This window comes from Pipistrellus hanaki, assembly GCF_964339955.1.
Source record: "Pipistrellus hanaki genome assembly, chromosome: 6".
Classification (NCBI taxonomy): Eukaryota; Metazoa; Chordata; class Mammalia; order Chiroptera; family Vespertilionidae; genus Pipistrellus; species Pipistrellus hanaki.
This window is the reverse complement of record NC_140508.1, coordinates 42,396,759-42,519,835: the sequence shown is the minus strand read 5'-3', so window position 1 is coordinate 42,519,835 and position 123,077 is coordinate 42,396,759. Positions and strand designations below refer to the sequence as shown.

General features: G+C 42.6%; 1 protein-coding gene across 10 annotated transcripts; it reads right to left on the bottom strand.

Annotated features, from left to right (window-relative positions):
* Positions 1–4,077: 4,077 nt before the first annotated feature.
* ZNF532 (zinc finger protein 532) lies at positions 4,078–107,290 on the bottom strand. Of its 10 annotated transcripts, none has more exons than XM_084888282.1 (11): positions 106,379–106,477; positions 104,629–104,710; positions 104,427–104,534; positions 54,233–56,580; positions 43,606–43,787; positions 39,171–39,347; positions 34,055–34,217; positions 30,376–30,657; positions 9,705–9,817; positions 8,125–8,272; positions 4,078–6,550 (listed from the first exon to the last, which is right to left on the bottom strand). In XM_084888282.1, exons 4-11 carry the CDS (start codon positions 56,561–56,563, stop codon positions 6,053–6,055), a joined length of 3,894 nt encoding a protein of 1,297 aa, XP_084744408.1. In that variant the 5' UTR covers positions 56,564–56,580; positions 104,427–104,534; positions 104,629–104,710; positions 106,379–106,477; the 3' UTR covers positions 4,078–6,052. The 10 variants fall into 10 exon arrangements, with proteins under 10 accessions (XP_084744408.1, XP_084744407.1, XP_084744409.1 ...); XM_084888281.1 differs by having other exon boundaries at positions 106,317–106,426; XM_084888283.1 differs by lacking the exon at positions 106,379–106,477 and adding an exon at positions 105,538–105,729.
* Between the last annotated feature and the right edge of the window lie 15,787 nt (positions 107,291–123,077).

Below are 123,077 nucleotides of genomic sequence, written 5' to 3'. Positions count from 1 at the left end.
TGGGTATCGAACCCACAACCTTTCAGTGTATGGGGACAATCCTCCAACTAACTGAGCCACCCTGCCAGAGTAAGGTCCGTTTCTTGCCAAGAGTCATACAATGGCAGAATCTGCGACGCTGGAAGGGAATCAGTACTGAACTGACAAAAATCAAGAAAAGGTCCATTACCCCTGCTACTTAGAGACCCTTCCCAAGAGAGGGCAGTTCCCTTTGGCACATGCAGCTCTGCTTCTCCTTACTCTTGTCAACATCACACCATCCTCTCCAACCGGCTGACCTCTGCCTTCCTTGTTCTTTTTTCATCAAACAAATGACATGTATTCTCCAGAAATAACCAACCCAATTAAACTTGACTGGATCTGAAGGTCAGAAAATTACCCTTGGGCTAAACTCACTCCTTCTGGAACCACGTTGGGGGTGTGACACAGTGGATTCTGACCATGGAGCTTCCCTAGATAAAAATAAAGTCCTGCAAAGCATCGTGCTTGAAGCAGACTTGCCACCGTGGTATAACTCACCACTGTCACTAGCAGGAAAGCTCCAGGACAGCAGCATGCAATAAGACAGCCCAGCAAATGGAATAACCAGGTCCTTTAATGCTAAGAAACACTATAAATAGTGCTGCTTGGAGTCAGAGCTAACCTCATAGATTAAATTTAGAAACTAGCAAAGAATGTGCTCTTCTGTTTCCTTAAGTAAAATATAGCCACTAGGGAAAGGGTATAATTCCAGGGTAAACCTGGTGTGGTAACTAGAAAGAAAAGATTAAAATGGAACGCAAAGCGCCCTGTTCCAGCTCACAGCCTGCCTACAGGGGGTAAAATACATGTTGACAAGAAGACAGACATAGAGCAGGCACTTCTGAAAGCATGTGCTAGGCATCTGTGGTCACTGTGATGATTCCCTCCCGTACCCCAGATCCATATTGCATCCCTCTGTGCCCTGCTTGCTGACATTACAGATTGGCCAGTGGGAGGTGCAGGCAGGAAATCCTTGCGTGTGACAGGACAGCTTCCTGTAATTTCCCTCCCACACCCTCCCTGCTTATGGGGCTCTGGCTTATGAAGAGGCTCTGGTCCACGACACCAACTCTGACCCTGAGGGTGGCACTGGCTCCCCACCATGGCTAGTCCCGGGGGGTCTCAGGATCTTTGGTCCTGACCATGGCTCTGTATATAGCCCCCTCCTGAATTTCTTTAAAATTTTGCTAGTGTGTTGTTTGTGTCTTGCTAAGACCCTAATTCATACAGGATCTAATGGTGGGCACCCCCAGATCTACCTTTCCAACAAGGGCAGCAAATGTGAGTGAGCAAACTCCAGGAAAACCATAGGCTAAGATGATGAAAGCTCCATCGTCCAATAAATTGAGCCGTTACTAAGATGTTCACCAAAATCTATTGGGATAGTAGGGAGGGGAAGTGGATGTGGGAAGGGGATGTTGACTCAAATTCAGCCTCACACCCAAACATTTGGACTGAGGCCTGGCTCTTCAGAAGTTTGGGGTAATGGTGCTAGAGTAACATGTGGCTAGTGCAGAACTGTGGTAGATGGAAGAGAGGCTCTTTGCAGAAACACAAGTTTGCATTGTCATATCGCAAAGGTTTATGATGACCTCTGTTGGGTGTGAGATTTATAATTTCAAAAAGATACCCAAAGTAAACAAAAAGGTGCAAGTGTCCATTTAAGCAAAGAATGAATCATGCATAAGCCGGAGCCCAGTTCTTAGTCACTAAATCTAATTGAGGTGTAGGCTTACAATTAGGAGCTACAGTCTAGTACACTTACAGCATCTGAAGGGCGTGTGTATAAATAAGAGGTGCATATACCATTCCACATTTGACACACCCCTCTATTTTTAAACCATTTTGGGGATAGATGAATGGTTCTTAAGCCATACTTTATTTTCACACACTTTTTCCTCTTCTCTCCTTTTAAAAGAGATCACAGCATGATGAATATATTAATAGGAAATAATATTATCTTAGTCTTGGCCAAAGTTTTCAACAGGAAATTTCTCTGTTGGTCAATGATCTTAGGCTGCAACTCACTAGCCCACTGGCCCTGGAGAGAAGCACCAGCCAGAGCTTGGGGGGGGAGTGGGGAGGGTCTTACTCTGTAGACTGGAGTAGGAGTGAGGAATTTGCAGAAAACGTTTCTGGAGGAGGCGGTCCATGCCATGTAGTCTAGGTCTAGCTTCCTGTTTCTCATCAGAAGTCTTTGTCACTTTGCTGGCCTTTTTTACTGCAGCACCATTACTTGATGATTGATAAAATCATACAACCACACATTCAAACAAAAACCACATCTTGTATGTTTATCTAAAGTGCAAGCTTCACCATACCTAGCTCTAATTTTGACTTTCACATATCCAAGTAGTAATGTAAACCTTTTAAAAACTCTATTTAAGAAATCACTTAGGACCCTGGCCAGAGTGGCTCAGTTGGTTGAGCATCCTCTTGTGCACAGAAAGGTTGCCAGCTTGATTCCCTGGTCAAGGCACATACCTGGGGCTGCTGGTTCAATCCCTGGATAGGGCATGTACTGAAGACAACAGATGTTTCTCTCTCTCCCTCCTTTTCTTTTAAGTGTATACTTGAGTGAGGATTTTTTTAAAAAATTACCTAGCTTTGGACTTGCAGGCATATCCTCTTTGTTTCTGTCTCCCACAGCATGAAACTCTCTTGATGCTACTTCTGAAATGCTACCTACAAATGCAGCCCCGTGCCAAGGCTACTCCTAGGTTAAGCCTTCATGCCATGTGTTAGCACCCCTGCTACACTGATTTCAACTTTATTCCTGTCATGGTCATTGATGTTGTCTAAATATTTCCAGCTCTGTCTTCTGGACACTTGGTAGGGTTGAACATCTTGTCTTTCTTATGATTTTGTGACTGGAGTTGTGAAAATTGACATGTGCCACTTTTGGGGTCAAAGCATTTAATTGCCCTTTCCCTCTGTGACAGTGGGATAAGAGAACAAGCAGATTTGAAACAATGTTCCAATCAACCCACAATGGACATGAAATACATTGAATATAGGAAATATATCCTAAGAATTAGGGTTGTGCCTTGGCCAGTTTTGCTCAGTGGATAGAGCATCAGCCCAAGGACAAAAGGGTCCTGGGTTTGATTCTGGTCAAGAACCTGTACCTTGGTAGCATCAATGTTTCTCTATTTCTCTTCCACTCCCTAGAAATCAATGGGAAAATATCCTCAAGTGAAGATTAACAACGAAAATGATTTAGGATTGCAACCGTAGTATAACCTAACTTATCCTGATACATGCTCTCCCACCATCCTTCCTAAACAGTGTTACCAGTTAATCTGGTTATGTCGCTCTCCTGTCCAAAGAACTCATTTGTATTGAAGTAAACTCCTTAGTTCGTCATTGAAGGCTTTTTGCAACCTGTCCTGAGCCTACTCTGTCAGCCTCAACAACCACAGCCCCGCCAGAGGAAATGGCTTCCTAAGGATTCATGAAGCAAGCCCAGGTTTCTGCCTTTGGTATGACTATATCCTGTTTCTCAAATGCTCATACCTACAACCACACCCAGCATCTACAATTGGTGAAGAACAGGTAGAATTCACAAGTTCCAATGTGGATGTCTGCTCAGTGTCCACCACCTTAAATGAAGAATTCATGTCTTTCGTTGGAGCTAAGAATTTTCCACGATGTTCCTTCCCAATTGTTTCCCCTCTCTCTGGAATACTTATTAAACTTGTCAGATCTTCTCCTTAGGTCATTCTTGACTTCTAATCTTTTTCATATATTTCATCTCATCTCTGTGCTGTATTCTCGGTAATGTCTTCATGACCTATCTTCCAGTTCACCAATTCCCTCTTCAGCTGAACCATCCAAATCTCCTAGGGAGACAGCATCCTGTATTCTTTTTCTACTCTGGGTTTCATGTCTGCATTTTGGACCTCAGCACATTTTTAAAAACTTTCTTGGAGGGTCAACTAGGCGTTTAATAGATAAGAATTTCATATTACCAAGCATTCCTAAGTATTTAAGAGTAAATCAACTTCCAGGTTATCTTATAAAAGCCACAGTGCCACAAACAAAAATTCTAGTAGCATGTTTTGCACATACTTTTTATTTTTTGAATAAATGAATATTTGCCAATATGTACATAAACATATAGAGCGAGACTAGATTTAGAGCAAGAATATGGGTTCTAATACGCAAAGCCACTTACCAGCTATGAGGGCTTAGGTAAAGAATTTAATCGGAACTCAGCTTCCTCAACCGTCAAAATTAGGCTAGTCAGACCTGTGCAGCCCACCACACAGGTTTATTGCAAGGTTCCAATGCAAAAACATATGAAAGTGCTATGAATACAACTCAGAGCAATACAAGTATAAATATAACAAGTAACAGCAATTGAATGTCAAGTTGAGGAATACTTAATCATGCCCTTGGGTTACATCGGTGTCCTGATGGCATCAACAAGAAAGTGACAAACAGCTGATTGCTAATGAGAATGAATATGCCATTCTTCTGCAATATCCTGTAGCCTTTCCCTGAAATGAATCACTTCCTGAGCTTCAGGAAGACGTCACAGTCCCACCATCAATAACTCCCTCACAGAAGCACAAGGGCCAAATGTCCCACGTTTATTTACAGATGAAATGTGTTGAATACAGTTCTTCTGGATGTAGTGCATAACACTGGACAGCAGCAAGACCTTTTTTGAGGAACCGAACATTGACTACAGTATATCATGCAAGTATCTATATGTACACAAAAGAATTCCTTTTCCTAAAAAAAAAAAAAAAAAAAAAAAAAAGTACAAAACATGTTTAGGGATAAATACAAGATATAAAAATGCCAAAGAAAACATAAAACAAAACAAAAAAAAACAAAAAAATAGAACTCTCCCAGAGAACTGTGAATGGAAGGGACAGAAGAGGACTCCGCTGTGCTCCCAGTGAGCAGAGATCCCCCTCTTCCCCCCAATAAGTGTAGTTATTGAAGTGAGGGACTAAACCCGGGGCTCAGTGCTGCTGCACTGGTAAGTCGGTGGTTGGAGTTGTGCATCCCAACTCTAAGTACCAGAATGTTTGGCAGTAGCACCCAGAACAAAAAAAACGCCAACTCTTCAGACAGCCAAGGGTTAGTCAACTAGGAATTTTGACTTCCTGTCAAGAGCCAGAGAAATACTTGATAGCTTTAGTTGTGTCTTTAGAATAGTTAATAAATTACATGACAAAAACTTGACTATAGAAATCTATTGGTCTAACGACGTTATGTGTAACTTTTACAGTAGTCCAGCCCTTTCGTAACTTTATCTCCTTGTGCTCTTGAAGCCAGCCTTGTGAATCTGACCAGAGTATAGATACCCTTTCCCCCCTGTACGATGGAGATAGGGAAATCCCCCTGCGTTTGGGTTTCTGGCCTAAGTTTTTATTCACCGGCAAGGCTGCTGCTTTAAAGAGGTTGGATTGGCCCGGAAGATGCCACGCGCCCGCGGAGTGCGCTCTGTCTGAGGTGTGCACTCACAGACCGGAGCAGGCACGTTGAGGATGGTGCTAAGACACTTAAGAGTCCCTAGGTGTTTGAGACCAACGATCCCCTACAATGTATGCAGTGAATTCTAAAAATTAAAAACACTAAAAAAGGCCTTACCTTGGCCTGTAATTAGTTAACCCTTTTAAATCCATTACATATAAAATGGTTTATTTGAATTCAGGAACTGCCCCTGTTACTAAGAACTCTGTTTTAAAGGAACAATACAAAAAGAAAAAATCCTAATGCCTCCCCCGCCAAAAAAAATCCAAACTCAAAACATTTCCTACTAAATACTGATACAAACATGTAACAAAGAGTATAAAAAGTTTTCCATTTAAATATATACAAACTCTTTTAAACTCAAATACTGCTGTAATACTTATCGAGGATATACACGACGAGGTGGAGAGGGGATGTTGAAGGAGAGTATATTTCAACAGCCTAAACAGTACTGTTAACTATTATACTGCAAACTTCTTGTAACAAAAAAGTCTTCTGTATTCCAATGTGGATAGGGATCCCCCTTCTGGAAGGTCCGTGGCTATTTCTCGGCCGAATTCACTCTTTTGGATTTAATGAAGGCCATGCCGTGTGTCCGCATGTGAGCGTTTAAGGCAGCTTCCGTTTCAAACGTTTTTGCACACACTTTGCACTTCCTGTCGGACGTGGTGCCGTCGGCGCCCTCGTGCTCGGGGCTGGGCTGGCTCTGCTGGTTCTCCTCCCCGGCCCCGTTCTGCTGGGCCACGGGCTGCAGCTCCTTCAGCTTGTGCACGATGAACAGGTGCCTGGACAGCGACACGTGCGACGTGTAGCAGAGGCCGCACTCCCGGCACTGGTAGGAGGAGCCGTCGGACTTGTGCTGCGGGATGTGTTCGTGGAACTGGAGCAGGTTCTCGGTGGTGAAGCCGCACACGGCACACTTGTGGACCTTAAACACATTGATCTTGAGCTTCTTCAGTGGCTGAGTGATCGCTCCCCTGGGAGGCCTGAATTCTAAAACTGGTTCATCCTCCTCCAACTTCCGCTTGGGGCTGGGAACCTTTGGGAGGAAAAAAGACACAACTGAAAGCCGTTCTGCTGGACGGATGACAAGGGACCAGCTCCCTCGGACTTGGAGCTGCCGGGAAACGTGTGCTGTAAGCACCAGGATCGGGGTTTTGTCACGGCTCCGGCCTTTCACCCGCTCCACAAATCTGAGTTCCTGTGTCACCAGGCAGCACTCCAGCCCAGGGCCCAGCAGGGGACAAACAAGTCCCTGCCTTCATGGAAGGTGGGCTCCAACGGAGTGTGACAAGCAGCAACCAAGGAGCCAACCTACAGTGTCACACCCAGGAAAACAGCGTGTGTGGAGGGTTGGGGGAAGGAAGGGGAGGAGGAGAGGGCAGGGTTAAGTTACACATGGTATGACAGTGACATCGGACAAAGGCCTGTTGCAGGAGGACATGAGCCATGGACCACATGGGGTAAAGGGTCAGACACGGGGAGCTGTGCAAAGCAAAGGCCAGAGGCAGGGCCTGTGCCTGGGCAACAGCAATAAGACCCGCGGGGTCGGAGCGGGTGACCAGTGAGAGCAGAGATGAGGCCAGGGAGTTGGGGGTTGGGGGACTGAAGAACTGAAGCAGGGAACAAGCCAGGTGTTCCTTTTCTGTGACTGAGATGAAGAGTCACTGGAAGCCCCAGTGGTCTAGTAATCGCTCTTTCTCGACCCTTCCCCAACAGGTCATACCTTTCTCCTCCCTTTCTAGATCTGACCCGCATCAAATCCCTCATTTTGAGATTTCCAAAAATCCAAACCAAAGGGACTCTCCCTCCTCCCAGCTGCATGGCCCGACTTTCCTGTCTTGTTCACAGGGCACCTCTGATACACCTTGACCTGCCCCTCCACCTCCGTTCTCTAAAAAGGCAAAAGATTTACACACTGAAGAGAAACACTCTTTAATTCCCCCTCCCTCTCCCCTCCGGACATTTCTTGAGGAAAAGAATTACAATTGATGCGACATTTGTCTGGTATCGACCAAATGAGTAACTCCTTGAAAACACACACAGGCTTTATCCAGTATGTTCCAGACGCGGCACTGTGCCAAGCAGGACCCCTTAACCATCAGCTGGACTCCTGGTTACCCTAAGAGCTCTTGGCACCCACATGCCATGTACACAGGTTATTATAGATAGTGCTGTCTAATCCAAGTTCACTGTCCACTGATGTAAGCATAAGGCAAGCAGTCGCCATTTTGTCTTCTTTCATTACAAAGAAAAGAGAAACCACAACCTTTATTAGGGCCCTATCACAACCACTGTGTTTCCAGCTTATACCTCCCTTCTGGCTAAAAGGCAATTTCTGAATCAACATCAAATTTTAAAATTTATTTATGTACGTGGATCCCTAAAGCTATTGCTGGCAGGACACAGAAGAAACTTAACAAAGGTTACCTTTTAGGAGCAAAAGGAAAGGTCAGCGTGGGTGTAGAGGAAGACTGCCTAACATTTCATACCTTTATGCATAGTCAGAACTTTTTACATCGTGTAACTGGAGAAAGTTTTAAATGAAAAGAATGAATGAAAAAAGCAAGTCAACACAATTCTGTCGGAAAGAGCACATCTGCCATGTCTGACCTTGGTATCTTCTTTTATTTCTATTTCCTCCCCGTTGGTGGTTTCTGTCATTTCTTTCAAGTCGGGATCCTTAATCCCGTGCATGAGCTGGATGTGCTTCTCCAGCATCAGCCGCTTGGTGAAGGTCCGCCTGGAGTCTGGGCAGTGCCTGTGGAGCCAAAGACAAGGGGGTAATGGCTTGCTGAAAAGGAACTCACAGCGAGGGTCGCCATTGGTGGTGACGAAAGACCGTCACCACCAACAGCACACAAAGAGGGGTCACGGTGACCTGAGTGATCACCAATGCTCCAAAGTGAAGTAGCAACTTTGGTAAAATTGAAGTTTTCAATTTATGCAAAAAAAAAAAATTGAGCAGCTTTTGTAAAAAGTTTTCTGACTATTTTTGTGACCATATAGGATCAGTCTGATTTGGTGCAGATGGAGTACGTCTTTTTTAGACTTGGATTATGCCCTGACAGACTTCCTTTCCCAGGCCTTCTTCCCAGTCCAGGCCTTCCTTCTAAATTCTGATTCTTTCAATATAATCTCAACAGCTCTTTTTCACAGAGGTTCTCATCTCTCCAAAATCACTCCCAGCTTCAATGTCGCTGAAGGAGAGTCTACGTCCCCGCTTTCCTACCCAAGAAACATTCCCTAATAACCAAGCCCCACCGGCCCCACAGCCACCCTTCACAGTGCCCGGAGCCTCGTGGTGTACACGAGCTTCAGACAGGCTGTATAGCTTCCAGTTTGAGTGTGGGGTAAAGCTTTTTCACTAATAACAACAATTTCAGATCATCACACACTTAGTATAGCTCATGACCATCTCCAGTGGTGTGACTATCCAGTGTGTTGGCCACTCAGTCCCATGCTTTTGGTGTCTTGGCCAACAGCATACTGAGACAGAGCTGTCCTGATGGGCAAGCGGTTAGCTAGGACTGACTCCAGGACCATGACCAAGCCCATCAGGGCCTCTCTGAACTACTGAGTCAATCAAACTGACTCCACCCTGCAACTGCGACTCAATCACTTCTCCGAAATCCTCACTGATAAAATGGACACCTGTGGGTTAACGGCCAAGAACACAGAAACCCACACAGGCTGGGCAAGCAACAGCTCCTTTCTAGTTCAACATTTTAAGTGTTACAGCCCAATCAAGAAACTGCATGTCGCCCTAGCCGGTTTGGCTCTGTGGATAGGGTGTCCAAGGGTCCTGGGTTTGATTCTGGTCAAGGGCACGTACTTTGGTTGCAGGCTCCTCTCTGCCCTGGCATCCAAGGCCCGTGCAGGAGGCAACCAATCGATGTGCTTCTCTCACATTGATGAAACTCTGTCTTTCCCTTTCTTTTCTACTTTCCCTAAAAAAAAAAATAATAATAATAATAATAATAATTAAAAAGAAATCACTGGTAAAATATCCTGGAGTGAGGATTAAAGAAGAAGCAGCTGCATGTCAAAACAGCAGAATTCAATTAAGAAATGAAATCCGTACACCGTGGAACAGATAGGATGGGGATGGAAAAGGAATGGTCACAGATGGAAGAGCTCGGTGAGATCCGCTCAGCCCCTGCCTGTGCTCCCCCATCAGAGCCAGAACTTACGAGCAGGTGTAAACCTTCCGGATGCCTTTGTGCTTGATGCGGTTGTGCCGGCACAGGCTGTGTGAGGAGCTGAAGGACTTGTCACACTGGCGGCAAGGGTGCTTCTTCATTTGCTGTGTTAGGGAGAAGGGAGAGACAGCCATCAGAGGACAGAAACAGAAAAAACGTTCTCGTTAGGAACAGCTCCTTCCTGAGAGTGTCAGTTACATACTCAGACTTGTTAGCAACATGGGCTGGAGTAGCCCTGAAGAGGCTAATTTCTACAGAATGCAGCGATCTTTATTGTGAGAGTAAAAAAATTACAAATATACTTCCTCAAAACACTTTTTCTTGATTGAACACTCACTCATTTAAGAGAAAACATTACATACATGTTCTTTGCAAAAGAGATTAATGAATGTTATTTTTTAAAGCAACTTAATTCTCCAGTAAATACCAAATCGAGTCATTATGCAATTCATGATCTCCAGAGAGAATATGTCACCTTATCCAATGTGTCATTTTTAATTAAACTTAACTTTCTCCCACTTAACGATTAAGGAATCATCCCTTTATATAAGGAAAGAGTTTTCCAGGAGGCCTTTTGTTTTAAATAATACCATTTGGTTCTATCAAGAACACAAATGTTTGAAACCACTTTATGGAGATTTGCCTGTTGGTATATACAAGAGAGAGGTGGGAGAGAGAAGGGGAGAGAATTGAGGGGAAGACTGGACAGCGCAAGAGAAAGCTACCAAGAGTTATATAAATTTTTCAAAGTTAAAAGTTTCCCACTTTGGCTAAGACATAATTATGTTACCTCGACATATTTCCACGTTAAACCTATTAAGTAAAACGAGTGGCTTAACTTTACAACACATTCTTTGGGTGTGATAAGTATTGCAGTCTGCAATGAAACCATGTATCACAAGTCAATCAGATCTAGAAAGAACTGTCAGCCTAGGAAATGAAACACAATTTGGCTCAACCCTTATTAAAAATAAGGCTGAAGTTATTCCTAACCTCTCATGGGAGTATGTTCTCTCAAATAACATTACTATTTTTGGCAATAAAAAGAGATAAGCGAGCAAGTAACTGATAAGTGATAAAGGAATGATAAATATATCTTTAATAGTGCTTTTACATCACATGACAAGCATGCCCTAGTGAAACCGGTAGGCAAAGCTAAGTGCCTGAGAGTTTTAAGCATCTACTCCCCCTGGAAGTAGCGGCCACACCAGTGATCCCACCTCTGAGGAGGTAACGTAAAGGTTAACACAGAGCTTGGGACCCAGAAATCCTCCATAAATGCTCCCTTATTAATAAAAGTAAAGTTACACATCCAAGTTCCATCTTAAAGAAGTGGAAAATACTGGTCTTTTAAATAAAGCAAGTCAGTCTGGCAGGTGTTCAAAAGGGTCTTGACCCAGACAAAGGCAAAGGAGGACGTTTCTTGTGCTGGAGCTGAAGGCCGGCCGGCTGCCTGCACCGTTCTCCTAAGCATGTAATCTGTGGGAAAGAGAGCGAACAAAGCCAACAGCAGCTGGTGCCTCCGAGCACGCTGTCCCTCCTCCCAAAGGTATTCCTTCATAAAGCACTGTGGTCACATAAAGCAAACCACCGTAAACCCCGGTCTCTTAGATTTAGGTGGGCTGAGTACGAATACGACGTTACATTGAGAATACAGCCGTAAGGGTAGAACCGTCAGGCATGAGCAGTTCCCTGTGCTTCAATAGTTTTAAATATCTACTAATACCTCTAATTCCCTTTGAACTTTGTACATAAGATAGGCAATATCACCATTACCTGGAAGAATCCAACACAGGACATATTTCGAAAAGCAAAAATGCCTAACGATGAAGGCACTGAAGTGAATGTTTCTAACCATACAAGGGGAAAGAGGCCTAAGAGGAATGAACATTTCATTTTCTTTTTAGATGAAGAGCTTAAATTCCATTTCTTGTTATGGTGTAGTATATTAATAGCAAACCAAAATTTTAATAGAGAAATTTCAATAAAGAAATCCTCAGTGGGTAATAAATTAAATGAAGAGCAGTTTAGCTGAATCGGTAATTACTATTTTCAAAGAGATGACAAAATGTGAGATATTGTTCTTTTACATCATTTTTATTTTTAAAATGCAGAAATGAACTGTGCAAGCCCCAAAACAATGGAGCAAGGTTTCAAAATCACTGGTGACAAGAAAATTACAAGTTTAAGTGCCAGTTTCCAGATCAAATCTGCCATGTTCACAGTACCTAACTAAACAAATGACTTTCTTCTTCTTTTAAAAAAAATATTTTTATGTATTTCAGAGAGGAAGGGAGAAAGAAAGAGAGATAGAAACATCAACGATGAGAGAGAATCATTGATTGGACACCTCCTGCATGCCCCCCCACTGGGGATTGAGCCTGAAACCCAGGCACATGACCTTGACTGGAATCAAACCTGGGACCTTTCAGCCCGAAGGCCGATACTCTATCCACTGAGCCAAACTGGTTAGGGCAACAAATGCTTTTTTTCTTTGCTAAATAAATGCTAATTTATTTAAAGATGCTTTAACTTAACTAATTTTATAACGACATCAACATTATAAAAGTTCACACTGTTACTTTATGACACAGAAAGCAATTTTTATCAAATCAAACAAAAATGGGGGGAAACCAGTATTAAGAAAGAGTAAAGTTTATCATGGTTCTATTTTCAAAACTTTTAAGGTCATTTACTTCCTTTTGGCTCCAATGCAGGGTAAGCTGATATTAAGGGAACCATAGCCTTTTTATAGTTAACTAAAGTCAGAAAATAGGCATGTTTTCCCATTCAATGATTAATTGTTTTGTTTTTGCTTAGAACTCTCTGAAGAAATGCTGAAAAATATAATAAGCTGGCATGGTTTGGGCATTTTTGTAAAACCTTATAGTAAGATATGGAACTCTTGGGTCCACGTCCTCCCTGTTTTCCAGTTGTCGACTCTTTATCTTCACATACTTTGGGAAAGAAAGTATTTGTTCCTCTTAGCAAATTTCTTTGCTCTGAATGCTCCAGCCTGGGCCTCACAGTCTGAACTCCAGGATTTAAAAGGCCCAGAAGCCCATTGTTTTCTATGGCCCTTGGTGGATGTGTCTGGGGTTGGCTCTGTCACAGGCAGTAATTCTCCGGGCTGAGAACTAGTCCCTTCTTGTTTCCTGGCTTGAAGGCCTCTCTGTGTGCAAGAAGTTAGGGGAGAAAAGTCCCATCTTCAAAAATGCAATTGGCTAGCCATCCTCTTCCCCTCTTCCTGAGCTTCCTGCCTCCTGAGGCTCTGCCTTGCCCCAACATGCAAAAATCCTCTTTACTGGCCCTCATGCATCCAGAAACACCCACAAACTCAAGATTAAGGGGAACAATTATTCCCAAACCATGCTGACACTTGTCAGCTCTACCCTCTATGAAAAAGAAAAAATCAACTGCATAATTTAAGCATATCACAGCAGCAATCCCTCAGAATATAATTCCTAACTCTGTGCCTTTCCACCACCTGGAAATCTATTCTGCTGATAGACCCCCACACAGTACAATCAGTTCTGTGATAATGATGCAATGTACATATAACACATGTTATAAATCACTTCACTATGCAACATCAGTCATTGAAAACTACAGGGCTTCCATCAAAAATTAAGCTTAGGGGCATAATACTCAAAACCACCATCAGTGACATCGTTTTATACATGTCAAAGATTGAGAAATCTACACTAATAAAAGAGTAAGATGCAAATTGACCATACAATCGCTGCACCCACCAGCCAGTCAGAAGTATGCAAATTAACCCAACAAAGATGGAGGTTTAATTAGCATGTGCAGGTGCCCAGCGGCCGAGGCACTTGTGTCATTGCCATGGCAACGACGCAGGTGTTCCGCACTGCCCCAGCTTCTCCGGGCCTCTGGTCAGCATGGGAAGGCAAAAAGGCAGCTCTGGGCCAGAGCTAAAAGGCAGCTCAGGCCAGAGTGAAGGCAGTGCCAACAGCCAGGGAGAGGAAGGCCTGTTCTTGCATGAATCCTCATGCATCGGGCCTCTAGTGTGTGTGTGTGTGTGTGTGTGTATATATATATATATATATATATATATATATATATATATATATATAAAATGCAACATCAAAACGACACTTTGCCTTGAAAAAGACTTGCAGTTTGCTTGTGGAAGTGGGGTCCAAGGGCTGTGGCCTTTGAGTTTTGTGAAGTGGTGGAAGAAAGGTAGAGGGAAATTGTTACACCAGGTGTGGACCAGTGTGACTGAGCACAAGGAGATGGGGTCACAGGTGGAAGCCTGAGGTGGGGGGTGTTTTGCGTATTACTACACAACTCCAATCCAGCTTTCCATACTCACCTACCGTTTCTCAGAAATGAAATTACATGTGAGCAAACTCAGACTTCAGGTTATGCTACAACTGTCCCCTGATGTATCAATTGCATTGGAACAAATTGTTTCCAGTACAAGAGTTATATCAGCACTGCCTACATATACACAGTTATTCACTGCAATACTGTGTACAAAGGAGAACAAATTTGGGTCCATCAAAGGAGACTTGGTCAAATACAGTCTATACCCTTACACAACAACATTTGTGCCATGTGGCAACAGAAAAGAATGGAAAATCTCAATGCACAAGTATGAAAAGAACTGTAACATATATGATATTGAGAAAAGATGGAAATTTATGTTAACAAGCTGTGTTCTGTTAGAAATCGTAAAAATGAGAACATCTATATATAAAAAAGCCTAACCAACCGTCCAACCCTTCCACCAGTACCTATAATGTGCACTGACTACCAGAGAGGTAGACGCTCAACGCAAAGGTACTGAAACATGGAACAGACTGATGAATCTCAGAGGGAAGAGGGGAGGAGGAGTGTGGGAAGAGATTAACCAAAGATCTTATATGCATACTAGAAGCCCAGTGCATGGATTCATGCACAATGGGGTCCCTTGGCCTGGCCTGTGGGGATCGGGCCAAAACCAGCAGTATGACATCCCCCAAGGGGTCCCAGATTGCGAGAGAGCACAGGCCAGGCCAATGGACCGTGCACTGGGCCTCTAGTGTAAATATATGATGATACTTACACACAGAGAAACTTCAAAATGCATGAGAAACCTGGTGATTTTAGGTAGCAAGGTTAGGGATGAGGTTTTTCACTCTATTCCCTCATATTGTTTGGATTTATAAAACACATGAATATGACACATATCAAAAAAATTTGGTTGCCTTAAAAATAATGTGAAGTCAGGTTTACTATAGTATAAGCCACAAAATGTAAACTACACTCTTTTTGATGTATAGTCTAGGAGTTTTGATAAATGGATATACTTGAGTAACTGCTGCCACTATCAAGATATAGAACAATTCCATCATTCCCAAATCCCCATGTACCCTTTATAGTCAACCCCTCTTCTTATACCCAGCTCTTGGTAACTACTGATGTTTCTATCCTACATGTTTGCTTTCCCTCTCAAGTGGAACCATACAGCACAACAGATAGGTTTTTGAGTCTGGCTCCTTCCCTGGGCACAGTACATCTGTAATTCATCCATGCTGCTGAGTGTGTCGGCTGCCCACTTCTTCTCACTGTGGAGCAGTTCTCCATTGTATGAACACTCTCCAGTTTGTTTACTCATTTACGAGGTGAAGGACGCCGAGGCAGTTTCCAGTTTGGGGAAATTATGAATTAAAACCACCATGAATATTCATGTATAGGTTCTGGTGTGAACTCATGATTTTATTTCTCTTGGTTAGACAATGAGGAATGGGATTACTGAGTCATGTGGTAAATTAAATAAGAAACTCCCACTCTGTTTTCCAGATTGGCTGTTCTTTGCCATTCCACCAGCAATGGATAAGGATGCCAACTGCTCCACAACCTTTCCAACAGTTGGTGTTGCCATTTTGTTTTCTTGTAGCCATTATAGAGGGTGATCAATGGTATTTCATTGTGCTTTTAATGTGTATTTCTCTAATGACTAATAGTACTAAGGTAAAAAAGAAAAATTCAATTAACAGATGAAACAACTATTAGTATATCTCTTCCTCCAAAGAAAAGCCTTAAACTCTACAAGTTATTTGGGGGGAGGGGGGGTGTATTTCAGGGTGAATTTCACTCCCCTGTAATCGCATTGAACACAGAAGCTGTGAGCCATCATCTCTATATCCCTGGCCTTCAGCACACAGAAAATACTTGTGTGAATGAATGAATGAATGAATACAGAAAAGAATAACTGTATTCATTCATTGTGTGAATGAATGAATACAGAAAAGAATAATCTACTAGAATATTATGAGCAAGTTCTACAAAGTAATCAGAGAGTAACAAATTTAGGATAAAGTGCTAGACACAGAGCAAGCAAGCACTACTTAGATTTTGGAAAATGGGTGAGCCATGAGCATGTTCAAATACTGATAAGAAAAGCCAGCAACATGAATATATGGAGGACAAAGGCAAAAGATGAGTCAATGAGCAGGGAGGAATTCAGACAGAAGGAAGAACCAATCTTCCTGTGGCCGGAGATAAGGCTCTATGCACAGACAGGTGCAATGCTTGTTGTGGTCAGTGGTGGGCGGGTGAGGAAGGGACCAGGAAATTGAAGGAATTCCTGCCAGGCAGCCTCTGTTTTCTAAGTGAAGAATATAAGGTGCATCTAGACAATGCAGCCTGTTTCCTTTCTCTTATCTCTTCCAATTATAAATAACAAATCCTTATTGCAAAATAAGAGTAAAGATTGCTTCTAGCCGAAACCGGTTTGGCTCAGCGGTAGAGCGTCGGTCTGCGGACTGAAAGGTCCCAGGTTCGATTCCGGTCAAGGGCATGTACATTGGTTGCGGGCACATCCCCGGTAGGGGGTGTGCAAGAGGCAGCTGGTCGATGTTTCTCTGTCATCGACGTTTCTAGCTCTCTATCTCTTTCCCTTCCTCCTCTCTGTAAAATATCAATAAAATATATTAAAAAAAAAAAAAAAAAAGATTGCTTCTAATCTGACCAATTGAAATCAATTTTTAGATATATATATCCTCCCCACTTATTTCTTTTCTGAACATGTTTATGTATATTTATAATGAGTCTACATTATACATATTGATTTGTATCCTGATTCTTTTCACTTGGAAAACACACACAGCTACACGTTTTGATGTTTCTATGTTCTTCTCAATGCATGCATAGTACTCTATTGTATAAATGAGCCATAACTTAGATATTTTCTATTAGTGATTTAAGTTGCTTCTGTTTTCCAATAATTACGAATAAAAACTTCAGTAGTCAACCAATTGTTTCCTTTGTACAAATTTCGAAAAGTTGACTTTCTAGTTTAGAAATTGTAAAAATGTAAAGGCTCTTTGAAGCTTCTTGCAAAACTGATCTCAAAAAGGACACCACCAATGTAAGTCGGAGATTGTTCACCAAGCATCTGCAACACCAGATCACCATCCATCGGCTTGCCAAAATAATGGGTAAAATATTACATTGCACTCTGTTTTTTTCCTCAATGCCTAGTGATATGGACATCTGTCTGTACGTCCCTGAACCACTTGTATTTCTCCAGTGAACTGCCCAATCATATCCTCTCTGCAGTATTACGTGAGGGTGGGGAGAATGGCAGGTGAGAAAGCCAGACAGGAGACTGTACGGCCTTTTAAACAAAGGCGAGGGCTTTAGATCATCCACGGTGTGATGGGAGGACACTACAGGTTTGAGCAGAATACTACGACCAATATATTTTCAACGGGTCACTCTGGCTGCCAAATGTGAGAGCAGAAACCCAGTGCAGAGGCTGTCTGCAACAATCTGGGGCAGGTGTGCTGTGTCCTGGGCTTGGAAAGTAAAGGTGATGGTGAGTGGTTGGATTTCATATCAACATCAAATGCAAAGAGCTAATAGCATTTGTGGATGTGGGTGACAAAGGAGAGAAAAGGAGTCAAGTGTCACTCCAAATTCTCTGGCCTGGGCCCCTGGTACTAACTAGGAAAGTAGGGGAGAAGCAGGTTTAAGGAAGGAGTGAGACCAAAGGTTATGTCTGAGAGAGGCCCATTGGAGATCTTCTAAGTAGAGATGCTAAATGGGTGGTTAAATTCTAGTCTGAACTCAGGGGAGAGGTCCAGGCCAGAGAAATAAATCTGTAAATCATTAGGAGATAAGTACTAGGAGATGGATGGCTTTTACAATCATGGGCCTGGGTGAGAACTTTCTGAGCGTAAATGGACACATCAACATTCATAAGGCAAGAAAGATGAGCAAGACTGAGAAGTGTGGTCAATGAGGCAGGATAAGAACTAAGAGAAAAGAACTAAAAGACAACTGCTTCAGACAGGTCAGACACGATGGCTGAGAGAGCCAAGACCCCTGGGCTCGGTGACACGGAGTCACTGGGGAGCCCGATAAGAGTAGGCTGTTTTGTGTGTTTTAATCCTTACCCAAGGATATGTTTATTAATTGTGAGAAAGGGGAAGGGAGCAGGGGAGAGAGACAGACAGAGATTGATGTGAAAGAGCAACCTCAATGTATCAATCGGTTGCCTCCCGAACCCACCAAGACTGGAGATTAGACCCGCAACCTATTTATGTGCCCTGGCTGAGAATCTAACCCACAACCTTTTTGGTGCATGGGATGACATTCCAACCAACTGAGCCACCTGGGACAGGACAAAAGTGATTTTGGTGGAGTGATAAGAAATTCATAAAATGGAGAAGTCATGGGGAGTCCCAGCAGGAAAGCAATTTCAGGGAGGTTTGTGGTAAAGGGAAGCAGAGAAAAGTGGATTAGGAAGGTAACCTTATTTAGTTATAAGAGGTCCCATGGCCCTCAGTGATTCTGAGAAAGTCAGGGAAGAGCTGAAGATGCAGGAGAGAGGGCAGGAGTGTGGCTGCGATGTCCTCCCATGGTCCACAAGAAGGTTGAGTGGAGCCCATAGACCATGGGCTGTCCTCCTGGGGGGACAGTCCCCCTTCACAAGGGAGAGGGCAGGTCACGTGCAAGTGGATGTTCATTGTGCCGAATCTCCTCAGGTGTTAAGCAGAAATACAAACTTCTTGACTTTCAAGATTGTCCACAATCTATTCCTCAACCCATCATTTGACTATGTTTCCTAGGATTTCATACACATCCCACTTGAAGCCCCTCAAATTCACATTTCAAGATGACACCGCCCTCCCCTGCCCTTCCGAGACAGCCTCCCTCACCAGAGGCTCATTCAGACCCTTTCCACCCTCGGGCCAGCTCACCTCTCAGCTTCTTCCCGTCCTCTCCAGCCACCATTCTCTCCTCTTGCTCACATCCCACACTATTACCACAGCCAACCAATGGAAACACACAACCCAACATGTCCTTTCTCTGCCTAAAACCCAGCCATTGTTCTCTGGTAGCTCAAGGAGTGGGGCCTTTGGACTTGCTACTCACCACCCCATCCTCCCTTCACACCCTCCCAAGGGCATCGTCCTCCAGAATTACCCGCTGGCAGTCACCCAGCCTGTCATTTTGGTTAGTGCCACATCCGCACTTCTTGCCACTCTGTGCTTGGGGCAAATTCCCTTGTACATCCTTCAATACTTCCGGGTAGTGTCTCTTCAGTGAAGCCTTCCCTGCACCTCCCAAACCCTGCCATCTCCCAAGAAAAAGGGATGCTCAAATCCCAGAAACCTAGTACCTTCAGCCTACATCCAATTCTTCTCTTCCACATATCACACATAATTTTTATTTTTAACTTTACTCTATCCTCCTCCAACCACTTTCCAGGCTGAACTACATTCTGTTTCTATTTACAGGGCCTCTGCAAAAACTGAGCCGAAATCTGAACTGAAGGCACCTTTCACTTAGTACCGTGTTTCCCCAAAAATAAGACATCCTCCAAAAATAAGACCTAGCACATGGACAGACAAGACATCCCCTGAAAATAAGACCTAGTGCAACTTTGGGAGAAAAAAATTAATATAAGACACTGTCTTATTTTTGGGGAAACAGGGTATTTAATTATATACACCTCATGATGCCTCCAAGACTCTGGCTTTACACCCAAACTCCTACTAGTTTTACTTTTACATTTTTTATGCTTTTTTTCCTTCTATCCGTTTGTAATCACTTTCAAGGCAAGAATTATATATTTTATTTGTACTCCACAGCAAAATGATATTTACAGAATAAAAGAAAGGTACATACAAAAGAACAAACATGGTTAAAAGTTAAATATTTCCAAAGTATGAATAAATGGACTGTTCTAAAGAGTATCATAATTGCACATTATTCCTGTAATATTCAAGCAGCTGACAGATGAAAGAAAGTATAGACTGAAAACATGAACATGTTAAAAAAGCAATAATCTGTCTCAGCTTTCCTATAGGATACAAATGAGCTGAGTGCCTATAAATTATAACTCAACAAAGTTAATTTTTTAAAAAGAAATTCACTGAAGAAACAGGCAACATCATTAGCATAGCTATTCAATAGATAAAAGGTATAATTTTCATTCTGAGAATTCTTTAAACTCTCACCAGGATAAATTTAAAAAGAAATGTTTCACAGGTGTTAACTTTCTGTCTATTTTTATAAAATAAATCTTTATTGTTCAGATTATTACAACTGTTCCTCCCCCTCCCCCAACTCTTCTCCATCTGGTTCCCACCCCACCCTCTACCCTTACCCGCCCCGCCTCCCCCCCCCTCCGTCCTTATCCATAAGTGTACAATTTTGTCTTCTCCCCACTGCTTTGTCAGTCAATTCCCTTTCTATGCCCCTGATTCTATTATATTCACCAGTTTATTCTGTTCATCAGATTTTTTATTTACTTGATTTTTATATTCACTTGTTGATAGATATGTATTTGTTGTTCATAACTTTTATCTTTACCTTTTTCTTCTTCTTTCTCTTCTTAAAGAATACCTTTCAGCATTTCATATAATACTGGTTTGGCTATGATGAACTCCTTTAGCTTTTTCTTATCTGTGAAGCTCTTTATCTGCACTTCAATTCTGAATGATAGTTTTGCTGGGTAGAGTAATCTTGGTTGTAGGTTCTTGCTATTCATCACTTTGAATATTTCTTGCCACTGCCTCTGGCCTGCATAGCTTCTGTTGAGAAATCAGCTGACAGTCATATGGGTGCTCCCTTGTAGGTAAATAACTGTTTTTCTCTTGCTGCTTTCAAGATTCTCTCTTTGTCTTTTGCCCTTGGCATTTTAATTATGATGTGTCTTGGTGTGGTCTTCTTTGGATTCCTCTTATTTGGGGTTTCCTGTGCTTCCTGGACTTGTAAGTCTATTTCTTTCACCAGGTGGGGGAAGTTTTCTGTCATTATTCTTCAAATAGGTTTTCAGTGTCTTGTTCTCTCTCTCTTCTTCTGGCATCCCCATAATTCTGATGTTGGTATGCTTAAAGTTGTCCCAGATGCTCCTTACACTATATTCATATTTTTGGATTCTTTTTTCTTTTCCGGTTGGGTGCTTTTTGCTGCTTTGTATTTCAAATCTTTGACTTGATTCTTATGTTCCTCTAGTTTGCTGTTGGATCTCTATATTATTTTTTATTTCAGTCAGTGTATGCTTAATTTCTAGTTGGTCCTTTTCATATCCTCGAGGGTCTCACTAAATTTATCAGCCTTTTCTAGAAAATTCTTGAAAAGCCTTATAACCATGGTTTTGAACTCTATATCCATTTGCTAGCTTTCCTCCATTTCTTTCATTTGTAACCTGTTTCTTTGTCTCTGCATTTTGGGCTGCTTCCCTGAGTTGATAAAGTGGCTTTGTGTGCTAGGTGTTCTATAGGGCCCAGTGGCTCAGCTTCCCCAGTTACATGAGGTGGACATTCTTGGTGCACCTCTTTGTGGGCTGTGTGCAGTCTTGTTGTAGTTAAGCCTTGATTGTTATTGGTATCACTGGGAGGAATTGACTGCCAGGCCAATTGGCTGTGAGGATCAGCTGTGTCTACATTGGGAGAACTTCTGTGCTGGAGACATCCTTATGAGGCAAGACTTGCTTCCGTGGGGCTTTGGTGCTCACTGAGTCTTCCCTCTGAGTGTGACCCTTATGGATCTGAGGAGTTGTAATATGGATGGTCCTACTCTGACCCCTGGGTACACTGGCTCTTGAATCTCCAAGGAGGTGCTAATTTAGCCTCTGCATGAGGCCATCCAGCAGGAGCTACGGAGAGATCTTCAGGTTTCTCTTCTTTGTTTTGGGTATGGAGGTGCCCAGATGAGGTCCAGGTGTGAAGCAATGCAAGCTGCTGCAGAGCCTTGGGCCTTCTTTTGGATGTTCTGGGTCTCACTGACTCAGCTGCAGTTTGTTAGGTAAGTTTAGAATTCAAAGGACCAGGCCATTCATATGCAAAAGCCTCTGCACTCAGCTTGGATGTGGGGAGAGTCTCAGGGCGGAATAAACAGCAATGACTTCATGGGGCGGGATCTCAGGTAGGAGCAAACAGCAATTGCTTCCTGTCAGCTCCGCCCTAAGAGGCCTCTGGGTCTCAGTGTCCCGCAGTAATCGCTGCAAGCACCTCTGAGAGAAAGCCGCCCTCAAGTTTTGCCCGCTGCCAGACAGTCCAGTTTCTCCCCATATAAGTCTGGGTCCCCAGAGTCTCGCCTGGAACTGGAGTTTAGAGCAGTCAGGAGCTTTTGTTTCCCTCCAGCTTGAAAAAGCCAGCCACATACTCAGTTGTCAGCCCTCTCCATGAACATGCACCTCTGTACCGAACTGATGCCTTCCACATCTCCTTTGAGTCTCAGTGTGCTTCTTTCTTTCCTTCTAGTTGTAGAATTTCTACTCATCCAGCCTTCCTGGATAATGTCCGTTTTGTCTTTTAGTTGTAGTTTTGAAATTGTTGTGCAAGGCAGCAGTTCAGGTATTTACCTATGCCGCCATCTTGGTTTCTCCCCTCCAGTTTCTGTCTATTTTTATGTTAGATTCGGAATAGTCAGTATGTGCCCTCAAAACTGTAAAACTTCCACTCCCTTTATGTAAATATTCCCAATAGTTATAGATAGTAAATCTTAAGAAATAGAGCTGCTCACCTAACCCACCTATGCTCTCTTAGAAAATGGTCTTTTGCACACAGGCAGGCAGCCTTCCCCTGAAGTCTGGAATACTGTGTACATAAATTTGAAAGTTCTTACTGAGAGAACTTAATACCTAGGACACTAGTGAGATTTTTCCAGTTCCTGTCTCACTACATCCAGGAATATATAAATAAATGGGTATTTAGATGAGCACAGAATAGGAAACTCAACTTACACACGTGTGAAAGCACCAAGAAAAATACTAAATGATTTTAGTACTAAATGATCCAAGTTCCTACAAATTAGAACTGAGGGTTTTGGGGGAAATATTTAAACACAGGGAATAAATTTAGTCCAGTGGTTGGCAGACTTTTTTCTGGAAAGGGCCAGATTGTAAATATTTTAGGCTTTGCAGACCATAATAAAGTCCCTGCTGCAACTACTCCCTCCACCTTGTAGTTCAAAAGGAGCCGAAAACAAGGATGTGTAAACGAATGGGCGTGGCCTTGTTTCAACAAATTATTTACAAAAACTTTAATGACTTAGCTAGGCTGTCAACTATAGTTCAGACTATTCTCTCACATTCTTTAGAAATATGTAATACCTTAATCAATAAATAAATTTTAAAAAGAAAAGAAAACAGAGGCAAGTCTCCATCCTTTAAAACCAAATCTAAACAAAGGAGGTAATCAAGCTAAGTAAAAGGACATGCTCAGAACATGTCCTGAGGACCACCTGTCGCTGTCCGTGCCATTTGGTGAAACACAGAACTATAATCAATGCACCATAAGGAAAGGCTAAACCGGGACAGAAAGGTGTCCAGCAACGGGAAAAAGGCAAGTGCAGAAAGAAAGCCTGGCTTCCTAACGAAGCTGACGGGATCCTGGCCATGACTCTCAGAAATGCCTGCCAGGGTGTCAAGGAGGGAAGGAATACACAGAATGTTTTTTCTTCTCATGTGATTTTTAACATGACCCTTGTGCTTTTTTTTAATTAAAAAGCAATCTAAGAAAATGAAGTCATTGGAAAAGATTTTTTCCTACAATCCCTATTTTATAAAATGGAAAATACTGCTACAGAATAAAAAATTAAAATATACTGACTGAAGACCTAAGTAGACTCTTTGTAGTATAGTTCCACAAATCAAGACAAAAGAACTAGTCGGTCCTTTCAAAAGATAATCATGGTTTGATTGGATGATCTATAAGGAAGCTTATAACTTTAAAAAAATAAGCAAGCACAGATATAAAAAAAACTAAGCTTAAAACTGACTGATGGCAGTCCTGCGTGACGTAGTAATGTCCCAGCTGTCTAAATAAACCGTGTTAATTAATGGCCTGAAGGTGCAAAGCACGTGCTACCACGCGAGTTACCAGGGAGCCAGCCCGGCCGGCCTATCCACCGGGGGAGAATCGCTCAGACGACTCTGGCAGAGCCCCTCTTGTCTTAGTATTGATAGAAGTTTTGCAATTGCTTGGCTTCGAGTGGATATGAAGGACAGAGCCTCTTTCTTCCTGACAACCTTCCAACTCCTTATTTGCAGACCATGCAGTACCCAGCGGGCATTCACGTGGTCCTGCTGTGTTAATGACTTGGAATCTTCTACCTTGCTCCAGGCTCAAACCAGGCTCCACTCTTCTCCTGCCAAACAGGAGTTTGTTCCCACTCGTAACTTGGGGTGACTGCTGGAGAACCCATACCCGATCCTAAGACAGAGATGAGGCCTCTGGGTTCTGAGGCAGCCTTTGGCGCAGGATTCAATTCTGGAAAAGGCCTGCAGTCCTTCAGGTTCTGAGGTTTTCCCACCTGTGAGCTGAGCGGGAACTCGAAACCTCAGGTGCTTTTCAGTGTTGTCGATATTACAATTCCTTATTAAGTCAACCTCGGCCAGAATGGCCTTAATCCTTTCACATCCCCACTTGTGGCATGTAAAATTATTGTCTGGTTTTGGGGGGCTTTGGGGTAATACTAACTTACAATCATGTGTTAAATTCTTAAAATCTAAAAACCTGATCTGCCAGTTGGATTTAGAACATATTTTCCTAAAGAAATTATAAATTAATGTTGCATTCCTGGGCAAGTACATAAAAGCCTACCCATGCAATAACAGAACCATGAAATTAGACCGATACTCTGAAACCTGGTGAGATTTCAGCACCCAATGAATGAAGAAACCTAATCCCACACAAACCTGGGTTCTCTGCGTCATAAAAGAAGCTACTTTCCTCCTCCTCCCTCTGCCCCAGCAGACCTACACTCCACCTGCCAGGGAGGCCACACCAGGAGAGAGCCTGGGCACAGCCAGGGAGTGAGACTTGGCAGGTAACAAGCTTAGGGGGCATCGGTCTGGATCTGGGGCAGAAAACAGGGAGAGGCCAAGATTCTGCCAAAAGGCAAGCTTCCAGTTCTCAGCAGCATGAGGAGTCAGCAAAATGCAACCTCCAACAAATGAGAGGTGAAGGGGAAGAGGGGGAAAAGGAGCTAGACCCACGGCAGCCACTGGACAGTGGAAGCAGAGAGGAGGAAAACTGTGACAGTGAAAGCAAGGAAGTCAGTCGCTGGCTGTGGCGATGTTTTTAATAAGAATATTCTTAAGCCAGCAAGTCTGAGTACATTCACCCAAAGCAGACAGAGACGGCAGCCAAGTCTATTTCTCCTGGCTATGGCACCAGACCAGCATCAGGGGAGTCTCTACCTCCTAAGACCGAGGTCCATTTGAGAGATAAACAGAAAGGGCCCATTGGGAAGAGTCTTCCAGCAGCCCCGGGGGGCGACGCACTCATAGCAAAAGCCTGCGTGATGTCTGTAAACACGTTCCTCACTGCCTCCGCTCTAGCCAGCTACTGCTCACTCACCTGGAGAGGCCTGACTGCAGAGCCACAGGAGCAAGACACACCTGGCACCTGTAGCGCCAGCATGTTAACTGATCTCCTAATACCTGTTTAACCAGTCTGTGCTGACCCAGTCCCTTTGGGCGGTCATTCAGGCCAAAGGCTCCTGTCTGCCAGCAGCAAGATAAAAGTGAACTGTGATCTTTGGTTACAAAAAGAGGTGAGCCTAACTGGCCATACTGTCCATCCGAAAAAGCCTGGCTCACCAGCACTGTGGTGCATTCACTCCGCAGTACTGACTGAGAACATCTGGAGTCAGACGGGAGCCTCATTCTCGAGTGTTTTCCCAGACTTCTCTGAAAGTTCTGCAGGAAGAGCCTCTGTGTCCCAGGGAGCTAGCTCCAGTGACAGCCAGCTCCAAACTCATCCTAGGCAGCGGCTAAGCCGCCTGAGCCTCTCCAAAGCATCCGTGACTGCACAGGGAGACTGACAGTAAATTAGCAACAGCAAAGCCCTGTTAACTTCAACTGCAACTCTCCAGCAAGGCGGCAGGTCCCAGTGAAGAATATAAGGCTGTTACACTCAACATCCTCCCAAAACTACAAACACACATTCGTTCATTTGATGACAGCATAAACAATTTTAACCAAGACTGACCATAACCTTAAGCAATCAAAGTGACGATAGATGGAAAGTCATACTAATATTTGCTAACTGTTCCAATTCCATACTGAAAAATTCAATGAGAATAAAATTAAGCAATCTTTGAAATACTAAGCTTTTCTGCTCTGCAAAGAGCAGACTATTCAGTAGGACGTTTGAGGAGTCTGGATTGAATCCACGTCTGCCAGTTACCAGTTGCAGAACCTGGGGTAATAAATTACTGAACCTTTCCTAAACTTCCTTTCCTTGTCTATAAAATGGGATTAGGCACAGCATGTACCTCCTGAGCCTGTGTGATGGATAGATGAGATAATAAACAGTGCATGCATGCCACGTGGCAAGCCCTCAATCAGCGTTCGCCAACCTGTCATCAACATTGTCATCATCACCTTCCGATTTAGCACAAGGCACCAAAACATCCATCGGTATACCTCCCCAGCTCACTGGCTCAGAACATTCACGTACTGTCACAATAGAGATATTTCCCTGGGTGACCCAGTAAAACCAGATCTTTCCAACTTCCAGCCTGGTGAAGCAAACAACTAGGCTCTCCAGAAGCACTGAGCCAAATACACTTCAAATCCCTTACTGTGTGTAGCATGTTTCATACTTCTCGCTCATCTTAAACACAGAAGGACTGGCTGGAAACTGCTTATCACTTCACAGGCAGTTCCCTAGATCCCGTACCTACAGCACAGGACACTGTGTGCTCAATAAAGCATGTATGACTCCCATTTTTAAAAAGAAGAGGAAATTACGCTGCATGTCTTCCAAATCAGCCCCCATGCTGAACACACCAATTCAAGAGATATGGGTAGGCTTACTATGTGCTAGGGAGAAGCTCCCAGAGACTTTATGGTGAGAACTGAAGAGAGGAAGAAAGCCTCGAGTGTCTAATGGGAGAGGCCCCTGCAGAGCTGCAAGCACATATTACTGATAGGCAGCACACGCTGCCATGGAAAATGCAGGAAGAGGCCTGATTCAGTCTGAGGGAAACAAGGCTTTCTTGATGTCAAGGCTGACACCTGAAGGGTTCAGATAAGTTAGCCTCCTGAGAAATGAAGAGATATGACTAGAAAAAAGAGTAGATCAGAGAAGGCAGCCAGGAAGCCACTGGACCACTCTGTGGGCAACAGGGACATAACATTTTACACAATCAGAACTGCACTTTAAAAACCTCTTTCGGGCCGAAACCGGTTTGGCTCAGTGGTAGAGCGTCGGTCTGCGGACTGAAAGGTCCCGGGTTCGATTCCGGTCAAGGGCATGTACCTTGATTGCGGGCACATCCCCGGTAGGGGGTGTGCAAGAGGCAGCTGGTCCATGTTTCTCTCTCATTGAGACGTTTCTAGCTCTCTATCTCTCTCCCTTCCTCTCTGTAAAAAATCAATACAATATATTTTTAAAAACCTCTTTCGGGATACAGTGAGGACAACAATCCAGGCAAGAACAATGATAAATGAGTGAGGTAAAGGGGAGTAAGTGAATGGATGGGGAGAGGGAAGGAAGGAACCACCATGTCAGGTGGGATACCAAGCTCTGACTGCAGAAGCTTGGGGGCCGGGGGTGTGGGTTCCTTGTTGGGCAGGACTCAGGCTTCTGTGAGTGATCCAAGAAGCAGAAGCACTTGATAAGCAGTAAGATTCCAGAGAATGGAATGCAGGTAAGAAAACACAGCTGGAGACAGACTTGGAAGTTATCTGCACATTTACATGAGAAGTGAAGTTATGAGAGTAACTGAAATTACCCAGAGAGACAAATGTTTCCAGGACAGAAACCATGAAAAACCCAGGAGAGTGTAGTGTTCAACACTTAGGGTAGAAAATGCTTTTAGGAAGACCTGCCAGTTGTGTGAAATAATGCAGTGGAGTCAGTAGAGGTCAAGTCCAAAATATGTCCCTTGGACTCAACAATGAGGTCATAGGTGAGGTGAGCTTGTTGACAAAGGTGAAGCTGAAACCCAACGGTGGTCCGATCAGGAGGAAGTGGGAGTGGGAAAGTGCTTGCTTGGCTGTTGGGGAGGAGGAGGAAAGACAAAGTGCAGATTTGAAGTTTAGAGTTTAAATGCAAGAGAGGTGACACACGCATTCTGACAGGAGGGAAGAAGAAAGAATGGGAAGAGATACAAGTATGTCTGCAGGTAGGTGTTTGGAAGCGGATGTTCCAGACTGGCTCAGCGTGGCAGAATTCACAGGCTAGATTCTAACTCATGTTTAACCAACATTCTTTTCAGTTCACCAGCTTATTGAAAAAGACACTGCCTTCCCTCCCCCGCCTCCCTTTAGTTCTTTCAGGAGGCCATGTGAACCAAATGTGAAACTGTAGTCTAATCTGATGTGCCTTATTCCAAAAGGCAGGGTCCCAACTTCTTCAAAGCTAATCCTAAAATCCTACTAAGCCAAACATTTCCTCTGCGATGAATGGCCGCACAGCGTGTGGCGCACACACATCCAGGTCGGGGCGGGTGCCATGCTGCCATCCAAAGCAAAGAGTTTAACTTTGTGTTACATTTCATCTTATAGTCTAGATCCAGTAATTGTCATATGTGTAAGATAAAGACAGTTTGGGAGAAAAAAAAATAAAGAAACAAAAGAATTCTGAAAAGTCTAAGACCGTGACAGAAGTCTCAAATGTACAAGAGACGCAAAGACTGGATGCTGGCTAATAAATCTGTTCTTGTTGTAACATTTGTGAAATCAGTTTGGGTGCAAAGGAAAGACTTCTAGGATCATCAACACATCGGCTGTAAAATATTATAACTACTGGTATTTACATAGATGGCTTATTATGCATTGACCCTCAAAAACTACCTAATGCTTACAACCCAAGTTCTGAGATGCTCTGGCCTATTTAGAGTCTGAAGTTGAGATGACGAAATAAACCATGGGCTACTAATGCCATATATATTCATTCCATAAGCAACACATTTTTATATGAAGAGATATTGAATTAAGTACAGTTAGACCAAATGTAATAAAAACACTTTTATGCTATTTATGATCATTGTGATTGACGTAGTAAAACGGTAGCTTCATGAGTAGTTCTAATAAATGATTTCAACAAATGAGATTACAAAGCAATGCTTAAAGCGCTTAATGTAACAGGGATCTTTACATTCTAATTACAAACCAATTCTTAGGTGCTCTTTAAACAGGTTCCCCAAGGTCAACTATGTGGGTTTATTGGTTTAAGTTAAAGTAGTAAAATGGTTTCTTTCTTTACAGTGTAATGTCTCTGAAGCCACTAATCAATCTTAGAATCACCAGTGGGACAAGCTGGTACTATGTACCTCTGGGTGCAATACATAAAGAATACAGCACCTGTGACGTATTCCTATATAAAAATTCAACCTGAATCTAATTAAATTTCTAGAAACTATGGGATAAAGAGAAACAAATTAAACAGTATCAAAAGGAAGCCATTACCCAAATTCAGAAACTCGGGTGACATATACGCAATTTTCTTAACAACTCAACAGCACATTAAAAAATAAAATAAAATTGCTATAGAATAAGAGACATTTAAGTTATATAACAGTCAATATAAAGCAGACTCTCTCTGAATCCTGACTAGAATAAACCAACTTTGAGAAGGTCATAATAATATTAAAAATAATCTTGTTAGTTCAAGTCTAACAATGAGCATTTTTTTTTTAAAATTTAATACTTGGAAATGTGTACTTATTATTTTAAAAAGAGAAAAAATATATATATTGCAACTCAGATTTATCAGTGATTTTGAGTTCCAGAGCTTCTCCTAGATACTTTACAGATGAGATCCCTCTTCCCACTACCAAACTCAGGAAATAATCACGTAAGACATAAAATGCTACTAGCAGTTTTCAAAACATCCACTTCCTTCCCTCCTGTTTTCTTCCGTATTTGTCATGGGGCTAAAAGGTAAATTCACACCTTTGTTCTCAGTTTCCTCACCAATGTGGTGGATAGCTCACTGAAAGCCTTGGTGGGTAAAAGTAATGGAAATTATTAGCAAAATCCAGAACAAGATTGGAAGGGCTTAAATATGTACCTTTTGTAGATAAAGAAACCGAGACTGAGAGACACAGTGATTTTGAGGTCACCCTACTACTTACTGACAGAGGCAAGCCAAGAAGCCAAGTCCTGGAGGTCTGTGGGTGGGTGCGCTTCCTTACACCAAGGGGGCGGGGGTGGGGGTGGGGCTTTCACGCGTACCTTCCCGTGCTCCTTCCTCACGTGGGAAATGTAAAGATCTCTTTGCGTGAACAGGCGGTCACACTCCCAACACGTCCACCCGAGGATGGCCATTTTCTTGGGGTCCATTGGTTTCTTCACAGGAGATGGGGATTTATTTTCCAATTTCTCTTTCCCGTTCATGGATCTGACGTCCTCCTTGATTTGATTTGCTGAATTTTGAGTTGTGGGCTTAATGCTCAAAGGCAAGTTTATACCCAAGTTTGGAGGCCCTTCAATACTTTTCAACGATCCATGCATAGACTATGTCACAAAAAGAGAAGAAATATCTATCACAAATCACACCACTAAGAGAGCGCATGTGGGTTATCTCAATGCATAGGACGTTTACATGTGATTTACATTCACTCAGAAATAGTCACATATCAAGAAGAAAACCTAAGCAGAATAATGCTCTAAAAAGATAAAGTAGTAGTATTTGTATGTCAACTAAATATGCATTTCTAGTTCAAAACTATTTTTGAAAAGTTATTTGCTTGTGCCATTCTAAAACTCTTTAAAGAAGGACTTCGATACTGAATCCAGACTACTCCTGACACACCCAGTCAGCACAGGGGGTCTTCCCTGTAACAGAGCACCTCTGGGAAAGAACATTTCACTTTCACATACTGGTAGGTGTTCGAGACCCTCCCTTAACCAGCTTTAACAAATACCTAAGACCCATATGCTAACAGCAAACCCTTCTCCTCCCTTTCAGATTCTTGGAACACTTGTAACAGTTGAGGGGTTTGCTGGAGTTCGGGGGGCAATTCTAATCTCTGTGCACCCTGTCTAGATCCATCCTTTCTTCCTGATAGCAGACTTGTGAACTAACTATACACAGTAGATACTCAAAAAGCGTTCTTAAACTGCTTAGCTATTTATCCTCATTATCCTCAACAGCTATCTTCAGTTAAATGCTCAGGATTTCAAGTTCTACTGGGGTAAAACGAGTGCGTTTGATTCTGAAGACTGGCTCCCATTGCTTTTTGTCTTGCTTGTGTTCTAGAAGCATGGAGCAAGAACAAAGGAAGCGCACCAGCCCATGCGTCCCTGAAGTTTCTCTTTGCCTCGAGCCTCTCCTTACAACAGTAGCCAGGCTGTGGCCAGCCTCCAAGTTGTCGGCTACAGAAAGACAGGGCGGGGGTTGTCCTCTGAGGCCCTCCACTGCAGGCAGGGCTCCCAGGTGCAGGGCTCCTGCTTACGTTCTCAGGCCGGGTCTTCCCTAAAGAGAGCCAAGAAGTAGCCGGCCTTCCTCAGTTCTGCTCACCCCAGAGGGAAAGGGGTTCTATAACTTTCTCCTGAGCTGAGGTTACTGGTCCACCCTGTCACAGGGGCCTGAGCGGCATATCCCACACTCCTTGGCAAAGAGAAACCTGGGGTGAGACGGGATGTCTGGGCTCCCTAACACTGTGCTTTGCTTCCTTTCCACCATGCAGGGCAGAGGCTTCCGGTTTCTTACAAAACAGAAGCCCTATTTAAACACTGTTAACCATTTAACACCCCAAAACTATATCCAAGACCTAATAAGCTATCCCTACATTTCTAGGCAAATGCATTTTTACTGAGAAGTTGAAGGAAGTATTAAAGTATTCCTTTATAAAATAATCTTATGGTGCTATAGAAATTACAGAAAAGCAGCAAAAACTTCTGCTGTAACAAGAGAGCAATGGTAAGTGAAAATCATATTATTTACTTAAAACCAAAATTTCAATAACAAAAATATGACTTCTTTCAGAGTTGATTTTTCCTTAGCTCCAGTCACAATAAATAAGATGAATACTGTAACTTCAAAGTTGACTTTGAACATAAATGCCAACGTGGAATCAATCTGCATTTCACTGGAACTAAGAAGTGGCAAGCACTGGGTTAGACTGGGCAGCTAGAGACCTGCCTTGAAAGGCATGTGGGAAAACTCTGCTCCTGTGCTACTCCTCCCAACGTCTTCCTCATGACAGACTGACCATCACGAGCATTAGGCAATGAAAATAAATCCACAAGAGCTAGGTACATATCTTAAAAATAACAAAAACAGGCTGCCCCTAAAGCTTGATTTTCATTCTCACCCATCCCAAGCACACCGAGGCGGGGCAGGATTTCAAGTGCACAGACCATACTTGAAATGAGACCAGTGAGTGAGTGTTCACTCCCACTATTTTCATATCATGTCCTATAACCACTATTTTCATATCATGTCCTATAAAAGTTCGGTTGAATAAAAATAATGCTTTCCTCCTGTGGCCACAGATTCTACCACTCCTCATCAGCCTCTATTTCTTGGGACCTTGTATTCCTCCAAGTTCACTATTCACACAAGGGGAGACCCTAGCCACCAAATCGATGACCCACTTCCAGGTGTAAAGGTGACTTCCAGAAAGCAAATACCTTAAAAGTCTTTTAAGGAGTAACTTTCCTTTGTGTCCCCTCCCCCATATAATATATTAAAATATCTGGGTCTAATCCCAATGTCTCTACATTTATTTTATTTTTTTTAGCAGTTTTTAGTTTTTCCTGATCATTCATTATGCACTGTCAAGACAGTTTTATAAATTTAGCAAAAGATTTAAATATCTTATGAGGAGTGCACTGTACTTCAAGTGAGAGTGATGAAACACACCGCCCAGCCCATGCGCTTTCTTGGCCCTAAGAATGTCACACCACCACTGCCTTCGCCTGGCCTCTAGTGCGCAGACTCATGCAGACATGAAGTCCTGTGCAATAGGCACTATGCTCATGAGCTCACATACATAAAACATGGGAAATTTCAAGGCTTAATTGTCCATTCATTTAACTAAAGTGAGACTAAACTAATTTAGACTTAATTTGTTCTTTAAATAAATGGACCTTTTTGTGTAATGTATTAAAACAGAGAAAAACTAAGAAGAGATTGAATTCATGATAATATTGAATTCAATTTTTAAAAATGTTAAACTCACTTTAATCTCAGAGCTAATGGATATTCTCTCCCACTAACATAGGAATAAACTTATTTTACCTACCAGTGGACAGCTAAGAGGCTAGGACCAAAGGCTGTAAAGAGATTTAAGTGTCCCCTTTAGGGGTTAGAGTTAGTCGTCCAAGTTGGACATTTATTCATTTCACTAACTGAACACCACCAGGTGCTAGGCCCTGTGCTGTATCCTGGACATTTCATAGTCAACTTACACGCAACCTTGATAGAAGGGGAAAAAGAGACTAACGATGCAGGAGCATCAATTATAATGCAAATTTAGTCGCTTAATTTCAAGGGGAAAAAACCTTCATTTTTCAAAATACACTAATATTTATACATATCAGACAATCTGTCAGAGTCCCTTTCTATTTCTAAATCCTCTACCACACCAAGTTTCCTAAAAAAGTGAACTTCACGGTCATCATTTTCATCCATAGAAAAAGAGAACCCTATCACTTTATTATGATTTTAAAATCTGTGCATGCATTTGTTACTTTGTGTTGACCTTTCATGGTCTGTAGATCAGGCCTTGGGGATAAAAGTACCCTTCAATGGAGTGAACATGTACATTGCTCATTACCATCGACCAGCATCCATCCCTTCCCTCGACAGCCCACATGCCTTATCGTAATCTGCTGCTCACCCGTGACTTATGACCAATGGATGGATCTGGGATTCATTTAAAAGACACGAGAGAGACGCACACACCTTGATATGGTCCATCATGAGTTGCTTCTGTGCATATAAAAGAGAACAGTCTGGACACTTGAAAACAGACACCTTCTGGTTTTCGATGTGTTGGTCAAAGTGGCGATACAACAGGGTTTGCAGGGTAAATACGGTGTCGCACATGGAACACTTATATATTATTCTAAAACAGAGAAGTGCATGGACACGTCAGTCAGCCCCCACCGCTCAAACCAAAGGAACTTTCATCTTATCTCAAGACTTCCGGAGGCAGCAGCAATGAGAACACATAAACACGGTAAGAACAAAACAGGTTAGCATTGAAATAAACCTTTGAAGGCAACTGACATCACTCAAGTGCAGATCAATCTTAGTATTTTGGGCAAGGACTTAGGCACAGTTGCTTAGACGTCTAAGTGAATGACCATTTAGGACTTACAGATCTACAATGGACAGGTTTTCATAAAGTCTCCACTTGGCAGTTAGTTAACAGTGAGCAAAATCACCATTGATGTTTTGTTTTGTTTTTTTAAAGATCAGACAAGGAATGCTGCTCAATGGTGGTACCCTAACCTGAAAAGGATTTTGAGGAATGCAGTAAGCAGGCCCACTCCCATAACAGCCCCATAACAGCTCAAGCTGTCACTTGTGCCAAGTTTTCACCTGGACTTAATAGCAGTCTTACACTTGAATGTCAACATTCTGTTCTTAACAAAGAAAGCCCCACAGAAAAGAAAATCCACACTGCAACACCTGAGTGTGTGCTGGGCTTTCACTGGCTTAAAATACTGACTGTCCACTACAACAGATTTCCGTACCTCATGTTACCACCAAGCAGCCTCCTTAGGTTAGTTATGCACCTTTAACCTTCAGGACATAATACATTCTATCTGATGACACCTCCCTCAGAGGCTCAGGCCAGAGCTGTCCAGAGCAGTGAATGTTCCTAGACTCCGGGCCACAACCTTCGCTTCCGGTGAATTTGACGGGTCCCTGTGAATACCCCTGCCCACAGTAGGTCACCCACTGTTCCAGGTCACCCTGGTCCTCGGGGGAGGCCCTGGAAGACCTCTGTCTCCCTTGAAGAATGATGAGAAAAGGCGCAAAATCTTAGGGAGCAGCTTTGGAAAATAGCAGAGAAACTGACTGAAGGTGAAAGAGATGAAAAGAGAACGCTGAGGTTTCGCTTAATGTTTCAGCAGGAAAGCTAAAGAAAGGAATGCCTCTTGTACCCACTTGTCTTTCCTCTCAGGGCCTTTTCAGCACAGCACTTCTCACGTACCCTCCACCCTCACTCTGCAAGTCTTTGTCCAAAAATTACAGATTTAACTTTTTTCTTCCCCCCATTAAATTTATAAATTTAATTGAAGTGAGTGACATGTTTTTACAAGGCCTTGACATGTTAGTTTGGCACAGAGCACAAGAACCCGTGATTGGGACGGGGGCTGTTTTTAAGGTCAGACACAACTTCACCAGACTGCTTCAAGGTGGTATACCAATGTGTCATCATTAACTTCCCCAGACGTGACAAAAATGATCATTCCCTCACTGTCTGAATAGCTTGGATTTTTAAACAGTCTAGTAAATAAGAGCAATTGTGTAAAAATGTTGAGATTATATTGCAGATTATCTTTCCATGCAATGACATGGAAAGATTTTCATGAAAATTAAAATGACCGGTAATAAGACATTATGTATGATGTGGCTGCACTTTTTAAGGGGATGTAGAAAAAGAACAGAAGGCATATATCTACCATCATCTCTGCTGGATGGCAATACCCGTATTCCTTTCATTGTTCTGCTTATCTGTATTTCCTGGTGTTTCTGTAATTAGCATACAGCAATAAGGGAAAAAACAGCCTGAAGAAAAGAAGTAAGATGACTATGTAAGCTAAGAATTTTCTCAGGATTCTATTCTTACTTTTGGAAATAACTACTTCATGACAAATGGCATAGCTCATTTTATACATGCTCCATTCCCTTTGGAGTGCGGGTTTGTTTGGTTTCATTTGTTGCCTTTTACAAACGTTAACAGCAAAGAAAGTAAAAACAGAGAATCATTTACTTGGGCTTTTTTCAGGGGAACAGGTTGTTAACGTATTATCAGAATTCTGCCCCATAAACTGCTCTAAACAGAATTCTGCCCCATAAACTGCTCTAAACAGAAAGGGGAAATGTGCCACCAGCTGCACTAGATGATGCGGTAATGACATCAGCATGACAAGGACAGGCAGGCACTGCGGGTCCCCAGTGTGACGCAGAGAAGATTCCAGCCCAGGGTGCACTTCCTGGGTGCATGAGCAGCTGTTTCAGATGGAAGAACGCTGATGAGACAGGACGATTAAATGCAACATGGAGTCCTGGATAAAAGACACTGTCTCAACCAGTGGAGAGATTTTCATGCGCTCTGTGAATTGGTTGGGAACGTAATGGACTCTGACTCTTGACGGGGAGGCAGAGGTGGGAAACACTCCCATCTTTATGTCATGAAGCCCAAGATTCCTACACGGGAGAAAGACAGACACAGAGAAGGAGCAAAATGAATGAAATGAAGATGTTGACAACTGGGGAATCCCGGGAGTGGGAAGGGGGGGGGTGGGGGGAGGGGCTGCAGGGGTTCTCCGGAGTGTTCTTCCAGCTTTTCCCTGTAGGACAGAAACTACTACGCAATGAAAAACCGATGCCAATGATCCTCACGGGAGCCTCAGACAGAGGGACAGAATATGACGATGGAGCAAACACAGTGGAGTCTGCCCGGCAGTGGAGGGAAGGCAGTCACAATGGGGAGACCTGTGCTCACAGACCATCTAAACGGGTGCAGTACGCTGAGGAGACAGTGAGGAATGCAGGGTGTGGGTCCTCAGGGATGTGGGAATGGCAAACCTGAAAGTGTGCTTAGTCCCTGGATGCCATGAGGCTTAGTGAATGGCAGAGGAACTAGACTATAACCAAGGAGGAGAGAAAGAGTCAGGTGGGGAGGGAGGAAGGAAAGAAGAAATAGAAAGTTAAAACCAAATGCCCACACCCAGGTCCACTGGTAGCAACCAGAACTCTCCAGAAAAGAGTGCTGCTCTTGAAATGGGCGTGAAACAAGTGAATAAAGGTTCTAAGCTCTGAAATCCCTGCCACAAGCCTCGGCCATCACAGACTGAACTCACCTGGGTGCTCTGCACTGTCCTGAGCACCACACGCTGCCCTGGGAATTCACACTGCAGCCGCGTCACAGGACACTGAGGCTCGGCTAGAGCATCTGTCAGTGCCCGGGAACCCCAGGGCCATGGTTCAGACTCCTCTTTGGCCCACTCCGAAGTCCTCTACCTTGCCACTACGTGGTTCTGCATGTGTTTTCTTCATTAGGAACTTGTTCAAAAACTCTCTATTCTTACACAATTCTAAACTCTGGAGTTCTCGTTTATTCACTTACATACATTTGGAGCTGGCAAATAAAAGGACGGCCCAAAGCAGCAAAAAGAAACTGCTGTCTATAAGATGTCAAGGAAGACACAAAAGCAAACAGACACAAACTGGATCACCATAAAATCCAGTAATACACTGAAAATGATCTCAAATTACCCAGAAAAGATGAAACAGTGTTCTAAGTTTCCTTGTATATGGCAACTTATACATGCCTGACTTATATTGAGAGCAAGGGACCGAGCACTGGACAACACCTGGCATATAGTAACACCACATAAACCCTTATTATAAATCTGGTAATGTGCCTGTTCGGGTGGCTTGGTTGGTTAAGCATCGTCCCATACACCAGAAGGTTTCAGGTTCAATTCCCAGTCATGGCACATGCCTAGGTTGTGGGATTGATCCCAATTAGGTCTCAGCTGATCGATGTTTCTCTCACATCTCTTCTCCTCACTCTCAAGTGAAATCTACAGCTATGTAGATTTCATATATATTTCAGCAATGAATTAAGTTTTATTTGAATAAAAAAAACAAATCTAAAATTTTATTCACTGGAGGGAATGACTACATTACTGTCCAGAAATCTTGCTATCCTGAACACTGAAAACTAAAATTCACCAAGTTGTATGTGGATCCCCTGATTTACAATCTGTCTCATTTTGAGAATTTAAAAAGATTAGAATGAAGGTCTTATTAGAATAAAATTCCATATTATCATAGTTTTTAATAAACATAGCCACTTCTGTAGTTTTAGTCAATAACATTTCCCCAAAACTAAAATTATAATAAAAGCCAAATATATGTAATATGGCAAATCAACATACTTTCTCCCCTAAATCTTCCTTGATTATGGAGTTATGGCAAATACATAACAACAGATGTGAGGCTGCCAATCTAGCCTCACATAATCATCAAAGTCCACACTGCCATAATAATACAGGGGGCAGGGAACCGTGGGAAGGAACTAATGCTACAGCCCCCCTTCCTCTCCAGACGTGGGGGCCATGTGCTAGGTAGGCATTTTGAACCTAACCTCTTTTTATCCTCCCTCAAATGCTGGGACATAAGCATTCCCCTCCTTAACAGGAAAAAATGGAGTTTGAGACGAGGGTAAGTGATGGTTCAAATTCACACAGCTGGTGGGTGGGGGTGGGATTCTGACTCTGGTGCCCACACTCCTTCTTCTTTCTGAAGCCACCTCTATCGCGGGCAGGGAGCCCACAATTGTCTGCTGAAGCACCACTTCATTACGAAAGACACACAAAAAGCAAAAATTGGTAACACCAAAAGCGAGATTAAGGCAAACATGAAATTTAGTAATCAAGGACATACACTGGCGATGAAGTTAGATTCCATAACCACTGTCTTTGTCCTATAAATGTTCCTATGAAAAGTGTATACTTTGAGAAACTATGAAAACATCGAAGGATGACAGTTTTTCATAGTTTTCCTAGAACGTGTTAAAATTATCTAAGAAAAAAGGCAGAATTTGTATTCACTTATTTAACTAAAAACTGATGACGAGAGCATAAATATAATAAGGGACATTTTGGACAAAGATGTCACCTGGAAAGAACTGGAAGATTTAGGGAGCTATGAGCATCAGAATCTGCCTGGTGACATCGCTTTCCTTGTCTTAAGTTGTATTCCATGGAATTCCTGCCTCCTCTAAAGCACTAACAAAGTAGTGGAGTACAAGTCAAAAGGCAGTGTGACTTACTTTGGCTCTCCTATCTTGATGCCAGGATGTTGTGTGTAGGCATGGGAATGTGTGCTGGGGGCAGACTTAAACGCCATTGGACAAATAGAACACTTGTAGAAGACTTCACAGTGAGAACCTTGGATGTGAGACTTCAGTGCGGCCACATCAGAGTACACAACATTGCAATGTACACATCTGTTAGAAAAATAAACACAGAGTCATTAGCACGAGACCATTACACGGGTGTAACTTAGCTGGGTAAAAACTGAGTAAAATGAACACATTTTAACACCCCTTTAAGTTCCTAATAGCTTTCTGGAAGTAGGCTTTGTTTTTTCTAATGCTAGAACATCAAATTATTTTTATGTACGGAAGAAGAAAGATCATGAAGAAGAAAGGTAAAGCTCAAAAGGTCTATTTTTTTTTTAACATCTTGAAAGTTTCTAGAATTGGATGTCCAGACTCCAGACTGTGGTGAGACCAGTGGATCATGGGGCCCATGATCAAGGTCAGGAGCACAGCAAGCCTGTCTTGACTTCTGGCTTTGGAGGAGGTTCCTACATGCTGGATTATGACACGAGGGCCCCGAGGTTCCTCCCACCCCCTTTACCCAATGGCATATCCAGTGGAAGAAATCTTCCCTATCTGATCCTATGTGTCATCATGGAGGGGCACAGAGGAACACGTGAGTTCTGGGCCAAGGCCAAGGCCACTCACTGTTCCTGGTCCACAATGCTGTGGTTAATGTTTCCGGAGGTTAAGGGGCCCATTAGGTAGCGAAGGTCAACCACCTAGTTTGTCTCCTAAAAAATAAATTTAAGTCCACTCCAATTTAAGAAAAGATACAAACGATAAACTTCAAAAAAAAACAAAAAACAAAAAACCCAACATCTCTAAATAAATCATCTCTCTAGCTAACCTCTTTACATCTTGAATTTCTAGTAATTCAGTTAGCTTGTTCCTCATTTCGATCTACTCCTACAGAAATAACTGTAAAATGTAGAGATACATTTCTCCCCAACCCCATCTTTAACACTCAAGGTCTCCCAGCAACACTGAGTGTGTGTGACCATTTGATGACCTGGTTGTCCTTCTCTGTTGACATCAGCTATGTGAGTGGGAAAGCCGATCTGAGGAATGAAGACTGCAGACAGGGCCCGCCTTCCAGGAGGCAGAGCTTAGTGGCGGCTCTATTAATCTAAGGTACTTCTATTCTTAGATCCCCCTTTTGAATTCCTGGAGATACTCCCAAAGCCTCAGGGGAATGGCATGCTCTGAATGACTAATGTTCTATAAAGCGTGCCATGTTAAGCTTTGCAAGCATTTTATAAAAACCATTATTAATGCATTAGCATTTTAAATGGCTTAAAGCATATTGTTCAGCAGCAAATACAGTAACAACACTAAATAACAACAGGAGAATCATTAAGGAAAGCTCCCCCCCCCCTTGTCTACTTCTATTTTAGGCAATAAAGCCACCAAAGCCAAGCATACTGAAATTATTCTGGGTTAACCTGAACTCGTGTTGTCTTGAACAGGTTATTATTGATCCTCTCTGGGCTGGTTTCTCATTTGTAAAATGAGATTTTTTTTTTTTTTTTTTTTAGTCCTTCCCAACCACAGAAGCCTGTGAACCCCATGAAAGGGAAAGGTGACATAAAACAAAACCAGATGGGTTTCTAATGAAACAGAAGCATCCTCTACACCATGTGTCATAGACAAAAGGTTTTTCACAAAAGAAGGGTGGTATTCAAAGGGCAAAAAAATAAGGAAGGGCCTAAAAGAACAAAGAGCTCATTCTCTGAAGTTGCCTGGAGTGAAAGAGTAAATCCTCAAGAAAATAAGCAGGATATTAAAGAACCTACAGCTGATAAAGGAGGTGGCTAAAGCTTGGTCCCAAAAGCATCATGGAGGTCAAAGGAAAACCCTCTTCAATTGAAGGAAAGAAAGAAAAGAGAGAGCTGCAAAATACCAGCCTAGAGTGGGAGAAAGGTTCAGGGTAGCAAGAAGAATGTAAGTAAGACAAACAGAAGTCAGAATCTGAAGGGGCCACACAGTATACTAATACTACTAAAAATCAGTCTGTTGATATTTAAATCCTTTGTGTTCTGGGTATTAAGTTTCTCATAATGTGTTTATTTTTAAAATGTATACAGTACAGAATCCAATAAAATTCCCCTTTCTAGATTCAGATTCAATGGATCGAGAAGCAAGAAAGTCCAGAGAAATATTTGACTTTTACCAAATTAACCATAAGCTGGAAGTGACCCCCCTTCATTATGTAGGAGATGCAATATGATCAAGAAGAAAGAAAATGAGGCATACTGAATCTGAAAGAGACAAAGGAAGACCTGGAGCTGTGTCAGAGAGATTCCTCTGCCAAAAGAAAATAAAACAAACAAAAAAACCTAGAAAGCCAAAAAGAAAAAAAAAAAACATACAAGGCCGAGGGGTTGCTGATCCCCAGTTCAATATTAGACTGGACCTTTATTTAAAACAGCAAGATCTTTATTTAAGATCAAGCCCAACCTGTGTGGCTTAGTAGTTGAGCGTTGACCCATGGACCAGGAGGTCACCGTTTGATTCCGGTCAGGGTATATGCCCAGGGTTGCAGGCTCAATCCCCAGTAATGGGTGTGCAGGAGGCAGCCAATCAATGATTTTCTCTCATCATTGATCCCTCTCTCCCTCTCCCTTCCTCTCTCTGAAGTCAATAAAAACATTTTTTAATTAAAAAACAGTAAGATCAAATTCTTTTCTATCACCTAAAGAGGCAAACATGAGCTAAACTTCAGAATACACAAATACATAGTATTTTTATAGCTACTATAAGCCTCATGTCTGGGGGGGAAACTAAACACAAAAAATTGGGGGTAAAATTCAAGACCCCAAATAAAAGCAACTCTGTGAATGTGGCAAAAGAGGGGGGAAAAGAAAAGCAAGGGAGCTTCAGAGTCTCTGTTTTAATTAGGAAAGGTACCAGGAATAATTAAAGTTATAGGTGTCTCACTTTCTTTAGTCGTTCCAAACTAAGTTTACTTTTATTATATTAGAAAAATAAAGCATCTGAAGAAAGTTTGGCATCTGTTAAAAGAAGAGCACTCAGAACATGTTGTCCATCACCATTATACAAAGAATCCAGTACAGGGACCTTCTAACGTGGGGGAAGAACCACGGTATCACTGTGTACAGATTCTGGGGAAGCAAGGCACCTTCCGTGTGTAACTTTCTCCCTAAGCACTTAGCATGCAGTTGGATCTTCCTGTTTTACTCTGTATCATCCCAATGGAGATGGAGGAAGCATCACACCAATTTTATAGACAGGGCACCGAAGAACAGAGATAACACATGGATTAACACATGATTAGCAGAACTGGTACCCACAAACTCTTGGTTTCTTCACTTCCAAACCCAAGGTTTTCTACTAGGGTAACCCTCAACTCATTAAATATTGTGCATCACAGGTCTGGAGGCAGGAGATTAAAATATGAAATAATGATGCCATAATCAAAATTTAACTGAAATAAAACTATCTAATATATCACTGGACTTCATTTTTATAGATTATAACTGTATTACAACTAAAAAAAAAAAGTCACTGTATATTAACAGTCTAACTTAAAAGACACTACGCAACCAAACAGTTAAGTTTGAGACAAACACACAGTACAGTAATACCTCTATTAACAAAGACACTGTGTCTCAACAACTGGTTTTCTTGGTGGGCCTTCATTGGGTCAAAATATAAAAGGCACAGGAATGCATTTCTGAAGGTCACAAAGTGGAGAACAAAGTTCAAGTAACTCATCAATCGATATTAACTAAACATTAGATTTGTCATATGTTGCAAAAGACACATCTGAGCATCTTAGTGGGCAGTGAAAGGGGTTCTAGTCAAGATGTGTGAAGAGAGGAAGAAGCCTGGGCAGAGGTGATGGAGAAGAAGGACTCGAGAAGGTTACCTGGGGTGGCAGGCGCTTCCACCAAGAGCCACCTTAGAAGAGAACATACACCCAATCCTTTATCATGACAAAGTAAAAGTAAGGAACCATCACACCCTTTCTGATTGAGAGAGGAAAGATTAAGATGTACAGACATGCATGGTATTGTTACAGGAGTTAAAACGCAAAGGAAGACAACAAAAGTATGCTGGAAAGGGCACAGAAAGTAAAGCTTGAGCAGTCCATCAAAGGCAAACCCTGATACATGCACACTCACTTTTGCCCGTAAGGTTCCATTCACCCTCAGGTGTGCGTGGGCCAGGGAGCCAAGCCCACATTCAAGGATTCAAACAGATCAATTCTACCACAAACGAGGAGCTCGGTCCCCAGAGGATCTGTTAATCGAGGTATCACTGCATGACCCTGAACACAATATGCACAGACCACTCCAAATGCTGTGCGGTTAGTAAGTGAACAAGCTTTACTTGCGCGTTAAGTTGACGAAATACTGACCGAAAACCAACTCTCCGCGTGTAGTGCAGACAGTTCTTGGTGACGTGGGTCTGGAAGTGCATCGACCTGCAGATGGCCCCGCACTCGGGGCAGGTGTAGGGAGATTTGTGCTGATGGATTCTCTGGTGGGATGCATAGCTGCACTGGTTGGGAAGCAGCATCTGGCAGATAGTGCAAGTCTTCTAAATAAACCAAAGGGGGAGACAGGGTTGGTCCTACAAAGTACTTTCTAGCACGCAAAGAAGCTTGGTTAGACCTCAAAATCTCTACACAGCGGTCATTTCAAATACGACGATAACTGGTTCTAAGCCCAAGGAAAAAGCAAAACTGAAAGTCACATGTTCAATGAAAAATTCCTTACCCTGTAAAGTAAAAATAACATTTACTAAGTAGGCAGGCTCATCCCAAAGTCTGAAGAGAAGGTCAGCTTTAGGCAGAGTTCCAATTTTGTTACCTTTGCATTTTGTTAAGTGTAAAGAAGAGGTAGCAGAGAGGTGTTCTTGCCAATTATGTGAGCAAATCAACATGAATGTGTAAATACAAGTTTATGGGCATCTATCTTGACAATAGTCACAGTTCTCACAACTCAAAAAAAACGTTCTTTAAAATAATAAAAATGAATTAGAGTCTAATCCAGATTAGATATATACATTTTACATCGCCTCAGTGGTTTGCAATCTGTAAGACAAGGATGCAAAAGAATGGCCACAGCGATTAGTTGTGTTTTTGTTTTTTGGGGTTTGTTTTATTGTGGGGTGTGTGTTTTTTTTGGTTTTTGGGGTTTTTTTGCACATTGATCTTTAAATGAATGAAGTGGACATTATATGACTTATAAGTAAAACCAATGAAGTCAAGTTCAGAAATGTAAATTTAGTTATTAAATTGAAACTTTAGATAGAGCTTAAAATCTAATCACATGTAAAATGAAACTGAGACTGAAATCCTCTTTGGAAAGCTCTGCATCATTAAGTAACCAGGGAAAACTGAAACACGATTTTTCATCCCCTAGAGGTAAGTACTACACATGGCATATTTTTAAAACTTAAAGTAAATATAAACTGAGGGCTTACTACTCCCATTCCAAAAATAAACCTAACATAGCACAAGATAAATGTATTTGAATACTATTTGGATCTTCATGCAATGAGTGTCTAGTATCTTCTAAAATGTACAATTTGCATTTAAAGTCTGTTTTCTTAAAAGCCTCAAAATATAGACTCTAGCTAAGATTTAAAATGATCTTTTGACTGACAAAAGAATTACAACATTTTTTAAAGAATTTTTATTCTTTTAGCTTTTGAATCAAGTCCAAAAATTAATGTTTCAACTTCTGAGCAACTCAGACTAAGAAAAAAAATCAGAAACTCTCTTGAAAATTTTTTGTTTTTCTCCTGAAAGAACTAAAATACAAATTTTATCCCACAAAATGTTTATTATAATCACAGAGTAAGCACATTACAGGCAGCTTTGACGAGGTTAGCATCATTAAAAAATACCATTCCTTTTCTAATAACAATATACCAAAGGTTAAAACAAGCCACGCCAAAGAAAACCAATCAACAGATTTGTTAATTATTAGATCCTGTTGACATCTACCTTATCACAGGTACTCATCTCTTTCTCTGGACTAAAATTTTCTATTTTCACCACAATCATTAATCTCAGGCAGTGAATTATAATGTCTGAATTTCCACAACATCTTAAATGTCTTGCTCTTACTTAGGAATAAAATCAACATATTCTATACTAAAGTCAAATCATATTTCATTTATATAGATACTAACTCCATTCTACCGTAAGTCAAATGAACTACACATTTTAAATAAATACATTTAAATACAACATCTCATTTAGTTATCATAATAACGTATGAAGTAGACATTATTATGTCATTTTACAGATGAGGAAATGGGGTTTGAGAAGTTAAGAAACTGCCACGGCCCCACAGTTAGTAAGAACCAGGATGTGACTGGACGCTGACTACTTCCAAGGCCTGTGACGGAGTGCTCGTGGGGGGGTGTCGTGGGGGTTACAAGGAATGAACAAACACAAATACACAGGAGAAACACTTTAGCAAATACCCCTCAATACCAACGGTGACCAGTATGTTAGCATGACAGGTGCTCCCCCTCCCTCCACAGCTTCTCTTTCGTCAAGTGCATTGTGGTTAAACTATTTTTATAATAGAAAAAAACAGCAATAAAAAGAAAAATCTACAAAGGAGACAAAGTATGTGTTCCGTAAAAACTGAAAAATCTTTCATGTTATCCCTCATCAAGATATGTATAGCCTTCACAATACACATAAAATTCACAATGAATTGTGTAAATGCTCTTCCCTATTGGACATTTATATGCTTATAAAACATATATAACTATATAAAAAGTTATGAATGTGTTGCTGGTGAAAAAGCTTTGTTTCTAACAAATTAACAATAAAATATCAAAATTATTCAATTCAAAATAGGTTTTGTAAGTTATTAAGTGCTCTTTACAACAGAAACCTGTGACTACAAACACTGAAAAATGTTTAGAGTTTCGGGGTCACCCAAACACCACCCTATCAACCCCAACTTCTCTCACACCAGCTCTTCCTGTCTGACAGTGTGCAGGGTGGTCCCCCCTTATCTCCCCCACCCCCCCACCCCACCCCACCTTGGGGCTCTGTGAGAGCTGGGTCCAGCTATAACCCCCAGCACTGCCACAGCCACTGACCAGCTACAGGAATGTGCACGATCCACATCCACTGGGTGAGGTTCCGCACGCTCTTTAGATGCAGAAGTACCATGAAAAAGTGGGAGCCGGGGTGGACTACAGCTTCAAACCAAGATGCTTTCATATTCCGCCATGACTGAAAAGGGAGCAGCACCAGCCACTGGGAATTGCGCTGATTGAGGACCTCAGGTTCAGTGTGCACATACAGATGTGTATACATCCGTGCACACGCACTGTATTTTCTCCCACATCCCTGCTGCTGCTCCTCACCTCCATTCCGCTCTGAGAAACAGCATGCTGTTTAGGTTGTAGACATTTCTCCTAGATGGTTGGTGTGACATCCATAGCTTTGAAGTCACTAAGTACAGTTCACCTAACTGAACGTCCTTGGATTTTAGTCACCGTGACTGCTTAGACAGTATTGTTATCCCTGCTCCTGAGAGAATGGTGATCAAAGGCATGTGTCCCATTAGCTTCTCTGGGATCTTTTGCCTTCAATGCCCCTTGACCCCCTTCTCCGGATGTGGGGGACGTATTAGGGCAGAGGAGCAGGCCAGGATTTCTGTGGTCTAAAAGACATGACTTCGTTCTGTTTTTAATATAAACAAAGAAACTACAATATATCTTAAAACTCTAACTCCCTACACGTTGAGACTATTTACAAGAGGGCAAAGCCATTTAATGTGACAATACCTGTCTTTTGAATAAAAAAGAGTAAAAGTACTTAAAAGGTGTCAAGTGTCTTCTGACATTTTATTTACATCATCTAAAAATGGATGAATGTTTTCAGAATTTCAGCTAATTTCTATTCTGGGGCAGACTCATCTGCTTAGAAAACTGCTACTTTTTCAGGAAAGATAGTACTTTTCAAGTGAGGAAGCACGAGAAGCTACAGGAAAACAAAGCTGAAAAGTAATCATGATCTACACTTGACAACTACACGCATTGCGCCTTCTCTGCCCACTCTGGCACCAAAATCGATGGCTGCCTCTCCCATGGGCTGTGAGGCAGGACAACCTACGGCCCTATTAAGGTTCAGGGATGTCCGAGTAACAAGGAAACAATCCTGTGTTTCCATTCATATTTTGTGGAGAAAAATAGGTACAAGGGGAAAGGTGATAAAGGCGAGAGACACGTGAGTTAGCACAGCATGTATTTATGCGTAAATTCAGAGACCAAAGGCGAGAGACAGCGAGAGACAGCCAGAGACATTGCATCTAAAGGTCAAAACAGTCAGCTTCACAGGCAGCCCAGAGGCGAAGTAAGCTGTTTCTGCCTCTTTAACAGCAGCTCTATAGCCTTCTGTCTACAGCATTATTACAAAAAAATAACAACAACAATGAAGCATACTCATTTGTTTTCTGGTTTTCACATTCACACATCTTCACAATGAGAATCCAGAGAGAGCATTTCATTTCCAATCTCACTGCAACGGAAATAAGAATTACAGCAGAAATGACTATATGCCTTTGTTCCCAGAGCTGGTTTGGTTGTGATGTTTTTTCCCCTTATTCTGTTACAAAAAAAAAAAAATCCCTAGTATAATTGACAGTAGAATGGGCACATTTTCAGAAAATATGGTCAATGTACAGAATCCACTCAGATGATAATCAGTGGAGAACAGAGTTAAGTTCAGGTTGATAACACTGAACTATAAACTGAGACAGGCCTCGCCTAACTAAAATTAAAATGAAGCATTTCAGAGCAGGGCCAAAATCTCAAAGTCCTGAGCCTACAGCTAATAATGGTATTTGGGGTGGGCGAGGAAACCCAGGCAGGCACCAGTTTCCGGAAGCTGCCTAAGCAGAATACTTCCAGAAACGAGATCTGGCTGGGCTGCTCAAGATAATGTAATGCACTTGGTATACTGTATTAACGATGCCCAGAAAGTTCCTGAACTACACTGAGTCCCTGAGAGGGAGGACAGGACAGTAAGTCACCTTCACCTGCACTCTTGCAGCTGGTCTGGATGTAACCCACGAGACAATTCTCAAATGATTCCAATGGTGCCACCCTGTAAAATGCTGTGTCTATATCACAGGTTATCAGCATGACCCAGGGAAGGAACAGCGAACCAGCAATACAGAAGTCTTGCCTTGAGTCCCAACTATGCCACACACTGGGCATTTGTGTCTTCAATTGGAAAACACAAGGGCTGACCAAAGGACCTACAGCATCCAATCCTATGGCTGATGCGGACTCTACAAGAAAACTGATTTTGCCAATTTTTTAGAGGTCACTGAGTGCACTGCCAGTCTGTACTTGGCTAAATTTAGCCCTAGTTTCAGAGAGGTGAAGCGATGACATTCTAACACATCTAAATATTAATTATTAAAACTAAAGTTGTCAGCTCTTCAATACTTTATGGAGCGGAGGAAAGCTTCTCTTGCCCCTTCACCCACTCCTGTATTCAATGTGTCCCAAAGCAGGGGTCAGTCATCATATAGGTCAGCATACAAACCCCAACCAGGGCAGATCAACTGATGTTCCAAGTCCGGTCGGTGCCCATGTGCTCCGTGTTGCTTGGCACTGCTTGGTCTGGTGCGGCTGGGAATGTCCTGCCACCCTCGTCCTCTCCTTCAGCTGCCTGCTCCCGTGAGAGACAGATGTAGGCAGGACAGCTAACCCGGCAGTAAGCACACATGAAGCACTGCCCCATATCATGTACCAGAGTGTGACAGAATTCCAAAACTTGAACTCAAACTCCAGCTAAAACATATATTCATATCCTACTCTTAGCATAGACCTGCCCCTGAGGGCTTCTGAGCACAGGGCCAGATAGTAACAGAGTGGCATTGACCCTCTAGAGTCTAGACAATCATTGCTTTCACAGAGCATCTCAGCTGCTGGCAAGTCAGAATTCAGCAAGTGCCATCAAAGCCTTACTCTACCATTACATACTGGCAAAGTCCCACAAGGCTAATCACACAGGTACACAAGATGGCGAAGGATATCTGGCATGTACAGCCACAGCTGGGGCAACCAGAGAGACCTTTGCTAGGTTCAAACACGTACCCTTAGAAAACTCAGAAAAGGATCTGGTCAAACCATAAACAGGAGTCCAAATATACATGAATAGAAAATGAAAGATACAAAGTGAAGGAAGATGGTGACTGCACCAAACCAAGAAGAGGTTGTTCTCTAGAGGAAGGTTGAGGTCTCCGAGGTAGGACCCCACAGATGTCAACAGGGGGAAAAGAGCTTGACCTCAAACCTTTTACAGAAGGGACTAAGGAAAAGGGGATGTGCACTGGGCAGAGGAAATGTCTGAGTCAGAAGAGAGCCTCAGGGAGTCAAATAGAATGCTGTCCTCCATTGTTTAGTTCCCAAAACAACTGAGAATCACTGGCTGAAGCCTCGGGCAGAGTCCACTGATGTAATTCCGAATCTCTCCTTGAAAACAGCAGCTACTTTCAGACATTTAAACAACAGAGTGGAACTTTCACTTCTAGGAAAAGAGATGATAAGTCCCTTTCCTTATTCCTTCCACTAAGCACAACTAAATCTCCCAGGCATTGTGTATAAAGCAAGCACAAGCCTCTGAAAGGCTGGAGATGAGCAAGCTGGCCAGGGAACCAAGGAATGACAGAGTGTAGAAGACTTATAATTAAAAAATAATGAAAGAAATAAAAAAAAGATCTAAGTAAATAAATATTCTATGTTCATGGACTGAAAGACTCAACGTAAGTAAAGATATCAATTCTCCCCAAAACTGATACAGATTTAATTCCTAGCAAATTCCCAACTAGATTTTTTTATACATACTGACAAAAGTATTCTAAACTTTATTTATATAGAAAGGCAAATAAACTGGAATACTTAAAATTTCTGAGAAAAAAGAATAAAGCTGGAAGAGTCAGTCTATTGGATTTCAAGGCATTTTATAGTTATAATTTACATGGTGATATTGGTGAAGAGATGGACACATAAATCAATGGTACAGAATAGATAACCCAGAAATACCTACACTAATATGTCCAACTGAAATCTGACAAAGGTGCACAAGAATTCAATGGAGGACAGACAGCCTTCTGGACAAATGGTATTGGAGGAAGAGGACATGCATAGGCACAAATATATAAATAAACAAGCCTCAACCCAAGTCTTCTACCTTATACAAAAATTAACCCCAAATGGATCACAGGCTTCAATGTAAAGCCTAAAATTTTAGGAAAAAACATGGGAGAAAAACTTTAGGATCAAGAACAAAGAGCTCTTATAGTTGAAAAAAGCACATACTATGAAAGAAAAAATTGATAAATTGGACTTCAACAAAATGAAAAACTTTTACTCTACCAAAGACCTTGTAAAAGATTTTTTTTTAAAGGCAAGCCACAGACTGGGAGAAAAGACATGCAACCACATATCCAACAAAAAAGACTACTATCTAGAAATATCAAAAATTCTTAAAACTCAACGGTGGGGGGAAATACCTAATCAGAAAAGGGCAAAAGACATGAAGAGACATGTCACCAAAAGGATATACAGATGGCAAATAAACGTACGAAAAAATGTTTAAAAGTATCAGCTATTGGGGAACCGCACACTAAAACCAGAATGAGCTATTACTACACACCTATCGGGTGGAGAAAATAGAAAAACACCACCAAATGCTGTCAAAGATGCAGAGAAACCGAACCACTCAGACACTGCTCGTGGAATATAAAATGGTGCAGCCACTCTGGAAAAGAGTTGTGTTGTTGTTTTTTTAATATAACTATGCAATTAACATATGACCCAACCATTGCACACCTGGGCAATTATCAAAGCGAAATGAAAACCTATGTCTACACAAAAGCCTGTACACAAATGTTTATAGCAGCTCTATTCATATTAGCCCCAAACTGGAAAAAATGGAGCCATCATCCATCCTTCAATGACTGAATGGTTCAACAGCCTGTGGTACAACCACATGATGGAATACTACTCAGCAATAACAAGGAATGAACCATCGATACATGCAACAACTGAATGAATCTCCAGGGAATGGTGCCGAGTGAAGTCAATTTCAAAAGGTTATAAATGGCCTGGCTCCATTTACACAGCATTCTTGAAGTGATTAGAAACGGCTTAAAAAGGGGTGGGGTGGCTCTAAAAAAATGAAAGATCCTTGTGGTTATGGAAATACTCTATATTGACTGCATCAATGCCAACATCCTGGTTATGATATTACCAGAGGCCTGGTGCACAAAATTCATGCACTGGGGTGGAGGAGTTCCCCTCAGCCTGGCCTGCGTCCTCTCGCAGTCCAGGACCTCTCACTCCGTATCAGCCACCTGTTCGCTGCTTCTTACCATTCATCTAGCTTTGCACTGAGAGGCTCCCGCCAACACCACTGTGCTCGCCAGCCCATGAACCTGACTTCTGGCTGACCAGCGCTCCTCCTGTGGGAGCGAACTGACCACCAGGGGCCAGCTCCTGCACTGAATGTCTGCCCCCTGGTTGTCAGTGTGCATCATAGCGACTGGTCGTTCCAGTTTTTCTGCTGTAATGGTCACTTAGCCTTTTGTTATATAGATTCTGTATTTTGTTACCACTGGAGGAAAGTGGATTAAAACAGTATACAGGGTGTCTCTATTATTTCTCGCATGATTCTAAAATATTCAAAATAAAATATTTCATTTTAAAAATGGAATGATCTGAGAAGACCTGGGACATAAGCACAGAACATTTCAGCACAATCAGATAAGATTTTGAAATCATCAGGGTAATTCTAAGTAGATGTTGGGCAGGAGGGAGGGAGAGGGGGATATCCCTGCTGACAGTCAAGTAACACACCTTTCTCTAGACCCAGTTAAGTCGAAAGGCAATGAGCGAGGGCTGATGGACCTGTTGGTCTCACAGAGGCCCAAGATCACACACTTGAACCTTCAGAATCAACAGAGGCAGCAGGGCCGGTTCAGGAATCCGTGTGGATGATTCTCAAACCAAATCCCCTGTGCAAACACCTAAGGAACCCTGCCCGGGAGAAACCTTGGGGAACTGCAGGCAGAGTATCTAAACTGCCCGGGGGTCCCGTTCAAGAAAGGACGGGAGGGTGTGAGACATGGAAGGCTGTTACAAATGTGAGGTCCTCTACTCTTTCTCAATTCACCTGTGAGCTACCGAAAAGGTGAAGGTTAAAGGAGAAACGGATGTAAGTTTAAATCCACGAATGTAAGGACAACAGAAGAAAGAAGGTGCTCAGGAAGACTGGTACCTGAGGTGTCATTAGTTCAACCTCTAAGTTTTGTAAGAATTCACAGCAACGGTCCGCTGCTGGATGGGGTTAGCCCTTTTAAATGCTATTCTCAGAGAAGAGACATATAAGTGGATTGTCTCCCCCATTTGAATTTAAGTTTAAGAATTATGAACTGGCAAAAGGTCATGTGAATGGCAAGCTGGAGAAGATGAGATGAAGATTTTCTCTCTTTTTTCTTCTGTTCTTCCTGTCTTCAGCCCCACCTCCCACTGCCACACCAGGGGACATGGATGGGAGAGGACCACTGTAGCTTTGCTAACTTTGAGGCTAGTCCAGCAAGAGCCACAATTATAAAGTCTCTCCTGGACTGTGGGAGACTTTAGGTGGGGAAAAGGAAACAGAACAAACAGAACTAAAGACATGAGTTTGTTTGTTTGTTTCCTGCTTCCTTTTAAGATGGAAAGAAATATTACCCCGCTGATAAAGTGGGGACAAGATAAGAGGGTGCTCATACAGAGCCCACGCATTCTCACTAGGACAAACGAAAGAGCAACATCAATCACTGTCCTCTTGAACTTGGTGGGCATGTTACTCTTTTGAGTGTTTTACTATCAGAGCCAATGAGACATTTAACATCCAATACTGTAAGAATGTTCTCAAAACTCTTTATCACTTCCATTTCCACTAAACTGAAAACCCAAGAGATTAAAATTATTGAGGTATGTTTGATCTTCTATTCTCCAAATTCAAAATACTGCAAAGAACTCAATGTAATCATAGCCCTTGGGAAACTATCATGAAGATATTGGAGGTAAATAAAAGAAAAATCGGTTTGCCATTGCAACTTCATAAACAGAAGTTTGAGTGAGAGTATATTAGCACAAATAGCACCCATTTCCAATTCTAGTAAGGACAATAAATCACATAATCTCTCTATGCTAATATGTTTCATTCAATATGTCCAGCTACTTCCAAATGATAGGTATCATGTATTTGTAAAACACATTTATCTAAGAGCCAAAAACTGTCCGTGGAGAGAAGCAACGATAGGGATCAGTTGGCTGATGTCCACTGTGAAATGTATTTCACCAACATCGACCTGTAATTCGCTAAAACAACAAAAAAGCTGCAAACAAATGCAACGGTTTCCTATTCAATGGTGATGGGTTTCCCACTCGTAGCTTAAATTGGCCATAATAAAAAATATTACTGAATATTCTTCAGGACCAAGCAGGCAAACCATAAAATGGATACCAATTAGGTATGTTTAACTACAAAAAGACAGTAAATTTAAGTAACAACAGGAATTTTTAAAATACCAATATTGTCACTAATAATTAAGGAACATTGGTGATGCAGCCTGAGTTGGGATGATACTCTAATTAGCTAGATCTCAGACTCCCTACATATATTCCAATGATCCAACAATTAAGAACTCCGTTACTGACCCTAAATTGTAGGTGCCATAACTCAACTAGTACAGAGAGTTTCTATCTGTTTAGGAGAAATCAACTTCCCCGAAAACATTTTAAAGTAACATTCACGTTTCAACGTTGTTCTGTTCTATGAAAACAATGCTTCCTCTCTCGTCTATGTGCATACATACATCCACACGCATCCACACACCCCCTTCCACTTAACTGAGCTCCTCCCCCAAAACCAAGGGCATCGTATAGAACACTCATGTCTACAGATTCATCACTGAAACACCAAAATGTAAATGATACTCTACTTGTCCACTCGTTTCTGCAGCCTGCTGGAAATGCGTAGCCAGCGATGTCTCGTCCTGGAACACTTCGTTGCACTCCAAACATTTCAGACTATGCCTGCAGAGCTTGGACGGGTCTTCGTCTAGAGGCATAGCTGGAATGGTGGGTGTGCTTGAAGGAGCCGATATGACCGTCCCAGTTATACCAGATTGGATTTTTGTTACAGTGTGTGTGCCAGCCGCCACAGAGCTTGGCAGAGTGGAAGATGAAGCAGAAGTATTGCTTGGTGGAGAAACAATCATTTGATCTGCTGGGACGGGCTTTAGGATCAAGTGGGAGCACTGCATGACCACCCCCTTCTCCTTATGCCCACGGGCATGGGAGAGGAGGCTGCACTTGTTGTAGAAAACGAGGTTCTTTGTACAGTGGTTACATGTCACCTCGATGCGCACACTGCGTCTGTCGTAGTGCTGAGTCAGACTCTTTTCCAGAGCGAAGGAGTCGCCACACTCCAAGCACTTGTACCCGCGGGTGGGCAGCGTGATGCCTGCGTTCGCAGGGGGACTGAGGTTGGGGATGTAAATTGGAACAGGGTTGACACTGCTCAGCACCTTGTTGAAAGCTTCCACCACAGAGCTCTGCAAGGAGGACACCACCTGGACTCGAGAAACCTTTTTGGGTGGTTGTGAGACAGCTGCATTGATTATTGCCTGCTTTATTTGCTGCTGAGGTTTGGTTAGCACTTGGCGGAGCTCAGAGGTGGCCTGTGCGCCCTGAGGCAGAAGGTTAAGGTTGGCGAGGTGCACTGTCTTTGGCACGAGTTTGGCATTGGCCAGGCTGGATGCCGGCACCACAACGGTTTGCTGCTGGATGGCATTAGCAGCTTTAATGATGGCGCTGCTGGCGCTCTGAACAGAGGCAGCAGATATGACTGTGGCTTTGACCGTTGTGTTGTTAGCGAGCTTCAAATTAATGACTTGAGATCCTGCTGTCTTCACAGCAGACACTGGGAGGAAGGCAGTTGCCACGGGCTTAATAGTGACCTGCTTGGGAGTCAGCTCTGCAGGGCTAATCGCGTTGGCGACAAGGGCAGACTGCAGAGGCGCTCTGGGGGGAGAGGCAAGGACGGCAGCTGCAGCTGGGGATGACAGAAGCGACGTCACAGAAGCCAACACAGGCCCTGGATGCTCGGGCTTTTTTCCAGAGTCGAGATCAACTTCTGGCAATACCCTTGTCACTGTTCTCTTTATTTCCCCAGAGGACGTCTTAATGGTTTTGATGCGGACTTTGGGAATTGCTGGTGTTGATCCTGCAGGGGACGACGGAGATCCCTTGCTACTGTTTTCACTTGAAATGCTCCTGGGGCTATCCGGCTGCTTCAGGGACACCTTTTTCGTCCCATCGATGAGACTCTGGGACTCGGGAGACTTTTCAATGGCTCTAGGACTATCATTGACTTCTTTTGGTAATGGAGAGGGTTCCCGCGAATTGGTCACTGGCTCTTTACTGGCGCCGGAAGCAGCCTTTTTAGCACTAAGAGCGGCGATGGCAGCTATGCAGGAAGAAAGCTTAGAGGATGGCTTTGACCTTGACGGAACCACGCCGACAAGGGTAGTGTCGTTCTTCTCAGAGCTCAGCTTCCCGTCATGGACCCTATTTTCAAGCACCTTTTCAGAGTTTTCCTTCAATTTATCCTCCACTTTTCTGACTTTAAAAGGTTCATAAACACTCAGATTGATAGAATTTGTTTCTGTTTCTCTCTTGATAACTTTGTTTTTGTCTGCATGGCCTGAAGTAGAGATTCCAGTTTTGCTTAAGCTTCCCCCTCCAAGCGCCTTCAGTTTCTCGTAGTCCTGTTGGGAAACAGACCCCGTCAACACATTCGATCTAAAACTCGAATGCAAGTCCTCTTTATCAGGGGGGTCATCCACCTCTATCTTCTCATCATCGTCAAACTCTTCAGCACTAGAGATAGGGCTAAACTGGCTGAAAGCGGAGTCTTTTAGAGTCACCTCTGAGGTAGGCACATCTCCTTTCAAGGACTTTGACCCCTCTTTACTGTAGCCGTCCAGAGAGGACGCTGTGAGGAACCCATTGTGCAGGCCATTGCCCGTGGGGTGGCCGTCTTTCTCGGAGCCCTCGGAGGAGGAATCAATGTTCCGAACGTTCTTAACAATAACACTGACGCCCACGTCGGAAGAGGATGGCGTGTGGGAGTCGTCCTCTCGCTTGATGTGGCTCTCCTGGTCATCGTGTCCAGATTCAATAGCTGCTTTAGGATCGACCATATCTGGGATGTCGAACGCTGCCAGGAGGTCATCAAAGTCGGGGGTCTTCATATCCCCCATGGTCATGAATTGGATCAGATGTTCTGTTAAACAAACAGAATAATTCCATCAGCAACTGGCATTTCAAAACGAGAAGAAAAACACCCTCCAGGATTTACACTAGCACAGTGATGATAACCCAAGAAGAGCAAGTCGGTAACTGCACAATTATTATAATTACAGAAAAATTCTGAGTCAAAGGGAACACATTTTCAGAGGACATATATAAAGCCTTGAGAATTGTAGATTCAAAGGAATTCCTCCAAAATGCCGCACACCGCATGATCAGTATGGCACCACTCTGAATACAACTGATCAAAGCTGTTACCTCAAGAAAAGTAGGTTTTGGTGTAACAACCAGAAAATTTATCATTTACCACTGGATTCATCGCATCCTCACAAAAAACTACTTCAAACATATTTTGATCTTGACAGCATTTACTCCCACTGGCAAAATAATCACTGTTATAGTCACCATCAGATTTGAGATATCAAATTAAAAGAAATGTATTACAATAAAATAAAAAAACAATGACAGCCATTTATCTGCAGAAGAAACAAGCATCTCGCTACTGCTAGTCAAGTTCCACCTGGGATTTTTTAAAAACCCTTAGGTGCTGATCCCACCTGTTTTTGTTTAATCCTAGTTTTCTCTATTCTGTTAGGAAAAAACACCACCTTGGCAGAAAAGCCCAGCATCCCTTCCTTGTCCCTCCCTAGCCCAGGGGTTTTAATGGTTGAGGTGACACATGACTACTTTCTAATTACCACCTATCGGACACAGTTGTGCAAGCAGCTGTGGCAGCTGAGAAAGATCCCACCATGAAATGATGCTTGGTGCAGACCTGAGGACTGCAGAGCTGGGAGAGCAGGCCCTCTCCTTTATCCGGAGCGGGGTATGGGTGCATAACATTCTGCACCCATTTGTGTCCACAAAGCCTTGGTGATAGACAATTTTAGAAAAATGGACAGTCACAGCTGTTACTAAAGATGAAGAATATATAAATACATGAGATGCAGAGGGTATCTAAAGGGTGCCCTTTACCCCACTGCAGAGAATGCATGATCGTGGGGTTCAGATAAAACTTCTGCTATAAGAGAGATCGTTGTCCTCCCAAGCCCTGCACATTACGCTCCTTTCTGGTATGTACTACAGCGTGTGCACTTGTATCTTCTTACCCAGATGGGACTGTCAGCACCTGCCAGACTGCAAATGCAGATAACTAACCAACCACAAGTCAGAGGGAGGCAAGCATCTAGGAAGAGAAGGAAAAAAGGAAAGGGAAGAGAGGGGATGAAAAATAGGAAAGGGGGCCAAAACCGGTTTGGCTCAGTGGATAGAGCATCGTCGGTCTGCGGATTGAAAGGTCCCAGGTTTGATTCCGGTCAAGGGCATGTACATTGGTTGCAGGCACATCCCCGGTGGGGTGTGCAGGAGGCAGCTGATCGATGATACTCTCTCATAAATGTTTCTGGCTATCTAACCCTTTCCCTTCCTCTCTGTGAAAAATCAATAAAATATATTTTAAAAAAATAGGAAAGGGAAGAACAGAAGGCAACAATCAAGGTCAGAAGACAAGAGGGTCACAGCTGATTTTTGGCAACTTTCAATGGAAAAATTAGCCTAACTGATTCTTCAATTTTTCTATTATTCCTCCTTTAATCAGCTTAACAATAACCCACAACCTTCGGACCAACTTATTATTCCTCCTTTAAATCACTAAGAAGTGGTCTTCCACATTTTTATGGAAGAACTTAGGTAATAATTTACTTTCTTGTACAACAAGTAAAAGATCATTCATCCCTAAGAAAAGTGATGACACAAAGGTCAAGGCTGAATTTTCACTCAGGTGACTACATACATACCAATGAGAACTCCATAAATTCATCATCAGCTGCTAAGACACCCTCAGCATACTCACTCCCTCTGGGACATGACCAAACACTTCTAAGAATCTCGTTGGGAGAAATTACTGATGAAGATGAAATGAACACTCACGTAAGGAGCTGGGAAAAAACTTCACCTTCCACTCACAACGTCTCAGTTAAGGAAGACTTAACGAAGCCCCACGCACTTTTCTCTAGACTGCTTGATCCGTTTAAAGAAAACACTCTTTTCTCAGGCGACTGGCTACGGGACCACCCAGGGAATAACGAATCCCCAGTATCAAACACTTCAGCCAAGAAAAAGGTCTGGAGGAAACAAGACAACATTTCTAAGCTCTACCCTTGTCGGCGTGGTTCCGTCAAGGTCAAAGCCATCACATACTGATGTGAAAATATCTGTAAGAAATCATACCCAGTGTGAAAGTTTGTGATGATTTTCTTTTAAAATGAAGTTTAAATTTAAACTGCAAAATATAGGGAATGAAGAAACTATCAGTCAGATAATAGGTCTACTTAAGAGTCCACCCATTTAAGAATAATCCATGAATGTCACCATTTTTATTTGTAAGCATCACGTTGCAATTTCTAAATGGAATACTCACAATAAAACCACTGTCAGCAAAGCATCCCTGTGTTCTCTCTTTCCCAACCACGGTGATCCAAGCTGTAGATCAGTTTTCAGAGAACTCTGCTTTCATAGAATCATGACCCATGCCCAACCCAAGCACCACTTATCCACAGCTTGGACCAAGCTCTGGAAGTCACAGTTGTGGTTTGGGTCCTCTAAGTGCCTCCATCCTTTCTTTACAGCTACCCTGGATGTATGCCATTTGCCCTCTCATCGTTCATCCCAGAGGGCCATCAGTTCAGGAGCAAAAAGAACATAAGAGACAATTCAAATACTTACAGGTAGTAGGCCTAAGACACAACCATAAGAAATGATAAAAGGTCACCACATGAAACTTTGGATCATTGGCAGTTCAGATCAACAGTCCAATAGTTGGAAGATCAATGCATGGTTCTTAGTATCTCCTTCTCCTGTTTACATGGTGGGGACCTGCCTGACCTGTCTGTGCTCAGGTGCCCCAGAGCAGGTAGAAAACCTTTCATCAGTGGTAGGATGTTGCTCACCACACTGCCTGTATCTTTTCCCATCTGCCCAAGTAAAGCAGAGTTAAGGTTTGGGAAGCCCCAGCCTGCAAAACCCCCCAAGGGGCTGAGAAGACATTCCTGATTCAGGAACAACTCTTTTCTCTGTAGTAATCCAGCTACCCTGCTGTCTTAATCTCTGGTACTACCTTATCCTTTCTCTTGAGGGAAAAGGGTGAATCCAAGGGTAGAGCAATGAGACATCCTTAGAGGTAAGAGGGAGTTAGCTGTGGTTTAAAAAACTAAGCCTCTCCCAGGCCTGGAGCAGCGGCTGCCAGGCTAGGAGCGGCCAGGCCCGGAGCAGCAGCTGCCAGGCTGGGAGCAGCCAGGTCCGGAGCAGCCGGGTCTGGTGCGGCCAGGCCCGGAGCAGCGGCTGCCAGGCTGGGAGCGGCCAGGCCCGGAGCAGCCGGGTCTGGTGCGGCCAGGCCCGGAGCAGCGGCTGCCAGGCTGGGAGTGGCCAGGCCCAGAGCAACAGCTGCCAGGCTGGGAGCGGCCAGGCCCGGAGCAGCCGGGTCTGGTGCAGCCAGGCCCGGAGCAGCGGCTGCCAGGCTGGGAGCGGCCAGGCCCGGAGCAGCCGGGCCTGGTGCGGCCAGGCCCGGAGCAGTGGCTGCCAGGCTGGGAGCGGCCAGGCCCGGAGCAGCAGCTGCCAGGCTGGGAGCGGCCAGGCCCGGAGCAGCCGGGTCTGGTGTGGCCAGGCCCGGAGCAGCAGCTGCCAGGCTGGGAGCGGCCAGGCCCGGAGCAGCTGGGTCTGGTGCAGCCAGGCCAGGAGCAGCAGCTGCCAGGCTGGGAGCGGCCAGGCCCGGAGCAGCAGCTGCCAGGCTGGGAGCGGCCAGGCCCGGAGCAGCCGGGTCTGGTGCGGCCAGGCCAGGAGCAGTGGCTGCCAGGCTGGGAGCAGCCAGGCCCAGAGCAGCGGCTGACAGGCTGGGAGCGGCCAGGCCCGGAGCGGCCGGGACCGGAGCAACCGGGCCCAGAGCAGCCGGGTCGGGTGCGGCCAGGCCTGTAGCAGCAACAGCCAAGTCCAGAGCAACTAGGTCGGGAGCGGCAGTGACCAGACCCGGAGCAGCTGGTTGTGGAACGAACCAGAGCAACAGAGGCCAGGCCCGGAGCAGCCAGGCCCGAAACAGCTTGCTCCTCGCCTGTACCTGCCCACGGCTGCCTCTCAGACATGGCTGGAATCTTTTGCGGGAACTTGAGGGTCTGCTGAATCAAATGATGAAGGCTTAGATCTGGATGTGTTGAGTTAGTATAGCGCTGGGGTGTTGATCTGTGAGTGCCTTGGGTGGGGCCTGGATGAGGCTGGTTGACCTATTTGAAAATGTCTTTTGTGTGAAGTGTATCATTGGGCATGTGGAGGTATTATTGATATGAGAAAATACTAAGTAACAGATTTACTATCTGAAAAGGGATTTACTATCGGGGAAAGGGAGGGAGGAAGAGACTGAACATAAACTGTGCACCTATGGATGAGGACAATGGGGGATGGGGAGGGGGCAGAGGGTGGGGTGGGAACCTGGTGGAGGGGGGAAGAAATGAGGAACCTTTGTAATAATATGAACAATAAAGATTGATTTAAAAAAAAAAAAATAGACTGAAAATGGACATTTGCGATCAGAGGTAAGATGGCGGAAGAATAGATGGGCGGATTCTGAGCCCTCTCCCGAAGCAGAAAGAGAGAGCAACTGAGGGTCTTGTGCTGTGAGTGTTTATTGGCAAGCTGGGAGACAGCAAACACCAGAAGAAACTGCTGGGGGGCTGCTGACAGAGGTGCCCCTCACAGGGAAGCACCCACGCGGGCTGTGTCCCTGCCCGGAGCTACCTACCGGCTTGGACGGGGAAACCTCGCCATCTTGAGAGGAAGATAGGATCGTGTCAGAGGCCTGAATATCCACAGCCACAGCGACCACCAAGCATCTGTGACCCCCAGAACGCGGATCCCAAGCGGCGCGAACACTTGCCCTCACAGGATTGCCCCACTGCTCAGCGAAAAGGTCAGATTTCGCGGGGAGAGGGTGGAGAGCGCTCGCGGCGAAAACAAAAAGCCTGTGCGCACAGAGCGCGCTCCCGGAAGCTGGAGGACAGGGGTGGTGATTACAAGTAGAAGCCCCCGCTGTTGGGCGGTTGTCACCCTTGAAAGTGGACGGGGCTCCTAACAGGGGAGATATCTAAAGAGCAACACATTTGGATCCGGCTCGGAGGGATATCGGAGAGTTGCGGGAGACTGCAGTTGCTCGGACCTGCCCCCTCCCCCCCTCCATAGTTCCAGCTTCAGAGAGGACGAAAAAAAAAAAAAGCTGGAGAGGCTTTAGAGTCTGGGAAGTCAACCTAGAAACACTGCCCCCAGAGGCTAATTCACAAATTGACTCTAGTGTAATAAAAACAAAGCAAAACCTGCCTAAAAATCAGGACTGGATCATAACAATAGAGGAAGCGAATGACCTTCATTACTGCTAATTTTAATTAAATTTTTAAAATTTTATTATTATTTTTTTTTAATTTTTAAATTTTTGTTTTTTACTTTTGTTTTCATTATTTGCAACGTTTACTCAAGAAACTATTTTTTTTCTTTTTCCTCACTTGATTTTATCTTGATAATTATTACATTGTATATGTAATCAACATTATTACTACTACTAATTTACCTTTTTCATCTTATTTTCTTTTGTTTATTTTTATTATTTTTATTCCATTTGATTATATATATATATATATATATATATATATATATATTTTAATTTCAGGATTACTGTTCTACAGTCTTTATCTATCCTTCTTTCTCCAACGCTTTATTCTATCTCAACCCTACCTTTATGCCCTCACCCTCTTTCCAATCTTTTCCTTTGATACCCTGTTTATCTTAACCCTTTCCTGCTCTAGATTTCCCCCATTCCATCTGTCTACCCCCTCCTAAAATTTCACCCTACTTGTATATATCTAATTTCCAACTACCTGCTCCAAACCCATTCACACCTCCCTCGCAGTTGTCCTAAAAAAAAAAAAAAAAAAAAAAAAAAACAGTCTTACTCTCTAACTCTGAAGTTGTATGTTGAATGTTAACTTTACTGAAGTTGTATGCTTTTCTTTTATAAGATTGATTTGCCTATGCTTTTTGTTTGATTGCATGTTTTTGTTAGCTGGGTTCTAGTCACCCTTATTGGTGGTTATTAATATCGCAAACACATTTCGATTCAGTGCCTTGTGTGTTGTACCTGGTTGTGTTGTATTTTGTGCCTTTAAATCAAAGCAGGAGAGAGAGAACTACACAACCAGACATCATAGATCATGGGGAGACCAAAAAACAGCCCGCATATGAAAGAAAAGCAGGCTTCACCAGAAAAGGAAGTAAACGATATAGAGGCAAGCAACCTACCAGAGCAAGAATTCAGAGTAACGATCTTAAGATGGCTAAAAAGAATGGAAGACAAATTTGACAATTTGAGTAAGACCCAAGAGGAAATGAAAAAAACCCAAGAGGAAATGAAGATGACTCAAGATGAAATGAAAAATGACATCGCTACTATGAAGAACTCAATAGACAGCATCAAGAGCAGACTAGAAGAAGCAGAGGATCGCATCAGTGAGCTAGAAGACAAGATGGAAAAAAATACCCAATTAGAGCAGCTTCTAGAAAAAAAAATTAAAAAGCAGGAGGAGAGCCTACGGGAGCTTTGGGACAATGCAAAACAAAACAATATTCGAATAATAGGGGTTCCGGAAGGAAAGAAAACCGAGGTAGACATGGAAAATGTATTTCAAGAAATAATGACAGAAAATTTTCCTGAGATAGAGAAGAAAAAACCCACACAAATCCAAGATGCTCGCAGAGTCCCAAGCAAAATGGATCCCAGAAGACCGACGCCAAGACATATTATAATTAAATTGGCAAACACCAATGACAAAGTTAGAATCTTAAAAGCAGCCAGAGAGAGACAGAAAGTTACATATAAAGGAACCCCCATCAGACTAACAACTGATTTCTCAACAGAAACTTATCAGGCCAGAAGGGAATGGGATGAAATATACAAAGTCATGCAAAGAAAGGGTCTGAATCCAAGAATACTGTACCCAGCAAGACTATCAATCAAAATTGAAGGGGAAATCAGGAGCTTCACAGACAAAAAAAGACTAAAGGAATTTATCTCCACCAAACCAGCAATGCAAGAAATGCTTAAAGGTCTACTGTAAAAATAAATAAATAGGAAGCGAAGAAGGAACACAGGGGTATAGAATAAAAATGGCATCAAATGAGTACCTATCATTAATAACATTAAATGTAAATGGTTTAAATGCTCCAATCAAAAGACATAGGGTAACAGATTGGATAAGAAAACAAGACCCATACATCTGTTGTCTACAAGAAACCCACCTAAGAAAAAGAGATGCACACAGACTGAGGGTGAAGGGATGGAAAAAGGTTTTCCAGGCAAATGGAAATGAAAAGAAAGCTGGGGTAGCAATACTTATATCTGACAAATTAGATCTCAGAGTGAAGGACATAACAAGAGACAATGAAGGCCACTTCATAATACTAAAGGGAGCAATCAAACAAGAAGAAATAACCCTGGTAAATATATATGCACCCAATACGGGAGCACCCAAATACATAAAAAAACTGCTGGAGGACATTAAGGGAGAGATTAACAGCAATACAATCATAGTAGGAGATTTTAATACCCCACTGTCACCCTTCGACAAATCATCCAAACAAAAAATCAGCAAAGAAATATCAATCCTAAATGACTCACTAGACCAGATGGAATTAATTGACATCTTCAGAACATTCCACCCCAAAGCTACAGAATATACATTCTTCTCAAATGCACATGGGACATTCTCAAAGATAGACCACATTTTGGGACATAGGCAAAGTCTCTTCAAATTCAAGAAAATAGAAATCATATCAAGCATCTTCTCAGACCATAATGGCATAAAACTGGAAATTAACTACAATAAAAATAATCCAAAGAAATCAAACACATGGAGACTAAACAGCATGCTATTAAACAAGGACTGGGTTACCAGAGAAATCAAGGAAGAAATTAAAAACATCCTGGAAACAAATGACAATGAAAACACAACAATCCAAAATCTATGGGACACAGCAAAAGCAGTTTTGAGAGGGAAGTTCATATCCTTACAAGCCTATTGCAAAAAACTAGAAAAAAGTGTAACAAATGATCTAACTCTACAACTCAAAGAGTTAGAAAAAGAGCAACAAGAAAAGCCCAGTGTAAGTAGAAGGAAGGAAATAACAAAAATCAGAGCACAGATAAACGACATAGAGACCAAAGAAACAATACATAAGATCAACAAAACCAAGAGCTGGTTCTTTGAAAGGATAAACAAGATAGATGGACCTCTAGCCAGACTAACCAAGAAACAAAGAGAGAGGACCCAAATAAACAAAATCAGAAATGAAAGAGGTGAAATAACAACAGACCCCACCGAAATACAACGGATTGTTACAAAATACTATGAACAACTCTACTCCAACAAACTGAACAACCTGGAGGAAATGGACATATTCCTAGAAAAATATAATCTTCCAAAACTCAATCAGGAAGAATCTAAAAATCTCAATAAACCAGTGACTTGGGAAGAAATTGAAACAGTCATCAAAAAGCTTCCAGCAAACAAAAGCCCAGGGCCAGATGGCTTCACAGGAGAGTTTTACCAAACATTCAAGGAAGAACTAAAAACTATCCTCCTCAGACTATTCCAAAAAATCCAAGAGGAAGGAACACTTCCAAATTCCTTCTATGAAGCCAGCATCACCCTAATACCAAAACCAGATAAAGACAACTCAATGAAAGAGAATTACAGACCAATATCCCTCATGAACATAGATGCTAAAATCCTCAACAAAATTCTAGCAAATCGACTCCAGAAGAGCATCACAAAGATCATACACCACGACCAAGTAGGATTTATTCCAGGAATGCAATGATGGTACAATATCCGCAAATCAATAAACGTGATACATCACATAAACAAATTGAAAGATAAAAATCATATAGTCATATCAATTGATGCAGAAAAAGCATTCGATAAAATCCAACACCCTTTTCTGATAAAAACTCTTAACAAGGTGGGAGTACAAGGATCATACCTCAACATAATAAAAGCTATATATGATAAACCCACAGCCAACATTATACTCAATGGGCAAAAACTAAAACCATTCCCTCTAAGAACAGGAACAAGACAGGGATGCCCACTCTCGCCACTCCTGTTTGACATAGTACTGGAAGTACTAGCCATTGCAATTAGACAAGAGGAGGAAATAAAAGGCATCCAAATTGGAAAAGAAGAAGTAAAGTTATCCTTATTTGCCGATGACATGATATTGTACATAAAAAACCCAAAAGACTCCATTAAAAAACTAATTGACTTAATAAATGAATTTGGTAATGTAGCAGGATACAAAATTAATGCCAAGAAATCCATGGCTTTTCTATACACCAACAGAGAAACTGCAGAAACAGAGACTAAAAAAGCAATTCCATTTACCATCGCACCAAAAAAATTAAGATACCTAGGAATAACTTTAACTAAGGAAGTAAAGGACCTATATGGGGAAAACTACACGACACTGAAAAAAGAGATAGAGGAAGATGTAAGGAGATGGAAGAACATACCATGTTCATGGATTGGTAGGATCAACATCATCAAAATGTCCATACTTCCTAAAGCAATCTATAGGTTCAATGCACTCCCCATTAAAATACCAACGACATATTTCACCGACCTAGAAAGAACTCTCCAAAAGTTCATTTGGAACAATAAAAGACCCCGAATAGCCACAGCAATCCTGAGAAAGAAGAGTAAAGTAGGAGGGATCTCAATACCAGACTTCAAACTATATTACAAAGCCACTGTTCTCAAAACAGCCTGGTACTGGCACAAGAACAAACATATAGATCAATGGAATCGAATTGAGAACCCAGATATCAACCCAAATCACTATGCTCAACTAATATTTGACAAAGGAGGCACGAATATACAATGGAGTCAAGACAGTTTCTTCAATAAATGGTGTTGGGAAAATTGGACAGACACATGCAAAAGAATGAAACTAGATCACCAACTTACACCATTCACAAAAATAAACTCAAAATGGATACAGGACTTAAACATCAGACGGGAAACCATAAAAATACTAGAAGCATCCACAGGCAGCAAAATCTCAGACGTATGCCAAAAGAACTTCTTCACTGATACTACCCCTAGGGCAATGGAAGCTAAAGAGAAAATAAACAAATGGGACTACATCAAAATAAAAAGCTTTTTTACAGCAAAAGAAACCATCAACAAAACAACAAGAAAGCCCACAGTGTGGGAGAACATATTTGCAAATGATACCACTGATAAAGGTTTAATCTCCAACATCTACAAACAGCTGATACAACTAAATAAAAGGAAGATAAATAATCCAATTAAAAAATGGGCAATGGACCTAAATAGAACATTTTCAAAAGAAGACAGAAGGAAGGCCAAAAGGCACATGAAAACATGCTCAAAGTCACTAATTGTCCGAGAGATGCAAATCAAAACAACAATGCGGTACCATCTCACACCTGTCAGAATGGCCAACATCAACAAATCAACAAACGACAAGTGTTGGCGAGGTTGCGGAGAAAAAGGAACCCTCGTGCACTGCTGGTGGGAATGTAGACTGGTGCAACCACTGTGGAGAACAGTGTGGAGTTTCCTCAAAAAACTGAAAATGGAACTCCCATTTGACCCAGTAATCCCACTTCTAGGAATATATCCCAAGAAACTAGAAACACCAATCAGAAAGGATATATGCACCCCTATGTTCATAGCAGCACAATCTACAATAGCCAGAATTTGGAAACAGCCTAAGTGTCCGTCAGCAGATGATTGGATCCAAAAACTTTGGTACATCTACACAATGGAATACTATGCGGCCATAAAAAATAAGGAATTCTCATCATTTGCAGCAAACTGGATGGAACTGGAGAACATCATGCTGAGTGAAATAAGCCAATCAATGAAAGAGAAACACCACATGACCTCACTCATTTGTGGATAACAAAGAGCATTATAAACTGATGAACCAAAAGATAGATATAGAGACAGTAAATCAACAAGTAGACAGTCAAATTACAGCGGGGAGGGGAGGAAGATCTGGGGGAGATAATAGATCAACCGAAGGACTTTTATACATGCATATAAGTATAACCAATGGACACAAAACTCTGGGGAGGGAGGGGATGTGTGGGAGGGAGGGTGGGGGGCAAAAATAAAAAAATCAATAAAATATATTAAAAAAAAAAAAAAAAAAAAGAAAAAGAAAATGGACATTTGCAAGAGCTAGGCATGGTACTATGGGTTGAGCTTTACACTGGTGCTATAAAGAACCAGAAAAGGAGACAAATCAGACCAAAGAATAGAGGGCTTAGTACTTTCCTATTCTGTAGTCTGTGAGTACAAAGGATGGAGAGAGTAGAGGAAGTGGAAGCGTGAAAAATCTGAAGATATGAGGGTCCTCATATTTATTCTGGAGTTAATTAAGGACATGCTGATGAAGAAGAGGTATGGGCAAGAAAATATAGAAGTCCTGATATCCTGTCAAGGCCATTAGCTCTGGCTCAGGGAACAAGGCCTTATTCCAAATTTCATCAGACAAAAGTGGGTGGTAAGGGGAGGACATAACCCAATAAATAGTACTTTTTCTCTTGCCATGAAAAAAAAAAAAAATAAAAAATAAAAAAAAATAAAAAATAAAATAAAAAATAAAATAAATAAATAAATAAATAAATAAAACAATGACAGTAACAAAGAAAAAAAAAAAAAAAAAAAACTAAGCCTCTTAGTCCACCTAATGGAATCCTGACTGCCACGTGGAAGGCACAATGGGCATAGAATACTGAGTGGGGCATCGACAGCGCGTCGCACTGAAACCCGAGATCACACCATGCGGGCAGAGTTGCCTCTCAGGGTTGTAAAATTAATGTAATAAATACCGCTCTGTAACTTCACACTTCTTTTTTTTTTGGTTTATAGAAATGTTTTTCATACCCACATCGTCCTATTACCTTCCCACATTCGGGAAGGCGAGAGCAAATTTTCCACTTGGAAGAAAAAATAACTTTAACTCCCACTTCATTTCTCAGTTATATGAAGTACAAAGAGAAATGTTTATGTTTGCAAATTCTTTTCATTTTTCCCCTCCAATTCCTAAGAAACAGAATCCTTTACTTCAAAGCATTACAAAAATAAATCTTAGTTGTCTTTTAAAAGATAACATAACAAGACCTCAAAATTTGAGCTTCTCTTGGCCTCAAAAGCTTGATTTTCAAACAGAATTAGCTTTATAGTCATTTTAACTAAATGTCTTTCATTTCATTTATATGCTGTAAAATATATCTTCCTTCAAAGGCACTTCGTCTTCTAATGTAAGGCTAAATCACATTTCAATAACCTGTAACTCACTAATAGGTGTGTGTTCAATGTAGAATGTCCTGTTACGCAAAGACATTGAAAATATCTAGGGGGAAATGCTAGGCCTGTTTACAGAAAAGGAAATTGAAAGACCTCAAGTGCATCATGTGATCTCTTTATTCCCTCCTATGACACAGACAAAATATTTCCTTTCCTACCAAAGCCTCTTAAAATTACAGAAAGCTGTTTCATCTTTGTTGGCAAAAGTCAAAAGTTATCAAATCAAAAGAAAGCCTCAAGACAAACCTATTCATCCCTTACTCATACTTACGCTTTGCAATAAAAAACAGGAGAAGACTGTTCGTAGAGCTGTTTCCCGATTTCCAACTGGAGAATGACAGCGTGAAAGGCTTAGGCATTATTTAACCATGGCTGCTAACTTCAATAATCCCAAAGAGATGTGCCCAAACCCAGCCAAGGTTCTGCCTCCAAAATGAATACTCAAGTCATTCTGAGCAGTGAAAACATGTCAGCTTTCCTATTTAAATGGAGAAGCTAACATTTTCTTTACCAAACATCAATAAATTCTAAATCATAACAATCCTAAAGAAAAACAAATCAGTCTATTGGTCATCATGACAACACTAGAGGCCTGATGCAAGAAATCTGTGCACCAGTGGAGGATGTGGGGGAGGGCACAGGGGAGATCTCTCAGACTGGCCTGTGCCCTTTTGCCGTGGAGAGAGCCAGACATCCTTAGGGCAGAGCTTCTGGATGAATGGTGCTCCCCCCTGTGGGAGCGCACTTACCACCAGGGGACAGCGCCTGCATTGAGCATCTCCCCCTTAGTGACTGGTTGTTCCACTATTCAGTCAATTTGCATATTAGCCTTTTATTATATAGGATTATACACACTCTCCATAAAATAACAGTAATAATACCATTATTCTTTTTGGTGTCTATATCACTTTTTTTTGCACAGTAACTGGACATTGAAGCCCTCAACAGATTAGTGATTTAATTCATGTTTCTATCCTTATTATCTTTACTTCACATATAAAATGTTTTTATGACATGCAATGTTTACCATTTATTTTGTTCCTCATTGACAATGAGTGCAGCACCCCAGTTTTTAAATGTCTTCAAGGGACTGGTTTCTCCTGGCCTTCCACATTCAAATTCTTGTTGTTCCCATTACACTAGTACGCAGACCTTTGAGCTTCCTCCATCCACCAATCTTTTCATCTTTTGAACTTTCGGGGCCCTCTATCATTACATCTCTTCAACCACAAAAAAGAAGAAAAAGGGAGGGGAGGAGAGGAATCACATCTCTTTTTCCCAGATGACCTTTTGCTTATACTCCACTTCAATCTGAACTGCTGATGAGTCCCTCCAATTGCATTCCAAATACCAAGCAGGTTCAGCGACACAGGCCTGCCTCATGGTTTTTTCGTTTTCCTAAACCACTGGGGAACACACATCAGTTTTGAGGTGTGTGTGTTTTTGCTTTGTTTTTTTAAAGAATCTGATCAGCTACTGAAAAAGATGTTAAGAACCTCTGCCTTGCTTCTCTCTAGAAAAGTGGGTGGAGGTGAGGACACTGGGTCCTAAAACTGGTGGATTCTTGGGTTTCAAAATAATACATAATAATAATAATACAAACACATACATATACATACATGAATGGCTAAGTGTGGATAGTTTTGAGGAATAATAAGCAATAATAAATGCAACTACAGAAGGAATATAAGAATTACATGTCATTTGAAGGCCCCTACCAAAATGACAAAGGCCAAAGAAAGTGCTCATTTTATCTTTTGTCCTCCACACCTATCAGACCTTTGTAAATTTTGACAATCAGGGAGCACTTTGTAGGTCTGCGAAGAACTGTGTGACACATCACATCATCTTCCAGCCCCGTGGGTGGGGACCTATTACACTGCCCCCAAGGGCAGAAGAACATTTTCTAAACAGCATGCGCATGCGTGGTAACACACCATCTGTGAAGACAGCTCATACACAGATGAAATGAACAGAATATGCTTTTTGTTAGCTCTGTATGCATTAACAAGAAATTAGTAATGATGGCCTGGCAGCTCAGTTGGTTAGAGCATCATTCCTATGTGCCAGGGTTTCAAGTTCGATCTCCATTCAGGGCACATACATGAGTCGATTGATGAATGCAAAAACAAGTGGGACAACAGATCGATGTTTCTATCTCCCTCTTTCTATCTAAAAAGCAATAAATAAACATTAAAAAAAAAAAAAAAGAAAATAGTAAATACAATTGCTGTGAATCAGTATGGGCATAAATAAACATTCACTAAATTCTGAGGGCAGCACATATCATATACAGACACTTCAGCAAGGTCAGCCGTGTTCTTCCTCGGCTAATACCTAATATTCCTGACTGGAATAGAACTGATGTGAAAGTTCAAGCTGCTTCTGGAAATATAAACTCAGAGTCCCGGAAACAGGGCACAACCTTGGGAAACACAGGAATAAAACCAGCCCAGCCCTTCCCTGTGGCTGTTCACTCTTACCTCAAAACCTTCCCTGCCCTCCTCTGTCCATTTTTCTCCTGAGGGAACCAGGTAACCACAAGCAAAGGATCCTTACACACTCCTCAGCCTTATCAGTTCAATCTGCAATTCCTGGCTTACTTCTCATCCCCCACTCCCACCCCACCCCCAGCTCCAAGCACTCCTAGGTCAAAAGGAAAGCTCAGCCATAAAGAGAGCCTTCGCTTTGTCCCCTGGGCTCTGCAGCTGCCAAGACAACCTCCGGAGGAGGCTGTGCAAATCCCTGCTCCGTATTCCCTGGGAGTCCTCAGTGCCACTTAAGCCCCACAGTCCTCTTCTCCTTAGTATGAACTCCACCCTGCCAGGAGACACAGGCTGTTCCTAATCTTTTCCTCTTACCTCCTGCACACCTTGGCCTTTTTCTTCCAGCAGTCAACCTCCAAGACAACAGGCCTCAGGCAGGTCCTCTCTCCACACCCTTCCTTCCTACAGATCTTGTCTGGTCCTGCAGTTGGCCTGTCCAAGCTGACTCTCCTCCATGAGCTTGTCACCCTCCTCCTGTGCCTTTGTCAGTGCTATCACCTCTACCTGCTGGCATGAGGAGACCTCCCTCAACCTTCACCTAGTGACTCTATCTTGGTGCTGTCTCACCAACATGCTGCCTTCGCAGTCAAGTTCTCAATCCCTGCCCCTCCCAGCTCCTTCCTGGCCCCTTGTAATCCACTCTGTAAGGAGGAATTTGGAGAGTGATGGAATTGTTCTCTATCGCAATTGTGGGGGTGGGTACACACTTGTTCGCATTTATCAAAACCCAGAGGATTTTACTGTATGTAAACTAGAGAGGGGGGGAAAGCAATCAGATGTGAGGGAAGGCCCAAAATGAAAAGACCAACTGGAATAAAGACCTAACTACGTTACAAGTGAACAACAGAACCATGCTGAAGAGAATAGGGGAAAAAGAACCAACCAAAGCCACTTTGGAAAACAAAATTCTGACTGGATGCTGTGAGGCTACAGGGAACAAATCAAGTTTGTAATCTAGTTAGCAGTATTATACTAATGATTTTTTTTTTCCAGTTCTGGTGTGTTATAACTATGCAGGCAGTTAGGGAAAACTGGGTAAAAAGAACATGAAAATTTTTATTTTTGCAACTTTTCTAGGAGTGAAAATTATTTCAAAATAAAGTTAGATGCAATTTAATAGTGTAAAGCTACTAAATGAAATAAGCAAGTATCAGGACACTCCCCAAATGGGCCATTCCCCTTTCTGTTCCCTGTGCCTGTGTGTTACCTCTGACCTTTCTCTCTGCATTTTATTCTCCAGCAGCCCATCCTTCCTCCCTTGCACTCCTTCCTCCCGTGCACTCCGCAGCGCTGGCTTCTCCCTGACTCACTGGCTGTGCCCCTCTCCCTGGGGGTCCCTTTAAACCGTCATCTACCTTTGCTCCAAGGCAACCTCAGCAGCTCCCCTGGTCACGACAATCACATATATTCACAGAACTCACTTATTTCTACATTCAGCTCTAATGTACCTTAAGAGCCACCTTTCCAGTTGCTGGCTCTATATTCTGCTTGGTTCTCCTGGGCCTACCTGGGCAGTCAAACATCCCTCTCACAACCCAGGACTGCTGGCTCCCAAATACTCACCTGCTTCTGCCTGATTGCCCCTAAGCGATTCTACCTGCCAGCCTGATCACCCTCTAGCCACTCCCCTGCCAACCTGATTGATGCCAAACTGCTCCCCGGCCGGCCTGATTGCCCCCTAACTGCCCTCCCCTGCTGGCCTGGTCACCCCTAACTGTCCTCCCAAGTAGGCCCAGGCCAGCCATGTGGACTTTGGACTTTATAAAAGGTAAGAGAGAAATGATGAATAGCTAAGAGGGTGGGGAGAGTTAAAATGCAAAGAGCTGACAGGAGCAGAAGATGGGAACTGCAACCGTTCTGCTTCCAAAGAACATTGGTGAAGGGCACTACCAACAAGAAATACTTCCTAAGTTTTCAATAACAGCTCTGGACATGTGGAGATTGGGTTCCCGTTTTATCTATCCTCTTACCAGTGAGCTGCTTCAAGGTCAGCCACGAAGTAATGCAAACAATTTAGCAACTTTTAAACCGAGGTTTATTAGAAACAGAATTTCCAGAAGTTTGCATTCTCCAAGCTTTCTGGACACAAAATAACTCAAGGGATCTTTAGCAATGACAGCCAGACCCAGTCTGTAGCCAGACATGATAAATGATTATTTGGTTTCTCTTTTTGCCCGATGATGCTATCTTGTATAATTTCCCAATCATATACTGCAATCCACATATATCACAAAACCAATGTAACTTATGGCCCCACACACGAAAACTGAGCGAGGTACTTTTCTTTTTTTTAATTTATTGATTTGAGAGAGAAACATCAATTTGTTGTTACTCTTATTTATGCATTCATTGGTTGATTTTTGTTTGTTCCCTGACCAGGGATCTAACCTTGGCATATCAGGACGATGTGCTAACAAACTGAGCTACCCAGTCAGGAATGAGTAAGATAAACATTTAATTTTTTTATTGTAATAAAACACACATACCATAAAACTTGCCATCTTAACTGTATACAATTAATTTTTTAAATGTTTTATAGATTTCAGAGAGAGAAACATGAATCAGCTGCCTCCTGTTAGTGCCAGGACCAGGAATTGAGCTAGTGACCTTTGGGTACATGAGATGATGCTCAACCAACTGAGACACATCAGCTGGGGCTATAATTAATCTTTATATGAAGAGTATACAAAATAATAACAGCAAAAATGCTATCTAATATTACTAATTGAAGACATGCTGAGGAATAAAAAACAACTAATTGAGCTGTCCAATTGTTGGCTGCAAATTTTTTTAAAAACCTCTAAAAGGTCATTTCTATATACACACATTATCTAATATTAAGACTTTAGAGCTCTGATATTTATATTCACTAAACACCCACACTTCATATAACAATCACTTGCTTCAGAGATTCAATTCAAATTTTGTTTTTTCCTGAAATATTTAGTTAAAGCGCCTGGGGGATATTTATTGCCAGATATACTACCTCCTTTAAAACATCTGCAACTGAACTCACCATCTACTTCCCTCTTTCCAGACAGCTATTCCCAGTCCCTTAACTAACAGTTTCACCTCCAACTCTTCTCTTTCACGGAGGCCTGCCCATTTTCCTTGGCAATGTAGTTTGAATCCATCCTCTTTTAATCCCCATCCCTCCTCTAGTTTTGGACCGAATTTTCCTATATCTAGACAAATATAACACCCCGGCTTTCTTCGTTCTGTCAGCCAGAACTGCCAGATCAGACTTTCTAAAACTCTATTTAAATCACACCTATCGCTCCCTCTACTAAAAATCCTCAAATCGCGCCAGCTGGTACGAGTCAGTGGATAGAGCATCAGCCTGCGGACTAAAGGGTCCTAGTTCAATTCCGGTCAAGGGCACATGCCCAGGTTGTGGTCTCGATCCACAATAGGGGATGCAGAAAGGCAGCCAATCAATGATTCTCTCTCATCATTGATGTTTCTATCTTTCTCTCCCTCTCCCTTCCTCTCTGAAATCAATAAAAATATATTTTAAGAGAAATCCTCAAATCACCCTAGCCAGTTTAGCTCAGTGGATAGGTTGACTCAAGGGTCCCGAGTTCAATTCCGGTCAAGGGCACGTGCCTCAGTTGCAGGATCCTCCCCGGCCTGGGCCCTGGTTGGGAGCATTCAGGAGGGAACCAATCCATGTGTTTCTCTCACATTGATATTTCTCCCTCTCTTTCCCTCTTCTCTCTTCCACTCTCTCTCTTTAAAAAATTTTAAAAATCCTCAAATCACCTTTCAAATTAAATCCAAACTCCTTGGCCTAATTCCAAGGACCCCACTCAGTCAGAGCCCAGCCAGCCACCATTTTGCTTCAGTCTCCCTTTTGTGAGTACACCTTTCCTTGTGGGCCACACTATTTCTTGACCCAGGATGCAACACACACACACACACACACACACACACACACACACACCCTCATCGACCAAGTATGAAGAACCCATTTCTCAGATTTTTCTGAAGAAAGAACCTCCATTTCCTCATCTTTAAATGGGAACTATAAATAAATTAAATAAAAGAGAACTAATAATAGCCATATCATAGGGTGTTGTATAAGTGAAAACAAATTATATGCAAAGCACCAAACATATAGGCATTAAAATATTTTCTTCCTCTGTTTATTTGTTAAGATAATAAAACAAAGTAGAAAAAAAATGTAAAATACAAAAAAAAATGTAAAATAAAATAAATGTTTCTGAAACAAGTGAAGTAGATCAGCCTGGACCAGTGATAGCTCAGTTGTTTGGAGTGTCATTTCTTGACCCAGGATGCAACACACACACACACACACACACACACACCCATCGACCAAGTATGAAGAACCCATTTCTCAGGACCAAGGATCCAGGGTTGATCCCCAGTCAAGGCACATGCAGGAGTCAATCAATGAATGCATAAATAAATGGAACAAGTCAATGTTTCTCTTTCTCTCTCTCTCTTTTTCTCATCAATAAATTTTTTTTTTTTTAATTTTTTTAAGTGAAGTAGGTCACCACATTGGAGGAAGGCATGGAGGGATGGGTGGAAAAGGTGAAGGGATTAAGAAGTACAAACTGGCCGAAACTGGTTTAGCTCAGTGGATAGAGCATCGGCCTGCGGACTGAAAGGTCCCAGGTTCGATTCCAGTCAGAGGCATGTACCTTGGTTGCAGGCACATCCCCAGTAGGGGGTGTGTAAGAGGCAGCTGATCGATGATTCTCTCTCATCGATGTTTCTACTCTCTATCCCTCTCTCTTCCTCTCTGTAAAATATCAATAAAATATATTTTAAAAAAGTACAAACTGTCAGGCATATAAAGTGCAGCATAGAGAATATACTCAACCAGAGGCCCAGTGCATGAAATTCTTGCACTGGGGTGGGGGAGAGGGGGCCTCAACCTGCGCTGCTCCCTCTCACAGTCCGGGAGCTCTCAGGGGATGTCCAACTGATGGCTTAGGTCCGTCCCCTGGCAATCGGACATTCTTTGTGCTGCCTTGTAGGCAGGACAGGTTCGCACCACCGCCACTGAGCTCACCAGCTGTGAGCCTGGCTTCTGGCTGAGCGGCACTTCCTTACTGACCACCAGGGTTCAGCTCCTGCGTTGAGCGTCTGCCCCCTGGTGGTCAGTGCACATCAGAGTGACCGGTCATTCTGCAGTTCAGTCAATTTGCATATTAGCCTTTTATTATATAGGATAATATTGTAATAATTAAATATGGTACCAGGTGGGTACTAGACTTACTGGATGATCACTTTGAAAAGTGTATAAATATCTAATCACATTGTACACCTAAAATTAATATGATATTGTATGTGAACTATAATTGAAAAAAATAAATTTTTAAAAATAAAGTGAATTTAACAACAATAAAAAGAAAATGAAATAGTTTGAGGTGATGATGATGGTTTGATGAAGGAAGAGGAGCATTCTTGGGTTCCACCCAGAGCGATGGCACTAGTTTCTTATTACACTTCATTTCATTTCAAAATGAATGGCCTTTGTCCTAATGTGGATGTGCCCCCAGGCTACTCTGGGGATCAGCCATTGGCAGGGTCGCCTGGAGTTCACACATGGAAGGAATGCAATTTCCTCTTAAATGGCAGTAAAATTTCAACTCACAAAGCAAAATACTCCCAATGTCTTTCTGACTGTCCCATGACCCTTTTCTTAATTTCGAAACTGTCTTCCCAGTCAAGCATAACCAAGGTTGGCTGTGATCCCCACTGCTCCTGGCCTAACCCTAGCCCAGCCCCTGCCTCTAGAGCATGCTCACTGCTGACTGGCAGCTGCTCAGACCAGGCCCCACAAATGCTGACTGCATGAGCAGCCACAAGTCCTAAACCAACATTCTAGGAGAAGCTACAGAAAAACAGCAATGGACAGACTGGGCTTGGAGAAAAGTCAAGCAAACGTGGGCTATGCAGTTCTTGCCCTGTGGTAGAGGCACCTACAGTTAGTTCTCTGGAAAGTTGAACAGCTGCCCTTCCTGCTGGGAAAAAGGGAGGCAGCCTTGGAGGTGGGAGAGGGGAAGACCACAGCCAGGCAGCTGCAAAAGTAGCAGCCACACCGAAATCCCAGAGGTCCAGAATAGGGGACAGGGTTCCCAGCAGCAGCAGCCCCAAGAATGGTTAGCACTCAATTCAGGACTATCCCAAAGACCTTGCTAATGTGTGACTCCACTCCCACGGGTGTAATCATAATCATTTATAACAGGTGCTGTTGTTTATTTGCCTTCTCTCCCTAACTGGTTCAGTCAGACCCCAAAATTCCATTTTCTAAAACTGCCCATAGAAATACCCTCCAAAGAGCATGAGAGCTATGTGAATGCACAGCTATGAAGTCACTGAAAGCAACAACTACTTTCACACAGCACCACAGAACGCAGCCTCCACTTCTTCAACCCCGAGACACTTGGGGGCAGATTCAAAGGCAGACCTTCCAGCTCCCAAGTCAACGACCAAATACTCTTCAAGCACGTGAAAATTGCCAGAAGCCAAGAGGACATGATGGCCACTGATCTGGGCTTGGCAATTCCCAGCTCCAAAAAGTCAGAAGTTCAAGTCAGACAGGGATATTAAACAAGGGAGAGGGGGAGAGGGAGGAAGAGAGAGAGGGAGGGGACAGAAGAGGGATGGGGGAGAGAGAGAGAACAGAAGAGGAAACTTCCCATGTCTGTCAGCGGGTCCTCCAGTCAGACCTCAGAATGTATTAGTAGAGAGCAGGTACAATGTTGTTGGTATTTTACTATTTTATACAGGGCAAAATTCCCCATGACGGAATGTTGACTGAATTCATGAGCTTCTTTTCCTTCCCTTCTGAAATTCTATAAAGATGACATTAAAAGTATTTTTAAAAAGACAAAAATAGGCAAATATGTAAGATAGACTGATGGTTACTCAGGGCTGAAAGGGGGTGGGAGGGAAGGACTGGGGAGTGATAGCTAAAAGGCACATGGCTTCTTTTTGAAGTAATAACAAGGTCCTAAAATGGCCTGGAGATGGCTGTCCTCTAAATAGACTAAAACCACAGAATGTTAAGCCATAAAGGGGCAAATTGTACAGTATGTGACTGCATTCTCAATAAAGCTGTTGCCCAAATTACCATGTGCCCAAAAGGCAGTGAGAAAAAAGTCAAGGAAGAGGACAGGGAGTGGCGGCTGAGCCAGCAGAGTCAAGGAGTGAGTTAGGCCCGGCCAGTGTGGCTAAGTGGTTGAGCATGGACCTATGAACCAGGAGACTACAATTTGATTCCCAGTCAGGGCTCCATCCAGTTGGGAGGGGGTTTACAGGAGGCAGCCAATCAGTGATTCTTTCATCATTGATGTTTCTATCTCTCTACCTCTCCCTTTTTCTCTGAAATCAATAAAAACATTAAACATAAAAAAATTTTTAAAAAATTTTAAAAAAGAAGAAGAAAGGAAGGAAGGAAGGAAGGAAGGAAGGAAGGAAGGAAGGAAGGAAGGAAGGAAGGAAGGAAGAAAGAAATGAGTTGGGTCCCAAGATCTTGTCTGAGACAGCCGTGGTGCTGGATGTTAGTCATATCTGGAAGGAGCCCTCGTATGACCTCTGACCCTCTGTAACCTGGGTCAGCTAGGGACAAGCAGCAGTGAGGTATAAGCAGAAAGCCTGGCCAGTTTCCTCCACCTCTAAGGCCACAAGCCAAGTTTATTCCCCAGGCAAAATGGCCAAGTCTCCCACGAAAAGCTCCAGGGGAAAAATTCCAGATGCTGACTTGTGGGGCCCTGCATTGAAGAGTGCAGCTCCACAAATAATCAGAGAAGCCCCCCAAAACTAGGTCTCACCTGTGCGGGCAGAGCTTCCAGCCAGCTTTTCACAGTCTCAGCCTTAAAGATCGCCAGACCTGTGTGAAAGCCTCCAGCAGGAAGAGACCAAAATAAACCACAATAAATAAACAGAAAAAGGACAGAGCTGCCACAGGCAGGGAGAATATGCATATAGTAGTATCCGCAGAGAAAAAAAAAGGGGAAGTTATGACGAAGAAGAACTCAAAGAACAAGAAGGAACTTAGAGAATAATATTAAAAACTAAAATAAAACAGGTTAAAAAAAAGAAAGAAGGAAATCAGGATATATCCAAAAATTAGAACAGAGATCCAGATAACAGGAGAGAAAAGAAATAAGAATTACTAATTCAATCTAGTTGGTCCTACATCTGACTAATAAGAGTTTCAGAAAGAGAAAATGCAGAGAGGATATTATAAAGAAAAAATACAGGACTATCTCCCGAGACCAGTAAAGCCAAGTCTGGGATTGCAAGGGCCCTCACAGGGCTGCCAGATAAAACACAGGACGTCCAGTTAAATGTGAATTTCAGATAAACAACAATTAATCTCTTAGTGTACACATGTCCCATTGTTTATCTGGGCATCTTGCATTTTTTTTTTGTTTGTTTACTAAATCTGGCAATCCTCTACCTCTGATGGCCCAGCACAAGCAAATGAAGTCAGTCCATATCGTAGCAAAATTACAGAACACCAAAAAATTACACACGAGCCAAGGTGCAGGGCTTGCCCAGACCCTGTTATGAGAGCTCTTCCTGAGTTAACTTCTTAACCCTCACCACGGCCCAGGGGGCACTAAGTACCTTTGCCTCCAGACAGAAGAGCCTCTGCCCTGGGCCTGCTGGGGCTGTAGACAACCCGCCATCTAACAGACAAAAACAGACTTGTTTTTTCTTTCCACTCTCACAGAACAGTTCTGTTCATTGGTGTTATTTTGGAAAGGGGCTGCGTGAATGGAGATTGTGGGAAAGAGAAAGGAAAGGGAACTAGATGATGTGTGTGTGTGTGCGCGTGTGCGTGTGTGCGCGTGTGTGTGTGTGTGTGTGTGTGTGTGCATGCGCGTCTGCCCCAGGTGCCAGGGCTCTCTGACTGCCCTCGGCACAGATGGTACAGGTTTGGGGAGGTGCTTACAATGCCTGGAAATCCTGTCAGAAAAGTCAGTTGTGGGGGAGTTCAAGATTATTCTGAATGAAGAAACCAGCCCTCCCTCCAAGCTCTCTGTCTGCAGTTGGGTCCACCGGAACCAGGCTCTGATCCCACTTGGGCTGGACTCACTCAGCCACAGCGTTGGTCCCAGGATGAGGGTGTCTTCAGAGTCTGGGTCTTGAGGGAGACGCCTGAGGAGTAAGCTTGGGTGGGGATGGGGCCAGGCCATGGATACTGCCTGATTTAAACCTTTTAAATATTTAGGCATATGGCATATACCTTTTAAATATTTAAATGTATCTTTTAAATATTTCATTATTCCCTTTAAATATTTAGCAATCTGGTCTCCCTTTGTACTCTTGCCCCTGCAACATGAAGGGCAGGCCTGGGGCCATCACTGTTATTATTATTATTCTGTTTTATATGTTAGGCAGAGAAAATGTAAGTATGTTGCTCAAGGACATATGGCCAGGAAATGGTAGAGGATGGAACAGAACCCAGACCTTCTGCCTCTGTAGACCCAGCTCACATCCTCTATCAGAAAAGACAGTCGGGAAATAACAACTCAGATAAAGAAGTCCAAATTTAGCAGAGTAAGTGTATAATTTAGAAATTAAAAAGTCAATTAACAGAAGAGTTCATTTCAAAGGGTTGAAATTAATTGCCTTCAGGGAAGAGGACTGGAAAATACTGTTTGATTTTTTTTTAAATCTATGTACATGTATTTGACAAAAAAAAATAAAAGTTAAAAATAGATAAGTAACCATCTTAACTACATATCTATTCCTCAATGTAAACAACTTAAAAATCACTCTGCTCCTCAAGTCTCATTTACCCAAAACCAAATAAAACATACTCATGGGTTTTCCTAATGCAAATGCAAAGCCGTCACAGTAAGAAAGTGGTTCACTGATTGGAACCCTTAGGGTGTTACTGCATTAGTGTGGTCCAAAAGAGTAAAATACAGCAAATGCCTTTATTGGTCACAAAATGTCATATAACTGAAAACCCAGGAAGTCAATTTTTATTGCAAAATCAGGTTTCATGAATATGCAGAAGAACTTTTTTTAAATGTATTTTTCTTTTTTAAGGTCTCTCTTACCCAACCTCAATGCATTTAGAAGATCCTTATTCAGTGAGAGTTCAAAGTAAAAGGAAGGAAATACAGAGTGGAGAAGAAAACCTTTCAGCATTCAATTACTTTTACATTATCTATCTATGTTAAGTATACAGCTTATAAAATTATTTAATTCAGAAACAGCTGAACTGTTTCATCCAACTTAGCAAATCTAAGAACATATATAATGAAATATTAATAACAAGTCCCCCTTAGACTAGGACCAATATCAAAGAGAAATCCCAACTCAGAATTTTCTGTGTCTCTGTTCAAACCCTGGGGGGGGGGGGGGGGGGGGAGAAACAGAAAAAGGCTTACAACCTCAGACCTGACCCCCAAACAAAGCCATGGCCTTTGAAGAACATGGCCTGTGCGGCCTTTTATGTCTCTCGCTAAGCAGGCTGCCCATTTTAAAAGGTAAGGTCACACAGGCTGGGACCCTGTCTCCCAGCTTGTTCTTTTGCTGGTTGATCTTCATATGCTCAGCTCCTCAGCCTAGTCTATCTTCCTATTCAAAGCTTCCTGAAGACAAGTCTCTTCTGGATTAATCCCAACCGGCTTCAATCGTCTAATGTATTTGTCTTTTCAACAGTTCTGTACATCGTGTGTTGCTTTATTTATATAATGCCTCTAAAGAAGGACATGAAGTAGCTCACAGTAAGAGCTACATTCATAAGGACCAAAATGTGTGCAGAGAGGGAAGAAAATAAAGGTATCCACACACAGATGCTTATGGCTAAAAATGTTCCAAGTGTATGCTAACCCCACTTCCACACCTTCCCATCCCAGATGGCAGACATGTCACATAAAAGCTGCTGCACTTGCCCTAACCGGTTTGGCTCAGTGGATAGAGCATCAGCCTGTAGACTGAAAGGTCCCAGGTTGATTCCGGTCAAGGGCATATACCTTGGTTTCGGGCACATCCCCAGTACGGGGTGTGCAGGAGGCAGCTGATCGATGTTTCTCTCTCATCAATGTTTCTAACTCTTTATTCCTCTCCCTTCTTCTTGTAAAAAATCAAAATATATTTTAAAGAAAACAAAACACTGCTACACTTTCCACTTAATATGAGGGGCCTAGAATAGGCAAGTTCATTGAAAGTAGAATAGAGCCTAGGGAAGGAGGAAGGAAGGGTTATTGTTTAAATGGTTGTTTTTGTTGGGGCTGTTGAAAACATTTTATTGAGAGTGATGTCTTTATGACTCTATCAGATACTTATGAATTGTTGATATGAAAACTATTAGGTTGTATATGGGTTTTTGTGTGTGTGTTTTTTAAGTCATAATGAAGAAGAGTTACAATGAATTTTAAAATGTGGATTTCAGCCCTGAACAGTTTTTTCAGTGGTTAGTGTCGGCCCATGGACTGAAGGGTCGTGGGTTCAATTCCCATCAAGGGCACCTAACTCACTTGCAGGTTCCCCAACCCCCATAGGGGCTTGTGCGAGATCAATGTGTCACTCTCACCTCAATATTTCTCTCTCTCATCCTCACTCCATCCTCCCTCCTACTCTCTAGAAATCAACAGGAAAAATATCCTCAGGTGAGAATTTAAAAAAAGTGGATTTCAGAAATGTATTCTAATATCTGCTACTCTTTTGCAACATCTTTAGGGAACTGGGTTGATAAGTATCAGCAGAGTATTACTAGCCTTTAAGAACCAGAGTCTGAGGGGTGGAGAGCCTTGTTTAAGCACTTATTCATTTCTGTGATTTTAATACTCCCACCATGACACATTTCAAGCTACTACAATGTTATGGTGGAGTTGAGAGGAGCATGCAATGAGCTGGTGAGTTGGTATAAAGCTGCTCCAACGCTCTCCTCATCGCTGTACCCTAAAATATGTCCGTTGGTAGAGATAAGGAGAGAAGGAAGATTCTAGGGACAAATGGTTAAAGTTTTAACTGATTTCCTTACCAAAAGATTTCCCTAATCTTTATCCCCATCCCTTTTAAGATCTTTAATATAATAATGTGCACTTTGAAACATAAAGGGTTGGAATACCTAATATTTACAAATACACTTGCCCTCCAGACCTCTTTTTCTCCTAAGAGCACCTCAGAGGTGCTGTGTGCCTTCTGGGAAAGGCCACCTTCAGGAAATGAGTCTATTTCATGTGCAGCCAATGAGGAGACATCACCACAGCAGCAGAGACGGTAGGGCATCCAGGAGGTGCACACTCCCCTGCAGAGACCACCATGCCAGTCGATTAGGCAATCCAACTGGGGCAATCCAATTTGAGTTGAACTTTGGTGACAGTTAACACAGAAAGCCCAATTAGAGCCTCTGTTCTTTGGCCCATTGCCACAGGGATATGGGGGAAGAGGGAAAAGTTCAGGCACAATTTCTTTGGGCCTTTCCTTTGGGATGGTAACTTTTCTCCAAGTCCCACAAGGCACTTCTTTGCAACTGCCCCCAAAACCTTAATGTACATTAACTTCTAAAATATGCCAGGCAGCGCACAATATGAACCTAAGTAAAACTGCCAAAATACCTAGAAAAAAATGGATGTTATTTCTGATCATAAAATGCCAAGGAATATCAGATGGAATGGCTCAGTGGTTAAGCATGGTTCAATCCTGGTCAGGGCACATGACTAAGTTGTGGGCTTGATCCCCAGCGCGGTAGTGCAGGACGCAGCCAATCAATGATTCTCTCTCATCATTGAATTTTTATTTTTTCCTCTCTCTTCCTCTCTGGAAAAACAAAAAAACAAAAAACAAAAAAACAAAAAATGCCAAGGAGTGCCTGACAACTGAGGAAGACTTCAAGGCTGATGGAAGTAAAGTAGATAAATGAAGGATCAAAACTGCAGAAAAGGCAAATGATTAATTTACTTCTTAGGGAAGAATAAGGTCAGTCATCTTAAAACCTTGTAAGTTAATGCCGAAACTAGCCATCATTTGTTAGATTTGATAGTAAGAATACTGTTTTCACTTGTTTAATTACTTAAATCCTTCCTAAATAGAGGAAAGGCTTTCTATGATAAAAAATCACTTATTTATACTTCTTTGTAACAGTGCTGAGAATGATCAGGCAAATGACGGACAGTAAGAACAAGAAAACAGCAACAATCTACAAAGATACTGGCTAGACAAATATGAGCTATGGAGTCCCTTTCTTCCCTAAATGGTCAGAATCGGAACAGGAGGAAACAAATCTATCTCACTACCAAAGCCAGTAAAAGACAAGGAAAAGGCCACAATCAACCCAGGGAACATTCTGGGGCCTTTCCAGAAGGATCAGGGTATTCTGGGACCACCTCACTGATTGGCAGTTAGGTAAAAATGTGCCACCATAATACCCCATGCAGTCACTGCTTACACACGAGAGTCATAAGCCACACCCTTTAAAGATAAGTGTTAAAACCAACCATTCCACAGGTAAGCTAGGCCTCCAAACAGTTCTAGTACATTAAATTAAAAAAATGTATACAGCTTCCCAATTATCTCATTTCTGAAAGCTAACCATTAACTTATTTCTCAGAAAAAAAATTATTCTTTTTCTTTTCTTTGGAACACAAATCAGAAATTGCTGCTTTGATAACCTAGAATAATCAACTTGCTCTCAGTTTGACAAGCATTTCTGAAGACTTTCTATGTGCTGAACACTGTAAAGATGGTAGGTCCCATCATTTCACCCACCAGTAGCAGAACCTTGAATTCTTTTGTTGAGTTCTGCTTCAGTAATGACATCCAGCCTCCTCTGTCTATTTCATGCCCCAATTTTAGGACCTTGCATCCAATGTAACCAAAATCTCAGAATCACTCTTAACTTGGATGTCCAGGTAGCATCTTTAAAAAGAGCTATATTTAGCCAACAGGCTACCCATGTATTCAAAATACTTTCTAATCATGGGTTTTTAAAACATTTTTATTATGAGTAGTATATGCTTTTTTGCTAATACTCTATACCCCAGAAGAATAAGCAATAGAAAGTAAGTCTCCAGAAGGCCCACTCATCAGAGATAAGCTCTGCAAACATTTGGGATATAGACTTCTAAATGAGTATGTAATCATAAATATACATACTGTATATAATTTTAACAATGTATCCTATGTCTATGTATGTTTCCATCATGTCACAGATATATGTCCATTTTAATTCAACAAATACATTTGTTCAATAGTACCCTTTGAAATAGAGATTTTTATATTTTCTAAAGAAATTTTGCCAAAGCAAGAAACAAGAGAACTTCCCTTCCTTTGAGAATTCTTATAAAAATAAGAACACTTCAAAAAATAACCTTTAAGGCATACAATGTTGAATTTCACCCATTTGCTTTAAAATTCTGAAGATTTATTTTTAACTCATGTGATAAAATGAAAGATGAGGGAAACAGGAACATTAAAATCATTTACTTGTGCTCTTAAATATAACCTTTATGTTTAACATGTCTCAGAGAATAACTTCTGTCTTTCCACCCATCAAGAGAGAACATATACTTACCCATATGTCTTATATTTCAGTACTCTTTTTCTTTCATTTCTACTAGGCATCTTAGCCTTAAGGAAATCTTATCTGAACAATAAATTACCATATTTTCCGGCGTATAAGTCGACCCCCTATTTATACAGTTAAAACATAGGTTTAGGCCTATATTCGCTGTATAAAACTACCCCCCACTTCCGAGGCAACACCAGTTCTTTTTTTAATAGACCACCTCTCTGACTCTGGCCAATCTGAGCAGGCTTTTTACTAGAACACAGTGTCGTCTTATATGCCGGAAAATACAGTACTTGCCCAGCTCAAGGCATGTGTGAACCCAAAAGTTCAAGAAGGCAAACTGATTTTCGGCTGGCACTTAATATCATATCATGCTAAGATGAAAAAAGAAACAGGTATGATCAACAAGAAAAAAGAATGGTCAGAAAGAATGAGGTATCTAGTCAACTTTGTAAGATGGCTTTAGTCAAACTTGTTATAAACAAACTAGAGGCCCAGTGCACAAAATTTATGCATCCTGCATCCTCTCCAATCCAGGACCCTTCAGGGGATGTCTGACTGCCAATTTAGGCCCAATTCCTAAACCGACAGTTGGACATTCCTCTCACAATCCGGGACCACTGGCTCTTAACTGCTCACCCGCTTGCCTGCCTGATTGCCCCTAATTGCCCCGCTGCCAGCCTGATCACCCCTAACTGCCCCTTCCTGCTGACCTCATTGCCCTCAACTGCACCCCCCACAAACACTGCTGGCCTGGTCACCCCCAACTGCCCCCCCTCTGCCAGCCTGGTTGCCCCACGCAGCTTACTGTTTAGTCGTTTGGTCATACCTCACTAACCACCCTACCGGCCTGCTATTTGGTTGTCCCTCCAGTTGTTTTGATTGTGATGGCCCCTGGCTTTTTATATATTAGGGTTCTCATTTTAAGTAACAAGTCTTAAAACAAGCAAAATCATAGACCAAAATCAAGTATGAGAAACTTTTTAACCCCATTTATAAAGTATAATCTATTTTGTCTGAATTTTAAATGTTAAGTTCAGGGTCCCAGGTCCCTCTCTAAAGAAAGGAGCCCTGTATCTACCAGAAGGGACAGGTCCCAGTAAAGAGGAGGAGAGGGGGAAGAGGAAACAGAGAAGAGAAGGAGGAAACAGAGCACGTAAAGAGATATTCACATTTAAAAGTCAGTGAGAACAGAGCTAGTACCTGACATGCAATTCACATCATACCTCCTATTACATTTAAAACTTTTCAAAAAAGAGAGAGAATGAATTTCTTTAACAGTGCCATTCAGAATTATGGGGATTTTAGCAAGCAGATACTAGGTACAGTTGAAGGTCAAAAAAGTAACCAGAAGTCATTAAAGAGGTAATGGCCACCCTCTCATGTAAAAGAGCAGGGAGGAAACTGGAGCCCAAGGCACAGCAACTGCCCTTTGGGCAGAAGGAAAGCAAATGCTTAAATAAGCCCAGGTCATAATAGGTAAGAATTGATTACTTTATTTAGGATTTAGGATTTCTTAAGCACCTGCTCCACATCTGAAAAACATCCTTTTAAGTAGAACGTACAAGTTAATCTGAGTGCTGTTTTCTAAATAACTGGATTTTAATTAAAAATTCAAAAACATAGCCCAGCCGGTATTGCTCAGTGGTTGTTTACTTATGAACCAGGAGGTCACGGTTGGTTCCCAGTCAGGGCACATGCGAAAATTGTGAACTTGATCCCCAGTAGAGGGCGTGCAGCTGATCAATGATTCTCTCTCACTATTGATGTTACTCTCTCTCTCCTTCTCCCTTCTTCTCTGAAATCAATTAAAAATATTTTTTTTAATTAAAAGGTACATATGAAGAGGCAAGTAAAAAAGTAAAGGATATAACAATATATAGCACATGGCTCAAGAACAACAACCTGATGAAGTCAAGGTTCACCCTGAAGAAGTTGTCCTCTTTCTGGTGACAGCCACCTGGAAACAGGGAGCCCAGCAGTCACCTCTACCTAGCTAACTTCAGGGCTTGTGACTCAGTGTTATGTAAATGGTGGGGAGGAATGAAGCATCAATGAGAAAATATGGTTCATAATTGGCTGACAAGGGGAAAAGAGAAGGAAAATTGTGAATCATATACATTCTTATTTTTAAAAAGAAAACTCAAAATGAAAATATTTTATTTAGCAAACACGTGATGTTGAGCCATGACAGGGGCCATTTGAAGTGGTCTTTACATTCACATGGAGTGGACTAATTTAGTTTGATTTTCTTTTCGTTAAAATCACAAGCAAGTTCCAAAAATGCCCAATTTCCACTACCAACCAAGAGTTTTATCCTGAATCTGCTTGTACAAAATTAAACACCCCATAAAGTCTGTGTTTTAGCATTCAAGTGACTAAACTCCCTTAAAATATACTGGGTTTTCATAACTTACATCAAAGCATAATTCCAAAAGTTCTCTGGGTCGAGGTACTGATTTCCGGGTGTATTTGACAACCTCAAAAGGCAACGAGATTAGAGAATAGAAGGGCAGTAAGAGTCAGCACTAACCTAACAAAAAGCCCATTTGTGGAGGATACTTTACTCCCAAAGCCCTGCTCAAAGGAAAAGCAATTTGCATGCAGTTTCTCCTCCTCTGCCCTGTGGGACTCCTGGGTGAGGCAGCCTTCCCAAGCTGGCCGCCTCAGTCACTTCCTCAGGAAGTGGGACTGACCACAGCTTCCCCGGGCTCAGTGTGGCTCCAGCACTGAAAGGGACTTGGATTTGGAAGAGGACACTTTTGCTAGTCCCGAAGGACACAGACCCTTCTGCGTGCTCCAGCTCGGGGGCTCTGCTTTGTTTGTGATTTTCTGGGCAAGCCCAGGTGGAAGGTGACAGGGCCCTCACTGCTGCAGCAGACCAGTGTCTTTATCCTCTCCTCTCCCACCGGACACCCTCACACACCATGACATACATGCAGGGTGCTTGCTGGATCATCCTGTGACTAAACTTGCATCAAACATACCCAAATTAAGCATCTGCAGTCATTCCACATGACCACTGTTTTCTTTTTCTTGCTCCAGAGGCGAAAATAGAACCATGCTGGCTACTTACCACGAGCGCTAAGGTTCTTGGGACAGTGGGATATCTACTCAGTACAGAATATACAAAGCTTCCCAAAATACATGCCCCCTGTTTTTCTTTAGAAAGCAGAATGTAAACTTGAAGGGCAGGACTGCCCTTAGATTAACATGTCAAAAGGTGGCTCTGCTAAAAAATCAAGCACAGATGCTAACGAAGCACCAAACCATGGCACACAGAACTGAACAGCTGGCGAGGTCCTTCCTGCCCAGGGCCTACACGGCCTCCTCGTGCCCGCACAGCTGTCTTATGGAATAAGCCCTCTCATCCAGTTGTCTGGCTGTGTTCTTCCTAGGAGTGTCCTTCATTTCACCTCCAGGAATGCCTTTGGGAAGCAGGAAATCTCCTGGGTTAACCATCTCTGCAGGTAACTGGTTTGGGACAGTAAAAAGCTGCTCTGGGCAGGGCTTGTCCAGGCCCCCACTCAGTGTGGGAGCCAATGAAACAAAATCTTCAGCTAAGGAGATGACTGAAGAAAACTCTCTCTCCAAAAGCACCCCCCACAACTAGAACACTCTTCAAGTCCAGAAAGAAAAAGCCTGCTTTTCCTTAGTTACACCAAAGAAAAGAGGGCAAGGGTCCTATTTGCCTTATCTTAGGGCACAGAGGCAATATTTTCAAGCAAAAAAAAAAAAAAAAAAAAAAAAAAAAAAAAAAAAAAACCTTCCACAGTGAGGGGCACCTGCATAAAAATAACCCTGGAAAATACATAAATGTCCACCAACAGGGCAATTAATAGATCAGTTATGCTACATTACTTTTCTTAATTGTGGTAAAATACACATGATATAAAATTACCATCTTAACCATTTGTAAGTATAGTTACACTGTGTTTAAGTACACTCATTGTTTACACTACATCTTTTTATGGAGTACTATGCAGTCATTAAAAGTAAGGTAGAGCTATTATAGATACTGATGTTGAACAATCAAGATACACCATTGGAGGGGATCAGGTAATAAAGATATATACATTAAAAAAATTTAAATAAGCAATTGCATTTGTATATGATGTTTACATATAGATACATAAAATATATGTGTGAAATTCATGGAAAGGCTTAGGATGCACATCATTTTGACAAGGGAATTATGTTTTTCAAAATTCATCCACCAAAGTGTAGGTGTGCGTTTTCAAAATCTGATATCTACAGGCACGTACTTAGAAGTTAAAATTTCCTCTGAACTTATGGATAGTCAAAACCATCAATCTTGGCAAATTCCATCAAAGGTACTATTGTATGAGCTCTGTTTCCAACGGATAGGCATTCTTTTAACTACAAGACCCTTTTGCCGGAATTTACTAATTCATCAATGAGAAATTCTGAAAGGGTCTGGGCTGAACCTGTCACCATTAATAAACTTCAGGAAAATTCATTATAGCCTCTGCTTGAACTGGGTTATTCAAATAGTTTCACAATGAGAAAGCAAGGGGAAAAAGTCTAAATTCCTTTCCTGTTGGATGCAGACTGCCTCTTTTTTCTTCTTTTTCTTTTTTTAATGAAGCATGTTTGGTGAATTCCAATATTTCAAAACTAAGAAATCACTCACTTATCCATTTAAATACTGAAAACAAAAGAATTCTCAGATTAGGAGGAAAACTCATAAAAGATTTAGAAGCATTCCTTTGGAATTTTACAAATGCCACATTTTTTAGTAGCATCTCTACAATTATAGCTTGAAGCAAATATAGATTTTCTAAATTAAAAGTGATATTTTGAGTACAAATATGCAGAGCTTCAAAGTAACTTTCCTTGGTTACCTGCTGAAGCCCTCTAAATTTTTACACATAAATCCTAAATCCTATACAGGGTTTTTGTCCCTGAAATGCTCTAATCAAACCAGCAGCTCTACTTTTGGCTGTGTTCTTCCTGATTTTACACGTAATTTTTCTCTCTTTTAAATACTAAATTTAAAATATTTGCAAACTTTTTATATATTTTTTATTTATTTATTTCAGAGAGGAAAGAGGAGTGAGAGAGAAACATCAATGATGAAAGAGAATCATCAATTGGCTACCTCCTGCACACCCTTACTAGGGATGGAGCCTGCAACCCAGGCACGTACCCTGACTGGGAATCGAATCTGGGACCTTGAAGTCCACAGGTCAACACCCTATCCACTGAGTCAAACTGGCCAGGGCTGCAAACATTTTTGAGATTTCTGGAACTAGAAGCATGGAAGAGAAAACAAGTAGTGGAAGCTCTTCTCCACTTCTCTGGGGTTTTACAGTTCAAAGTCACTTGCTTCCCTAGGAGATCTTTCTTGTAGGATTTCATTCAGAAAGTTTGGAAGTATTGTTCTTGCCCCAAGGCTTTAAGACTGAGGTTCTCAACTGGGGGAATTCTGCCCCTCCGCCACACTGATAAATAATTAGCAATGTCCAGAGACATGTTTGGTTATCACAGCTTGGCAGGGGTGAGGGGTGCTACTAGCATCTCGTGAGTTGGTGAGTGGAGGCCAGGGATTCTGCTAAACCTCCTACAATGCATAGGACAGCCCACAACAAAGAATTATCCAGCCCCAAATGTCAGTGGTGCTAAGGTTGAAAACCCTGTCTTATGGGAACAAACTTTCCCCTTTTCACCCTTCCTTCCTGCCACCAAGACCTAACCCTCCAAAAATCATAATTAACCTGCTCCCCTTGTCGTCCACACCAGAGCCTTCTAGCACGGAGGTGGGTGCAGCTCTCCACCACTACCCCTGACCTCTCCCTCCAACTGAGGCCGGGTGTGGACAAATGGACACCCCACAGAGTTATTACAACCCTTCTTATATTGCCAAATGAGGCCATCGCCTAATCATTAAGCAATTCTTGCCAGATACTATTTTACTTAAAGGTGGGATCATGAAATGTGGTACTTTCATCTATATGTTATGACTGAAATCATCCCCCAAAGTTATCATGTTAACAGCATGCCTACTGACTGTTGAATTAAAATACATTTATTTAAAAGTTCTCTTCCTTCCTGCCAAAACCGGTTTGGCTCAATGGATAGAGCGTCGGCTTGGGAACTGAAAGGTCCCAGGTTCGATTCCGGTCAAAGGCATGTACCTTGGTTGCGGGCATATCCCCAGTAGGGGGTGTGCAAGAGGCAGCTGATAGATGACTCTCTCTCATCGATGTTTCTAACTCTATCTCTTTCCCTTCCTCTCTGTATAAAATCAATAAAATATATTTTTAAAAAAATAAAATAAAATAAAATAAATAAAAATAAAAATAAAAGTTCTCTTCCTAAAGTAGACAGATATCAGAAAACAAAACAAAACAAAACAAAAAAACAAAACAAAACAGAGAAATAGAACTAATGACATCATTTTGTCAACCATTATGTTCTACTCAAAGGCCCTCTCTAGAGTTTCATTCATTTCACCTGAGACAACCATCAGTTTGGAACAATGTTCACCCAGGAATGCTCCTCCTGTTACTAAACTTCCCACCAAAAGCATGGCAGAGGAACTGATTCTACAGTCTAGGAATTTGGGAAATGCTGGGTAAATACACACACACATATTCACGGCCTTCTTTTCTCCAGGCCTCTCTGAACTCGCATCGTGCATCTTCTTTACGGGAAATCCAGGCTGAGCACTACCCAAGTGAGGCTGGGGCCTTTCGGGGTAAGACACCTTTGGGAGAAACTTGAAACATGTTTAAGAAGTACTCTCCTTGAGAGATGGTTAGGGAGTAGAGAGTGAGGGAGAAGTTTCCTGCCCATATTTCTGAACAACGCTAACCCTCTGTTTCTCTAGGGGCACCTCTGCATCAGCCCATGGGAATACACCTCCACATAAGGAGGAAGAGCAATAAACAGGTATTTCTACAGGGGCTCTGCCTTCAATAAAACTGAGCACAAAAGCCCTGTTGGGCTGGTCCAGTGAGTACTGTCAAAAGGAAAATGTGGCCGAAACCGGTTTGGCTCAATGGATAGAGCGTCGGCTTGGGAACTGAAGGGTCTCGGATTCGATTCCGGTCAAGGGCATGTACCTTGGTTGCGGGCATATCCCCAGTAGGGGGTGTGCAAGAGGCAGTTGATCGATGACTCTCTCTCATCGATGTTTCTAACTCTCTATCTCTCTCCCTTCTTCTCTGTACAAAAATCAATAAAATATATTTTTTTTTAAAAAAGGAAAATGTGTTGTAAAATGCACACACACACACACATAACAAATGGTGAAGGAAGGAAAATCGGGAAAGGGAACAAGGTAACAATGTTTACCTATTTTTAGTAGCCATGGCCACAGCAGAGTCTGGGAACAAGCAAGACATCCCTCCTGGATCATGCCAACAGGGGGAATCATTGGTTGACCCAGCAGCAGCGGCTATGAACCTCAAAGACATGTGAGTCTCTGCCCCATTAGCTGTAAAAATGGTGCCTGTAAAACCACAGTGCGCTGCAGTGACCAACGGATGGGCTTTTGGGATAAGACAAACTGAACCGAGTCCTGGCTCTTTCCTTTAAAAGTTCCATGGTTCCAAGCAAGTTACTTAACTTCTTTTAGCTGGTCTTCTCCATTAAAAAAGAAAATCAAATCTACCTCATGAAGTTATTGTGAGGATTAAATAACCTAGGTAGGTACTTACCAAAGTACCTGGAATACAGTTAAGTACTTACTAATGTGAGTTATTATAGTATCAAGATCAGCAATAGGGTCCTAGCATAGAGAGAACTTAGAAGAAACCAAGCCGTAACACTGATGCTCCTAAATAGGTAATGATAACAAGACAGGGGCCATCAGGAATTCCCAGCAACCACATGGGGTATGACAGCGTCCTTCAAAACTGAAGTGCCTCTTGGAGAAAGGCAGCCCGGCGAGGTCTCCTAAGATGCGGAACAAATTTGTCCCAGCCTCTACGAATGTGAAATTAGAGCACCATGTAACCGAAGATCTTAAGGCTAAATTTGAAACTCCAACAGAGGTCAGCAATATCCTAATGCTCAAGATTAGAGGAACAGAGTTTTTTTTTTAATTTTATGAGTCATCTACATCAAAACCACTAAAGCATAATTATTATTACTCAACTGCTAAACTATGTGTTTAATCTTTCCCAAAATTAACATTGGCCAGATAGACCAGACTTGCATTTTTGCCAGGAGGATTATATACCGTATTTTTCGGACCATAAGATGCACCAGTTTTTAGAGAAGGGAAATGAAGAAAAAAAGATTCTGAAACAAATAGTGTCCTAAAATATTTTATGTGCATTAAAACCCAACATCACAGTCATAAACACATGTAATCAACCCTGTAAAGTAAACAGCAGCATTTAGAACCATTTAGAACCATTATTAACAAATACAGTCAGCAAAAGACAAAATGTACTGTAAAACACAATAACGAGAGACTTCAGTAATAAATTAGAATAAAGTTGAAGATTTATGGTAAAGGTTCTGCTTAGATCTACAGTACGCCTACCCAGTAGTCAAGCACGGCAACAGAGGGCGGAGAGGAATGATTGGGGGAATAGACGCGGCATTCTTCCGGGCACGGAGTAAGGGCCAGCAAGGGGTACAGGCGATGATTACGGTTTGGATTACGCAGTTACCGTACACCGCACCTGGGCTGACATGGAGATATGGCTGCAGCGAGGGCATGGAGGCTGACTACCATACATGGGAACTCCTCTACCACTCGGGGTTTACAGAGCGGGGCAGACACTCTGGGCACGGAGGAATGGACAGTGGCTGCAGCAAGCACACAGAGCCGGGCAAGCACACAGAGACCACACAGAGCCGGGCAAGTAAAAAAACTTTTTTTTAAAAAGTATATGTGTAGGCTATATTTGGACCATAAGACACAGGGACTTTTTCCCCCCACTTCTGGGGGGGGAAAAAGTGCGTCTTATGGTCCGAAAAATACGGTACCTATTAAGAGCCTCCTCAAACTGTGCGCATATGCACACACACACACACCCCTAACCTACCAGAGGCTTCAAATACACATCTACGTACCCATAAGACCCTGATCATTATGCATTAACTATTCCACTGGCTGTTCTGCCAAATTTCCTACCTCTAGTGTCTCAGTCTAATGCATTACTCAATCAGCATTTGCTATGCATTAATGGAAGAAATACTGAAAGCTACACATTGTTTTTGTGCTCTTGTGTAAATAGAAAAGAGAGAAAGGATCCAATTTCTACACTCAAAAGAGCTCATTCAGCCCTGGCCAGTGTGGCTCAGTTGGTTGGAGCATCATCTTGTGCACTGAAGAGTCATGGATTGGATTCCCTGTCAGGGCCCTTACAAAAAGCAACTGACCAATGTTTCTCTCTTACATCAATGTTTCTCTCTTTCTCTCTTCTCTCCTCCCACCCCCTCTAAAATCAATAAAGACAAGTGAAGATTTTTTTTTTCAGTAGACTTTTGTTTTTAAAGAGTTCATACACTTTGGCTACTATACTGAGGTACAGACTTCAGGGTCAGAAAGACCCAGGTATGAATGCCAACCCCTACACTGGCTGGCAACCTATGGCACATTTGTTCATCTCTCAGAGCCTCCGACTCCTCAGGCATAAAATGGGTTAAGAGTTTCATTTGTCAGGTTCGCTGTGAGTCCTGACTATCCAGAAATCAGAAGTGGTTGGAAAACACAGTGTCCTGAGCTGCACGTTCCAGGGCGGCCAAGTCACTCTTTAGCTAATCTTCCTTGAGACTCTTGTTTTTTCATTTCCTGGCTCAAAATCTCTGTCCTAGCCAGAAAACTATGCTCAGTGTCTTCTGCACATTTTCTTCTTGTGCCAAATGTTAAACTTCTCCATCATTTCCCTCCTTGGATCATCTCTCTCTCTCTCTCTTTTTGTCAAGCTCCATCCCTCTTCTTTTTCACAATTCTACCCCAAATTTTTATCAAAATCTCTACCTATGAGTCAATCTTTCCTTTTTTGTATTCTTCCCCCCACCTCTACCCTTAGAATCCAAGTAAGCATATCAGAAAACAGTATAAAAATTAAGAACACAAATTCAATTCACTTGTGGGCAAGTTATTTCTTGACAAGAGTGAATTAAGGCAAAGCTACAGACCACAGTTCTGAGACAGTGGGGCATCTAGAAATTGTGTATTCTAGGCTATAAACAGAAGAGATGAAAGACAGGACAAACTAAGGAAAATCCACTTATCATTGAAAAAAACAAGAGCATGTTCCTTAGAAAGGCAGACCCTTTCATTGCCTCCAGCTTGTTTAAACTTAGCTAATAAACACATACAGATCATTTCTCATTGCCTTTCCTCATTCACTCAATGGCTGTGAGGATGTCTGAACAAAGGCCATATGCACAACTGTGTTCCACCGAGGCAGAGACACAGACAACCTAGGGCCTGTGGCCCTGGAAGGAGCACAGGTAAGCTGAGTGAGTGCAAAAGGACATCGGAGTTCCTAGCTTTCAGTCCTCGTGGCATTCCAGCATGCAATCAATCTAAAAAGTCTATTAATTAGATTATTTTACTTTTGTGTGTGTGTGTAAGTCTTCAAAACTTGGTGTGTGTGCCGGCACCAGTTTGGCTCAGTGGATAAAGCGTCAGCCTGTGGACTGAAAGGTCCCAGATTCGATTCCGGTCAAGGGCAAGTACCTTGGTTGCGGGCACATCCCCGGTAGGGGGTGTGCAAGAGGCAGCTGGTTGATGATTCTCTCTCATCGACGTTTCTAACTCTCTATCCCTCTCTCTTCCTCTCTGTGAAAAATCAATAAAATTAAAATAAATAAATAAATAAAAACTTGGTGTGTGTAACTCAATTAGGCCTAACCACATGGCAAGTGCCCCATAGCCCTATGTGGCTGGTGCCTATCATACTACACGGAGCAGTTCTAGACACAAAATAATTCCTCCTAGATCCCTTGGATGCCTTCTACACTCAACCTTCCATCACTACCAAACCCAAATGAGCAGATAATGAGTATCTGGTCACTGTTGAAAACATGGGAAGCAAAGCGCCAGGGGAAAGGGACATATCAAAGGCATTGGCAAACCCGCCATACTTTCACAACCAGGTTGTTTTTTAACATTCTGATCAACATAAATTACACCAACAGACAGACAATGTTGACTATAGCCACTCACTGGGCTGAATTTTTCAAAAAGCTAAGAACCGTGAAGTACATGATTTATAACTACAAAACTCATGCAAGATTCCCACCTACAAATGAAACTATAGTCAAGTAGGAACAAGTACGTAACCTCCTGCCCACATTTCGCCCACTTTTTAACCAGATACAGGGCAGCCGTAAGTGAAGACCTACAGACAAGGCAAGACACTCTCACTGTATGTGTTTCTATGGTGTCAAAATAAATAAATAAACCCACTTATAAATGAGATCAAAGGAAGACCAGAACAACACACTCCTAGACTGAAGGGGGGGGAAAAAATGTTGAGCAAAAGCCCTTTCCCAAAAACAGGAGGCTGCAGAAGACAGAAGAGCCAAGGTTTTAAAGGGTTTACTACCGCCAAGACTGGTTTGGCTCAATGGATAGAGCGTCGGCTTGGGGACTGAAGGGACCCAGGTTCGATTCCGGTCAAGGGCATATACCTTGGTTGCGGGCATATCCCCGGTGGGGGGTGTGCAAGAGGCAGCTGATCGATGACTCTCTCTCATTGATGTTTCTAGCTTTCTATCTCTCTCCCTTCCTCTCTGTACAAAATCAATAAAATATATTTAAAAAAATAAATAAAAAATAAATAAAGGGTTTACTACCTACCACACATGCTGTTTAACACTTTATATGCATTTAATCCTAATAACCCTCCAGAAAAGTATGGCTTATTTAAGTAACTCATTCTAGGTCCCATAGCTAGTTAGTGAGCAGAATTCAGATTGCTGTTTCATTTGAGGACTAGGCAGAGGCAACTGAAAATCTCCGTGGCCTTATCCCCCAGCTTTAACCAGAATGCCAGGCATAATCAGTTCTCAAGCTACAAACCTCAAACTACCTCTGACATTCTCGCTATGTTAGATCAGCAAGTATAAGAGACCAGCTCATCAATGAGTGAGGCTTCATTGAATAACTCATAGTTTCAGGTTCACATGATATAAGGATTATAAATGAGCTAGCAGAAATACATATTATAAATTCTGGAAGGCAGAGAGAAAGTAATGATACAACAGCCTCAGACTGGAAGAGTGCTGGGTTTTTTATTTCAAACCTGCTGCCCGCTACTAAAAACAGATGCCCTTCCCTCTCACCCCAAAATGGGCTCAATCACTGTATTTGAATTTTCTAAGGTAGTAAGTTGTTCTGCAATCTAATTCTTACCATTCAGATCTCTAGGAAGAATTTGTTCCTTATAGAAGAAAACTACCAAAATCAATACCCATTACTAGGTTCTTGAGTGGGCCTTTGGAAAGCAGGAGTTTATGTTCTGAAAGGAAAACATTCAAGACCTACAACATCTTGATTTTATCTTTAGGCTTCCATAAATCCTTCAAGATGCTTGGAATCTCTAATTATGTAAAGTTGTAATAATATTTGACTGAAAACAAAACAATACAAAGCCTGCATTTCGGACACTAAATACCACTGACTAGAGGCTACTTATGTGGGACAGTTAAAAAGACCAGAGTTGGCCTAAAAATTTCTTATTTAAGTCTCCAGGTTTAGATTAAGCAGAATTTGCTCGCACACCTCATTCTTAAATCAGAATTTGGAATTTTCCATCTGTAGACGATGGTTCAAAGAACTCTCTAACCAGTGTTTGTTTATTGTTGGAACAAAAGATTTTTCTCAACATCACTTTCAATTTACTTTTTCTCATCCCTTTCAAAGACGAAACAAAACAAAACACCTTTGTTCCTTATCCCTTTCAACTTGTATCCTCACCCTAGTACCAGTAAAAATGTCTGTCTTTTCAACATGCTATTTCTAGCACCGTCTCTGGTGTTGACACAGATTCTCTCTCTCTCTCCATGATGACTCAAGTCAGGGAAATCTGGCTAATTATAAGGGCTCTTACTGGGACTCAACCGTCTCCATTACACATTCTCACCTCTACCATCTGCCACTTCTAACCTGCACATCAGTGCTGCTGAGCACTTACCTGAACCCTCTCTCCAACTCCCCCCTCTTGTCTCCATACCCCTAAGCAACTCTCATGATTTCCCCATGACCTATGCTCCCCCATGCAGAATAGCCTGGTAGGTGAGGAGCAGCCTTCCAAATTCTGCCTCTACTACCATCTATGAGCTGGCAGACTCTGGCCAGGATCTTTGTCTGTTTCCCCACCTGCACCATGGGGATAATAATATGTACCTAATCTCATGGTTTCAGTATAAATAACGTAACATATAGAAAGGCCCACCATAGTGGACTGAGTGTCTGCAGGTACTAACTACTAAAATTTTCTACCTCTCTGGAAATGTTTGGCCCTCCAACTTCCTGAAGCAAGTATCTTAAGTTCTATAGCCATCCTCTTACTTCACTTACGGTTTTACTGTATAAACCATTAAACCCAACCCTTTTCCACCTTTTAAGATTTATTTCTGGTCTATGCTAAATCCTTCCAATCTAGACCTCCAGCCCAAACAGATCTGGGAGACAAAAGTCACCCCCACAGGCAACCCAATCTTGAACTCACTGTATCAGGCCCCTCCAACTCCACCTTCCAAATCTATTTTGTCTTCTAATTCAGGATCTCAGAGACATAAACAACCATTGGCAAGTAACCTCAGAGAGCCATCATCCACCTCTTCTGCCACCCACCATACCTCATCCCCCATCTCATGGGGAACAACCATAGGCCTGCCTGCCCCCGAGGCAATCACCACCTACCACTCCTTCCCCATTGCAACACCTTGGATCACCCTGGTGTTTTCTCTTGGATTCTGCTTGCATTGGTCCCATCATTTGACCTCCCTGTCTCCCGCCTGGAAAGCCTTCATTCCATCCTCCTGGCAACTACCCCAGTACTCAAATGGACTATACAGAATGATCTTTGGAAGTCTGACCTTGATTGCCTAAGCTTCCTCTGTTCTCCCATACCACACTCCCCCAAACCAGTCAACACTAAGTTCCCTCAGTGCCCTTGACACACTGTTCCACCAGACTCTCATTCTTCCCTCAAGTCTTTGCCTGCCTTACAAATTCTTATTGGTCTTTCATGGTTCAGCTCAGAAGCTACCTCTTCAAGGGCTCCTCTCTGGACACATGGCATTGGGTGGCCTATTCATATTCTTGTCATAGCATCTGGGGGCTACATCCCACTTATTTTTCTCTGAATTCCTTTCCCTTTGGTACTCCCAGTGTCTAGCACAACATGCGGCATTAGTAAACAGTATCTGTTAAGTAGGTGAAATAATCCCCAATTTAACATCACTCCCCACTTCTCAGGGTTCTCCCGCCTCTACATCACCATACCTTGGTCTATTTGTTCTTCCCAATCCTGAACATTATTTTATCCTCTAAAAAAAGAACCTGCCTCCAAAAACTACCTATTTCATTGCTTTGATATTACTTAAGTATTTTTTACTTCCTTAAATGGCATAAAAGCTGAATAACTCAAATGTTAAAAAAGCACCAATATTTTGGTAGTCAATAAATCAGACAATTTATAATTAAGTTGTTTGCACAACTAAGATGTCAACAAAGATCTTTGGTACCACTTTCCAAAAGTTCGATTCTATTATTGTTTGGTGTTTTACTGAACCTGAAGACAAATGCAAAAATTAAACTGCCAAATGTTTCTGAAGAGATTAAAAATAACTGCTGTAGGAAACAAAGGAGATCTTACCACTTGCAGTTTTTTGTTTCCACTTTTGGCTAATTCCGATTAGTTCTGGGTTATAAAGCATGTCATCCTGTTAGTGAGTGGTCTATTATCTCAGTCATCTCTCATGTGTCTTCAGATAATGTTTGCTACAATCTCCTACTTGAGAAGTCTTAATTGCAGCTGACTAGACCTTTTTGTGTGTGTGAGCTGTGACGAGCTGAATTTATTTTCATTCAAACTTCTAATTCTCATGTACTTACCATATGACCCAGCCAAGGAGACATAAAACTAATGTTCAGACTAAAACCTGTATGCAAATGTTTACAACTTTATTCACAATCACCAGAAACTGGGGAAAACCCTGATGTCCTTCAACTGGTGAATGAAGAAAAAGCTGAGGTACATCCATACAGTGGTCTACAACTAAGCAATAGAGAAGAACCAAGTATGGATACACACAGCAAAATGGATGAATCTCAAATATTTGTGTGGCATTCTGGAAAAGATACAGACAGAGGGACAGTACAAACCAGTAGCTGCCAGGGGATGAGTCTGACTGCAAAGGGACATCAGGACAGTTTTGGGGCTGAAGGAACTATTACTTATTAATAGACAGTGGTGGCAGATACACAGTGCTATACGCTAGTCAAACCCAGAACTGTACACCACCAATAAATTTTACTACATGTAAATTTAAAATTTTTAATTACTTAGTCATGACTTTAGGTTAAAGATCCTCTCCTAACTCTAACACAAAGGTGTGGCTTTCCTTAACCTTGGGCGTAGCAGAGGTTATTGATTTGTTATGGATTTGTATTGATTAGGAAGAGATACTGAGGGAATGAGGAGGGAGTAACCCCAGATCTTTTCCAGATACTTCCATTTCCCTTGTATTGGCAACTCTGCTCCAGATACACACAGCCAGATGGAGTCCTACCAAGGACAAGGGCAAGGTTATTCAAAACCAACAGAAGACAGACTATACCCCACAGCAATGCCCAAGAAAGCATTTCTAGGGAAAAAAATAAAGAGGTTGGGAGACTAGAAATCCTAAAATTCTAACCCATCCCGGTCAAAGGGCTAAAGCAGAAAACCCCTTCCCGTGCTGGCTGCCTCCTTCCTAGACCTTCCTTTAAAAGGGAGTCAAGGCGGGTGGGGGCGGGGAACCTCTTTGTGACAAAACAGGGGAAGAGGAGATGGCAGAGCCCTCCAGAACCAGGAGGCTGAGTTCTAAAAGCCCTGGATCCAATGTTCTTCCACATGGAAAAAATGATCCTAAGTAGGCAAATGACAAAAACAAGCAAAGGGTTCAACGGCCAGTGACACTTTCTTTCCAGTGTACCCTCTCCAGCCAAACCCACACATTCCTCCTGCAGAGATGGCCGCCTTGGGGACTGCTGCAGGCAATCCCCAACAGCTGCGGGGCTCCAGGTGTGGCTGCCTCCAAGGCGACGGGGACAGCAACACCCAGGCCCAGCCCGGGTATGGGTGCCACCCTGTTCCCTCCAGCCTCTTCCAGGAAGGGGTATGCTAATGCTGTTGCTGTTCTCCACACACACATTCACATTCCCAAGCCCAGGAAACTCTGATCCTCTCCCCTGGGGCCCTGGGCTGCCACATTGTTAAGAGCTCAGCAGGGGTCCGCCACCTGAGACAGACCTCCATCCAAGATGAGCTTCCCGATTGCAGCCCTGGAGAACCAGCTCTCCAACCTCACTCACACTGCATTTGCAGCTGGAAAGACCGGCCTAAATGCAAAACAAATGCTCTTTTTCAGGAGCCTTCTGGGAGAGGGGGAGGAACAAAGCCAAAAGCCACAGAGAGAGTAAACCAGAACATTCTGTGACATACAATGCTTTACAAAAAGGGCTTTTAAACATATTACCAAGAAAGACTCCTTACCATGGGGGGGTTTAGCTGTCAAAGTGACGTGAAAATCACTGGCTTTCTCAAGACAGGAGTGAAGGACTAAATTATAAAACAGTTTATTGTAGCAAGCTCATTAAGGTTTATCATATTAGCCATCTGAGTTTTAGTTGGCACCAAAAAAAGCAGGAGCAGCACAACGTGCAACATGGACCAGGATCTGCTTTGCAAGCAGATTTCTGCCCACATTCAGACACAGCACCTCTGGCAGCCCGAGCCGTTGCAGAATTGAAAACCAATTTCAGCACAGTGATTTGTCATGAATTTTGTTCCATCACGTAAGCCATTTACTGGTCTATCAGTCCGAGATTACATTTATCTCTATTAAATACCACACAACATACTCTGAGCTGACCATACACTCCATTTTCCCTTTGCCAGTTTTTTCACACACTGGATGCTCTGCAAACCGCACGGAATATTTCTGAACAATAAAAACCCTTGCCTACTTGACACCCTCCAGGGCAGATATTCTGCCCACCAACTGCCAGCACACAACCAATTCTAAGATCCTCAGCGTTTCTGAAAAGACCCAGTTCTGCTGACCGCGAAGAGGAACAAAATGCCCTCTCTTCACAGTAGAGGAGAAATTTCTTTTCAATCATGTCTTGTATGGCCTCCCCTGGACCGTCCTGTTACCAAACCAGAAGACAGAACCAGTTCTATCTGTTGATGACATCAGATTGGATGTGATTCTGAAGCTGCTGGTTTCCTGTTTGGGGAAGCAGACCTTCTTTTCATAAGGAACCCCCCAAGGCAAAACGTTTAGTAGTTCCCCTGTAAGCTCCCACTGCCTTTGTTCTTCCCTTGCCTACATTCATCCCTGCTGTCCTCCTCGCTTCTGCAAAAACCGTGATTCTGGAGGGTGCACAACAATGCCAGCTCGAATCTAACCTCCATCTCGTAAGGCAGCAGACATTTTCCGCCATCCACTGCTGTAAAGCTTGGAGTTAACAGGCATCTTTCCACAGAGGAAGCCAGACTACCCGCTTTCCTCCTGGTATAGCATTAGGATTCCACATTAAAATGTATGCCACAAATAATCCAATGGCAAACTCACCGTCAACAGCCCCCAAAATCAATAAAAGCCATTACACCACTTGACTCCGAGTGAAAAACCTTTCAGGTTAACAGAGAGCAAGGTTTAAAAAAAAAAAAAAAAAAAAAAATGATGAATGAACAAAAGGCAAATCTACCTTCAGACTTCTCAAATCCCAAAAAGGTGGCGAAGCTGCCTCGATTTGGCGAAGTCCTTCTTTCTTTGTAATCATCCTTTGTAATCATCAGGAAAATACTACATGTGTGCTGCTTTAGTCTAATGGAAAACAGGGCATTCTCTACAAGGCCCTGCCGCCTACCATCCCCTAAGCTTGCTTCTTTCCAGGCCTGAATCTTCTAAATGATTAGACACAGGCGATTTTATGAGGTCATTCTGATTTTGCCTGGACAGGAATACCATCATAAAGTCACTCTAATCCCATTAAAGGTGGGTAACAGTTAAAGCCCAATATTATTTCCAGAGTACCAATCTATTGTCAGTCTGTGTCTGAATGGATCTTCAAATAAATACTTAAATTCATGCTCAAAATATCATCTCTCACCTTGTGAACCTTGACCTTTGGGAAAGACTTTGGAACAGTGCTCAGTTACTGTCACACGGGCATTCTCTGCAAAGATGAAAGGGTTAAAAGCAGCCACAGTCAACAGGCCTACAAGGGGGGGAAAAAAAAAAAAAGACAGCATGTATGCCTTACAGCATCACTGGAAAGCATTTATGCTCATTTTCTAGAACAATACTGTTACCTTTTGGCCTTCATAATAGTCAGAGGTATCCCCAACACCCTTTAGTAGCTTCTAAAAGGAAAAGCACAAAACAGAACATACCCTGCAAGAGAAAAAAAAGCATGCAAAGTAGCAATCTCCAGCAACAAACAAACTACCATTACAAATCCATCAGTTCATTCTGGTTTGGTTTTGTTAAAAACGAGAGATTGAGATTCAGAGAGAGAGAGAGACAGAGAGAGAGAGAGAGAGAGAGAAAGAGGTATAAACCAAGTGTCCCCACCCTAGCAAGTCACATTTTTTTTTTCTTTAATAAGGGTCATAAATCTCAGCTCCTTGTCCATCCCTTAAGCAAAAGAAAAAGGCAGGAAAAGCCCAAGTAATCTCAGACCTTGCAAACCTGCACATTTCCCCCATCTTCTCTACACAGGCTCTTTCAGGACTCCATTAGCCACATACCAGTGCTGTGTGGTGTCTAAGTGTGCATTCACATACTGTGTTGGGATGGTACCTTCCTGCAAGCGCCTCTGCTTTTGGCTGCCATGAAGGGAGGAAGCTGCTATCCCACTGTAGGAGCTCAGTGACTGCATTGTGTTCAGGAGCTGATCTGCCTCAAACCAGTCTCAGCCGGTTCTGGTCACCCTACATAAAAAAGCTATGGCAACCCTCGCTGAGTTGCCAACAAGTCCCTGAAAATCATCAGCGCGGGGGGCTCTCACAGGGGGTTGCTCTTCCCTTGCAGGTCTTCCTGGGGAGGGGAAGGTCATCGTGTGTCCCCCCCCACCACCACCACCACCACACAAGCACCCAGGCTTGGAAATGCCCACCTCACAAGCACCCCAGAGCCCCTGAGGTCCCATCCCCCACCCCCTCCACCCCAAAGCCCACCGCAGACCCTGTGGCCCCCTCCTTCCGCCTTCCCCCACTTACCTCCCACAACCTGGCTCAGATCTGTGTGTACCTGTGTGTCAGTGTGTGTTCCCTTGTGTTGGTGGCTGACAAAGAGCCCCCAAGAAAAGCAAATCTATGTGTGTCTGCTCACACTGGACGCGTTGGCTGCGGGAGCCGGCCTCGGCCTCCTGGCTGAGTGGTGCTGGCTTGTTGACCAGGCTCCTCGCTGCCTGTCACCCCCACCCCACCCAGCCCCCTCCTCCCGTGCCTCTCTCTCTCTCTCTCCCAACCCTGTCACCACCGCCAGCAGCCCCCCCAGTCTCCTCCTCCTCCTCCTCCAACCTTCTCTTCTTTCAGGCACCTGGGGGGAGACGTCCAAATCCCTTCACCTCGGGGCAGACGACTAAAAAAAAAGATGCCTGGGGTGGGGGTAGAGGGGCACGAAGGGGCAGTGAGAAAGAGGGGGCACCGAGGCCTCGGGAAGCCCTGTGCGCAGCGGGCGCCGCAGGGAGGAGGCGAGCCCCTGGCTCACGTGGGGCCCCCCTCAATGAACCTGTGTGGGGCCTAGCAACACCGGCCGGTCCTCGGCCCCCCAAGAAAGCCGGCCGAGCCGCGAAGGCCGGCGTCCCCGAGGCCAGGGTGGGCCAGGCCGCGGCGGCCAAGCCAGAGAGGGCCTGAGCCTCACGCGCTCGCCCCGAGCCGCGGGGCGCACGAGGGGCCGCGCCCCACCTCGCCCCGGCGCCCAGCCGTGCGCCCCTCCTCGCTCGCCGGCCGCTGGGGGGGCCCCCCCGCACCCCTTCCCCCGGGCGCACACCCACCCCTTCCCGGGTTGGCCTTCGCAGCGGTCAAGCCCGGGCGCCTGGGCCGCAGCTCGGATGACCTTTGTTCCGCGCGGCGCCGCCGGCGGCTGCTGCTGCTGGGGCTGCGGCTGCTGTCGTCGTAGCGGCGGCGGCGGCGGCTCCATGCTACGGGCGTGTCCGCTGCATCCCCGCGGCCGCCGGGGTCGGTGTGTGCGTGCGAGCGAGGTGGAGCGGCCTCGCGCCGCCGCCTCCCGCCTCCCGGCTCCCGGCTCCCGGCCGCCCCGCCGCCGCCGCGGCCTCGCCGTGCGCCCGGCCCGGGCCCCGCGCCTCCCGGGCGCCGCGCTCTAGGCCGCGCGCTGGCGGCGGCGGGGCGGCCCGCGGGGCCGGGGCCGGGGCCTAGGGCCGGGGGTGCGGGCCCTGCGGCGGCGGCTCGGCCGGAGCGGCGAGCGAACAAAAGGGAGCGCGGCGGAGGGGGAGGGGGCGGCCGCGGGGGGAAGGGAGGGCTGGGGCGCGGGAGCCGGAGCGCGAAGCCCCGCGGCCGGCGGGCGCCCGGGTGGTGCCGCCGCCGCCGCCGATGCGAGAGGGAGTCCCGCGGACCTGCCAAGTCTCGCCCATCTGGGGCTGCTGGGCTGCAGCTTCGCCCCGGAGAGCGGGGTGGTTGGTGGTGGTGGTGAGGGGATGGAGGGAGGGCTGCTTGCTTTTTTTTTTTTCTTTCTTTCTTTTTTTTTTTCTTCTTCTCTCTCCAACGACATGTCAGGCTCACCCAGTCCTTGCCATGGCCCCAAAAAGCTGCAACTTACTGGAGTGGAAGCAAGCAAGGCCTCGGCAGAGCTGCTGGAGAAAGACCGTAGCCTCGACCCAGGTTCTGGAAGCCAAGGTGGTGTGTGTTCTCCTCGCAATGGTGGCAAACAAGGAAGAAGAGAGCACGCTGTCCTGTCTTCGGAGACATTCAATAGGGGATGCTCCCTGGAAGCGGGAGAAGGGGCTCCCCTTCGGTCCAGTTAGTGGCTTGGAGCCCTTTTCGCCTTAAACGGAGCCACAAAAGCATGGAAGACACCCCCCTGGGGTGGAGAGAAAGCCCTGGTGTAAAAAAACACAACACGTTTTGCTTTCAGAGAAAAAAGCCACTGGGGCCAAATTGAAACATGGCATGTTCGGTTCATGTCTTTTTTTTTTTTTTTTTCTTCCTTTTTTTTTCCTTAAATGGGGGAATGATATTGAGTAAACAAGAAGTAATAGCTAGGTCTTTAAATTCAAGAAGGGGGGTGGTGTGCAAAGGTGTAACAAGCATGTATTGTGCATACAGCAGGTGGTCATAGTCCACAGAACACAAAAGGATACATATGTATAAATACCCCGTCAAGCCCACAAAGGTGTGTAATCAGCAACACATCCGACAGACACAATATCTTACCACGTCAGGACTGCTATGTATCCAGCCCTGTGTCCTAGTTCCTACAGGGCTCACACACCTGCACCCAATGGGGTCTTTTAAAACGAGAGAGAAAACCTATGCCAAGCTCATTGTGCATACCCTAGAAATAGTGCAAAATAGAAAGATCTGAAAATATATATAATATATATATATATATATATATATATATATATATATATATATATATATATATATCACCATAACCTCTTCAAAAGGCTCACTCCCGTTGCAGTGAAAACGCCCAGCATAGGAAGCGCTTTTTGTGTGCTTTATTTTAAATTAGGCTAATTGCTTAGTATTTGCAAAGTGCTGGGAAGTCGGTTTTTTAAATCTCAGTGTGCCTCTCCTTTGCATTAACTGCCAATGAGGAAGCCATTGTTCGTTATGGGCACACGGTGTGATGTAAATTGAAGTAGCATTTTTGCTATTTAAGGCTTTTCATGTAAATGAACCAGACGATTGTCTCACGGAAGAGTTGAAGAGTTGTTGGTCTTTCATTTCAAACGGCAAATTGTTTGGAGTTGCACGTAAATTGGGGCGCCTATTTCCACGAGTTTAGAAAGACCTATGTAATCTGCAAATTTTGCCAGCCGCGGCCTCACATTTATCACTGTTACAAGATGATGAAATTGAATCTCATCTTCTTTTAGCCTGAAAACGGTGCCAGTACTCTGTGGGTTGAGTTTCAGCTTTACCTGGGCTTGATTTCATTTGAAAGGAGGCCTTCTTTCTTCTCCTCAAAGTGGGCCCTAATTAATATGCATGTGGAGAAAACATTATATGCATTGAATAGAATCCAGGGACTTGCCTATCGGAAATCTCGATAACGCTACACACAGTACAATATATGGAATTTCATAATGTGCATGCCAGAGTAAATCCTACGTTTCCTAGATTTGAAATCTTTGTTTACTTCAAATGCAGTCTTGCCCCTCCCCCACTCCCTTCCCTTAAAGAGTTGAAAGCACAGCACAGCAGTGTTTGAATGGTCAGAATTGCACTAACGTCTGAATTGCTTATCAGAAAGTGTCCTGGGTGTGGAACTGCCTCCCGGCTTCATAATGCCAAATACTCTTGGATCAGGGCTTTGCGCAAAGCCCAGTGTTTTGGTCTAGCCTCGGCTGGAGGAAATTAGTTTGAGAGCACAATTCATCATTTGCAAAAATGGCAATAGATAACATTGCATGTGCTTTAAAATATATATATATATATATATATATATATATATATATATATATATATATATATATATATATATAAACAACCCGAGGTAAAAGATAATTTCTTGCAAATTATCTCAGTTTTATGTTTACAAAGAGGATTTCAGAGAAACCCCTCTGCCAGGTAGACCAATAGTTAAAAGCAAAGCACCCATCTTAGTCCATTTGATGAAATAAGTCCACGTCACAGGAAAAACAGATTTTAGTGTAAGATTTTCATTTTTAAATAACACTATTCCTCTTCCCCCAAAAAATTCAGTACTAATGTTCCTTCTATTATACTACATATGTAAGGCTATCTTGGGCACCACTTCGCTCTGGGCAACAATAGAAGAAATAATTTGACTACAAAAATGAAATAAGCTATTATTTGAGTGCTGTAGATAAGAAAAGACAGAACAAAGAAATCATATTATTCTTACACCAAATAGAAACTAAAGGAATCCCAACCCCTTTCGGATTCGGTTGTTGCTGTTTTTATTGCTGATGCTCAATGTCAGAGTTTTTCTTCCAATCAGTGTACTGCAAAATCACAGCTTTATTTTTAATCCTTGTGTGGTTTGAAGCCAGCTTTGCAGGCGTATATAGTTATCAGTCCACACATTCTCCCGCCCTCCCATCCCCCACCAAATTCCACTATGAAATTGGGAAATTCCTTTGTTAGGCAGAGCACACAAAGGTGTGTTCCTTGAGGGGAAGGGGTAGAAAAACAACAAGAAAAGCCTTTTCTTTATCTCACCATCAAAAGTCCTTGCAGACCCTCCTCACCCACAGCCCTGTGACTTGAGCTACACATTTTTTAGCTCAAAACTAAGCGAGGCCTACACGTTTATAGCGTTTATTATGTTCAATTGTTTGGCATGTTTTTAAAGGAATTATTATACTGTGTGACACTAGAATTATAATTTAAAGATCTCTAGCTGAAGAGCCAGCAAAAAAAAAAGGCGGGGGGTGAGGAGGGGGCAGAGAGAGAAAATGGATCTTTTGTATTTAACATCAAAATAGTAGGAGCAGTATATATATATTTATTTGTATTTTCTAAAAACATACTCTTGAAAGAAATAATAACCAGATTTGAACAATTATTTGCCTAACAAATAAACTGAGGGGAGGTCTGGGGAAGGATTTCCCTTATCCTTTGTTAGTTGATTTCACCCAGATATTGGAAGGGATGGGGGTTGTGTCCTGTTTTAAAAAAAAAATTAAGAGTTTTATTTGGACAAAAATCTATGCTAATCGGGCGATGCCGAGAAGTGGTTAGGGGTGCTCCACCCACAAGAAGCCACGGAATGAATGGCGTAGGGAAGGAGCAGAAACAAAGGAAAGTCATTATTTGATTGGCTGCAGCGGAATCCTAGTTGGCTGTTTGTGATTGGCTGTCCTTAGTTGTTTTGATTTTGTAATCTTGAGGCGAGAGGCTAATTCCAATGTAACCCTCATGTTCTGGGGGGGCTAGCATCTGAATCTGTGTCAGAAACCTAATGTACATTCTTATAACCTATAATTAAGTCACTGCCTCTTTCCCACAATCTGGTCTTGCAAGACCTGTTACCTAAATGCTCACATTTTACAGAGGCCATAAACCAGGAACAAATACAACCCCCCCACCCCCCCAGGAGGTTATCAGCGCTGGCGCCAGACCAGGCCCTTAGAGATGACCTCAAGACCCCCATCCCAACCCAAGGGGCTTTTTGCAAAGCCCATGAAAAGTCCGAAAGTCCCCATCCATAATTGGGGGCCAAAGAAACCAAAAGGGGATAAAAAAAGGGCTTCCACCATATTGGTTTTCTCAGACTCTGGAGGCAACTCCTCTCAGGCCACCAGAATAATGAAGCTGTGTAACTCCATTTCTCTAAGTGTTGCTTGGGTTTCTTCGGTCTTCTACAACAGGGGTATTTAGAGACTTAGATTTGGGTTTGTTTGTGGAGGTCACCACAGTATCAGAGCCACCTCAGTCTAATGACCTCCTTGTTTCATTAATTTAGCTATTTAACATTGGGCCTATCTCGATGATATCCTAATCCCTGGCTATGGGATAGATACACAATTCTTTGTCTCCTACTGTCTCTTTAAGCCTTAATGCTGGAAAGGCAGCCTTGCCCAATGAAGGAGAAAGGTAGGGACCAAAGGAAGTGCTGTTTTAGCCATGGCTAGATAGTTTGGCTGATTAGAGCAATATCCGGATACACCAAGGTTTTGGGTTCAATCTCCAGTCAGAGCACATACAAGAAGCAACCAATGAATGCATAAATAAGTAGAACAACAAATCAATGGTTCTCTCTCTCTCTCAAATAAAAAATGTTTAAGAATGAATTATTTGCCGAAACCAGTTTGGCTCAGTGGATAGAGCATCGGCCTACAGACTAAAAGGTCCCAGGTTCGGTTCCGGTCAAGGGTATGTACATTGATTGCGAGCACATCCCTGGTAGGGGGTGTTCAGGAGGCAGCTGATCGATGTCTCTCTCTCATCGATGTTTCTAGCTCTCTATCCCTTTCCCTTCCTCTCTGTAAAAAAATCAGTAAAATATATTTTTAAAAAAGAATGAATTGTTTTCTGAACTCTAGAAAGTCAGACAAGAGCCAGAAAACGTGGGCCTTAGGGGCATCAGCAAAGGATTCTTTAGGAACTGTGGTTCAAAGGACAAGGTCTGTTGAAAAATGTGTCAAGTTCCTTAACCCTCTGTGACTTTCACATTGTCTCTGGGCTTCTTGGAAAGGAACTGGTATTAGGGCTTGTTTTTTACGCTTTCAAGACCTAGAGAAGGGGAAGAGAAAGCTAGAAAGGTATCTGAGAAAAGGAAAGGCAACCAGGCTTAATCTTTCAAGGAGAAGGGAACACACAGGAAATGGGACTCAGTTCCACCTAAGAATGAATCTCATTGGGTCCCTGCAGTACAGAGGTGACCTGGGCACTGTGTACATGAATCTTCATCTTTGCATCTACCCCTAAAACCCACCATCTGCACCAGTTAGCACAATGCTTTGCACATTTCATAGTTGAAATTAACTAGTTACGTGTGAACTAAGGAATGGGTAATAAACCTATAGGTTCCTAAAATAAAGCATGTCCTAAAGTAAACGAAAGATCTTTTGCCATGTCGTAGATACTGTAGTGCTTTGCCTAGAACCTCTCTTCAGGGTGTACACCCCAAGCCCTAGTTGCTAAGAATATTAGCTGCTGACTGCTCACAGCTGAGCCCCTCCCTGCAGATTGCCTTGGCTACTGTCTTGTGTCAGTTCCTGGGAACTGTCTTGTCCAAGTTTACACCCCTTCCCAGGGAGCAGGCACAAATAATATAGAGATACAAAGGCTAGGTACTTTTGCCTTAATTTGGGCCCATTCGGAATGGACACCCAAGCTCCAGAGTTCCTAGTAAATCAGCTGAGGTCTCAGTGTCCATAGGATTGTGAGTCAACTTTTCCTTCTGCCTCATTCTGCCTCTCTCATGGGTGGATTTCCAGAGTCTATATCCAAGAAACTCAGCCCCAGGCATCCACCAAGCAAAAACCATGTCCCATCGACACCACTATCTAGTGGCATTTACCATACTCCCTCACATCTACTCCATCGCCATGTCTGTAGATTCTACCTCCCAACTATCTGTTGATTGGAATTCCTTCTCTCCAGGTCCATCACCCTGACTCAACCTCTGGCCTATCGTCTCAGTTTGGAACTGGTCACTAACTGATCTCCAGGCCTCCAACCTGGTCAACTTATAATACATCATCCACACTGAAAACTCTAGGAAACTTTCTAAAGATATCCTCTTGTCAACCCTCTGCTCAAACCTTTTCATATCTCTCTATTGTTCTTAGAAAAAGTCCGGACTCAATAAAAGTGACTTAGAAGCCTCTCCAGAATTCAACCCATTTGCCTGCCCACATCTCTTACTTCTCCTCTTCACTTCTGTTGTGGAGCACAGGAGACTAGGTTGGAAAGTTTGTAAGGAGGACATTCTGGTAAACGGGAAGTGTGTGGAAGGCCGTCAGGCCTGTTTATCGGAATTCCGACTTAGGGAAGATTTAAGGGAGTGTTGAAGGTGGAGCCCCTAATTATTCCTTGACCTTTCCACACAAGTCTGTGCATGTGCAGACCCCAGGGTGTTTACTGGAATCTTTATGCTTAATCCCTGGATGCCCTTGCCTAGAGGACAATGTAAACATATATGTCCTCCCAAGATTACTCACCCTACTGATTGTAACTAACGATTTAAAAAAATCCAATAAAAGCCAAAAGAGGCAGGCAATTGAGGCTGCCTGGTCACTTTGGCCAAGCTGTCCCTTAGCCTCTCTTTCATAGCAAACGTTGTGTAGGAGTAATCTGTTCATCCATTGCTTGGGGTCAGCAACATTCCAAGATCCAGTCTTGTTGAACTTTTTGTTCTTTGAATGAGACCAGATTGTTCTCACTGTCAGGTCTTCACATTGTTGTTTCCTCTTTCTGGAAGACTCTCTCCACCCTTCTCCAATCCCCTTCATCTAACTCCCATTTATCGCTAGGTCTAAATTTATGTCACTAACTTGGAAAAGTCTTTTCTGACCTTATACAAGCTGCTTATGGGTGTCCCTGACATGTGTCCCTAGTTGTTCTTTCCATGTGACATTTAAGGTTGATTTGGCTCATTCCCCATGAAACATAAAGCCTGTGAGGTCAAGGACAATAAAGGACTTTGGCTCAATGAAGTCTCCCCAACACCACCACACACAGACATACTTGAAAATTAGGTGTTCATGCCCTAGCCAGTTTGGCTCAGTGGATAGAGCATCGGCCTGTGAACTGAAAGGTCTCAGGTTGGATTTCAGACAAGGGCACATGCCTGTGTTGTGGGCTCAATCCCCAGGGGGGACTTGCAGGAGGCAGCTGATCCACCATGATTCTCTCTCATCATGGATGTTTCTATCTCTTCCTTCCTCTCTGAAATCAATGGAAATGTACTGAAAGAAAGAAAGAAAGAAAGAAAGAAAGAAAGAAAGAAAAAAATTAGGTGTTCAGAACATCAAAATTTATTAAATGCCTACAGGTTTTTCTTTCAATTATGTTTAGAGATGAGATGATGAAATACTTTATAATTTTTGCCAAACTTAATGATATATTTAATGCCAAAAGACCAAAATCCACATAGCACTGGGGAAACATTGGTTAATTCTAGAAAGGTAGAAAACACAAATAGAAGCAAACAAATGTTAAAATATGAAAATAACCAGAAAATATGACTGCAAAATAAAATACATTCATTTGTCAGCAAACAGTTGGAAGATGCTTAGAAAATATTGCTGTAGATTTGAAGAAACATGTATCAGAATAAATTACACAGTGTGGGAGGATTGCTCTACTGTTGAAAGAAAAGTATAGCTATTTCTAACATGCTATTGCTTAGAGTATATGCTTGATCCTGTTCCAATGATGACAAACCTGAAAAAAACTTATTTTTTACGAACCACTAAATAAGATAGTTAGCAGAAAAGTTATATATTCTTAACAGTAAATGGTCTCTTTAACCAAAATAATATAGATTTTTAAAAATATATTTTTATTGATTTCAGAGAGGAAGGGAGAGTGATAGGGAGAGAGAGAGAGAGAGAGAGAGAGAAACATCCATGATGAGAGAGAATCAAGGATTAGCTGCCTCCTGCATGCCCCACACTGGGGATCAAGCCTGCAACCTGGGCATGTGCCCTGACTGGGAATTGAACTGTGACCTCCTGGTCAATAGGTCCATACTTAATCACTGAGCCAGGTTGATTGGACTGATACAGATTTTTTTTAAGTATTTATTTTTATTTTTATTGATTTCAGAGAGGAAGGGAGAGGGAGAGAGAGATGGAAACATCAATGAGAAGAGAGAACCATTGATTGGTTGGCTACTACACCCCCTCCCCACCGCCCTGAAGATCAAGCCCAAAACCTGGGCATGTGCCCTGATTTGGAACCAAACCTTGACCTCTTGATTCATAGGTCAATGCTCAACCACTGAACCATGCTGGTTGGGCTAAACTTTTTTTTTTTTTTTTTTTTTTTTAACTGTGTGACAATAATAGCTAAAGAAGCAGCTTTTATACGAGAATTTAAAATTCTGCTATTAAATAACAAAAATTCCAACACAAAAAAATAAATCCTCAATGAATCATTCACAAATAGGCCACCGCAGTCAAGAAACTGAAGCCAGGAGTTCACAGATTGCTACCGATCATCCGTGAGGTTCATGTTATTTTTAGGGGCAGGCAGTGCAAGAAGGACTTCACAAGAGTCCCTTTAAGAGAACTCTTGGCTGCACTTTGAAAGCTGAGGCATGACTATCACAATCTTTTGTGTCACACAGTGGTTTGCTGGCTATGTGAAGGCAAAGAGCTTAACGTTATTCATTGCCTTTTAAAAAGAGTAGTTTCAAACTTGCTGACCTTTTCTTTTGGCAAATGCTGTTTATAATATGCTATCTGGCAGATATTTTGTTAGAACAAAAATATGTAGCTTGTCTTTTTGAGGTAAAGATAATATTTAACCACAAAAAAAGAGATTGCTTTTAGGAAGAAAGTCAGGCTATGGAGAAAGCAATTTAGAAACAGATGTTGTGGGGGCAGGCTGGAGGAGATCAATGGGGGAAGAAGGGATATATTTAATACTTTCAACAATAAAGATTAAAAAAAAAAAGAGAGAGAGAGAGAGAGAAACAGATGTTGGGAAATCACTTATGATTTTTAGTGCTAAAAATTAAGTATGAATATTACCTTTGATAATTATCAGATATGTACACTTAAAATATCATAAACAGTATTTTCTAAACTGTTACAAAAAAAAAAAAAAACATATGAAGCTTTTCAGTGTATTTGAACCTATTTGTTTAACCCGTGTAAATCCAATTTAGTTGACATTGCAGGAACAATTGACTGACATTTAAGTAAATTGAGATACTTCACCCAAATATCAAGTAAACCTTTTGCATAGTTGGTAGGTGGGACTGGAAAATTAGCATTATTAAGTGAGTAGTGAAAATAACCCATCTCTTCCAATGGTTCTTAACTTTGGGAAGCATCTTTTCCCATTATGTCAGCATTTAAAACAACCAAGATTGAAAAACTCAAATTAGAACAAGACCTTCAAATCACTTTATCACAATGTTATATTAAGATTTCCCTCCCAAAACTTGCATGTTCAATATTAAGAATTTAAATGAGAGCATAATACTTTATACTGCTAATAAAGAAAATTAAATTTCAATGACATTTCTTAATGTCATCATAATCTCAACTATCTTTGACATCTATTTTTGTATGTAATTTGTACTGTACATGAGATCTTAGAATAGTCCTCCCTGCATTTAATTTATAAGTGAATATATAGATGTGATTGACCAAGAATCCAAAAACGACTGAGTTTGAAAAATTTCCTTGGGTGGGCGAGTTCAACTTTGGCTGGACACAGTGGAAACTGATATTCCTTCGTTTCACTGCCCCAATGGTCTATTTTGGGGGAAATAAAATGAATAAACCAACTCCAAGTATTGGGTCAATAATCATCATTACACCCTTTTTGAGCTTCTGCCTCTGCCTCTCACCAAATGTAAACACTGACTGGACTGCATCATCTACAGTGAGCTGGAGCCCCTGGCCCTCCCTTCCCAGCAGCTCCTCTTCTCGGACCTTACTCCACCTTGTCCATACCAGACCATCACACACAGGCTTAAGTCAACTCAACTGGAGCACATGGGAAATTGAGAACATAAATCACACCATGACCAGTTGAGCTACCTCAGGCCCTAGGCACACTACTCAGCAGCTATGCAAAGAGAGCATCACATAAGCCCCTCTAGGTGCTACCCACCTGTCTAGATTCTTTTACCTGGTCCATCCTACTCTTAGCACTAAACACAAATCAAGTCAAGAGAAATCAAGACTCTTTTTCTTGGGGTATAAAATAAACCCTCTGGCCCCTTTTATGCTGCTGCCTCCCCTTAAAGGTTTTCTCTATTTTGAGAATTCTGCATGAGGCTCCTCACACCAGCCCCTCCTTGAAGTTCTCTCTTCCCTCAACTTCCAGGATACCTCCCCCCTTTCCATAAAGACCATTCCTTCTCAGCCTTTCTTCTCAGAGGACTTTTCTGCTTCCCTGTGTGAAACAGGGATTTTTCTCAATGTTCTATCTTTGACCCTCTATTCCAAATCTCCACTTCTTGGGAAAACACATTCAACTCTCAGGGCTTCAAGTATCTCTTTATTCTGGATTCCCAGATCTGTGTTTCTGACCCTGGTATCGCCCCTAACTCCAGATGTAAATGAGTTGCCAAATGACTGACAACTAGTTCCCACTCAAGTGATCTAAAAGCATACCTCCCACCAAAACTGGTTTGGCTCAGTGGATAGAGCGTCGGCCTGTGGACTGAAAGGTCCCAGGTTCGATTCCGGTCAAGGGCATGTACCTTGATTGTGGGCACATTCCCAATGGGGGAGTGTGTAGGAGGCAGCTGATCGATGTTTCTCTCTCATCGATGTTTCTAACTTTCTATCCCTCTCCCTTCCTCTCTGTAAAAAATCAATAAAATATATATATTTTTAAAAATAAATAAAAGCATACCTCCTCCTGTTCCATCCTCTACTGCAGCCGTGTCACACCATGGCACCACACTCCCTTCTCAAACCCTAGTCACACCACACTCCTTCCACACCCAAGAGGAAACAGCTGCCAGTTTGTCCTACAGCCTTTTCAGCAAGCTTGTCCTCTGTTCTGTCCACATTGATGTCTTGGTTTAAGGTGTAATCTCCCACCTGATACCTTAAAGAGACTTCTTAACTAATCACTAACTACCTATCAACCAATTTCTCCTCACTAAGCAGCCCTTGAGCAACAAATGAGCACATTAAATGCACATAAATTATGCTATTTCTTTCCTAAGAAAAAGGCCCTCTTGCCCTAGCCAGTTTGGCTCAGTGGATAGAATATCAGCCTGTGGACCCAAGGGTCCTGGGTTCCATTCCAGTCAGGGACATGTACCTCAGTTGCAGGTTCCCACCCCTCCTTCAGGCCCTGGTCAGGGCATGTGTAGGCACCCAATCGATATGTTTCTCTCACATCAATATTTCTGTCTTTCCCTCCCTCTTCCACTTTCTCTGAAAAATCAATGGAAAAATATCCTTGGGTAAGGATTAAAAAACAAAGCAAAACAAGAAAGAAAAAAGGCCCTCTTTTCAAAAGCTGCCTCCCCAAACATGGCCATCATGACTTTTATAAGGCACAGCTGTGTTTAAAACTTACCAGGGCCAGGAGGAAGAATACCACCTCCCTAGCCGGTTTGGCTCAGTGGATAGAGTATCCCCTCGCAAACTGGAGGGTCCCACATTCAGTTCCAGTCAAAGGCATGAATACTGGTTGCAGGCTTGATCCTAGGCCTTGGACAGGGCATGTAGAAGGCAACCAATCGATGTGTCTCTCTCACAGCAATATTTCCTGTCTCCATCTCTCCCCATTCCTTTCCACTCTCTCTTAAAAAAAAAAAAAAAATCAATGGAAAAATATCCTCAGGTGAGGATTAACAAAAAACAAACAAACAAACAAACAAAACACCACCTCAAAAAACTAGGGCAGTGTCTCAGAGGGAGGATGGTAAGGTCAGAATTTATTGGAACCCCAATCTGCATGGCTCAGTCTATGAGGTCAAGGTTTGATTCCTGGTCAGGGCACATGCCTAGGTTGTGGGCTCGATCCCCAGTGTGGGGTGTCCAGGAGGCAACCAATCAATGATTCTCTCTCATAGTTGATGTTTCTATTTCTCTCTCTCCCTTCTTCTCTGAAGTCAATAAAATATATATTTAAAAAATAATTTATTGGAAATTGGAAGCTTGGTTTCAGGTGAAATTAGCTAGAAGATGTAAGAGCTTAAGATTGGTGGACAAAGCAAGCTGAGGATGTTGAGGTGAAGGATTTAAAGAATCCTAGAGCATTAACTATTGTGTTTTTTAATTGAAGAGATACCAGGTTATTGGAGAAGTTTCTCTAACAACAAACAATCAAACCAATTCCTTGGGCAGGTAGTTCTGGAAGAATAAAATATGTTAATTAAGAAAATAGGATAGCCAAGTCATGTTAACATAGATTCTAAGGTGTAGTTTTGGTTTTCTACGCCCACTGTGGGAAGATGGTATCCAGTTTGGGGTCTCAATTTTGCCCCTTTGAAGGCCTTGCTCATTTTTTTTTTTTTTAATGTTTTTATTTATTTCAGAGAGAGGACGGGAGAGGGAGAGAGGAATCGAAACATCAATGATGAGAGAGAATCATTGATTGGCTGCTTTCTGCACACCCTCTACTGGGGATCAAGCCTGAAACCCTGAACTGGGTATCAAACTGTGACCGCCTGATTCATAGGTTGATGCTCAATCACTGAGCCACGCTGGCCAGGCAAGGCCTTACTCATTTGATTCCAGCCTCATCTTCCATCTCATCTATCCTGCCTAAGGTCACCATGTCACATGACTGGAGAGAAAAATGAGGGCAAACACAGAAGTAGCCCAAAGCCTTCCTCTCTGGAACCTACTATATAATAAAGCTCTTGGATAAATAAGAAAAATATCAATAAAAATGTCTGATCCCTTTATCCTTAGCAAATCCTTAGCAAGTCTTGCCATAAAAGAGGAGGGAATTCTTGCCATCTGAAAAGCCAAGGCCATTGCAGGAATCCGCCATGGTCACATGGACAGGATCTGAGGAGCACACAAGGCAGATCTGGGGAAAAAACCTGTTTTGATTTTTATTCTCTTGTTTATTTTGTTAAAACACTTCCATTGTTTCTGTGAGGAAACTTGTCACAGAAGAAAAAAGTTTCCTTTTTTATTACTGTCTTAGCTAAGATGTGAATATGTAAGCACTTAGAATTAAATAGAAAAATTCCATGAACAAAAATAAAGCCAGGGAAGGCACCCCTTGCCTTAGAGCTGAGGGTCTCTAGGTGGCATATGATAAAACATTCTTAACGGGATCCAGGGCACTTTCTGACAATGGACATGGCCATGGCCATGAAGTGCACATGCGAGCATGGAAATAATAGGAGCGCTCACACATACCAAACTATTATGCTGGTAGGACTGGGTTTAAAGCAAGTCTACCAACCTGCCTTTGGAGACCCCAGCAGCACTCTCTAGCACAGAGCAATGTACTAGCATAAGGCCCCAAAGGAGCCCTCAAAGCTTCTGGTATAGACCTTTGAGGCTAAAGTCCATTCTCAGGTCCCATTCAACACTCCCCCATATTACTCTGCTTCCTTCCCATTCTTTGTTCTTTTTCACCCCTGACCACTTAGACTTTGATAAGCATATTGTAGAACTGGCATCTAATATGAGGGGGTATTAGAGATGTGGAATCACTCAGAGTTACACCAGCCCCTTTCAGTGTTAAAGAATAAGAGACAACAGGCCAAACATGGAATCAATTGTGCTGAGCCCCATATCAGCAAACCATGGCTGAACTTCTACCCTAACTGTAGTTTCAGCCTCTCCCTTTTATCAGCCAATCTGGAATTACCTGGTCAGCACTAGTGAAGCAATCTGCATGACAGACACCCCCAAACCCACAGCCCCCCACCCCACCTCCCACAAAGAAAAGTGACCTTTCTTGAAACAATCCACTGTGTTGGTAACTTCCTTTTTCCGCCCCCTTTTGCTTTCCATTTTGTACAGCTCCTTGGAGCTTCTTTCTGTTTGTTAGATGAGCTTACTATGCATTTCATGAGTCATTGGATAAACCAATTTGATCTTTAAATTTATTCAGTTTAATTTTGTTTTTCAATATCAGTTATTAAAAGCTTGCTGGTGCAGAGACCAATTCTGGACACGGGAACTGGACCTATTACTACTGTTCCTGCTCCCTTGGATGAGCTTTCCATAGTTACCTGCCTGCCTGGTACCCGCCCTCACTTCATTCATGTCTCTTCTCAATTGTCACCTGTCAGAGCTTCCCTCATGACCTTCACTAAAATTGCACCCATCCATCCCTATCTAGCCCTTTACTCTGCTTCATCTGTCCCACTACATTATATTTAAGATTGCTAAATTAATGCACGTCATCTTCAGAATCTACTTACCGTAAAAAATTATTTATTGCTCATCTGAAATTCAAATTTATCTGGGTGTCTTGTATTTTTTATTTGCTAAATCTGGCAACTGTGATTATGTGGTAGGCAATTAGACATGAGCAGAGCAAGGGCGATGGACCAGTTACAAAAGGTCACCACGGTGGAACATTCCAGACACCTGCGAGTGAAAAAGAACTGGTGGAGCAGATATTGGAGGTATTCAAGAGCTTGCCTCTAAGACCCCCGCTCCACTCTAGAATGCCTCTGGTCATGAAGGTCAGATTCTCCTGATGTTTGCTCCCCTGGCATGTGGTTAGTCATGTGATAGACCCTACTCTTAGAGAAGAATAAAGGAGCTGGAGGAAAGCCCCACTCACTTCCATGCAAGGACAGAAGGCAGGCCCTGATAGGTCATTTTTAAGAAGAAAGTAGCCTTAGTCCACTCCCCAGGCAGTGGGCTCAAAATTTCTCTTCCAGTATACTTTCTCTTCCCTTGCCCAAATAAATTTCCTCTACCAAGTTCGAGTCTTGACTTTGAATTCTTTTCTTAGCAAGAACTCAAGTACCAAAGTGGCTGAACCCAGGTTTGGTCTGACCCCACCTACAACAATTATCCTTTCCCTTTCCCTCCCATTGGAACAGAAACTCCCTGAGGCAAAGGTATGCTCTGTTGGATTCACTGCTCCCAACATCTAGTTTTCTGCATGCAGCCTTGGGACATAGTAGGCACTCATAAGTGTTCAGAAGGAAGCACAAAGCAAATACAGCACCAACTGAGGGCTCAGTGCTAACAGGGCAACACATGCCACATTCCCATCTGGCTTCTGCTGTCTCCTTGGAAAATTTTCAATTATAACGGGGATTCCAAGGATAAAAACATTTGCTTTCTGGTCCAGATACTGGATTAAGACCACCAGTACATACCAAACTGGCAAACCCCAGGCAAAGAACAGCTTATAAATCCTGATATGAATCAGAACTGAGCCATACATTTGGCAGTAGAAACAGAATCCCCCTTTTTTAAGCACACCCCTGTCCGTTCCTTGTCTTGCCCAATATCCTCCATCTACAATCACCAGCTTTTCTTTCCCAACTGCATTCATTCTGTTAGTCCTCTACCAAGCTGCCATTCCCATAAGTTAGAAAACAAAACTACACCCATCATATATTGTCCTCAACAGCTAGTCTTTAAAATATTTGGATGACGTGCCAAGGGTGATAGTTTGAGCAGCTTCATCTGATGTTCTGACAACTGAGTATTGTTAGTTTTGACTCGGTTACTTAGGGCAGACTTTGTAATTCTCCCCCAATCACTCATGTGTATTTACTCAGCTAAGTAACTCTTGTGACCCATGGCATTCCTCTTATGGGTCTTTTCCAGAGGCAGGAAGCCAGAAAGGTGGTTGGAAGCTCAGAAAGCACAACTCTTTTACCCAGCAAGCAGAAAATAAATGCTTCTTGTCATGGTGTGAATTTGTTTTCATCCAAAAGGAAGCCAAATTTTCATATTATTCTGCCTGTCCCTCATACCACCTACCTGAAAGAAATAAACAAAATAACTAGAAAACATCTACCTTTACACAAATAAGTTACCATGTTTTTTCTTGCTAATTCCTTTTTAAATTGGATTTATTGGAGTGACATTGTTAAATAAAATTATATAGGTTTCAGGTGTACAATTCTATAATAAATCATCTATATATGGTATTGTGTGTTCACTGCCCCAAGTCAAGTCTCCTTCCATCACCATCTTGCTAATTTCCTTTATATCTTTTTAAAAGATTGATTTTAGAATGAAAGACTAAGAGAGTGGCAGGGGTGAGGAGTGGGGGCAGGGGTGGGATGGGGCAGGGGAGATTCATTGATTTGTTGTTCTACTTATTGATGCATTCTTTGGTTGCTTCTTGTATGTACTTTGACCAGGATTGAACCTGCAACCTTGGCATATCAGGATGGTGCTCTAAGCAACTGAGCTACCCAGCCAGAGCAATCTTGCTGATTCCTTAAACTTGGCTGTGCCTTAATCCTACTTCATAATTATAAGCAAAGTACACCAAGTGGCCAGATT

What these genes read in the sequence shown, in the direction of transcription:
- ZNF532 (XM_084888280.1), bottom strand. An exon ending in CTGCAGAAACGAGTGGACAA is followed by an intron (nt 43,788 to 54,232) that starts GTAGAGTATCAT and finishes TGGTTTATTTAG; the next exon opens with AAGACTTGCACTATCTGCCA. An exon ending in CGGAAGGTTTACACCTGCTC is followed by an intron (nt 8,273 to 9,704) that starts GTAAGTTCTGGC and finishes TTGGCTCCACAG; the next exon opens with GCACTGCCCAGACTCCAGGC.